Source organism: Pongo pygmaeus, chromosome 1, assembly GCF_028885625.2.
Source record: "Pongo pygmaeus isolate AG05252 chromosome 1, NHGRI_mPonPyg2-v2.0_pri, whole genome shotgun sequence".
Classification (NCBI taxonomy): domain Eukaryota; kingdom Metazoa; phylum Chordata; class Mammalia; order Primates; family Hominidae; genus Pongo; species Pongo pygmaeus.
The window spans coordinates 4,318,733-4,440,628 of NC_072373.2; the positions used below are offsets into that span (position 1 = coordinate 4,318,733).

At 43.4% G+C, this 121,896-nt stretch overlaps 3 protein-coding genes across 4 annotated transcripts; 2 read left to right on the forward strand and 1 right to left on the reverse strand.

Annotated features, from left to right (window-relative positions):
* The first annotated feature begins 34,096 nt into the window (after positions 1 to 34,096).
* C1H1orf202 (chromosome 1 C1orf202 homolog) lies at positions 34,097 to 36,388 on the forward strand. The gene has a single exon (XM_054457924.1). The coding sequence runs from the start codon at positions 35,120 to 35,122 to the stop codon at positions 35,705 to 35,707; it is 588 nt and encodes a 195-aa protein (XP_054313899.1). The 5' UTR covers positions 34,097 to 35,119; the 3' UTR covers positions 35,708 to 36,388.
* Positions 36,389 to 56,339: 19,951 nt separating this feature from the next.
* On the reverse strand, positions 56,340 to 116,800 carry DESI2 (desumoylating isopeptidase 2). 2 transcript variants are annotated; one of them, XM_054457937.2, is made up of 5 exons: positions 116,397 to 116,800; positions 82,543 to 82,615; positions 79,920 to 80,013; positions 77,227 to 77,368; positions 56,340 to 59,786 (listed from the first exon to the last, which is right to left on the reverse strand). In XM_054457937.2, exons 1-5 carry the CDS (start codon positions 116,436 to 116,438, stop codon positions 59,553 to 59,555), a joined length of 585 nt encoding a protein of 194 aa, XP_054313912.1. In that variant the 5' UTR covers positions 116,439 to 116,800; the 3' UTR covers positions 56,340 to 59,552. The 2 variants fall into 2 exon arrangements, with proteins under 2 accessions (XP_054313912.1, XP_054313929.1); XM_054457954.2 differs by lacking the exon at positions 79,920 to 80,013 and having other exon boundaries at positions 77,227 to 77,363; positions 116,397 to 116,692.
* On the forward strand, positions 68,515 to 72,962 carry LOC129008813 (large ribosomal subunit protein eL37-like). The gene is made up of 2 exons (XM_054441209.2): positions 68,515 to 68,612; positions 72,611 to 72,962. Exons 1-2 carry the CDS (start codon positions 68,515 to 68,517, stop codon positions 72,912 to 72,914), a joined length of 402 nt encoding a protein of 133 aa, XP_054297184.1. The 3' UTR covers positions 72,915 to 72,962.
* Positions 116,801 to 121,896: the final 5,096 nt, after the last annotated feature.

Genomic DNA, 121,896 nt, shown 5'->3' on the forward strand with positions numbered 1-121,896 from the left:
TTCCAGATCTTATATCCAGTACCACCAAGGCCGTACCTCTAAGAGTCTGTGGTTACTGGGCTTGGGGGACCCCTACGGCAGATATGGCCGTAGTGACCAAAAGCTTAGATCACAACACTCAAGCCCCATCTAATATGCACAAAGCCTTCCTAAGAAGGACAGGTACAAACAAGCCCAGACTGTGAAGATTATAATAAATACTAACTCTTCAATGCCCAGATACCAATGAACATCCACAGGCATCATGGCCCTGCAGGAAAACATGCCCTCACCAAATGAGCTAAATAAGGAATCAGAGACCCATCCTGAAGAAGCAGAGATATTTAACTTTTTGGACACAGAATTCAAAACAGCTGTTTTGGGGAAACTCAAAGAAATTCAGAAGAACACAGAGAAGGGATTCAGAATTCTATCAGATAAATTTAACAAAGAATTGAAATAATTAAAAAGAATCAAGCAGAGATTCTGGACCGGAAAAATGCAATTGTCATACTAAAGAATGCATTAGAGTCCTTTAATAGCAGAATTAATCAAGCAGAAGAAAGGATTAGTGAGCTCGAACACAGGCTATTTGAAAATATACAGACAGAGGAAACAAAAGAAAAAAAAGACTGAAAAACAATGAAGCACACTTAAAAGGACCTAGAAAATAGCTTTGAAAGGGCAAGTCTAAGACTTACTGGCCTTAAAGAGGAGGCAGAGAGAGAGATGGGGTAGAAAGTTCATTCAAAGGGATAAAAACAGAGAACTTCCTAATCCTAGAGAAATATATCAATATCCAAGTACAAGGAGGTTATAGAACACCAAAGAAGACGACCTCAAGGCATTGAATCATCAAACTCCCAAAGGTCAAGGAAAAAGAAAGGATCCTAAAAGCAGCAAGAGAAAAGAAACAAATAACATTCAATGGAGCTCCAATACATTCTGGCAGCAGACTTTTTAGTGGAAACTGTAATTACAGGCCAGGAGAGAGTGGCATGACATATTTAAAGTGCTGAATAGGCTGGATGCAGTGGCTCACGCCTGTAATTCCAGCACTTGGGAGGCTGGCGGGGGCGGATCATCTGAGGTCAGGAGCTAGAGACCAGCCTGACCAACATGGAGAAACCCCATCTGTACTAAAAATACAAAATTATCCAGGCATGGTGGCATACGCCTGTAATCCCAGCTACTTGGAAGGCTGAGGCAGGAGAATCGCTTGAACCTGGGAGACGGAGGTTGCAATGAGTTGAGATCAAGCCATTGCACTCCAGCCTGGGCAACAAGAGTGAAACTCCGTCTCAGAAAATAAAAATAAAAATAAAGTGCTGAAGGATAAAAGAGTTTTATCCTAGAATAGTATATCTGATGAAAATATCCTTCAAACGTGAAGGAGAAATAAATATAATCCCAGCACTTTGGGAGGCCGAGGCGGGCAGATCACGAGGTCAAGAGATGGAGACCATCCTGGACAACGTGGTGAAACCCTGTCTCTACCAAAAAATACAAAAATTAGCCGGGCATCGTGGCACACGTAGTCCCAGCTACTCGGGAGGCTGAGACAGGAAAATCACTTGAACCAGGGGTGCAGAAGTTGCAGTGAGCTGAGATCGCGCCACTGCACTCCAGCCTGATGACAGAGTGAGACTCCGTCACAAAAAAAAAAAAAAAAAAGAAAGAATTGAAAGAATATCAAGTATTTTGTCTGACCACAATGAAGTAAAACTAGAAGTCAACGACAGGAGGAATTGTAGACACTATACAAACATATAGAAATTAAACAGTATGGTCCTGAATGACCGGTGGGCCAATGAAGAAATTAAGAAGGGAATCGAAAAACTTATTGAAACAAATGATAGTCAAAACACAACATACCAAAACCCATGGATACAGCAAAAACAGTACTAACACGGAAGTTTATAGCTATAAGTGCCTATATAAAAAAGAGGAAAAGTTTGGAATGAACAACCTAACGATGCATCTTAAAAAATCAAAAAAGCAAAAGCAAACCAAACTCAAAATTAGTAGAAGAAAAAATATTATAAAGATCACAGTAGGCAAGGTACAGGGGCTCATGCCTATAATCCCGGCACTTTGGGAGGCAGAGGCAGAAGGATGGCTTGAGCCCAGGAACTCGAGACCAGCCAGGGCAACATACTGAGACCCTGTTTATACAAAAAAAAAATTTAAAAACTAAGCCGAGCATGGTGGCACATGTCTGTAGTACCAGATAATTGAGGGGCTGAGATGGGAGGATGACTTGAGTCTGGGAGGTTGAGGCTGCAGTGAGCTGTGAGTGTGCCAATACACTCCATCCTGGGCAACAAAGTGAGACTATCTCAAAACAAAACAACAGAAATAAATAAAATTGAAATGAAGAAAACAATACAAAAGATCCGTGAAATGAAAAGTTTGTCTTTTTGACAAGATGAACAAAAATAACAAACCTTTAGCCAGACTAAGAAAAAAGAGAGAAGATACAAATAAATGAAATCAGAGATTAAAAAGGAGACATTACAACTGATACCACAGAAATTCAAAGGATCATTAGAAGCTACTATGAGCAACTATGTGTCAGTAAATTGGAAAATCTAGAAGAAGTGGATACATACCAGACACACCAAGATTGAACCATGAAGAAACTCAAAACCTGAACAGAACAAAAACCGGTAATGAGACTAAAGCCGCAATAAAAAGTCTCCAGCAAAGAAAAGCCTGGGACCTGATGGCTTCACTGCTGAATTCTACCAAACATTTAAGGAAAAATATTACCAGTCCTACTCAAACTATTCTGAAAATTAGAGAATACTTCCAAACTCATTCTATGAGGCTAGTATTTTCCTGCTGCCAAAAACAAACAAAAAAAAAAAGAAAAGAAAAGAAAAGAAAACCACAGGCCAGTATCCCTGATGAAGACTGATGCAAAAATCCTCATCAAAGTACCTAGCAAGACCGGGTGCAGTGACTCACGCCTGTAATCCCAGCACTTTGCAAGGCTGAGGAGGGCAGATCACCTGAGGTCAGGAGTTCAAGACTAGCCTGCTCAACATGGTGAAACGCTGTCTCTACTAAAAATACAAAAATTAGCCGGGTATGGTGGTGCACGACTGTAATCCCAGCTACTCGGGAGGCTGAGACAGGAGAATCGCTTGAACCCGGGAGGCAGAGGCTGCAGTGAGCCGAGATCTGAGATTGCACCACTGCACTCCAGCCTTGGTGACAGAGCAAGACTCTGCACCACCCCCCTAAAAAAAAATACTAGCAAACTGAATTCAATAACAAATTTTTAAAAATTAGCCAGGTGTGTTGGCATGCACCTGTAGTCCCAGCTACTTAGGAGGCTGAGGCAGGAGGATCACTTGGGCCCAGGAGGTAGAGATTGCAGTGAGCCAAGATTGAGCCACTGCACTCCAGCCTGGGTGACAGAGCGATACTCTGTTTCTAAAAGAAAAAGAAACAAAATGGATTAAATATTTATATTTTAGACCTCAAAACTATGAAACCACTACAAGAAAACAATGGGGAAACTCTCTAGGACATTGAACTGGGCAAAGAAAACAATCAACAAAGTGAAGAGACAATCCACCAAATGGGAGAAAATGTTTGCAGATTATCCATCTAACAAGGGATTAATAACAGCAAAAATTAGCTTGGAGTGGTAGTGGGCGCCTGTAGTCCCAACTACTCGGGAAGCTGAGGCAGGAGAATCGCTTGAACCTAGGAGGTGGAGGTTGCAGTGAGCGGAGATCGCGCCACTGCACTCCAGCCTGGGCAACAGAGCAAGACTCCATCTCAAATAATAATAATAATAATAATAATAATAATAACCAGAATATATAAAGAGCTCAAACAACCCTGTAGGAAAGGCTGGGTGTGATGGCTCATACTTGTAATCTCAGCACTTTGGGAGGCTGAGGCGGGTGGATGGCTTGAGTCCAGGAGGTTGAGACCAGTCTGGGCAGCATGACAAAATCCCATCTCTACAAAAAATACAAAAATTAGCAAGGCATGGTCATGTACCTGTAGTCCCAGCTACTCAGGAGGCTGAGGTGGGAGGATTGCTTGAGCCTGGGAGGCGGAGATTGCAGTGAGCAGAGATTGTACCACTGCACTCCAGTCTGGATGACAGATAGAGACCTTGCCTCGAAACCAAACAAAATAAAACAACCCCCCCCAAAACAAACAAACAAACAGAAAACCTCATAGGAAAATATCTAGTGATCCAATTTTGAAAATGGGTAAAAGATCTGAATAGACATTTCTCAAAAGAAGACATACAAATGGCAAACAGGCATATGAAAATGTGCTCAACATCATTGTTCTTCAGAGAAATCTAAATTAGAACTACAATAAGATATCTCATCCCAGTTAAAGTGGCATTTATCCAAAAGATAGGCAATAACACATGCTGGCAAGGATGTGGAGAAAAGGGAACCCTCAAACACTATTGGTGGGAACGTAAATTAGTACAACCACTATGGAGAACAGTTTGGAAGTTCCTCAAAAAGCCAAAATAGAGCTGCCATACAATCCAGCAAACCCAGTGCTAGGTATATACACAAAAGAAAGGAATTCAGTATATCGAAGAAATATCCACTCCCATGTTTATTGCAGCACTATTCACAATTGCCAAGATTTAGAAGCAACCAAAGTGTCCATCAACAGATGAATGGATAAAGAAAATGTGGTACATATACTCAGTGGAGTATTATTCAGTCATGAAAAGAATGAGATCCTGTCATTTGCAACAACATGGATGGAGCTGGAGGTAATTATGCCCAGTGAAATAAAACAGGGACAGAAAGGCAAACTTCACATATTCTCAGTCATTTGTGAGAGATAAAAATTAAAACAACTGAATTCATGGAGATGGAGAGTAGAAGGATGGTTACCAGAGGCTGGGAAAGGTACTGGGGGGCTGGTGGAAAGGTGGGGATGGTTAATGGATAGAAAAAAATAGAAAGAATGAATAAGATCTAGTATTTGATAGCACAACAGGGAGACTATAGTCAACAATAATTTAATTGTACATTTAAAAATAACTAAAAGGGTATCTAATCCCAGCACTTTGGGAGGCTGAGGCAGGTGGATCACTTGAGGCCAAGAGTTTGAGACCAGCCTGGCCAACATGGTGAAACCCCATCTCTACTAAAAATATAAAAATTAGCCAGTTATGGTGGCATGCACCTGTAATCCCAGCTATTTGGGAGGCTGAGGCATGAGAATTACTTGAACCGAGGAGGTGGAGGTTGCAGTGAACTGAGATCACGCCACTGCACTCCAGCCTGGGTGACAGAGTGAGACTGTCTCAAGAGAGAAAGAAAGAGAGAGAGAGAGAGGAAGGAAGGAAGGAAGGGAGGGTATAATTAGATTGTTTTTAACACAAAGGGATACCCCATTTACCCCGATGTAATTATTATGCATTGCATGCCTGTCCCAAAATATCTCATGCATTCCACAAATACATACACATACTATGTGCCCACAAAAAATTTTTTTAATTGAAAATAAAAATAAAAAATTAGCCAGGCATGGTGTTGGACACCTGCAGTGTTACCTACTCAAGAGTCTGAGGCAGGAGGATTCTTTGAGCCCAAGAATTTGAGGTTACGGTACTCTAGGCTTGTGCCGCTATCTTCCAGCCTGGGTGACAGAGCAAGACCCTGTCTCAAAAAATAAAAACAAAATAATAAAATATTTGATATGATTTGTGTCCTTTATAATTCTATACATTTTACTTTTAATGTATCTAGAAACATCATTCTTAGAGGTTCATAAACTTCACCAGACTGGCAAAGGGGTTCGTGGCACAGAAAAGGTTAAGAAACCCACTAAGGTCTCATCAGTGTGGCTCTAAGCTGTGTTCCTCGGCATGGAGTCGCTGCCGTTCACCGTAAATATGACTGATGCATCGAAGACCTGCCAACACATGGGACTCAATGCAACACGGTTGCCTGGAAACTAAAGCCCGATCCGATTGTTACTTTTTTTTTTTTAAGGAAAGAAAGCATCCGATGCCTGTAGAAGGCTGACCATGGTCTCCTTGCTCCTGCATTCCTCAAAAGACCACCCCCAGGAACTTCCAGCTCCCAGCAGGGAGCACCCTCTTTCCTCCCCTCCACATCGTGGTCTGCCGCTGCGGGGTGGCGGGACGAGGGATCAGCACACTTAGAAATCATCATAACACAGCCGGGCGCGGTGGCTCACCCCTGTAATCCTGGCACTCTGGGAGGCCGAGGCGGGTGGATCACCTGAGGTTAGGAGTTCGAGACCAGCCTGGCCAACGTGGTGAAACCCCATCTCTACTAAAAAAAAAAAATACAAAAATTAGCTGGACATGGTGGTGCGCACCTGTAGTCCCAGCTACTCGAGAGGCTGAGGCAGGAGAATCGCTTGAACCTGGGGGGTGGAGGTTGCAGTGAGCTGAGATCACACCACTGCACTCCAGCCTGAGCAATAAGAGCAAAACTCCGTCTCAAAAAAAGAAAAAAAAGAGAAATAATCATAATAATTCTCCCTTTTCTCCAGTATTTATTAAGCCCTTCCTTTATGTAGGGCTATGTGCTGGGTGCTAGTATATTACGATAAGCCTCAGTTTCCTCAGGAACTCATAATAATATCTCACTTCTCATTGCACTTCACAAAGTACTTTCATACCTCCCATTTAATTCTCACCCCTTGAAGTTGATATCATAACCATCTTTGTTTTACAAATGAAGATACTAAGAATCAGTAAGGGAAGAAACATCCCCCTAGCAAGTGTCAGAGCCTGAGCATGAAAACAAGCCCTCTGTTGCTGCTTCTGTGGGTGTGGGGACGCCCCCTCTGAGCCACTGCTGGAACCAGTTTCTCTGCCGGATGCCCGCTGTGACCCGTGGCATGCCCTGACATGGAGGCTGGTTGGGTGGGTGTGGCTTGTGGCCTCACCAGGGCCCTGGCTTCCCTAGTTAGTCCCATGAGACCAGCCCCAGGGTCAGACGTGACGGTAACAATTGACATCTGGCAAATTGGAACAGCTTGTGGAGTTTGTCCTCACCTATGCTCCGGAGACTGGCCCTCTTCATAAGCTATGTGGAAAGAAATCCTCAAGACGCAATGTGAAGCCACTCTCTGAGAGCAGCACACATGGGCACCTGAGGGTCTGGGAGGCAGCCCGAGGCTCTGGAGGGTGCACCATGGTGGACGGTGGACGGTGGACGGGGCACATTTCTTAGGCCCTACACCAGTCAGGGGCAAATGTCCTACAGGACCCCCCAGTTCCTTTTGCTTCTCGGGTTACCTTTTTTTTGAGACTGAGTTTCGCTCTTGTTGTCCAGGCTGGAGTGCAGTGGCATGATCTCGGCTCACCACAGCCTCTGCCTCACAGGTTCAAGCGATTCTCCTGCCTCAGCCTCCCAAGTAGCTGGGATTACAGGTGCCACTATGCCCGGCTAATTTTGTATTTTTAGTAGAGATGAGGTTTCACCTTGTTGGCCAGGCTGGTCTCAAACTCCTGGCCTGAAGTGATTGCCTCCCAAAGTGCTGGGATTTCAGGTGTGAGCCACCGTGCCCGGCCTGCATCTCAGGAGTTTCTCACTCTTGTTGTCCAGGCTGGAGTGCGGTGGCGTGATCTTGGCTCACTGCAACCTCCGCCTCCCGGGTTCAAGCGATTCTCCTGCCTCAGCCTCCTGAGTAGCTGGGTTACAGGCCCCTACCCCTAGTACCGGTTAATTTTTTGTATTTTTAGTAGGGACGGGGTTTCACCATGTTGGCCAGGCTGGTCTTGAACTCCTGACCTCAGTGATCCACCCGCCTTGGCCTCCCAAAGTGCTGGGATTACAGGTGTGAGCCACCATTCCTGGCCCTCAGGGAACCTTCTAATTGCAGTTTATTTCCCTGAATCCTGACCTCTCAGTGGTTGACTTCTGTGGATGGATTATCTGTGTCAATGTTGCTGGAGTGGAAGATAACAAATTCAGCCTGGGCCGTGTTGCGTTTCCTTAAACTCCCAGGTGAAGTGTCTGGCTGTGAGATGGATGCCGACACGTCGCATGGAAATACGAACGCTATGCATTCCTTACAGAAATTCCAGACACCAACCCCATACTTTGTTGTGGAAACAATTCTTACGGTAGTTTTAAAATCTGGATGTCAAGGAAAACGAAATCCTATTTTTTCAGCTTCTCAGCAGCTTCATGCCTGAAAAGATGCAGTGCTAATGATTTAATTTGCAGACCTTAAGGAACGTTCTAATTACAAAGGGTGTTAAGTATTCTATGAAGAGGTAAAAATTTAAAAATCTATTTGCGTTACTTTCCAGAATTTTTTTTAAAAGTGCAACCTGAGAACTTGTACTGTTTCTGTCTCTGAGATACCAGGTGAGCAATTCACACTTAATAGATTTTGTCACAGAGATTTTCTCTGTTCTTGCAAATGCTTTTGTAGGCTGGGAAAGCTAAAAATAGAGCTGAAGATAATATTCATCACCTAAAATATACATAATTCTAAAGGTCTGCTGCGTACAGTGATTTCAGGGGCTAGCAATTCTCTGCTGAGCGCTGGCTGTTTTGATAAGCCCCTAGATCGTTCAGGTTACAATACTGCTTAGCATTTAGCACCGTTGGACATTTAAATTCACATTATCTGGTGATTGAAGTGATGTATTTGTGGCACTCCAAGGGGGGAAGCGGTTCTCATTCATAGGGTATAAGCAACTTTGGATTGGAGAAATCCAAGTTCCAATTGGATTTTCTGGTGAGTTCCTAAATGACCTTGAGAAACTGGTTCACATGTGAGCTGAAAAATCTTAGTCTCAGCAGGGCATAGTGGCTCACACCTGTAACCCCAAGCACTCTGCAGGGCTGAGGTGGGAGGACCACTTGAGCCCAGGAGTTCCAGACCAGCCTGGGCAACATAGTGAGACCTCGTCTCTACAAAAAAAAAATTTTTTTTTTTTTAATTAGCAGGGCATAGTAGTATGCACCTGTAGTCCCAGCTACTTGGGCAGCTGAGGTGGGAGGATTGCATGAGCCCAGGAGTTTGAGATTTCAGTGAGCTATGATTATGCCACTGCACTCCAGCCTAGGAGACACAATGAGATCTTGTCTCAAAAAAAAAAAACCAAAAAAAAAAATCATAGTCTGTTCTATTCAATAAAATGAATATTTCATATTTCTTGCTTGAAAGAGTTTGAGTGTATTGGAGGGATAGACACTCTGCATTTTACATATAATATAATGCTCCACATCTCTAAAGCTTGGGTACAGTGGCGTGTACAACGGTGGGTATGATGGTGTCTTCACCCATGAATCAACACCACTTTCCAGCTCCTGCACCCACACCTACCTAGCCAGAATCTCTGTCCCAATTACAAGCTCCTGGGTGACAGAATTTTTTCTTTTTTTAAAATCTTTAAAAAAAAAAAAATAGAGACAGGGTCTCACTATGTTGCCCAGGCTGGTCTCAAACTCCTGGCCTCAAGCAATCCTCCTATCTCGGCCTCCCAAAGTACTGGATTACAGGCAGAAGCTACCAAGCCTGGCCCTGGGGACAGAATTTCTCTGACCCAGTTTGGGTTCTATCCTCTGGCCTGAAAGGAGGGGGGTCATTTAATAGGGAGGCTGAAGGCCTGGGGCAGTTCTGAGGGGATGAACAGGCGCTGAGCTCCAAAAGAAAGCCATGACCAGGCTGCATCTTCCAAAATCCACCATGTAGCCCCATCTCCATTGGTGGGAAAGTTCTGAAAACCTGGTTCTAACATTTTAGCAGCTGTTACCGAAACCACAGAGATTGAAGCTTTTCTTTCCTTTCAGATACATTACTTACTCATATTTTTTTCTGAGGCTGTGTTGACTGTTGAGTGTTCAGTAAGGAATGTGTTGACTGAAATAAATGTGTTGGGCTTTCTTAAATAAAACATTTGCCAAGATAAATGCAGCCTTTGGCCCAAGTCCCTTTTGAACAAAGCAGAGACTGGAGTATACCACTTATCGTAGCCATTGAGGGCTCAGCCCCAGTTTATTTGAATCACCTGGATTTTCTGCCCAACAACCTCAGGGTGGGAGGACCTTTTCAGTGCACACCTCAAGAACTTGGAGATTGCTGACAGACCCACGTTGCATTGCCTGAATTCTGCACCTGACTTTGACAGAAAAGGCTCTGGCCTAGCTGTCCACAAGAGGCACCAAGGGCCTTGGGGTTGCGTGAGCTGCATCACCGCCTGGTGGGCTGCGCCGTAGTCACAGCTATACCAAGAGCCTCACAGCTGTCCTTGGACTAGACTGGCCTAGCCTCCAGCCTACATCTTTCTCCCAGGCTGGATGCTTCCTGCCCTTGAACATCAGGCTCCAAGTTCTTCAGTTTTGTGACTCGGACTGGCTTCCTTGCTCCTCAGCCTGCAGATGGCCTATTGTGGGACCTTGTGATCATGTGAGTTAATACTTAATAAGCTCCCCTTTATTTATATATATGTATATATATTTTTATATGGTGTATATATATTTTTATATATGGTATATATATTTTTTTATATATGGTGTATATATGTTTTTATATATGGTGTATATATTTATATATGGTGTATATATATTTATATATGGTGTGTGTGTGTGTGTGTATATATATATATCCTATTAGTTCTGTCCCTCTAGAGAACCCTAATACAGTGGCATCTAATACCAAGTCCGTATTCGGACTTCCCATTTCACAGCCAATTTATCTAAATCAGGAAACTTACAGAGCCCACTTGTTGTATTGGTTGTTATGACCTCAAAGTTCTAGGAGGAGAACTCAGGGCAAAGGGCAGAGGCAGTGAAGGGTGGCTGTGTCTTCCCAGCCTCCTCCCCTCTGAATTTTCTCTTTCAGAAACTCTCTCTAGATTTGCTCTCCCATTACCTTATCTGGATACAAACTGTACAGTTTGCCTTTAAAACTTTGTCCCTATAAGGAACTTTGGGGACTTGGGGAAGGGGGAGGTGAGGAGGGGGATGAGGGATAAGAGAATACACATTGGGTTCAGGGTACACTGCTTAGGTGCAGATGCACCAACATCTCAGAATTCACACTGTAGAACTCATCCATGTACCCCCAAAACCACCCGTACCCCCAAAACTATTGAAATTTTCAAAATAATAATAATGTTAAAAAGATGGCCGGGCACAGTGGCTCACGCCTGTAATCCCAGCATTTTGGGAGGCCAAAGCGGGCAGATCACCATGGGTCAGGAGTTTAAGGCCCAGCCTCATCAATATGCTGAAACCCCATCTCTACTAAAGATACAAAATTAGCCAGGCGTGGTGGTAGACACTTGTAATCCCAGCTACTCAGGAGGCTGAGGCAGGAGAATTGCTTGAAACTGGGAGGTAGAGGTTGCAGTGAGCCGAGATCGTGCCACTGCACTCCAGCCTAGGCGACAGAGCAAGACTCTGTCTCAAAAAAAAAAAAAAAAGAAAAAACTGTCCCAGTGACTATAAAAAAATCCCTTTGTATATCTTCCTAATCACAAAGGAAGTAGGCTGCTGTCATCTAAGAGAATTATAAAGGCAGAAAAAAATTGAATAAGCCACAGAAAGAACTCAGTGTATACAACACTATGTTTACAAACTGGAGGTTTATGATCTACAATAGCTAATGTGATTAACAAGCAAACAGAGCCGGTTCCTTTGCATCCCTGGTTTAAGGGAACTATTTTCTATTCCCAGGAACCTGGTGCAGCTTCGTCTGGGTCCTTCCCTTCCAGCGCCCTGTCTCCACATGTCCAGGGCCTTCCTATGTCCCAACACAAGACAGCATCTAATTGTGCATCTAATCCTTCCGTAAGAACAGTAGCAAAGCCTTCTCTCATAAAAATCCCATATCTGGCCAGGCGTGGTGGCTCACGCCTGTAATCCCAACACTTTGGGAGGCCGAGGCGGGCGAATCACGAGGTCAGGAGTTTGAGACCAGCCTGGCGAACATGGCGAAAGCCCGTCTCTACTAAAAATACAAACAATTAGCCGGGCGTGGTGGTGGGCGCCTATAGTCCCAGCGATTCAGGAGGCTGAGGCAGGAGAATCGCTTGAACACAGGAGGCGGAGGTTGCAGTGAGCTGAGATGTTGCCACTGCACGCCAGCCTGGGTGACAGAGTGAGACGCCGTTTCAAAAATAAATAAATAAAAAATAAATAAATAAAATAAAATAAATACACAAAAAGACAAACAAACAAAAAAACCCATATCTGTGCCTGATTGAAATCTTCCAGACCTCCCTCTACCCCTGCCTGGTAGTTTCTAGTTGTCCCTCTGGGAGGGCAAGTCAAATTCCCAGCTGATCCACAAGGCAGGGTTCTATTCACAAGCCTTTCCTAGCTAGCCTGTCATCTCTGCTCAGCTGTAGAGCATTCAGTGGCAATTTGTTGTTTAGTGTCCTCACTTGTGAAATGGGAGTCTCTTTCTACCTATCTCATAGGCCTGTTGTGAGGCTGAAATGAGATCCTGTATGCAATGCCCTTACATTACTTAAAACAGCAAGAGTTGGCCAGGCGTGATGGCTCACGCCTGTAATCCTAGCACTTTGGGAGGCAAAGGTGGGTGGATCATGAGGTCAGGAGATTAAGACCATCCTGGCCAACATGGTGAAACCCCATCTCTGCTAAAATACAAAAAATTAGCAAGGCCTGGTGGCGTGCGACTGTAGTCCCCGCTACTCCGGAGACTGAGGCAGGGGAATCGCTTGGACCTGGGAGGCGGAGGTTGCAGTGAGCCGAGATCGCGCCACTGCACTGCAGCCTGGGTCACAGAGTGAGACTCCATCTCAAAACAAAGCAAAACAAAACAAACAAACCAAAAAACACCAGCAAGAGTTAATGAATGGAAGTGATGATGGTGGTTGTGGTGGTAATTCAAACGATGCTGACTCAAGAATATTTCTCCCCCTTCCTCATTCATCCACCCACCACCTGTGATCTTACAGGGAGGTAATCCTGCAAAGGTCTACATTATAACAATAGAAACATACTTAATGTAAGGAGGTGCAAAAGAATCCTTCTTAGGTAGAAGAAATATGTATCTCTAGGAAAATATCAAGCATGCTTCAGGGAGGTAAAATCCTGAAGTCAGCCTACAAGTGTCAAAAAAAAAAAAAAAAAAATCAGTAGAAAGGAGAAACTCCTTTGCCATGAACAAGGGAAAAGGACTAATTTTATTTTTCTTCCTGAAAAGAGGAGAAAAGAGAAGTAGCAGGATTAAAAGAAGCTGGTGGCCAGTTGCAGTGGCTCACGCCTTCAATCCCAATGCTTTGGGAGGCTGAGGCAGGAGGATCACTTAAGCCGAGGAGTTTGAGACTAGCCTGGGCAACATAGTCAGCCCTGTTTCTACAAAAAATAAAAATTAAACCAGCCTGGGCAACATAGTGAGACCCCTTCTCTATAAAAAATAAAAAATAAAAACATTGGCTGGGCACGGTAGCTCATGCCTGTAATCCCAGCACTTTGGGAGGCCGAGGTGGGCAGATCACGAGGTCAGGAATTTGAGACTAGCCTGGCCAACATGGTGAAACCCCATCTCTACTAAAAATACAAAAATTAGTCGGGCGTGGTGGTGTGTGCCTGTAGTCCCGACTACTCGGGAGGCTAAGGCAGGAGAATCGCTTGAACCTGGGAGGCAGAAGTTGTAGTGAGCCAAGATTGCGCCGTTGTACTCCAGCCTGGGTGACAGAGTGAGACCCTGTCTCAAAAAAAAAAAAAAAAAAATTAGCCAGGTGTGGTGGTATGCACCTGTAGTCTTAGCTACTTGGGAGGCTGAGGCAGGAGGATCACTTGAGCCCAGGAGTTAGAGGCTGCAGTGAGCTATGATTGCACCACTGCACTCCAGCATGGGTGACAGAGCATGACCTCATCTCTTCAAAAAAATGGAGATAGGAGGCCGGGTGCAGTGGCTCACGCCTGTAATCCCAGCACTTTGGGAGGCTGAGGTGCGTGGATCATGAGGTCAGCAGTTCGAGACCAGCGTGGCCAACATGGTGAAACCCCATCTCTATTAAAAACACAAAAATTAGCCAGGCATGGTGGCAGGCCCCCGTAATCCCTGCTACTCATGAGGCTGAGGCAGGAGACTCACTTGAACTCGGGAGGTGGAGGTTGCAGTGAGCTGAGACCACGCCATTGCACTCCAGCCTGGGCAACAGAGGGAGACTTGGTCTCAAAAAAAAAAAAAAAAAAAAAAAAAATGGAGATAGGAAGAGTGAGAGAGGCTAGAGTTTGGCCTCCACGGCTCCGCAGAGGTAGAGAATACCTTGGGAACTATGATGTTTGTTGTTCTTTGGGAAATTGTTTACATTTTTATGGTGTGAGCCCCTTATCCATTCCCACTTCCAAAATCCTTTTTTTTTAAATAGAGACAGGGTCTTGCTTTGTTGCCCAGGCTGGCCTCAAACTCCTAGGCTCAAGTGATCCTCTTGCCTTGGCCTCTCAAAATGTTGGGATTACAGGCATGAGCCAGCCACTGCCCCACTACTCCCTCCAAAATCTTGATGACAGCCTATGAATTTCAAAATGTTTCGTGCTTGCTGTGGGAGAGGGTTCTGTGAAAGTCAGAGAGGGGGTGGAGAGATTACATAGAAAGGAGAATTAGGGCCAGGCACGGTGGCTCATGCCTGTAAACCCAGTACTTTGGGAGGCTGAGGCAGGGGGATCATTTGAGGGCAGGTGTTCGAGGCCAGCCTAGCCAACATGGTGAAACCTCATCTCTAGTAACTACACAAAAAAATTAGCCAGTTGTGGTGGCATGCCTGTAATCTCAGCTACTCAGGAGGCTGAAGCAGGAGGATCGCTTGAACTTGGGAGGTGGAGATTGCAGTGAGCCAAGATTGCCCACTGCACTCCAGCCTGGGTGACAGAGTGAGACTCCATCTCAAAACCAAAAAAAAAAAAAAAAAAAGAAAAAAGAGGCCAGGCGTGGTGGCTCATGCCTGTAATCCCAGCACTTTGGGAGGCAGAGGCAGGCGGATCACCTGAGGTCCGGAGTTGGAGACCAGCCTGACCAACATGGTGAAACCCCATCTCTACTAAAAATACAAACTCAGCCGGGCATGGTGGTGCATGCCTGCAATCCCAGCTACCTGGGAGGCTGAGGCAGGAGAATTGTTTGAACCTGAGAGGCGGAGGTTGTGGTGAGCCAAGATTGAGCCATTGCACTCCAGCCCGGGCAACAAGAGTGAAACTCCGCCTAAAAAAAAAAAAAAAAAAAACAGAAAAAGAAAAAAGAAAGGGGAATTAGGAGACAAAAGATTCGCCGCAATCTCGGAGGGAATGCTTTGGCTTTCCACAGGCCCTGGATTTGGGAGGCTTCCAAGCAAAGACCCTGTCCCCTGTCTGACATCAAGATTACACTAACATTTCAGTAGCCTTGACATACTGATCTACCCAAACACATAAAGGAGAGGAATCTGGTTCCCTCATAATCATCGTTATTGTAGCAAACGAACATTCAAGGCTGTAGTTACCCAGTGTCCTTGGATATAGAATTTACTTTCCTAATATGGGAGCAAGGCCTTTCCTAGGATGCATTTATTTCATCAAAAATTTATATCAAAATATCTGGAGAAAACATTTGGTTCTCATAATAAAGAGCAATTTTGAAATGTTTACCTTGCAAAGTCTATATATTAGAATGGAGTCAATATCTAAATACAATCTGTTGTATTTTGTTCCAATTCCACAGCCCACTTTTGGCCCAGTCACCCGGGTAGTGGCAGATGTCACTGTGGGTGATCTCATTCTCTCACTTCATGTCTCTGCTTACAAATGTGTCCCCATTCACATATAGGGATGTCACTGACCCCGCCTTGCTGGGGCTGAGCACCAGCTTGATCTCATCCCAGGGCGTGGCTGGCACTGCTCCATCCGCACCTGGTCATATGTCAGCAGGTGTCTGAGACAGAGGCAGATGTGAGGAAGGTGACACGGGTCCCCTTGGCACCGGGCTGTCTCCTACAGAGCTCACTGACCTTTTGCCGTCCATTCCATACCACACACAAAAACAGAAGCCATCTGTTCCCTTCTAGGGTACATCTTCGCATCCCGAGTTTTCCTGGGAGAGTTTCCAGGAGTTTGAGCTCGCCCAGCAAGTCATTACCTCTAGGCTTTCAGAAGCAAAGGCACTGATGGGGCTCATATATGAGAACCCACACAGGCTGGGGAGTGTTTGGAGCAGATGTGAGCAGGGCATTCCACGGCCGCAGCAGCCACAATGACTGAGCACTTGCTTCGTGCCAGGCGCGGTCTTCAGCCCTTATGTGCCTTGTCTTTTTCTTTGTTTCTTTGAGACGGAGTCTCGCTCTGTCTCCCAGGCTGGAGTGCAGTGGCGCAATCTCGGCTCACTGGAAGCTCCGCCTCCCGGGTTCACGCCATTCTCCCGCCTCAGCCTCCCGAGTAGCTGGGACCACAGGCGCCCGCCACCATGCCCGGCTAATTTGTTTTTTTTTTTTTTGTATTTTTAGTAGAGATGGGGTTTCACCATGTTAGCCAGGATGGTCTCGATCTCCTGACCTCGTGATCCGCCCACCTCAGCCTCCCAACGTGCAGGGATTACAGGCGTGAGCCACCGCGCCCAGCGTGCCTTGTCTCATTTACTCCTCATAATGACACCATAAGAAAGGTAGGAACAGGAATCCCGTGTTCTGATGGGACAACTGGGGTTTAGAGTGGGCCCATCACTCACACAAGGCCATACTGCTAATTCAGAATCAGGTCTGTATGACCAAAAGCTTAGTTCTTAGTTGTACTAGTCTGCCTTTTTTTTTTTTTTTCCTGGATTTGGGGTACCATGAGCTATGGCCAAATCTGCTGTCACTTCTTTAGAATCCTGGGGAGGAGGAATGGAAGTTCTTACAGCATGTTATTTTATAAGGTGAGTTCTTCTCAATTTTGGAGACTCTGGGTCTCTGGTGCTACGTTGAGTTCTTGAGCTAGGACTGGGTGGCCTGAGAAGAGTCCGCCACTGCTCAGAGTTAGGGAATGTGGCGAGCTCTCCAGCTTCTGGGCAGCTTTTGGTCCAGGAGATCTTCCGAGGGATGTGCAGGAAAACCCCACCGGAAGTGCCTTATTGAGGAGGGGCTCTCCTCACGGCCCCAGTAGGTAACAAATAAAAATACAGGATGCTCAGTTAAATTTGAATTTCAGGTAAACAAATACTTTTTAAGTATGTTGGCCGGGAGCAATGGCTCACGCCTGTAATCCCAGCACTTGGGAGGCCAATGCAGGCAGATCACTTGAGGTCAGGGATTCAAGATCAGCCTGGCCAACATGGTAAAACCCCGTCTCTACCAAAAATACAAAAGGTAGCCAGTTGTGGTGGCGCACGCCTGTAGCCTCAGCTATTCGGAGGCTGAGGCACAAGAATCACTTGAACCCAGGAGGTAGAGGTTGCAGTGAGTCAAGATGGTGCCACTGAACTCTAGCCTGGGCAACAGAGTGAGCCTTTGTCTCAAAGAATAAATGTGTGTGTATACATATATATATATATATGCAACATCATTTAGGACTTACTTATATTAGAACATTATTTCTTGTTTATCTGACACTGAACTTCAGCAGGGTATCCTGTATTTTACCTGCAACCCCAGACCCGGGGTGCTCTGGGACTAGCCTGAGCAGCTATGGATGGCGACAGGTGTCTGAAAATTCACATCCCTAGGCCAGGCCCGAGGATCTGTCTGCGGCTGCCCAAACCTTTGCTAGGGGGCCCTGGGTGGCCTGAGAGCATCTGCAGATGCACAGGCCTGGCAGCAGCCGCACAGAGAATCATAGAAGGGCATCTCTGCATGAAGGAGCCTGGGTGCTGGGCTTCTGAGGAGGTGCCTCTTGGTGCTATGAGGATGGAACGACCTAGGAATAAGAGAGGCAAAATAAAATGCAGTTAAATGCCAGTCTGTCAGTGTGTTAATTTGCAGAAGCCTCCATAACAAAGTACCACGAATAGGTGCCTTAAACAACTGACATTTCTTTTCTCATAATTCTGGAGGCTGGAAGTCCAGTGTCAGGATGTCAGCAGGGTTCTTTTTTTCTGAAGCTTCTCTCCTTGGCTTGTAGATGGCTGCCTTCTTGCTACGTCCTTACCTGGTCGTCCCTCTGTGAGTGCTCCCTCTGTCACCCAGGCTGGAGTGCAGTGGTGTGATCTCTGTCACCCAGGCTGGAGTGCAGTGGTGTGATCTCTTGTTGCCCAGGCTGGAGTGCAGTGGTGTGATCTCGGCTCACTGCAACCTCTGCCTCCCAGGTTCAAGCAATTCTCCTGCCTCAGCCTCCAGAGTAGCTGGGACTACAGGCATACATGCCTGGCTAATTTTGTATTTTCATTACAGATGGGGTTTCACCATGTTGGCCGGGCTGGTCTCCAATTCCGGACCTCAAGTGATCCACCAGCCTCAGCCTCCCAAAGTGCTGGATTACAGGTGTGGGCCCCTGTGCCTGGCCCTAATCCCCTCTTCTTATAAGGACAGCAGTAGTATTGGATTAGGGAACACCCTTATGACCTCATTTTAACTTAATTATCTCTTTAAAGGCCCTATCTCAAAATATAGTCCCATTCTGAGGCTTTAGGGGTTACTATTTCAATGTATGAATTGGGGAAGGAGGTGCACAGTTCAGTCCATTACAGCCAGAGAAAAGTTCAGGAAACGTGTGGAGTGGTTTGTGCAGGGGAATAGCGCCCTGGGGACCTGGTTCGTACCCACAGAGGCCACAGAGGCCGGGCTTGAATGGCAGTGGAAGGTGAGTCTGGATTTAATTGGATCAGCCGATACTCTGGGAGCATGGGGTCATTGGAGGCTTGTGAGAAGCTGCAAGACCGTTTTCAACCCGACTCCTACCTTCCTGAGAGGATGGCACAAGATCATTTCCCATCACTTCTCAGGTTTGAGAAAGAAAAAGAAAACTTTTAATCTGAGGAATGTGAGCACCTTTAAAAGATCAGGCTCAGAGAAACATTTAAAATGTGACAGAAGTTGCCTCTCACTCCCCCTTGAGCTAAATAATTTCCTCTTGTAGCCACTTGCTATGTGGGCTCTAGACTCACTGATGCCAAGTAGCCATAAAATGCCCTACACTGGCACCCTCCCTCAAATGCTATAGCTCAGCAACGTAGAGCCAATCAGCATCCAGTGTTATCCCCGTCCTCCAGTGAGGAGTCCTGGCAGACAAGCTTGTATCAGCCCACTCCTCGTTCCTTTTGCCTTTAAAAACCTACTTGTGAGGCTAGATGCGGTGGCTCACACTGTAATCCCAGCACTTTGGGAGGCTGAGGCGGGTGGATCACGAGGTTAGGAGATCGAGACCATCCTGCCTAACACGGTGAAACCCCATCTCTACTAAAAATACAAAAAATTAGCCGGGCATGGTGGCGCCTGTAGTCCCAGCTACCTGGGAGGCTGAGGCAGGAGAATGGTGTGAACCCGGGAGGTGGAGCTTGCAGTTGAGCTGAGATGGTGCCACTGCACTCCAGCCTGGGCGACAGAGCGAGACTCCATCTCAAAAAAACAAAACAAAACAAAACCTACTTGTGGAAAAAAAACACTAAAATAAAGAAATAAAACTAAAAGAGAAAAACAAAGAAGAATGAAAAATAAGAAAAAGAAAAAACAAAAATAAAAAAATTAAAAAGATAAAAACCACCACCAAAAAATTTAGGCTGCACATGGATGCTCACCCCTGTAATCCCAGCGCTTTGGGAGGCCATGGCGGGCAGATCTCTTGAGGTCAGGAGTTCCAGACCAACCTGGTCAACATGGTGAAACTCCATCTCTACTAAAAATACAAAAATTAGCTGGGCGTGGTGGCGCGCGCCTGTAATCCCAGCTACTTGGGAGGCTGAGGCACGATAATCACTTGAACCGAACCCGGGAGATGGAGGTTGCAGTGAGCAGACATCGTGCTGCTGCACTCCAGCCAGGGCAACAGAGTGAGACTCTGTCTCAAAACAACAACAACAACAACATGAAAGCCTGCTTGTAACAAAGGCCTAATGGTGCACTCCCCAAGGCAGCCTGGAAGTGTGTCCCGGGCAGCTCTCCTCACTTCGGATCATGTAACCTCTTTACGGTCTATCTTATGCCTCGGCCCTTTCCTTTTAGTTCAACAGGTTCTGGTGATGTATGGGCCTTCCTCCTTTGCCCTCCCTCATGAAGGGCACAGTTGCAGGTGGTAAACTGGTGGCCGCATGCCAGTAGCTCTTCAGCAACAGCATGTCCCACCATTGGCACTGCAGTCACCTGACCCCTTTTGCTTCAGCATTGCCTGGTGTGCGGGCCATGGGGAGCTAGCATCTTTGCCTACTTTTCCTTTCACCATCTATGTAAGTAATAACCTGAGTTAGGGCTTGCTGTTTCTACCCTCTGAATCTGTCTGTAGGCCTGGCCTTGTGCCTTATACCACAGGAGGCTGGAAGCGTTGACAGCCTACATACAAGGAGGAAGCACCCAGTGCAGAAGAGAGAAGGAGCAAATAAAACATACAGCAATTCTTTTTTTCTTTTTTTTTTTAGGCAGAGTCTCGCTCTTGTTGCCCAGGCTGGAGTGCAACGGTGCGATCTCGGCTCACCGCAACCTCCACCTCCCAGGTTCAAGCGATTCTCCTGCTTCAGCCTCCCTAATTAGCTGGGATTACAGGCATGTGCCACCACGCCCGGCTAATTTTGTATTTTTAGTAGAGACAGGGTTTCTCCATGTTGGTCAGGCTGGTCTCGAACTCCTGACCTCAGGTGATCTGCCCTCCTCGGCTTCCCAAAATGCTGGGATTACAGGCATGAGCCACCGCGCCCAGCCCACATACAGCAATTTTTAAAGGGCAATCAATGGGGTGGGAGAAGGGCCAGCTCCTATGCAGTCACGCCAAGGTGAGGGGACAAGCGAAAGACAGTTCGGGTGTGCACAGAGGTGATGGAAACTGAACACACTCCTGCCCGGATGATTGTGTAGACCAGAATATGCCACCCCAAAATATGCCTCTTTGGCATGGTGACCTGAAAGGAAGAGGCTGAGGCAAAATTAATATAAGTAGAGAGATTGTCTGGGCCAAGCTTGGGGGTGGCAGCTGGGCAGCATAGATTCAAGTTGCCCTGAATATACAGTCTGATAAGCAGCAGTTACAAGTGGAGTTTTAAAGACAAAGAAGAGGCAGTTTCTGAGTTGTTTCTCAAGAATTTACATTAAAACAACATAAACTATTGATTGATTATACGTTGTTCTTTGTATCACAAATTCCAGGAACATGAAGATAAAGGGTAAAGCAGCTAGTTAGGAACAAAATGGCTTTAAACAACTACCCCTGGGCGTGGATGTGTGGGCAGCAGGACTGGTCCGTACTCACGTCTTTGTGGGCCTGCATACCTGACATAGCCCAGACTGCACCGAGCTACTTTTCTTTTCTCATTTCCCCACTGTTGATCAAAAATCTTCCCATGAAAGCAATGGTGACCGATCTCTGCTCAGGTGAGAGTGATAGACATCCTTCATAACTCGGCCCTGGGAAGGCTTATTCCGGAATAGTTCTCAGTGAAGCCTCTAATTTATACAACTGATGTTGCTTGTTGAATCATCTCTAGTCTTCAGAATTTCATGCTTTTGGTTTTCTCAGAAGAAGTAAAACAACGACAAATACATAGTAAAAAAACCTATTCAATTGGAGATTCAGTCCAAATTGTAGGAAAATAATAAAAACTCAAAACAATGGGCAGGGTTAGAATCGAGTAACAGGTGTACTATGGTTTTCTTCTGAAACATAACTTTTCCCTCCCTGCAGTCCCCATTTTTACCAAAATAAATCTTACTAGGACTAATTTACTTGCAAATAAGTTTTAGTATTATATTTGGGCTGATTATTTGCATAAAGTACAAGAATAGTGATCAGCCATATAGACTCCTTTAGGTCGGCTTTGCTGAACCTTTCATAAGGAATTTCAAACTAGACTCTTAAAAGCCTCAAGGCTAAGAAGCCAAGCCAAGGATTCACTGTTAGACTGTACCTGTAATACCTGTGCAAAATGGGTGAGCTCCTCTCTTCTCAAGGTCTCCAAAACATCTGGATGTTTTTGGGCCCATCAGAAAGTGACTTTTTTTTTTTTTTTTTTTTTTTTTGAGACAAGAGTCTCGGTCTGTTACCCAGGCTGGAGTGCAGTGGTGTAATCTTAGCTCACTGCAACCTCCACCTCCTAGGTTCAAGCAATTCTCGTACCTCAGCCTTCTGAGTAGCTGGGATTACAGGCCCGCGCTACCACGCCTGGCTAAGTTTTGTATTTTTAGTAGAGACAGGGTTTTGCCATGTTGGCCAGGCTGGTCTGGAACTCCTGACTTCAAGTGATCTGCCCGCCTCAGCCTCCCAAAGTGCTGGGATTACAGGCATGAGTCACTGCACCAGGCCAGAAAGCAACATTCTTTACTTACTGCAAGATCAGAAACCTTCAAATGGAACTGTGTACACAAGGTACCAGGCCAGTTTTTCGAAGGGGATTTTAATTGGCTTTGTAAAGTCAAAATCTCAGTTCCTCAAAGCAGTCTCATCATATCTGAAAATCTGCTATGAGAGTGAAGCCCTTGGTAAAATAGCTAGTGTCTCGACTGGGTCCTGTTACATAAAACAGATTCTTACTGAATTTCTACAAATAACTAGATTGCCATAAAATACAATACTCATAGTTTCCAAAGTTTAGAGAAATGAGGTAGAAAGACAATTGTTTCAATTTTGTTCCCAAAGTTATATTTTACCTAATTGCTATAAGTTCTAACTAGCTCAAAAGAAAAAAGTTTTATTGACTCTAGGAAACAAATATAAAAAGATTCAGCAATGTTTCTAACAAAAAGTCATAAAAATCATTCCAGTCCTCTATCATGTCAGTCCCATGCAATGAATTCTTGTTCTGCTTGATGTTGGGTTAGTAATCTTCATGAATGCATCAGTTTATCAGAGTTCTAAAAGTTTTTACTTAGTCCAATGATATGATCTCCAAAGTTATCAGAAACCCGTATCTGGCCGGGCGCAGTGGCTCACGCCTGTAATGCCAGCACTTTGGGAGGCCGAGACGGGCAGATCACAAGGTCAAGAGAGACCAAGACCATCCTAGCCAACATGGAGAAACCCTGTCTCCACTAAAAATACAAAAATTAGCCGGGCGTGGTAGTACGTGCCTGTAGTCCTAGCTACTCAGGAGGCTGAGGCAGGAGAATCGCTTGAACCCGGGAGGCGGAGGCTGCAGTGAGCCAAGATCGTGTCACTGCACTCCAGCCTGGTGACAGAGCGAGACTCCGTGTGAAAAAAAAAACAAAAACATATCCAAGAGTACTTGTCAGGGCCCTTTTAATGAATTTAAACTGTTGTTTTTTTTTTTTTTTTGCAATTTACTCGAAAGATGAACAAAAATCTTTTATTACCCACCCCACCTTTTGTTTTTGAGACAGAGTCTCACTCTGTCACCCAGGCTGGAGTTCAGTGGCATGATCTCGGCCCACTGCAACCTCCACCTCCCAGGTTCAAGAGATTCTCCTGCCTCAGCCTCCCGAGTAGCCGGTATTACAGGCACATGCCACCACTCCTGGCTACTTTTTATATTTTTAGTAGAGACGGGGTTTTGCCATGTTGGCCAGGCAGGTTTCGAACTCCTGACCTCAGGTGATCCACCTGCCTCGGCCTCCCAAAGTGCTGGGATTACAGGTGTGAGCCCCATGCCTGGCCTATTATCTCTCTCTCTCTCTTTTTTTTTTTCAAGATGGAGTCTCTCTCTGTCACCCACGCTGGAGTGCAGTGGCAGGATCTTGGCTCGCTCCAACCCCACCTCCCAAGTTCAAGTGATTCTCCTGCCTCAGCCTCCCAAGTAGCTGGAATTACAGGTGCCCACCACCATGCCTGGCTAATTTTTGTATTTTTAATAGAGACAGGGTCTCACCAAGTTGACCAGGCTGGTCTCGAACTCCTGACCTCAAGTGATCTGCATGCCTCAGCCTCCCAAAATGCTGGGATTACAGGCATGTGCAACCGCACCGGCCTGTCTCTTATTAATACGATATGAAAATCATTTTCAAAGAGAAAACCAAATTCTATCTTTGTGTCAGTATATTATTCATGCTAAAGCTAATTATTTTTTTGAGAAAGGGTCTCACTCTGTTGCCCAGGCTGGAGTGCAGTGGCGTGAATTTGGCTCACTGAAGCCATGACCTCCTAGGCTCAGGTGATCCTCCAATGTCATCAGCCTTTGGCACAGCTGGGACCATAGTTGTGTATCACCATGCTTGGCTAATTTTTTTTATTTTTTTATTTTTAGTAGAGACAAGGGCTCACTATGTTGCCCAGGCTGGTCTCGAACTCCTGGGCTCAAGGGAGCCTCCCATCTTGGCCTCTCAAAGTGCTGGAATTACAGGTGTGAGCTACTGAGTTCAGCCCTAAAGCTAATGTTAATAAAACCTAATAAACAAATTAATTAATCTAATCTCAGTCAGCATTGACCACACAGGACAAGATTTCCATAAACTTTTTTTTTTTTTTTTTTTTTTTAAGACAGAGTCTTGCTCTCTGTCACCCAGGCTGGAGTGCAATAGTGCGATCTTGGCTCACTGCAACTTCTGCCTCCCGGGTTCAAGCAATTCTCCTGCCTCAGCCTTCCAAGTAGCTGGGACTACAGGCGTGGGCCACCACACCCGGCTAATTTTTGTATTTTTAGTAGAGACTGGATTTCACCATGTTGGCCAGGCTGGTCTGGAACTCCTGACCTCAGGTGATCCACCTGCCTTGGCCTCCCAAAGTGCTGGGATTACAGGCCTGAGCCACTGCGCCCGGCCATACAAAATTCTTTTCATGAGATTAATCTTTCATAAACCTTCAACAACTTGGAAACCTTCAGCTTTGTCCTACACTTCCTTTCTTATATTGGCATTCTACCTTAAGATAAGAATTTACGACTGGGGACAGTGGCTCACTCCTGTAATCCCAACACTTTGGGATGCTGAGGCGGGTGGATCACCTGAGGCCAGGAGTTCGAGACCAGCCTGGCCAACATGGTGAAACCCCCATCTCTACTAAAAATACAAAAAAAAAAAAGAAAGAAAGAAAGAAAGAAAAACATTAGCCGGGTGTGGTGGTGGGCACCTGTAATCCCAGCTGCTCTACTCGGGAGGCTGAAGTAGGAGAACTGCTTGAACCCGGGAGGCGGAAGTTGCAGTGAGCCAGGATTGTGCCATTGCACTCCAGCCTGGGCAACAAGAGTGAAACTCCATCTCAATAATAATAATAATAATAATAATAATAAAGGGGAAAGGAAAGTACTTGTTGTTGTTGCTGTTGTTTTTTTGTTTTTGAGACAGTTTTGCTCTTGTTGCCCAGGCTGGAGTGCAATGGTGCGATCTCAGCTCATCGCAACCTCTGCCTCCCGGGTTCAAGCGATTCTCCTGCCTCATCCCCCGAGTAGCTGGGATTATAGGCGTGTACCACCACGCCCAGCTACTTTTGTATTTTTAGTAGAGACAGGGTTTCTCTATGTTGGTCAGGCTAGTCTTGAACTCCCGACCTCAAGTGATCCACCTGCCTTGGCCTCCCATAGTGCTGGGATTACAGGTGTGAGCCACGGCGCTCGGCCTGGAGTTTTATTATTACTCAAATCAGTCTCCCCAAGAATTTGGGGATCAGAGTTTTTAAGGATAATTTGGTGGGCGGGGGCGGGCAGTGAGTCGGGAGTGCTGCCTGGTTGGGCCGGAGATGAAATCATACGGAGTTGAATCTTGCACTGAGTCAGTTTCTGGTTGGGGGACACAAGCTCAGATGAGCCAGTTTATTAATCTGGATGGTACCAGGTGATTCATTAAATGCAGGGTCTGCAAAATACCTCCAGCACTGATCTTAGGTTTTATAACAGTGATGTTATCTCCAGGAACAATTTGGGGAGGTTCAAAATCTTGCGGCCTCTAGCTGCATGACTCCTAAACTATAATTTCTAATCTTTTGGCTAATTTGTTAATCCTACAAAGGCAGTCTAGTCCCTAGGCAAGAAAGGAGTTTGTTCTGGGAAAGGGTTGTTATCATCTTTGTTTCAAAGTTAAAATACAAACTAAGTTCCTCCAAAGTTAGTTCTGTCTACACCCAGGAATGAACAAGGACAGTTTGGAGGTCAGAAGCGAGATGGAGTTGGCAAAGCTAGATTTCTTTCACTGTCTCAGTTATAATTTTGCAGTGCTGGTTTCAAGTGGAAGGAAATAGAAGAACAAGTGTTAAAAGAGGCAATTTGGGGAGATTCTAAGCTTTCTAAAAGGCCAACAAATTTTACACTTTTTCCAGCAAAAATTATGCCAACAAGGTAGGAAGCAAACAGAGGAATCAAACACATTTAAAAAGGAGTTTCAGTCAACTACGAAAATTCCCAGAAAGAAGATCCAAAAGAGGAAAAAAGCAGGAGGGACTTTTTGTCTTTGTCTAAAAAATGATAGCCCAAATGTCAGCTTTTAATTATGCTGAGTTCCGATCCTAAAGCTCTAAAAGCCATGTGTGGTGGCTCATGCCTACAATCCCAGGACTTTGGGAGGCTGAGGTGGGAGGATCATTTGAGGCCAGGAGTTCAAGACCAGCCTCGGCAACACAGTGAGACCCAGTCTCTACAAAAAATCAAAAAATTAGCTGAGTGTGGTGGTGCACACCTGTAGTCCCAGTTACTCAGGAGGCTCAGGTGGGAGGATTGCTTGAGCTCAAGAGTTCAGGCTGTAGTGAGCTGAGAATGGCCCACTGTATTCCAGCCTGGGCAACAGAGCAAGACCCTGTCTCAAAGAAAGAAAGAAAAATACCCAAAAAATGATATTTTCAAATCTCTTATTATCAGATTTCAGCAAGGACAAACATAAAGGACATCTCCTATTTGGTTGGTTTGGGTCTAAAACCAGTGTTTTTTTTTTTTTTTTTTTTTCCCAACTGTGTGTGCAGATGAATTATTTTAGACATTTCAGAGAATCTCTCTTTTGGCTACTGCTGCTGGTGGCTCTCCTGGGTTAGATGGTTTGACTTACCTAGATATTTACAAGAGAATTTCCATCAGTGCTATGCATAAATCCAGCCAGTGTCTCTAAGAAGAGCACTTAGATTTTGAAGCTTAATTTCCCATAATTGATGAACTATTCTTTTTTTTTTTTTTCCAAGACAGAGTCTTGCTCTGTTGCCTAGGCTGGAGCGCAGTTGTGCGATCTCAGCTCACTGCAAGCTCCATCTCCTGGGTTCACGCCATTCTCCTGCCTCAGCCTCCCCAGTAGCTGGGACTACCGGCTCCTGCCACCACGCCTGGCTAATTTTTTGTATTTTTAGTAGAGACGGGGTTTCACCGTGTTAGCCAGGATGGTCTCGATCTCCTGACCTTGTGATCCGCCTGCCTTCACCTCACAAAGTGCTGGGATTACAGGCATGAGCCACCGCACCCGGCCTAGAATTGGTTGTTGTTCTAAGCAATTAGGTTTTGAGGTGGTTTGTTATACTACAATAGACAACAGAAGTCATGAAACTTTTTCCACATTGCTAGAGTATTCTTTTTCTTTTTTGAGATGGTGTCTCGCTCTGTCGCCCAGGCTGGAGTGCAGCGGTGCGATCTTGGCTCACTGCAAGCTCCGCCTCCCAGGTTCACGCCATTCTCCTGCCTCAGCCTCCCGAGTAGCTGGGACTACAGGCGCCTGCCACCACGCCTGGCTAATTTTTTTGTTTTTTCAGTAGAAACGGGGTTTCACCGTGTTAGCCAGGATGGTCTCGATCTCCTGACCTCATGATCTGCCCACCTCGGCCTCCCAAAGTGCTGGGATTACAGATGTGAGCCACCATGCTTGCCAATGAACTTTTCAAAAGTGACCAAATTCAGGGATGTGGTTAGGGTCAAAATGTGACTACACCTGCCAGGTAGCAGCAGAATGCTTAAGTTATGGGGGATTGGATCCTCATACCTGTTTCGGAGAGTAAAAAGTAGGTATACTTTCAGTTAGGAATAACTGGTCAGAAATGAAAGGCTAAGTCAGAATTTTTTTTTTTTTTTTTGAGACGGAGTCTCGCTCTGTTGCCCAGGCTGGAGTGCAATGGCGCAATCTTGGCTCATTGTTGCAGGCTCTGCCTCCCGGTTCATGCCATTCTCCTGCTTCAGCCTCCCGAGTAGCTGGGACTACAGGCGCCTGCCACCACACCTGGCTAATTTTTTGTATTTTTAGTAGAGACGTGGTTTCACCATGTTAGCCAGGATGGTCTCGATCTCCTGACCTCGTGATCCACCCGCCTTGGCCTCCCGAAGTGCTGGGATTACAGGCGTGAGCCACCATGCCCAGCCCTAAATCAGAATTTTCAAGTGATAGAAAACAGCTGTAATCTTAAAATCATGCTATGTAGGCTGGACGTGGTGGCTCATGCCTGTAATCCCAGCACTTTGGGAGGCCAAGGCAGGCAGATCACTTGAGGTCAGGAGCTTAAGACCAGCCTAACCAACATGGCAAAACACTGTCTGTACTAAAAATACAAAAATTAGTTGGACATTGTAGTAGACACCTGTAATTCCACCTACTTGGGAGGCTGAGGCATGATAATCGCTTGAACCCAGGAGGTGGACGTTGCAGTGAGCCAAGATCGCACCACTGCACTCCAGCCTGGATGACAGAGTGAGACTCTGTCTCAAAAAGAAAGAAAGAAAGAAAGAAAAAAGCATATTGTGTAAAACAAAATCGCTGGTGCCTAACTGCCAATCCTTTGACTTGAACTCTGCTGTGAGGCAGAGGTAGAATAAAGACAGTTCTCTGCATAGTTCTTTACACAAGTTTCCGTGCAAAGACAGAGACTGAGGCCCTCACGCTCAAAGACAAGAAAGCATTTGCAAAACAGCTCAGATAGTCTAGACCTTCAACCAAAGAGTGAGAGGTTTGAATTTAGGAGAACTCACCAGAAACACCCAATAGTGAAACTGCCATTGCAAAATTGTAACTGAGATGGTGAAAGAGATCTTACCTAACCAACTCCAACTCCATCTTGCTTCTAACCTCCAAGCTGTCCTGTTCATTCCTGGGTGAAGGCTGAATTAACTTTGAGTGGAACTTTTTTTTTTTTTTTTTTGAGACACTGTGTCGCTTTTGTCACCCAGGCTGGAGTGCAATGGCACGATCTCAGCTCACTACAACGTCTGCCTCCTGGGTTCAAGCGATTCTTCTGCCTCAGCCTCCCAAGTAGCTGGGATTACAGGTGTCAGCCACGATGCCCGGCTAATTTTTGTATTTTTAGTAGAGACAGGGTTTCACCATGTTGGTCAGGCTGGTCTCAAACTCCCGACCTTAGGTAATCTGCCTGCCTTGGCCTCCCAAAGTGCTCAGATTACAGGTGTGAGCCACCGTGCCCGGCCGAGTGGAACTTATAGTTTATAGTTTGAACCAAAGATGATAGCCCTTTCTGGAAACAAACCCCCTTCTTCCCTGGGGACTAGAGGACCAACAAATTAATCAAAAGATTGGAAATATGGTCTAGGAGTCATGCAGCTGAAGGCTACAAGATTCTGACCCCCTCCAGATTGCTCCTGGAGGTAACATCACTGTTGTAAAATCTAAGAACGGTGCTTGAGAGATTTTGCAGACACCACCCAGCTGGCGCCACCCAGATCAATAAGCTGGCTCATCTGATCTTGTGGCCCCAGCCCCACCCAGGAACTGACTCGGCACAAGAGGACAGCTTCGACTCCTGACAGTTTCATCTCTGACCCAATCAGCACTCCTGACTCACTGGCTCCCCTCAACCCACCAAATTATCCTTAAAAACTCTGATCCCCAAACACTCAGGGAGACTGATTTGAGTGATAATAAAACTCCAGTCTCCGGCACAGCTGGCTTTGCTTGAATAACTCTTTCTCTATCGTAATTCCCCTGATTTGATAAATCGCTTCTGTCTAGGCAGCAGGCAAGGTGAACCCATTGGGCATTTACAATAGGACTCCTGAAGACAGAGAGTTCATGCTAGTATCAAGCGCCACTTTCAGAAACAGTGGTGGTGTTAGTCTCGCCAATGCACCACAATGTAGCAGTCTCTTGTTGTGAGGTATCACTTGGAGTTCTTTATCTCAGGACCAAGAAATTAAGGAGTGTACATACAAAGGAAAGGGTGAGGTTGGAGCAAATGTTTAATAAGTGGAAGAAGAAAGCTCTCCGCTGCAGAGATGGGAGCCAGAGGAGGGTTGCTGTTTTTACAGTTGAATGCAAAGGCTTTTACAGGAAACCGATAAGGGCTGGGCGTCTCATTTGCATACGGTACCAATTTCTGGTAGCTTCGCCCCGTCCTCCTAATGTGAATGTGGGCCCTTAGCTTGAGTTCCTCCCTATTGCTTTGTTCCCCTTACTGCACATGTGTCAGGGGATGGAAATTTCCATTGCGGGCATGTCTGGGCAAGTCACCTGTGTAGCCTTTGGTATCTGTGCAGCTGTGGGCATGTCTTAGACAAGCCCCCCTGTGCGAGTTCCCTTATCCGTGCCTTCAGGCTGTTCTTTGAAAGGATTCAACTGAGGACCCACCCTAACTGCCTGCCTGACCGGATTTTTTCCTTTCTCCTTTCTCAGTGGGGATGAGGTGGGGGGACAGTCATTCTGAATCCTGCCAACTACACTGGACATGTCAACTTAAAAGGAAAAAGCAGAGGCAAAACTAATATAAGTAGAGAGTCGATTTGGGCCCAAGCTTGAGAACAGCAATCTGGGAGCATAGAATCAAGTTGCCCTGAAGATACACTCCAATTAGCAGCAGTTGCAAGTGGGTTTTTAAATGGAAGGAAGGCCAGATGCAGTGGCTCACACCTATAATCTTAACACTTTCGGAGGCCGAGGTGGGTGGATCATTTGAGGTCAGGAGTTTGAGACCAGTTTGGCCACCATGGTGAAAACCGCCTCTACTAAAAATACAAAAATTAGCCAAGTGTGGTGGCAGGTGCCTGTATTCCCACCTACTTGGGAGGCTGAGGCAGGAGAATGGCTTGAGCCCAGGAGGCAGAGGTTGCAGTGAGCCAAGGTCGCGCCACTGCACTCCAGCCTGGGCGACAGAGCAAGACTGTCTCAACAGAAAGAATAAAAAATAAAGGGAAAGAAGAGGCAGTTCCTAAATTGTTACCAAGAATTTGCACTACAATTGGCTGGGTACAAATGGTGGCTCATGCCTGTAATCCTAGCACTTTGGGAGGCCAAGGCAGGCGGATCACCTGAGGTCGGGAGTTCAAGACCAGCCTTGCCAACATGGTGAAACCCTGTCTCTACTAAAAATACACACACACAAAAATTAGCCTGGCACAGTGGGGGGCGCCTTTGTCCCAGCTACTCAGGAGGCTGAGGCAGGAGAATTGCATGAACCCGGGAGGTGGAGATTGCAGTGAGCTGAGATCGCACCACTCCAGCCTGGGCAACAAGAACAAAACTCCTCCGTCTCAAGGAAAAAAAAATAAATAAATACAATAACATTAAGCTATTGGTTGGCCATACATTGTTCTTTGTATCACAAATTCCAAGAATATGAAGATAAAGGGTGAGGCTTGTCAGGAACAAAGTTAAATAATTGCCCCCAGGCATGTGTAGGAGCCTGGGATGCAAAGGGTCCACAACTGAAGTCCTGTAGCCTTGGGGATCTGGGCCTGCATACCTCACATAGCTCAGACATCTCTGAGCTATTTTTCTTTTCTTAGGTATAAGGATTATTTTGAGCTGGTTGTTTTGAGAAACAGCAGAGACAAGAGAAGCTGTGAAAACAAGAGTGGTTACCCTTTTGTAAGAGAAATTTACATTTGTAAAAAAAAATATACAGTTGGGCCTGGTGCCTCACGCCTGTCATCTCAGCACTTTGGGAGGCTGAGGCAGGTGGATCACCTGAGGTCAGGAGTTCCAGACCAGCCTAGCCAATACGGTGAAATCCCGTCTCTACTAAAAATACAAAAATTAGCTGGACGTGGTGGTGCGCGCCTGTAATTCCAGTTACTCGGGAGGCTGAGGCAGGAGAATGGCTTGCACCTAGGAGGCAGATGTTGCAGTGAGCTGAGATGGCGACCATGTCTCATAAATAAATAAATAAATAATCTCCATTTGTAAGAGTGTCTTCCTCCTGGTACTAGAAAGATGACTCCGCATCACTGGAGACTCTGATTATTGGAGAAGGCACTGATTTCATCTGCATAACAAATCTTACCCTCTTTTACCCTTGTTATCGCAGTCACTCTCTTCCCTGGCTTCAGCTCTACCCTTCTATCTTTGTTTCAGTTGAAGATGGTAAGGCTGGATGCGGTGGCTCACGCCTGTAATTGCAGCACTTTGGGAGGCCGAGGCGGGTGGATCACTAGAGATCAGGAGTTTGAGACCATCCTGGCCAACATGGTGAAATCCCATCTCTACTAAAAAAACAAAAATTAGCTGGGCGTGGTGGCGTGTGCCTGTAATCTCAGCTACTCAGGAGGCTGAGGCAGGAGAATCACCTGAACCCAGAGGTGGAGGTTGCAGTGAACTGAGATCAGTGCGCTCCAGCCTGGGTGATAGAGGGGGGGGGGGGGCGGGAAAAGTACTGGAGCAGGAACTAAAGGAAGTAAAGCACAGTTGAAGAGGGCCAAATGGGCGACTTGAGTGATCCAAATGCACTGTTCAGCCTTTGACTTGGGGTTTTATACGTTGGCATGCTTCTGGGGGGTTGTGTTCCTTCTCCCAGTTCCTCCCTTGGGGTGGGCTGTCTGCGCATGGGGTGGGCTGTCTGCGCATGGGGTGGGCTGTCTGCGCATGGGGTGGGCTGTCTGCGCATGGGGTGGGCTGTCTGCGCATGGGGTGGGCTGTCTGCGCATGGGGTGGGCTGTCTGCGCATGGGGTGGGCTGTCTGCGCATGGGGTGGGCTGTCTGCGCATGGGGTGGGCTGCATATCGCACTCGAGAGCAGGGGCCGCATGCGCAGTGTGTTTACTGAAGTTGTGCGCATACTCACTCGAGTCAGCTGAGCGTTCCTAGGTCATATACCAGCTAAACTCTGCCACTTTACCTCTTAGTGCACATACTTGAGCCTACTCGCCCAGCTCCTGAGAACTTACTGGTAGGCTGCTAATCACCAGCGTCAGGTGTTTCTACCTATTGGGAGACCGCCTTTTCCTGATGCCTGCTGTGACCAATTATTATTTTAGAAAGAAAGTATAACAACCACCTGCCCATCACCTGATGGCTGTCTGACATTCCTGGCAGGGGCGGTCTCCTGCCCTGCTCATGTCTGCCTAGCTTCCTATTCTAACAAGCAGAGGTTGATCCCTACTACTGAGAGTGGAGTCTGTCAGGAGAAAGACGGGAGACACATGACCGTGGAGGACCCAAGATTTCCAGAACCCATTTCAGGTCTTGGGCATCCTCAATAGAGTTCACTTGTGGGGAGTCCCAGAGCAGACCCCCTTGGAGCAAGGTGGAAGGGCCAGGCCCAGATGGTCTTGGGAGGGTACTGAGTACACAGGGAAGAGCTGATGAAAACAGGCACCTTTAAGGCCGGGTTAGGTCATCCAGACCCTCCCTCTGGGCCTCTGCCTCTCTATTTGCCCTCCTCAGGGGCCCTGCCTATCCGGAACAGGGCCAGCAGCAGAGCCCCTCAGCACCACTGCTCTGTGCATGAGTTGTTAAGGAGAAAATAAGACAGGTAGGGGCAAACTTAGGAGTGTGAAGTCATTTTCATTCTTGTGAAGAAGGAACCATGGGCACAGGCTTGTCCCCAAATCTTCTACCTTGCTCAGGGCACAGCGTGTTGGTCTGGACTAGATGATGTAGTCACTTAAGGACCATGAAAGGGAACACAGAAGGGACACAGCTGAGTAGATGTGTTCCTCCCAGGGCTGGCCCAGGGTCTGCTGCAGGGCCTCTCCCGAAGGACAGGGACAGGGCTCACAGTTGGGCCTCTCTGGTTGGCCTCATGAACAGTCCTGCATACGTCCTACAAGCTTGTCAGCATCTGGAGATACTCTGTCAGCTCTTCTTTTCCAGGCAATCCCCATTCTTGTAGGAAATGCTGGATTTCCTGGTCTTTGCAAGGAATGGCTCAATTTCATGCTTTTCTGCCAGAATACTGAGATGGACAAACTTGAAGTCCAGTTTCTTCATAAGTGTCTATCCAGTGACAAAATTAATTTCCCATTTGGTAGGAGGGCAACAATTTCATTTAAAAAATTTATTTGCATCAATATTTGCATTGTATTTTAGTGCACAGCATGAACCCTTCATCCCACTCACTCTCCATGGGGAGGGGGCCCCACGGAGTCAGCTGCCAGAACAGCTTTGGATACTGCCCTGCCCCTCCCTCCAGGGTTGTGCCCAGAGTAGCATTTTTTTTTTTTCTATGCCATGAAATTTTTTTGTATTTTTTGTAGAGACAGGGTTTCTCCATGTTGCCCAGGGTGGTCTCGAACTCCTGGCCTCAAGTGATCCGCCCACCTTGGCCTCCCAAATTTCGGAGATTACAGGCATGAGCCACCACGACCAGCCCCCATAGCAGCTAAACTTTGCTTTGAATTGGAGAAAATTAATAAGCACGAAAATATATATATAAAAGCAGAAAAAAAAGGAGTATTTCTTTTTTGTATTAGTTTTACAACATTTCTTCAAAAATTTTATGTTTGCAATCAGAAAAAAAAATTATTAAAAAAAACCAATCATAATCCTACAAGAAAGAGGCCTTTGAGTGAGGCGAGATGAAGAAAATTAGGTTTTGAGATCTCTCCTGAAACTCTGGTTCCCTGTTAACAGAAAAGTGCTGAGACCACCTGAAACTAGTTCACAAAATACAAATCTCCAGCGCAACACACGCCTGAGGCTGAAACCCACGCCTTGACCCAGGGAAGGCTGCGCAGCCCCTGCTCGTGGACGCTGTGTGTCTTCGTGAACCAGGAGTTGGGCCCCAGGAACTTCCAAGATTCCTTCTTGTCCAGGTGAGGCCATATGTGAAAATCAGTTCGCAGCGAAATTTGGCCGACTTACTTGAGGGATTCCTTGGGTCGCTGGATTCTGGTGACCCCGTCAGCGGCAGAGGGCGAGGGCTCTGCTGGGCATTGTGGGGTCACCGTTGGGGTTTCCTGGGCAACCCAAGCGCGTAGAGGGGGCCTGTGGGTACATTCCCGGGAGAGGACGCGAGGGGCCCTCTGGAGTCCTGGAGGCGGCAGCGTTGTTGTCCAGCCCGACGGTTCCCGAGATGTGGGCCCCGCGCTCCGAGAAGAGGCCTGCGCGGGCCATGGCAGCCCCCCGGTTTGGTGGCCCCCGGCGCGGCGGCGCGCAGCATGAGCTGCTGGAGACGGCGGCGCGCCTGAAGCGGGGCCCCCCTCCGCGCGGGGATCCGGAGGCGGTCGGGCGGCGCGCGGTGGCCGGCGACGGCGGCTCCTGCTCTGGCTGCTGGTGCTGGCGGCGGCTGTTCCGCGGCCCGCGCAGGCAGAAGCTCAGGCAAGCTCACGCGCGCGCAGGCAAGGAGGCCCCGGAGCGCGGCCCGTGGGGCCCCTCGAGCCTGCAGAGGCTGCTTCAGAGGCTGGCGACGTGGAGGCGGCGCTACCTGCGGCGCAAGGAGCGGCCGGACCGGCTGGAGGAGATCCCGCTGCTGGTGCTGGACCGCGCGCAGGGCGGCCACGAGGCCGCGGCCGGACCCCAGAGCAGCGTCCCCGGGCGGCCCGCGCAGGCCGCTCCCGCGCGCCAGCCCCGCCGCCGGTCGGCCACGAGGAGCCGGCCCCGCTTTGCGCCCCCTGTGCACGCTCAGGATTGTATTTTTTTTTTGGGTCAACAAAAGCAATAAATGAAAGTAAACCCAGCACCGTAGGAATGAAAGCACATGCAATGTTGGGGGGATGTGCATGGAAACCAAGAGTTATCTTGAGGTTCGCAGCGAGCTAAACGAGCCGCGTCCTCCTCGAAGCCTCTCTTTGGTCCGAGGGCCTCGGTGCAGTAACTAACGCCTGCGGGTGCCGCGGAGCCCTGGGTTCCCCCCGCTGCGCAATTGCTGCGGGCTGGGAAGAGCTGAATCGGGGGCGGATTGTCTCTTCCTAAACACTGCAGGGGAGAAGGTGAGAAACAGTTTTCAATCTCTGCAATGCCTTTAATTTTTTTTGAGACAGAAAGAAAAAAACCAAAAAAACTATGTTGCCCAGGCTGGACTCAAACTCCTGAGGTCAAGCGATCCTAAGCCTCCCAAGCGCTGGGATTGCAGGCATGAGCTACCACGCCCTGTCAAAAAAAAAAAAAAAATCGTTTAAAGCAGGATGCTGAGCTTCACATCCCACTTTGAAGTGAGCGAACTCTCCTTTTATGCTTTTGTTGACAGGCATTTAGAAACGGTGGCTTGGGGTGGAGGGGTGGGACAGGGGAGTTTGGAAACCAGTGCTAGACTTAAAAGAACAAAGGGAAAGGACTCCTGGAGGCTCCCAGATGGGTCTTGAACGTCTTCCTTTTCCTCATCAATAAAAACCTGCTAATGATACTCTGGCTCTACAGACTTGTGAGGATGAAAGTCAAATAGTAGAAGTGAAAGTGCTGTGGGGACTCTGAAAGCGCGGCACACCTTACAGGTAGTTACTAAACTGTGATAATGGTCTCTCCGCAGGCTGTTCCCAGACTAGCATCCACACCTCCCTGTCCCCTCACTGCCTCATGCGCCAAAGCTGGCAAGCTTTTCACTAGCTCACCCTTTTCTTCTTTTTCTTTCCTTTCCTTCTTTCTTGAGACAGAGTTTTGCTCTGTCGCCAAGGTTGGAGTGCAATGGCTCGATCTCGGCTCACCGCAACCTCCGCCTCCCGGGTTCAAGCGATTCTCCTGCCTCAGCCTCCCAAGTAGCTGGAATTACAGGCATGTGCCACCATGCCCAGCTAATTTTGTAGTTTTAGTAGAGACGGGGTTTCTCCAGGTTGGTCAGGCTGGTCTCGAACTCCCGACCTCAGGTGATCCACTTGCCTCGGCCTCCCAAAGTGCTGGGATTACAGGCGTGAGCCACCGCGCCCGGCCCAGTTTACCCTTTTCACTAGCAAGCTAAAAACGCCAAACTGCGAGCCTGGAAGCTCTCCACTTGATGGTGCTGCTGTTGAAGCCGCCTTGGAGTCCCTGGTGCCTTCCAGGCAGGGATTTCCCCTCCCCCTTTACCTAGAGAGTCAACGCTGGGGAAGGGGCCAGCGTTTAGGGAGGTAAAGGTGGGAAGATTGTTGGAGGCCAGGCGTTCAAGACCAGCCTGACAACATGGGGAGGCCTCCTCTCTACAGAGAAATTTAAAAATTGAGCTGGGTGTGGTGGTGCGCGCCTGTAGTCCCAGCTAGTTGGGAAGCTGAGGTGGGAGGATCGCTTAGGCCGCAGTGTTCAGCTGTGGTGAGCTGTAATTGTACCACTGCACTCCAGCCTGGGCAACAGAGCCAGACCCTGTCTTAAAAAAAAAAAAAAATCACTGGGGGAGGGGTGGGAGGTGGAGGATCATGATGCCTGATACTTGAACAGTGAACCTAGGAAGATGAAAAACAGAAAAAACAAGGCATACGCTAGAAAGCCGAGGCCAGGAGCCGGCGCCCCATAGGGAAGAATTCTCTAATTCCGTGACTTGGGGTTGGTTAGGTGCATGTTGTATTTTTCCTAGCTTCTTTATTCTTGCCATTGCCCAGATAGATGAAATTGTTTTGTAGGTCTGTGATAGAGGAAGGCATTTTTACCAGAAAAGCCACTAAACCTCATAGCCCCATCCTTAGGAGGAAAGCCATCCTGTTATCCTGCCTATAGCTGACTGGGCGGGGGGTCCCGTGATGCCTGAATTAAAAGCTGTTCTATAGGTAGCAGCCCAGTTGAACCCTCTCTGCTTCGAGGGGTTGAAGCTAAGAGGCTGGTAAAGAAAAGACCACTAGAAGAATACCCAATTGCTGAATTCTCAAATCCTGGAATAGAGGTGCTGTTGAATAACGTGTAAGAAATTCCACCTATTTAATGTTTTCTGGGTTTGCTTGTTTCCAAAAGGAAAGAGACAAACTACAGTTAATTCTCTGACCCTTAATTTGAATGTAGCCATGCCTTTTTGTTTCGACTGTCTCGTGGCCCTCCACAGTACATCCTCTTCACTAGGCTGAGGAAATTGGCCTAGATTGTGTCTCGGTCTGTGGGGACCCCTCTCTACTCACACACACACACCCAGGCTTGGTGTATAAGCACGTAGCGTAATGTAAATGCTCAACTTATTTAGAGAATTTATGAGGGTGGTTTCACGTGTGTCCTCTGTCTTCCTGGTTTCACTCCTAGGTATCCACACAAAGCCTTACCTTTTTGGCACTGTGCTGTCAGCCTTCAATTGGCTCCTCCTGGCTATTGATTAGAATGGGTCTCTCCCAGGGCAAGAGCAGATTGGTAGCTTCTACCAGATTTGCTGGGTTGATACACCAACAGATGTCTCCCACTAAGGCCCCAGTTCAGCAGAAACATGGTCCTTGGATGCAGAGAGCGCACCCAGGCTGCATTACATTGTTGGGGTTGAGTGCCTGCAGGTGGTCCCTTCTGCCACTGCCCCCTCCCTGCCCCGCCTCCACCCCCAAGCTTAGGAATTTGCAGTGTTTCATGGTGACAACTTGGATCTCTGATCTTGCAGAGCCGCATTAGGACCAGCATGGGACTTTTTCTTCCTCCCATATCCATCTTCTTTCTAGCTGAAAACCAGTTTAAAAAACCAACAAAAATGTAGAGCCTCATTATTCAGCCGTCTGTGGTTGAGTGTTATCTGGTGTAGATATTCCAGAAACATGTCTCTTGGCCACAGGAGGTAAGTCAGGTTGAGTTTTTGTGCTAGTGAAGCTCTTTTAGTTTCGTCTTTTAGAGACTTTTCTATCTAGCCTCAGATTCCTTTAAGGTAAAGTTACCTTAAAGGGAGGCCAAGCATGGTGGCTCACACCTGTAATCCCAGCACTTTGGGAGGCCGAGGCAGGTGGATCACAAGGTCAGGAGTTTGAGACCGGCCTGGCCAACATAGTGAAACCCCATCTCTAGTAAAAATACAAAAATTAGCCAAGTGTGGTGGCCTGTAGTCCCAGCTGCTTGGGAGGCTAAGGCAGGAGAATCGCTTGAACCCAGGAGGCGGAGGTTGCAGTGAGCCCAGACCACACACACTCCAGCCTGGGTGACAGCGTGAGACTCCATCTCAAAAAAAGAAAGAAAAAAAAAAGGGGAAATGTGTTTATTATAAGGAAACACTGTGCTGAAAACGGGGCTAGATCACAGCCCTGAGGTGCGCTGGAGCTGGGTCTTCCCTGTGGGCCGAGTCTCCCTCCCTGCTCCCCGTGTAGGCCTGCCCTCTTTCTCTCTTCCCATTGATAATCAATCACTCTGTATCCTCCCAGACAGATCTGTCTGAGGGATGTGGTCTGATTGACTTTGGTAATTACCACCATTGCTATTGGTGAAGCCAGGCTACTTTCATGGGTGTCTTCCTGGGGTCTAGCTGCCTTCGGATCAGGGGCCCTACCCTTGGTCCAAACCCCTAGTTAAGAGAAGCCTAGTACTGCTTTCCTGAAAAGGCAGTGGGGGTGTGCTGGGTGCTGCAGAGTTTTCATTAGAATAGACTGTTGGGTAAGACAGGCCCCATGATTGACATGTTCAGTTTGAGTTAGTAAAACTCATGGCTCTCATTGTGTTTAAGCCGTGAGAGGTGCCCAGCCAGAAAGAAGGAGGATGTCTTCAGCAGTTCTGCACCCTGAACTCTGTGAGATGGGGTTTCTAGAACTGCTTCTGCTCTAACAGGTGGCTTGGCCCTTCCATCTTGCTTCCCCTCTTTCTAATTAACAATAAATTTTGGCCAGGTGTGGTGGCTCATACCTGCAATCTCAGCATTTTGGGAGGCCAATGTGGGAGGATTGCTTGAGGCCAGGAGTTTAAGACCAGCCTGGGCAACATGGCAAGACCCCATCTCATTTTAAAACAATCAACCAATCTTTTTCTTTGTAACAATGACAGCATGACTCCCATGTTCATCGGCAGTTCTTAGGTGATCTGCATATAGTTTTGTGAGTTTGACAGGACAAGGAGTCTTACTATGTATGTATATATTTTTGAGACAGAGTCTCACTCTGTCATCCAGGCTGGAGTGCAATGGCGCCATCTTGGCTCACTGCAACCTCCGCCTCCAGCGTTCAAGTGATTCTCCTGCCTCAGCCTCCCGGGTAGCTGGGACTACAGGTGTGCACCATTATGCCCGGCTGATTTTTGTATTTTTAGTAGAGACGGGGTTTCACCATGTTGGCCAGGCTGATCTTGAACTCCTGACCTCAGGTGATCTGCCCTTCTCAGCCTCCCAAAGTGCTGGGCTTACAGGTATGAGCTACCGCGCCGGCTCTTACTATATTTTAAAATAAGAATACAAGGCTCAGAGAGGTTGTACTAACTTCTAATGACAAAACAGCGATTTGGAAATATTTCTTATTTCAAGTCCAGTGCAATTTGTGGATCAGAAAATCTGTGATGCCAGAAGGCCTTTGTAAATAGGAAATCATGTTTATAAGTTTCTGGTACATGGTTGGTGTGCTTATTGAGTGAATGAGCCAATGAAAATACCTCAGGGAAATTGGGAAACCTTCCTTCCTTTGAAAACTCTTTTTTCCCTAAAGAGAGAATGTCATCAACTTCAGAGCTTGAAGGCAGTTCTTTTTCTATTCCACATAGAACAGGAAAGACACCAAAGGCTATGTCACATAATTTTGAGAACCCATTAACTCCACAAAGTGAGACAACTTGGTACATGAGAATTTCTTTCTTTTCTCAATATGGTTTATTTAGACTTCTGATCTTGAAGGAAAAGAAAAAGTACTATCTGTGCTGAATTAAATGGATCTAGCCAGCTTGTGGCTGGGGATGAATGAAGGGCCTCGGACTAGCAGGACTGGGGCTCCCCACTGACTATGGGACCCAGGGCCTGGTGTGCCTGAGCAGTCTTGTGTGGTGGTTTTGGGGACCTGAAGGAAGGGGCTTGTGGGGGATGGGGATCCCCATCTCACCTCACCCCCCAATGTCTTCGTGAAGAGGGATGTCAGCCTCTAGCAGGCCAGTATCCTAAGTATCTGGGTAGTAGTGGCCGGCAGAGGGGGTCACTCGTGGGAGTGATAGGGGCCAATCTATGATGCTGGGGTTCCTTGGAGAAAAGAATTCAGAAGACACTTTGAACTGTAGTCTCTGAAGGAAAAGGGGAGGGAGGTGGTACGCGGGGTTATCACTGATGAGCCCAAGAGGAGAAGCCTCATCTCTGCCAGTAACTGGTCAGAGTGCTTGCTCTGCCACGGTTCTCCAAGGTAGATACATACATAGGGCTAGGTCCTGGTGGTGAGGCAGGCTTCTGCTCCTGGGGAGAGAGGTAAGATTTAAGGCAGCCCAACATTTTTATTTATACAGGTACAGGTAGACCTTAGTTTACACAGCACTAGGTTCCTAAGAATTACTATGTGACTTGAATTCTTCTTTTTTCTTTTCTCTTTTTTTTTTTTCTTTTTTGAGACACTTTCTTTTTTTGTCACTCAGGCTGGAGTGCAGTGGTGTGATCTCAGCTCACTGCAACCTCCGCCTCCTGGGCTCAAGCGATTCTCCTGCCTCAGCCTCCCTAGTAGCTGGGATTACAGGTGCACACCACCATGCCTGGCTAATTTTTATATTTTTAGTAGAGACAGGGTTTCACCATGTTGGGAAGGCTGGTCTCAAACTCCTGGCCTTAGGTGATCCACCTGCCTTGGCCTCCCAAAGTGCTGGGATTACAGGCATGAGCCACCGTGCCCGGCTGGTCCATTCCTTCTTCAATGGACATTTGGGTGATTGCTTCTACCTTTTGGCTGTTGTGGATAATGCTGCTATGAACATGGGTAGACACATATCTCTTCGAGGCCCTGCTTTGAGGAACTGCTGGATCATATGGTGATGCTAGGTTTAATTTTTTGAGAAATCGTCCTACTGTTTTCCACAGCAGCTGGACCATTTTACATTCCCACCAACAGTGAACAAAGGTTCCGTTATCTTCGCATCCTTGCCAGCACTTTTTGTTTTTAGCACTTTTTTTTTTTTCCTGTATTTTTGGTACAGATGAGGTTTCACTATGTTGGCCAGGCTAGTCTTGAACTCCTGGCCTCAAGCAATCCACCTGCCTCGGCCTCCCAAAGTGCTGGGATTACAGGCATGAGCCACTGTGCCCGGCCCCAGTCTTCTCTGGAAACCTCTCTGAGAGTCCCTCCAGTGGACTCCACTCATGTCTCAGTGGCCAGAACACACTCACCTCTAAACCAGACACAGCAGGGGGAATGGGATCAGCATTAATGGCCTAGTAACACCGACCTCTTCTCCTGGCCTGGAGAGGAGGTCAACTTCCCAGTCGGAGGAACAGTGGAGTAAGATTGGGGTTTGAAAGAATTCCAATTCTTGCAGCTTGTGAGCGGTTTGACTGTGGAGGAGTGATTCAGCCACCCTGAGTCTCAATTCTGCAGCTCTAAAATATGGATAATATCTATATAGACTAGTATGAGGACTACATGAAGAAAATGTACATGAGAGGGCCTGGCTCATAGAAGGTGCTCACTTTTCCATTTCTTACAAGGTACCCAAGATGTGAAAAAGACCACAGGCTTCAAAGTAAGACTTGAGTTCATCTCCAGGCTCTTTGCCTTACCCAAGGCCAGTTATTTTCACTTCTGAGTGAGGTTTATATGAGATGACGTAAAGGTGGGAAAGGTTCTCAACAAATCCTGTGTTCCCTCCTTTGAGGCTCATACGGCTTTGCCAGAGAATCTGAGATGAAAGGACCAAACAGGGAGATGTAGATGGGTCTGGGAAGAAGCTTCCCATGTCTGCTAACACAACTCCCCTCCCTCTCCAGCCTTCCTTATGTTCCTTTAAGCATGAGTGGCAGGTATCTGAGTCAGAAGCACCCAGGGAGTTGCTTAGCCTGGCCTGGTGGCTCAAGCATGTAATCCCAGTACTTTGGGAGGCCGAGACAGGAGGATTACCTTGAGGCCAAGAGTTTGAGATCAGCCTGAGCAACAGTGAGACCCTGTCTCAAATAATAATAATTAGCTGGGCACGGTAGTGCACACTTGTAGTCTCAGCTACTCAGGAGGCTGAGTTAGGAAGATGGCTTGAGTCAAGCAGGTTGAGGTTATAGTGAGCTATGATCACGCCATTGCACTCCGGCAGCCTGGGAGATGCAGCAAGCCCCCGTTTCCAAGAAAAGCATATTCCTGGGCTCCCTCCAGGCCTATTGACTCAGACTATTGGGGAGATAATGCCTATTGGAACCTGTGTTTTAAGAAGCTTCCCAGATGATTCTTCAGGATACAGTTTGGGGAACATTTTGGAAGGGGTAGGGATTGTAGGGGAATAGCCTCAGGGGACCACTGGCTGATTCTCTTCCGTCTCCCAGGCCCACCTCCTGGGCCAAGCAGGCCTTTCCCCAGGCTATACCAAGAGTCTGCAGCTGCCTGGGCGCCTCTAGGCAGAACCAGCAGAAAGCGACTGTGGGGACCAGCAACATAGCGGGAAACTCAGATTCACAGAGGGGAAGTGTACTTGTTCACCTGTCAGGACTGGGACTATATCAGAAATTTCCTGTCTTCTATAACACCAGTAAATGGGGTTCTCCATGAAGCTAATGAAGTGTGAGCTCCATGGCCCTCACTGGCCAGGGCCCTAGAGTTCCAGGTGGGGAGGAGAAGCCTGGTGGCCATCAGGAAGCCTTTCCATGTGCACATTTCTGGTAAACTGCTTAAAGAGATCCTAAAAACAAAGGGCTGGGCATGTTGGCTCGTGCTTATAGTCCCAGCACCTTGGGAGGCTAAGGTGGGTGGATTGCTTGAGCCCAGGAGTTCAAGACCAGCCTGGGCAACATGGTAAAACTTCACCTCTACAAAAAAATGCAAAAGTTAGCTGGGTGCGGTGGCGCACACCTGTAGTCCCAGCTACTTGGGAGGCTGAGGTGGGAGAATCACCTCTGAGTCTGGGAAGTCGAGGCTGCCATGAGCTGTGATTGTACCACTGCACTCTAGTGTGGGTGAGGGAGTGAGACCCTGTCTCAAAACAAAAGAACCTGAATGTCTGAGACTCCAGAAATTTGTTTTAATTTTTTTTCTCATTCTTAGACATATATTGACTTTCATATTGTGTGAACTGCAGACCATTCCTCCTGCACACCAGTGATCTAAGATGATTATAAACTTAAGGCTGTTCCTTGCTCCCAAAATGCCCTTTTCTGAAGCAGCAAAGTGGGGAAGGGAAAGGCAACTCTTGACACAGCTTCTAAGCACACTACCAAGCAAACCATCCCCAAAACAATTACCAATTATTGTGTGGTTTATAAAAAGTAGAAGCAAAATATATGACAATGATTACACTATGAATGGGAGAAAGGAAACTGAAGTATACCATTTTAAGGCTCTAAAAATACACATGAAATATTAATAGTAAAATGTTTGATTGTAGATAGTGGTAAACTAAACATGCATACTGTAAACTGTAAGCAACCACTAAAAAAACCCAACAAAGATACATAACCAATAAAGTAGATATAATAGAATACTAGAACATACTAAATCTAAAAGAAGGCAAGAAAAGAGGAACAAAAAACATAGAGGAAAAATTGTTAAAAAATAGTGAGTTGGTAGATTTAGACCCAATTGTATTGATAATCGCAGTCAACGTAAATGTCTAAGAATTCTAACTAAGAGGCAGAGATTGGGCCAGGCGTGGTGGCTCATGCCTGTAATCCCAGCACTTTGGGAGGCCGAGGTGGGTGGATCACTTGAGGTCAAGAGTTTGAGACCAGCCTGGCCAACATGGTGAAACCACTCTCTACTAAAAATACAAAAAATTAGCCAGGCCTAGTGGACCATGTCTGTAGTCCCAGCTTCTTGGGAGGCCGAGGCGTGAGAATTGCTTGAACTCGGGAGGCGGAGGTTGCAGCGAGCCGAGATTACACCACTGCATGTCAGGCTGGGTGACAGAGTAAAACTGTATCTCAAAAAAAAAAAAAAAAAAAAGGCAGAGGTTGTCAGATTGAAATAAAAATGTAAGATCAAAATATGCTGTATTTAAAAAATGCACTTTATATATAATGATGTACACAGATTAAAAATAAAAGAATGGAAAAAAACTGAAAAAACACTAATCATAAGAAAGTTGGTGTCAGTATAGAAATATCAAAGTTGAGTTCAGAACAAGAAATATAGGCCAGGAGCGGTGGCTCACGCTTCTAATCCCAGCACTTTGGGAGGCCAGGACGGGCAGAATATTTGAGGTCAGTAGTTTGAGTCCAGGCTAGACAACATGGTGAAACCTCGTCTTTACTAAAATACAAAAATTAGCCAGGCATGGTGGTGCATGCCTGTAATCCCAGCTACTTAGGAGGCTGAGGCAGAAGAATCGCTTGAACCCGGGCCTCAGAGGTTGCAGTGAGCCAAGATCACACCGCTGTACTCTAGCCTGGGTGACAGAGCAAGACTCCCTCTCAAAAAAAAAAAAAAAACAAATGAACAAAAAAACAAGAAATATAACCAAGGATGAAGTAGATTTTCATAATAAGTAAATGGTGAATTTATCAAGAAGACATAATTCTAAATGTGTAGGCACCCAATAACAGAGATTCAAAACACATGAGGCAAAATTTGACAAAAACTTGAAATGCTGAAAATACTCCTTTTAAGATCAAGGTAGGCCGGGTGCGGTGGCTCATGCCTGTAATCCCAGCACTTTGGGAGGCCAAGGCGGGCGGATCACCTGAGATCAGGAGTTTGAGAATAGCCTAGCCAACATGGTGAAACTCTGTCTCTACTAAAAATACAAAAATTAGCCAGGCTTGATGGTGGTGGTATGTGACTGTAATCCCAGTTAGTCAGTTACTCAAGCAGGAGAATCGCTTGAACCTGGGAGGTGGAGGTTGCAGTGAAACAAGATTGCGCCCCTGTACTCCATCCTGGGCGACAGAGGGAGACTCCGTCCCAACCCCACCACACCCCCCGACCCCCCACCAACCAAAAAATAAAAAAAAAATCTGGGCAACATTGTTTGGGAGGTCTTGGTCAAAGGCGTACACAAAATTTTTTTTAAAGTTATATGGATTTGGGAGGAAGAAACAGAATTGTCATTTGCAGATGATACAACTAAGTAGAAAACTCCAAAGAATCTCAGATATGCTACTAGAACTAACAAGACAGCTTAGCAAGATTGTTAGATAAAACTCTGTCTATAAAAGTCAATTGCAACCACAGACTGGGAGAAAATATTTGCAAAACACATATCTGATAAAGTACTTGTGCCAAAATATACAAAGAACTCTTGAAACTCAAGAAAACAAACAGCCCAATTAAAAAGTAGGCAAAAGATCTGAATAGACACCTTGTTAAAGAAGATAAACAGATGGCAAATAAGCATATAAAAAGATGCTCAGTATCATATGTCCTTAGGGAATTGCAAAATAAACCCACTACTCACTTATTAGAATGAATAAAGTCCAAAACATTGAGAACACCAAATGCTGGCAAGGCTGTGGAGCAACAGGAACTGTCATTCATTGATTTTGCATTTTGGGAATGCAAAATGGTATAGCTACTTTTGAAGACATTCTGGCAGTTTCTTATAAAACATGTTTAGTTTAATATGGTAAATTTATGTTTAAATTTTACTATACGATCCATCAATCATGCTCCTTGGTATTTACCCAAATGAGATGAAAATTTAAGTTCACACAACAATCTGCACATGAATTTTTTTTTTTTTTTTTGAGATGGAGTCTTGCTCTGTCACACAGGCTGGAGTGACTTGGCACAATCTCAGCCTCTTGGGTTCAAGCAATTCTCTTGCCTCAGCCTACTGAGTAGCTGGGATTTTAGGTGCCCCGCAACCACGCGTGGCTAATGTTTTTGTATTTTTCGTGGAAATGGGGTTTCACCATGTGGGCCAGGCTGGTCTTGAACTTCTGACTTCGAGTGATCTGCCCGCCTCAGCCTCCCAAAATGTTGGGATTACAGGTGTGACCCCCCCTGCCCAGTCCTGCACATAAATATTTACAGCAGTTTTATTCATAGCTGCAAAAACTTAGAAGCAACCAAGATGTTCTTCTTCAGCAGGTGAATGGATAAACAAACTGTGGTCCACATCCATATAATGGAATATCATCCAGTGACAAGAGAAATGAGCTGTCAAGCCACAAGACAAAGAGGAGCCATAAATGCATATTGTTGAGTGAAAGAAGCTAGTTCGAAAAGGCTACATACTCTTTGATTCCAACAATATGACATTCTGGAAACGGCAAACCTATAACAGTGAAAAGATCAGTGGTTGCCGGGGTTGAAAATTGGGAAGGGATGAATGGGTGGAGCACAGGTGGTTTTTAGGGCAGTTAAACTACTCTACCATTTGTCATGTAGATATATGAACTATGCATTTGGCAAAATCCACAGAACTGTACAGCGCAAACAGTGAACCCTAATGTAAACAATGGACTTTAGTGAATAATAATGTGTGTGTGTGTGTGTGTATATATATATATATATATATTTTTTTTTTTTTTTTTTTTGAGATGGAGTCTGGCTCTGTCGCCGGGCTGGAGTGCAATGGCATGATCTTGGCTCACTGCAACCTCTGCTTCCCGGGTTCAAGTGATTCTCCTGCCTCAGCCTCCCGAGTAGCTGGGACTACAGGTGCGCACCACCACGCCCAGCTAATTTTTGTATTTTTAGTAGAGATGGGGTTTCACCATGTTGGCCAGGATGGTCTTGATCTCTTGACCTTTTGATCCGCCCTCCTCGGCCTCCCAAACTGCTGGGATTACATGCGTGAGCCACCGTGCCTGGCCAGAGTGATATATATCATGATCTTGGTAAAGATTCAATATCAGGCTGGGTATCGTGGCTTATGCTTGTAATCCTAGCACTTTGGGAGGCTGAGGTGGGAGGATAGTTTGAGCCTGGGAATTCCTTCAAGACCAGCCTGGGCAAAAGAGTGAGACTCTGCCTCTACCATAATTAAAAATTAAAAAATATCATAAGGATGTTGATTCACTACAAGTCGATACATATATTCTTGGCCAGGCATGGTGGCTCATGTCTGTAATCCCAGCACTTTGTGAGCCTGAGGCAGGCAGATGACTTGAGGTCGGGAGTTTGAGACCAGCCTGGCCAACATGGTGAAGTCCCATCTCTACTAAAAATACAAAAATTAGCCTGGCGTGGTGGTGTGTGCCTGTAATCCCAGCTACTTGGGAGGCTGAGGCGGGAGAATCACTTGAACCCAGGATGTGGAGGTTGCAGTAAGCTGTGATCGCGCCACTGCACTCCAGCTTGGGTGACAGAGCGAAACTTCATCTCAAACAAGCAAACAAACAAAAAAATCAAAGTTGATATATATATGTATATATGTATATGTATATATACATATATACACACACACACACATACACACACACCAGAATTCCAATATGTGTACACATGTGGGTGTTTTACTTCAAAAGCTGACTCTAAATTTATATGGAAGAGTAAAAGGCCAAGAAGTAGCACATAATAACTCCTGAATAAGTTAGGAGAACTTGCTCTACCACATATTAAAACTTATAAACCTTCAGTAATTAAGATAGTGTGTCATTGGTCTGGAGAGAGTATTTAAATAGACTGATGGAACTACAGAGTCCAGAAACAGAGTCAAATATATATGGAAACTTGACTAATGGAAAAGTAGGAATTGTAGAACAGTGGCTAAAGGACAGACTATCCAGTGTATTGTGTTAGGACAAATAGTTATTCATGCAGAAAAAATTACGTTGGCTCCCTACTTCACACACACACAGAATCAATTGTGGTTGATTTAAAGACCAATGCAAAAGAGAAAATACTTAGAAAAAAATATAGGCGGGTCAGGCACCATCGCTCATGCCTGTAATCCTAGCACTTTGGGAGGCCAAGGCAGGAGGATTGCTTTGAGGCCAAGAGTTCAAGACCAACCTGGCTAACAGAGCAAGACCCTGTCTCTTAAAAAAAAAAAAAAGAATATCTTTATGATTTAGAGGGAGAAATATCTCTTAAGATACAAAAATTATTTACTATAGAGAAAACTATTGATATATATATATATTTTAAATTTTACTTTAGGTTCTGGGATACATGTGCAGAATGTGCAGGTTTGTTACATAGGTATACATGTGCCACGGTGGTTTGCTGCACCTGTCAACCCATCATCTAGGTTTTAAGCCCTGCATGCATTAGGTATTTGTCCTAATGCTCTCCCTCCCCTTGCCCCCAACAGGCTCTGGTGTGTGATGTTCCCCTCCCTGTGTCCATGTGTTCTCATTGTTCAATTCCCACTCATGAGTGAGGACATGCGGTGTTGGGTTTTCTGTGTTAGTTTGCTGAGAATGATGGCTTCCAGCTTCATCCATGTCCCTGCAAAGGACATGAACTCATTCTTTTTTATGGCTGCAAAACTATTGATATTTTTGACTGCATTAAAATGGGCTTCTGTTTCTCAAAACACCTTAAAGACAGTGAACAGACAAGTTTCAAACTGGGAGAAAATATTTGCAGCTACAGAACTGTCAAAGATTAGTAGTCAAGATATGTGAAGAGACCCTACAAATAAGAAGTAATAAATAATCCAATAGAAAAAGGGGCAAAATCCTGGGTGAGGAGGCTTACGCCTGTAATCCCAGCACTTTGGGAAGCTGAGGCCGGTGGATCACTTGAGGTCAGGAGTTGGAGACCAGCCTGGCCAACATGGCGAAACCCCGTCTCTACTAAAAATACAAAAATTAGCCAGGCGTGGTGGTGGGCGCATGTAGTCCCAGCTACTCAGGAGGCTGAAGCAGGAGAATTGCTTGAACCTGGGAGGCAGAGATTGCAGTGAGCTGAGATCACACCACTGCACTCCAGTCTTGGTGACAGAGCGAGACTCTGTCTCAAAAATAAATGAATAAATAAACAAATAAATGGCAAAAGATAAGACAAACGTTTCACAGAAAAAGAAAACTTAAATGGCCCAGAAACATATAAAGAGTCTAAACCTTATTAATAATCAGGAAAATGTAAATCAGAAGCACAGCTAGATGCCAATTTAATACCTACCAGAATGGCAAATATTAAAGACTTGGTCAGCATCAAGTGGCAAGGATATGGAGTAACGGAGACTAAAAGTTTCTGCTGGTAGGAGTGTCAAGTGTTACAGCCACTTTGGAAAATAGTTTTGATTGATGCTATGAAGCAGGAACTGTCAGATGATCTTTTAAATGATATATCCAGCAGGGTGTCAAGGGCTTTGATTTTTTTCATCGTGCATGTAGAAGAAAAGTGCAGTCTTTTTTTGATCTTATCTTTTCTTTCCTTCCTTTCTTCCTCCCTCCCTCCCTTTCTTTCTTTTTTCTTTTTTCTGGAGATGGAGTCTCACTCTATTGCCCAGGCTGGAGTGCAGAGGTACGATCTTGGCTCACTGCAACCACCGCCTTGTGGGTTCGAGCGATTCTCCAGCCTCAGCCTCCTGAGTAGCTGGGACTACAGGCGTGCGCCACCATGCCCGGCTAACTGTTTTTTGTATTTTTTGGTAGAGACGGGGTTTCACTGTGTTGGCCAGGCTGGTCTCAAACTCCTGACCTTGTGATCCATCCTCCTCAGCCTCCCAAAATGCTGGGATTACAGGCGTGAGCCACCGCGCCTGGCCTGATCTGTCTTTCAAGTATGTATAACTTTTAGGAATATGAAGATGTCATTTACAACATTATAACCAAGAGAGCAAATTATCAAGACAGGCAGATAGAGGTTCTTTTTGGAGGTGATTTTCGCATGGTGGTATTTGCACAGATATTTTTATTTATCAATTTATTTCCTAGAGTTGTAGGCGTCTAACAAGACCCTGTTGCTCAGAGTTGCAAATAGTGATGAATATTCACATAGATATCCACTCTTCATAGAACAAGACAGTTTTTATTTGAAAGTTCTTAACCAAATCAATCAGATTCTTTAAACTACTTTTGTGATGCCGAGTGTTATCTTTCCCAGTGGCTGCGTGGGAGTTGGGCACCAGTTTTCATCTCTTTGACTCTTTTAGTTAATTATAAAAAATATTTTTAAGGCCAGGCTCTAGAATTTCATTATACGACATTAGAAAAGAATAACTAGCTTGTGGAGCTGTTTGATTAGAAGATGGAGAGAGGGCTGAGTAAGACTTCATTTAATAAAAGTATAATGTTTTTTTTCTACTTTAATAACATTAAACATGCACTTTCCTTACCATCTACCAATCCCATGTCTAGAGAAATCATTGCATCTGCAGCAGGAGATATGCGTGATAATGTTCATAGGAGCGTTGGTCATAACAGCAGTAAAAACTGGCAGTCGTCCAAATATCTGTTAGAGGTAGAATGTATGCATAAAATTGTGGTGTATTGATCCAACAGAATACTATACAGGCTGGGCGCAGTGGCTCATGCCTGTAATCCCAGCACTTTGGGAGGCCGAGGCAGGTGGATCACCTGAGTTCAGGAGTTCAGGACCAGCTTGACCAAAATGGTGAAATCCTGTCTCTACTAAAACTACAGAAATTAGCCAGGCGTGGTAGCGTGCGCCTATAATCCCAGCTACTCGGGAGGCTGAGACGGGAGAATCGCTTGAACCTGGGGAGGCGGAGGTTGCAGTGAGCTGAGGTCACGCCACTGCACTCCAGCCTGGGCAACGAGAGCGAAACTCTGCCTCCAAAAAACAAACAAACAAACAAAAAAAAAACACTATACAGCAGTGAAAATGAATGAACTACAACTATACATATAATATGCATGAATTATAAAAATAATGTAAAAATTTAAAAAATAACTGAAATTTATGATTCCATTTCTATAAAGTTCAAAATAGGCAAAACCAAATCATATAGTATTGTCCAGGGATGCATATGTAGGCAGCAAAGGAATGATTACACAAAAGTAGGATTGTGGTTACCCTGCCAGTGGGGGGAAGAGGAAGTGGCTGGGGAAGCCTACATGTGCTGCTGATGTTCTATTTTTTACACTGAATGGTTGTTCAGGGAGGTGTTCATTTTATCACTTTTTAAATTGTACATATACTGGCCGGGCACAGTGGCTCATTCCTGTAATCCCAGCACTTTGGGAGGCTGAGGCGGGCGGATCACCTGAGGTCAGGAGTTCGAGACCAGTTTGGCCAATATGGTGAAACCATATTGTCTCTACTAAAAAAAACAAAATTAGCTGGGTGTGGTAGCATGCGCCTGTAATCCCAGCTACCTGGGAGGCTGAGGCAGGAGAGTTGCTTGAACTCAGGGGGCGGAGGTTGCAGTGAGCCAAGATTGCGCCATTGCACTCCAGACTGGGCGACAGAGTGAGACTCTGTCTTAAATAAATAAACCAACCAACCAACATATACATTCTCTTGCATACATATTTCACAAGACGTTATTTATTTCAGGTGAGCTTGTAGACTGGGAGATTGCCTAAATTGTCTCTGTATTTTCACTAAAGCGTAAAGCGAGGTTCTCAGCTGAAATGTGTGGGGAACGTGTGGGAGAGGTGAAGACGGAAGCTATGAGTGTCATCCAGGAGAGCAGGCTGACAAGGGACTGTAGTAAACCGTGGCGTGGTGTCATGTGCCCATGTGAGGTTTGTGGACAGGATCAGTAAACTGTAATCAGTCAGCCTAGTTGTGTGGTTTTTCTTCAGCAACATTCAGCTCATCAGGCTCAGATGCAGAGAGGTCTCAGAACAGTACAGGGTTTGCCAGGCTATTAAAATGGAGAAAGGGGCGTAGACCTGGAGGGTACCGAGAAGGAAATGATTGAATTATTGGCCATGGAATTTAGGCTGAGTGAAAAGAGAAACGAAGATGGGAGGGAGGTGATGTTAGGATTGATGGATTTGGGATCTTGATAAGTCGATGACTTTTGGAATGTAGGGTACTAGCGTGACCTGGGAAGTTCATGGTTAGTGATGCTTAAAATTAAGATTTTTAGAAGTGGTTTAGAATGTTACTAGTGATGGGCCGGGCGCGGTGGCTCACGCCTGTAATCCCAGCATTTTGGGAGGCTGAGGCGGGTGGATCACCTGAGGTCAGGAGTTCAAGACCAGCCTGACTAACATGGTGAAACCCTGTCTCTACTAAAAATACAAAAATTAGCCGGGCATAGTGGCGAGTGCCTGTAATCCCAGCTACTCGGGAGGCTGAGGCAGGGGAATTGCTTCAACCTTGGAGGCGGAGGTTACAGTGAGCCGAGATCATGCCACTGCACTACAGCCTGGGCAATAGAGCAAGATTCTGTATCAAAAAAAGAAAAAAAAAAAAAGAATGTTACTAGTGATGAAAAGTTGAAGGCTTCAAAGAATGGCTGACATGAGATCAAGACATTGAATGGTTCTCAACTGAGGTCAGGCCTGCCAATCCCCTGCGGGATGAAATGTGGGGGAGTGCACAAGGACGCGGGATGGGTAAAAGGCTGGTAACGTGTAGGGAGGGTGCAGAGATGCCATAAGGCTCATATTGCAGAGGATTGCCTAGCACAAAGAATTGTCCTGCCCCAAATGACAGAGCCCCAGTTAAGAAACACTGGGCTAGGGTATTGGACAGATCACCTACGTGAACGTGAAGTGGAGAGTGACGACAGGGAAATGCCGGAGAGAAAGACAGTATGAGCAGGAAGAGGGACAATGAAGGGCAGTAGCTGGTAGAACTGGCTAGCACAGGTTTCACTGGAGCTGGAGGTTTTGAAGGGAAGAGGAGAAATTATTTTGAAGCAGCAGTTGGGAGATGGAGGGTACACTTAGGGAGAGAGACTCAAGGGACAGCCAGATTTCGGGTGAAGCAGAAAGGTCAAGAAACATTTGAAAAAATGGAGTCTATTGGGTCATTTGCCTGTCACAGATTGAGAGTTCCAGAGGGCACATCGGAAAGGGGGGACAGTAAGGATGAATAGGGGTGCCGGCCAGATAAGGGCATGTAGAGAGTTGTTGGGGATAGGTCTGGGGATGAATGGCCTGGGGGGCTTGAGCTTTCAGTGATGACTCAAGTGAACAGGAGGGCCGCCTGAAGCGCCTGGCCCTGGTGGTCTTTCACAGGAGGTTGGATCTCATTTGGACAATAGTCCAGAATCCTTAGTGCCTGGACCAGGGGCTTCTAGGTAACTACTCCCTGTAGCAACACCAGAGGGTTCAAGTTCGTGATTCATGTTTATTGGGGTGGGTAGTCCTTGAATAATTTATATAGCTTGAGTCAAACCCAGTAACAATTTAGAAAGTCTTACTGCACTTCTACTGAATTTTGGAGGGGAGTCACCTAGCAGGTCCTTCAGATATTCACATGTCCAGGCTGCCTGACATTAACTCATCCAGTAACCACGCAGAACTGAGTCTTATGAAATTCAGCAGTGCTTCTTAAACATGAATGTACTCATGAATCACCTGGGGATTTTGCTAAAATGCCAATTCTCATTTAGTAGGCCCGGGGTGGGCAGATTTGCCATTTCAGAGAAGTATATGCTTGCATGGAAAGAAGAGATGCTTTAGAATTGGCTGAGTTCAAATACGGGCCTTCCCTATGCCATCTGTGTGGTCTTGGGCTAAAATCTCTCAACTGTCTTTGTGTAAAGCAGGAATGATGTCATAGGCTGTTGTGAGAATTAAATGAAATGTGTGTAGTACTCAGCACGGGCCCAAGCACAAAGCAGAGGTAAAGATTTTCTTTTTTCTTTGTCTTGTCCCCAAAACCCACACAGTGACCTGTGGATTATCAACTGCTTGCCAGGGGGTAATGCCAGGGTATTTCCGAGACACCCACTCACTGATCCCGGCAGAGGGAGAGGAAGGCATGAAAGTTTTCCTCAGTCTTTGTTTATAACTGAGTCTCGTGGCCTGGCTCCCATACATCTTATTCTGGTTTTTTGATCTGAAAATCCCAGCCCCACTGAAGTGGATATTCACTGGCCACGTAGACTGAGAGTGCTAGGTAGACCAAATTGCTTTTCTTAGTCTGATTTATTCTTTACTCCCCTATCAAATGCATATTCTTCTTCCGGTGGAGTAAAGCAGGTCTCATTCACTCCACTCCACTTTGAGAAGCCTCATGGGTGGGGCTTCAGACGTACCTGAAGGCTGCCCAGGTATAAATCCCACAGATGACCCAAAAGTTTGGGGTGTGAAGGAAACAGTCTGGTAGTCAGTGGCTTTGGTAGAACCAGGCAACTGTTCCTAAGGGAGGGGGTCAGGTGTCAGGGAAGCGCTCAAAGATGGGGGTTCTACTCCAGCCCTCACCAGCATGGGACTGGTTCATTCTCTATTGGGACCATGACACCTTCCTAGATCAGGGCAGGGCCCCAGAATACAGATGGGCTCATCTACTCTCAGGAGAATGAATGCCTCCCTGAGCATGGTGAGAGGAGGCTCTTCTTTCCTTCCCGTTGGCTTTGACAGGAAGGAACGACCAAGGGGCAGGGATGAGAGGCCTCAGCAATGCTCTGGGCTTTGAATCCATAAGGAAGTAAGTAGCTGTCTGCCACTGATTTACTTCCCGGAAAGTATAGCAAGAAGCTGTTAACCTTTATTAGCACTGACTTCTGTACTGTTATTATAGAACAAGGTCAATATCTGGGTGATCAGAACTTCAGGAGCAGGTAATGAAAAACACACAACAAAAGACCACTGTCCTCGAGATACTTGGCCTTCTTTCTCCAAGCAAGATCCCGAAGTTGCTTTACCAAATTTGAATTTGTAACCTCCTTGTTACAGTCTATTAGGAACCTGTGTTAGCCTAGGGGAAGAGCTCCCTTTGCTTCTTGTTCTGGAGGCCAGAACAAGTAAGTTGTACATAGATCATTCTTGCTTAGAGTTGACAGGCATTGACAGGTCACAAAAGGCTGATATTCATTTATTTAACAATAGTTAATTCAAGAGAAATTTTTGAATTAGTAGAGGAAAATATTGCTCCACAGTGTGCAAAAAGGCCAGTGGAGGAGAAAGGGGAAGGGGCAGGTTGGAGGTGCCAAGCATTGGAGAACAGGTCCGTAGGAAATGAGCTCATTCTCTCAGGCTCCTCCTCGCTTTGCTGCTTCAAGACAAGGGACAGTGTGTGCATATGTCAGGGCTATTCCTCTGCAGGTCTGTTCCCTGCACTCTGGGGGAGGAGTCCGTTCTAGATTGCCCCTCTGCCTCCATTCCCCAGAAGCCAGGGCTGGCACCCCTCCCTGTGAGCAGGTGTGGCTATGCTCTCTGACAGCTAAGGCACTGGCCCACAGATCTGCGCACAAGATGAATGCAGGTGAATAAAGTTACATGTGCATGTGAGAGGAAGACAGGATGCAGGGGCTGGCCGTCATGTTCCTGCCGAGCACACAGGATCCTTGGGTTTTAAAAATACACCTCCCCACCCCGCCCAACACAAATACACAACAGTTACAATCTGAAAGTCAGAAAGCACTACAAAACATTTCTTATAAAAGTATTTTTTAATAAATCAATGTATTTCAATGTTGTGACATGATAGCCCAATGCTATATCAAGGTAGCAAAAGTGAAGATTCCTGGTATTTTGATATAAACACTGTGAATGACACTGTGAATGACAGTACACTTGCATTCAACTTCACGAGAAATTATCTTCAGGTCCACGAAGATTCTTTGACAGCTGTAACACTTTTCAAACAGTAAAGATGTACATGTATTGAAAGAGAAGACAATGAAAGCCTACTAACTGAGCTGTGTTCTAAACCATACTGAAGAGAGATACAATGGTTGTATGGCTAACCTGCTGACAAAAAATCTAAATCTTTTAAAGAAAATACAGCATATATCAAAGTTACAGAGTATCTTACAGAAATGGAGTCATAAGGAGACACACAGATTAGAACCCTGAAGCAGTGAATGTGTTTCTACCCGTTTTGTGATGGAAAGAAGCCATGGATATCGAGTCCTGCAGCTGTCTGTGGTGTTGAATCTCCTCATACACACAATGCTACCAATGGACTAAAACCAGAATTCCCTGCTCTGTACAAATGCTGGTGATGGGTAACTTGCTCTATTGCTGTGGGTCAGAGCAACAGCTGGCTGGATTCAGGCATCAGGACGAGGCTAAGATCATACGCCACTGCCTTCTACACTCCTACAGAGCCGCACTTTCCAAAGCTGATGCTCCCCTTGTAAGGGTTTAAAAAAAACCCCAAGGGTATTTAAAGCAAACAGCAGAAACCAGAAGCTTCTGACCCTCTAACATGTATTACTATCCAACCCACCATGAGAAGTATGTTCACCTGGTTACAACAAAGAGACTCCGTATCATATGTATATTAATGACCAGATTGTTCATATAGGATTTTTCTTAACAGATTATCAGGTTGAGAATGATTCTTTTTCTCCAAGGGCAAGAAAAAGCTGGCTAAATGCTAGTTAATTAAATCCATTCTCAATTTTGAACCGTAGAGAAGAACCTGACTCGAATGAGATTTTCTAAAGGAAGACATTTCTTTCTCAACCTCAGGTATAATTAGAGTATAAGGAATCTCATGTCCAGAATTTTATCTGCTGATTGTTAGTATGGTAATTGGCCTTAGGACACTATTTTTACTAGAACCCTTTACATTATTTTTAAACTCCAAATGCTGCAGATGAAAGTAAATACAACAAAATAACAATAAAATCACTTGTGTGCTGACTTGCTGGATTCTGGTTAAGCACAGATGGGATGTTCCTGATATTCACCAAAAAGTGTCTAACTAATGGCTACTGTGTGTGTCAGTAGCCCAGGTTTAAATCATATATACTTGAATGAATTAGAAAAAACTGTACTCCTCACATTATTAAAAATATTACAAGCAAACTGTATCCAAGGCTTTGTACTAACCGTTTGGGGACAGGACTCTCTTTAGTGAACAAGTCACTGCTAGAGCCTTAGTGTTTTGCCCTCATTTTTAGACCTGAACCAAGTCGACATCTCATTAAGTTCATATATTCCTTTCTTCTGTCAAACCTCTTGAAACAAGCGTTCTGCCCCTAAAGAACTGAGAGTAATTTATAAAAGCTTTCCTCTCTGGAAACAGAACAGTCGAAAGCATAAATTAGGTTAAGTGGCTTCATTGTCCTCAGGCCAATGCTTATAACCCAAGGTTTATTTTCCCTATGAACAGGGTGTGCTTATGTTGATAAAATGAACCAAAATCAGCTTATGGAAAAGTTAAAAATATAGTTTACTGAAAGATTATGTATCCTCACACAGAGCAATAACAAACAATCCAATCTAAAACTTTAAATAAATGTCAATAACTTTAAAACTAACTATATTTTATATATATATAAAGCTGAAGTCACTGCCTTGGATAATTTTACACTGCATCCAATATTTTACGTAGGACATTCATTCTTAAGGCAGAAAAATTGAATTTGACATGTAATGACTTGGTTCTTACATCCAAGGGTCAAACTAGGAGTAGACTGGAGCAGACAGATTCCTTGCTAACAAGGATTTACCTGTGGTGACAATTTCATTCTTAGAGTATGTTACGTAAGAGACATACATTTGAGAGAACATATAAATATGAATCTTTAAGACAGACAAATATGATTTTTTAACAATTGGTCAATGAGACTAGGCATTCTATTATGATGTGAAATGACTCCCATGACAAATGCCAACATACTCTTTCTGACATGGTACATAAAGAGTATAAAATATCAAAGAACTACTTTTTTGGGGGTAGACGTTAGATTCTAGTTTTCAAGGTTTAGTATAAAAGGTAGCCTGAATAGTTAAAAGCAGTTGAATGTCAACTCACTGCTACTTAGAAGGCTACCACTTAGGATATTCCCACACCATCAAATCCTGTGCAAGGAGGAAATACATGTGTATTAAAATAAAAATGAAGCGCCTCCCCCAATGCATGTGCAACACACTTGTCAGTTACTACCAAGAATATCTTGAACGAAAAACAGCTAAACTATAGAATGAGTGGCATCAAAGTCAGAGACGTAAGAACATACCACCCCGCCTAGGCGGACGGATATTTGGGATGAAAGCAGGTGTTCCATGGGCACCTGGGGAGATGTGCTACTCAGAGTGGACGGGGGTGTGAAGAGGAACTGGACCCAGGGTTCCAAGCCCTCAGGGCTGTGTGCTCCTTCACCTCAGGCCAGTCTGATTCTCTGCATCCTGGTGCCAACAACTTTAACAAAACAAACACAAATCTAAAAGACCATTCTTAAACAGATGATGGTGACTGTAACTGTTTGCCTTTTTGTGCGCCTATTTGTGCCATAGATCTGGCAGTTGTCGGAAGTATACAAAGATTACCTGCCTAATTTTTGAAGACATGAAGATTTTCTTCTTCCATGGCGGCAGGAGTCCGTGCAAGATTGTAAACAGCGATACAAAATACTGTAAACTTAACAGAGCTTGTGTAAAACAGAAGAACTAAATCCAGATTTACGAGTGGATAAAAAAACAGAGGGCAGCTTCTTACAAAGTTCTCCCTCCTGCGCCAAGTGATTTTTTTTTTTTTTTTGATTACAAATATAATCCTGAGCTGAAAAACTGGGATTTGGGGGAGAGCCATCTTTGCATACAAAATATCTAAAGGATGCTTCTCTGTTTACTTTTCTCTAGTGATATTCGACTGCCAGAGACAGTTCTGAATGTGTGACTTTGGAGACATTTATAGTTTAGTGTGGCGCCCAGGTCTGGAGCCTGCTGCCGTGCTTGCCGCGGAAGCGGATGCGGCAGCATCCTCTGCTTCCTCCAGTTCATCCTGGAGCTCTTGGCTGACACTAGACTGCAGAGCTGCAGGCGTGAGCCACTCCTTCGGGAGGCAACTCTGTAGAAAGGGTATACAGGAGCTGAAGTAGGCAAGTCGATTGATCCAGCGAGGAATCTCTTTCCCACAAAGAATCTGCAGAAGAGAAAGAGTTCTGTATTAGGTAAGAGAGGTTAAGATTACCTGGTCCACTGCCAGGGAGCGGAGGGTGGGAGGAGGGGGGCGGCGTACAGAGAAGCCACGGCAGACTAGCCTTCAGTGGTGTTACTCCAGGCTTTTGATAACAAGCAGCTCTTTACTCAGGACCTGGGGTCCCTACTGTTGGCTCCATTCCTTCCTTTCTAAAGAACCTTGTCAAGTTGCTTACTTTTCATATCTGAAATCAAGCTAATTTCACTCGGCTCCTTTCTTTGATCTCTGCAACTGCCGTGAGACACACTGAAAAGTACTTTGAACACACAGAAGACGCTTGTTAATACAATATATTATTAGAGTAATAGAAACCCCAGGCAATTGGAAGAGTCATCTTGGATATTTTCCTATTTGTGAATTCTTTTTCACAGATTCTTTTTGACTTTCCCCTTTCCTCCAGTGTCTATCACTCCATTTTTCCTGGTGTACATTTTACCCCTTTGCTTCTCTCCCTGACCCACTTGTTTCAAGGAGCTCATCCTGCTCCAGAAAAAACCGCCTGGGTGATGAGAGTATCCCAAAGAAAAAAAGTGCGGGCCAGGAGCGGTGGCTCACACCTGTAATCCCAGCACTTCGGGAGGCTGAGGCCGGTGGATGACGAAGTCAGGAGTCCAAGACCAGCCTGGCCAGTATGGTGAAATCCTGTCTCTACTTAAAATACAAAAAATTAGCCGGGCGTGGTGGTGCACACCCGTATTCCCAGATACTCGGGAGGCTGGGGCAGGAGAATCGCCTGAACCCGGGAGGCAGAGGTTGCAGTAAGCTCACATAACGCCACTGCACTCCAGCCTAGGCAACAGAGTGAGACTCCGTCACACACACACACACACACACAGAGTGAGACTCCGTCACACACACACACACAGAGTGAGACTCTGTCTCACACACACAGAGTGAGACTGTCACACACACACAACAGAGTGACTCCGTCACACACACACACAACAGAGTGAGACTCCGTCACACACACACACACAACAGAGTGAGACTCTGTCACACACACACACAACAGAGTGAGACTCTGTCTCACACACAACAGAGTGAGACTCCGTCACACACACACACACACAAAGAGTGAGACTCCGTCACACACACACACACAACAGAGTGAGACTCTGTCACACACACACACACACCAGAGACTCCGTCACACACACAACAGAGTGAGACTCCGTCTCACACACACACAACAGAGTGAGACTCCGTCTCACACACACACACAGTGAGACTCCGTCTCTCACACACACACACCAGAGTGAGACTCCGTCACACACACAGTGAGACTGTCTCACACACACACACAAGAGAGTGAGACTCCGTCACACACACACACACGAGAGTGAGACTCCGTCACACACACAGTGAGACTCACACACACACACAACAGAGTGAGACTCCGTCACACACACACACACAGAGTGAGACTGTCTCACACACACACACAGAGACTCCGTCACACACACACACAACAGTGAGACTCTGTCTCTCACACACACACACACAAGAGTGAGACTCCATCTCACACACACACACACACCAGAGTGAGACTCCGTCACACACACACAGAGACTCCGTCACACACACACACAGAGTGAGACTCCGTCACACACACACACAGAGACTCCGTCACACACACACACAACAGAGTGAGACTCTGTCTCACACACACACACAACAGAGTGAGACTGTCACACACACACACACACCAGAGACTCCGTCACACACACATACAACAGAGTGAGACTCCGTCACACACACACACACAACAGAGTGAGACTCTGTCTCACACACACACACAACAGTGAGACTCTGTCTCTCACACACAGAGTGAGACTCCGTCACACACACACACAGAGACTCCGTCACACACACACACAACAGAGACTCCGTCACACACACACACACAACAGAGTGAGACTCCGTCACACACACACACACAGAGACTCCGTCACACACAACAGAGTGAGACTCTGTCTCACACACACACACAAAACAGAGTGAGACTCCATCACACACACACACAACAGAGTGAGACTCCGTCACACACACACAACAGAGTGAGACTCCGTCACACACACAACAGAGTGAGACTCCGTCACACACACACACAACAGAGTGAGACTCCGTCTCACACACACACACAAAACAGAGTGAGACTCCGTCTCACACACACACACACGAGACTCCGTCACACACACACACAACAGAGTGAGACTCTGTCTCACACACACACACAGAGTGAGACTCCGTCACACACACACAACAGAGTGAGACTGTCTCACACACACACACACACACCAGAGTGAGACTGTCTCACACACACACACACAGAGTGAGACTCCGTCTCTCACACACACACACACACAACAGAGTGAGACTCCGTCACACACACACACACAAGAGACTCCGTCACACACACACACACACAGAGTGAGACTCCGTCACACACACACACACGAGTGAGACTCCGTCACACACACACACACAGTGAGACTCTGTCTCACACACACACACACACAACAGTGAGACTCCGTCACACACAACAGAGACTCCGTCACACACACACACACAACAGTGAGACTGTCTCACACACACACACACACACAACAGAGACTCCGTCACACACACAGTGAGACTCTGTCACACACGAGACTCCGTCACACACACACACACAGTGAGACTCTGTCACACACACACAACAGAGTGAGACTGTCACACACACACACAAAACAGTGAGACTCCGTCACACACACACACACACACAGTGAGACTGTCTCACACACACACACAACAGAGTGAGACTCCGTCACACACACACAACAGTGAGACTCTGTCTCACACACACACACAGAGTGAGACTCCGTCTCTCACACACACACACACACAACAGAGTGAGACTCCGTCACACACACACACACACAGTGTTTTCCCAAATGAAGACCTGGCTCTGTGACTCCTCTGCAGAAGCAGGCCTAGAGTCAGACAAGGCATGGAAGCCTGGCCACGCTTCAGTCTGAAGACACTAGCGGGGTAGAAACAGGTGCCAGGAGGAATCCCTGCCCACTGATGCTTCTGTAGTTGCCCACTTCCTGTCCTACTGTCCTTAGGACTCTTGAACCCTTCCCCAGCTCCTATTTCAAATAGTAAGAACTGGGTCTATTCTGTGCCTCTAACTTTATTCTTTATTATCCTCTTTCTCTTGTGCAGACACAATGGACTGGGCTACCGTTCATGCCCCACTGCCACTTTGTTGTTTTTGCCTCCAGTTATAGCAAAGATTATGATCATGTGATCTCAGAGTACCATCTTAGGTATTTGCATATCTTAGGTAATAACTTTGGAAAGAGGTTTCAAAGTACCTTATGTCTAAAAATTAGCTAAAATTTAATAAGCTGGCACCTGTAATTATACAACGTGTACCTTTTCTCCCTAAAAGTTTAGCCCTACCTCTTAATACTTATAGTATGTCTCTATCTTAACTATAGGGAAAGTGAGATGGTCTCACTTGAGGGAAGGTAGCATGTGCTAACCACTTTTGATTACCAAGCACCTATCACACTGCCTGTGAGTACAGAGAGGTAGACACTTAAAAATACTTTGGCCCAGCGCAGTGGCTCACACCTGTAATCCCAGCACTTTGGGAGGCCAAGGTGGGCAGATCATGAGGTCAGGAGATCGAGACCATCCTGGCTAACACGGTGAAACCCTGTCTCTACTAAAAATACAAAAAATTAGCTAGGCGTGGTGGTGGGCACCTGTAGTCCCAGCTACTCGGGAGGCTGAGGCAGGAGAATGGCGTGAACCTGGGAGGCGGAGCTTGCAGTGAGCCGAGATTGCACCACTGCACTCCAGCCTGGGCGACAGAGTGAGACTCCGTCTCAAAAAATAAATTAAAAAAGAAAGAAGAATGTGTACATGAGGCCAGGCATGGTGGCTCATGCCTGTAATCTCTGTACTTTGGAAGTCCAAGGCAGGAGGATTACTTGAGGTCAGGAGTTCAAGACCACCCTGGGCACCTTGTTTACACACTCACAAATTCGCCGGGTATGGCGGTGTGTGCCTGTAGCCTCAGCTACTTGGGAGGCTAGGGCAGGGGGATTGCTCGGGCCCAGGAGGTTGAAGCTGCGGAGAGCCAAGACTGTGCCGCTGCACTACAGCCTGGATGACACAGTAAGATTCCATCTCAAAAAACGAATAAAAAAGAATGTGTATCAACTACATCTGCTCTTAAAAACGCTGCCAAACAGGCCGGGCAGGTGAGGTGGTATCTTATGCCTGTAATCCCAGCACTTTGGGAGGCAGAGGTAGGTGGATCACTTGAGGTCAGCAGTTCGAGACCAGCCTGGCCAACACAGTGAAACCTCATCTCTACTAAAAATACAAAAATTAGCCAGGTGTGGTGGCACACACCTGTAATCACAGCTACTCAGGAGGCTGAGGCGGGAGAATCGCTTGAACCCAGGAGGCAGAGGTTGCAGTGAGCCGAGATCATGTCACTGAACTCCAGCCTGGGTGACAGAGCAAGACTTCGTCTCACCAAAAAAAAAAAAAAAAAAAAGCACCGGCAAACAAATATTATATTGTACTTTACAACAAATAGTATATTGTACTTTACACCTGAGACGTATTTAGGGCTATCTGCCTATTTAGAGGTTAATCATGTAAGTCATGACTAAGACTATTTAGTTAACGTGATAGCGACTGTTGCCTATTCAACAGCCATTTCCCTCATTCTCCTTCCCAAGTCCTAATTTCATTCAGTAATCTACCCTCCTCCATATATCCATGTGCTACAGGTGAAGCTGACTTCATTCCAACCCCTGAGGGTGTGGCTTGATTAGCCTACAACAGAGTCCTATCTATAGCCACTTGGTTTTGTAGATAGTTTTACTGAAACACAGCCGTGTCTATTGGTTTACGTATCGCCTATGCCTCTTAGGCTACAATGGCAGAGGCAAAGTTGGGACTGTGAATAGTCCACAAACCTAAAATATTTATTATCTGGCTCTTTCAAATAAAAGTGTACCAATCCTTGGTCAAGCCAATTATTTATTTATTTATTTTTTGAGATGGAGTCTTGGTCTGTTACTGAGGCTGGAGTGCAGTGGCGCGGTCTGGGCTTGCTGCAACCCCCACCTCCCAGGTTCAAGTGATTCTCCTGCCTCAGCCTCCCGAGTAGCTGGGATCATAGGCATGCACCACCACACCTGGCTAATTTTTGTATCTTTAGTAGAGACGGGGTTTCACCATGTTGGCCAGGCTGGTCTCAAACTCCTGACCTCAGGTGATCCGCCTGCCTCAGCCTCCCAAAGTGTCGGGATTACAGGCGTGAGCCACCTTGCCCGGCCAAGCCAATGTTTTTAAAACTTTGAGTCATGACCCATTAGTAGGTCATTTAGCATTGCTACCTGAATTTTTAAAACAAAACAGATTGTAGGTAACGAGGTAACCATGACACATCTTAGTTATGTGTCTGTGTGTGTGTAAACTGGGTCACAATGCAAAATGTACTTCTTAGGTGGCTAGTGATCAAATAGTATTTGGTTTATATAGCAACATGAAACTTTGCATTTAAGCTCCAATCCAGCAATCCCTCTTCTAGAAAATCAAGCATACAGATACAGTGGTAAAAATAAAAAGATGTATGTACAGGGTTATTCATTACAACACTTTTTGTAACAGCAAAAGACTAAAATTAACCAAGTGCCATTAACAGGTTGAATAAATTATGGTACATCCACACAAGGAAGACTATTCAGCTAAAAAAAGAAGTGAGGAATATTTCTATATACTGTTACAGAATGTACTCCAGGATATACTATTAGTGAAAACAAAATGGAGAAAAGCATATATAGGATGTTCCCAAAATAGAATAGTAGAACAGGCAGAGAATAAAATTTATAGACATTCCCATCCCAAAAGGGAGAAAATGGAAGGAAGAAAGGAGTTACTAGTCCCAAACAATTCTGGAATCCAACAAGGCAATGTCTATTAGGTTTCAAGGCCTGGGAATAATCTTCTATGGCTCTTGGCTCTGCCATCTGGAGATTCTATCCTCTGAGTCATCCTTTTTCTCCAGCCAATTACCTGCCTATAGAATTTTGACAGTCAAAGCATCTTCTTTAATTTTGTCCCCTCTCTGTCTCTTTCAGTCCAAACTGGCAGTGTTTCTGCTAATATACCATTCTCAAAACGTTGTGGATCTCTCGCGTATGTCATGGGATTGACTCCATCAGAAAAGATGTTCCTCCACAGATCTTTCCTGAATAATCCCATCTCCATTCTTGGTTTCTGTTGAGATGGTTGAGATGATCCACAAGTCACATATTTAATTTCTTCAGCAGTTAAAGGAAAAAAGGTGGTCCAGTCATGCCCTTGGCTTTCTCTGTAGGAAGCTCCTAATTTCAGCATCTTTTGCAATCTAGATAGGCTGAAAAATTTCCTAAATCATTAAATGTTGGTTCCTTCTTGTGCTTTAATAGTTCTTCCCTCTATTGTTCTTCTCACATTTTACTATAAGCAACAAGGCAGGCTGCACCTTCTATATACTTTGCTTGGAAATCTCTTCAGCTAAATATCATAACCCCACAGAAATAAATTCCAATTAACTGTAAAACACATGAATTTTACTGTATTAAGTCACAATCTAAAGATGAAAGAATGACAAAAAACCTTAACTTTCTAGTACTCATATTGGTGGTGGTTATGGTAACACTATTATTCTACAGCTGTTTTAGGTACAGAGGAGTAAAACAAATGAGCAATTATGTTTCTTGTTGCTGAGAATTTAGATTTTTGACATGGGATAGATAAAATGTAGCTATATCATTGATGAGGTTAAGTAAAAATGCTGTAGCCCAAATTTGTAGTAGAAACGTCACTATGAACCTGTAAAAAAGTCCCAGTTTCATCTACTGGTGGGGGTGAGGAGCTAGAGACAATGATCAGTACAGTAGTAGTGAGCAACCTTAAAGCCCAGATTAAAGTTTCTAAATATTTGCTATTAGAAGGGAACAGTTCTGAGGTAGAAAATATCTAGATGAGCCTGGAATATCTTGTCATACCAGATAACAAAAGGCTATAGAAGATTATTAGGGACAAATCAAAAGACTTATGAGCCAACTTGAAGAGGCTCCCATGCATCAAAGATGGGACAAAAACAGTCATTACACTGATCCGAAACATAAAATACTTTTAAATCTGGGGAGGAGATATTCACGATGCTAAATTTTCAAAACAAAAAATATTTTGCGGGGAGAAAAAAACCACTTAGAGAGTACTAGGGAACTGTGTCAGGTATGCCCAAGACCCAGTTTTTCCACCTCCAGATTTGATGATTTTAGAGGACTCATACGACATAGCATATAGTTGTATTCACAGGTATGACTTATCACAGTGAAAGGATGTGAAACAAAATTGGCAAGCGAAAAGGTGCATGGGGTAAAGTTTAGAGGAAAACAGGTTTCCACTCCAGCCTGAAAACTTAGAGTTTTTGTTTCAGAGGGACTACCTGAAGACAGTCAGTTCCATGTTGGTCCATGACATCAGGTTATCAGCCTCATGACTGTGGATGACATCTGGAGGTGTTCTGTGTGGGAAGTGCAGGAGCTGAGGTCACTCCCTGCTCTTATAGGTTTGAGCACAGGCTCAGCAGGCTGTGTGAATTCAAAGTGCTTGCAGCATCTTAACAAGGTAGCATGGAAGTTTTTAGGAAGAGGGGAAAGGCAGTATTGAAAAACAAAGATGATCAGTCTTTGCCTCCTTTGAGATTCCCTAGGTGCCAGGGTTTGTTTTTTGTTGTTGTTACAAAATCAGTATGTCTCATTTAGCAGTCATAGCTTCACATTTAAAACATTGTCCTATACTCTCATCCAGACCTTTTGTCTGGAAGGGATATATTAAAGAGGGACAAAAGTCTTCACAGAATTTTTTTTTTTTTTTTTGAGACAGTCTCGCTCTGTTGTTAGGCTGGAGTGCAGTGGCACAATCTCGGCTCCCTGAAACCTCCCCCTCCTGTGTTCAAGGAATTCTCCTGCCTCAGCCTCCCGAGTAGCTGGGACTACAGGCCCGCGCCACCACGCCCAGCTAATTTTTGTATTTTTAGTAGAGATGGGGTTTCACCATGTTGGCCAGGATGGTCTCGATCTCTTGACCTCGTGATCCGCCTGCCTGAGCCTCCTAAAGCGTTGGGATTACAGGCACGAGCCACTGCACCTGGCCGTAAAATATTTTTATATAATGTAACCAGAAACACATGCCATTTTCAGAACTGGTCAGAATTAAATCCTGAATTTTCAAAATATTTCAAAATGGTTTGAGAGCCACTCACTGAACATTCATTTAGTAAGTGGCCTATAGCATCATTCCATTTCTGGAGACAGCTGCATTTGGTAATCAAACTGCCTTACTAAGGTGTGTGCACCAGTAGAAAGGTAGCAGAGTAGCGACAAACTGGTAAGTCCACTGTTGCAAACGGCAGCTAGTCCAGAAGTCCCAGTAAACACAGAGAAACTTTCCCGAGAGAGGTGGGAGTAAGATGGGTAGACACAGGGGCCACAGTCCTAGTGATATGCTTTCCCCTCAACATGTAGCTTTTGTCAATAATCACAAGTTAGGAATGTAATCAGTCCCTGTATCAGAAATACAGAACAGATCAGCAGTTCGACTTCGTATGGTCCCACCAGAGAAGCCGGTTCCCGTGGACACCTGTGATAATCCACGTAGTTCCGTCAACATCCATGTTTTTATAGTGAAGAGCCCCACAGAGGGGTATCCTAAATCTGCCTTGATCCCCAAGTAGAAGTCTTCTTCCCTGAGCCTGTATATCTTTCAGTTTAACACAGCTTGTGCTAAGACTGAAATAGTGTGTAGGAGACAATGTCAAGTTTTAGCTCAAGTGTCAAGTCCAAGCAATTAGGATCGATGAATTCAGGATTCCAAAATATGCCAGAGACTTTTCTTTGGCAGCAGTAAAGCTGAGATGCTGAAGGGCCAGTCATGTTTCCAAGGCCAAGCAAAAAGCAAAGCTTTCCTAAGTGCTTTCTAAGACCCACTCAAAATTATGCACATCAGGCTAGAAAATCACCAGCCTCTAGGGTCAGACATCTGATTTTATATGAGCTCACTTGCAATTAAAACTGCTTTAAAAATGTTTAAAAGTGTATGTCTTCCTTTTTCCAGAGGCTCCAATAGGCAAAAATCATAGGAGATATCATCGGCTGTGAGACATATTTTGCTTTCAACAAAAGATTTAAATTTCCATCTATCCTACAGCAGCAAAAGCAAGGAAGTTGTGTCCCACTAACTTTTTATTTGCATCACTGCCTTATTGGGCTAATCCCCCTAGCATCTGCGACATTACCAGCATAAAACATTCTACATCAACTTCTTTCGTATATCCATAGATGTAATAACTGCAAAATACAAGGCCATTAACGGCCCCCCGCTGCCCCACTCCGGCCCGGCACCTTCCTCACTGCAGATGTATTCAACCCCTTGCAGTAAATTTAGCAAAAGGTTTAATATTACAGTTGCAGAGGAGACCCTATCTGGAATGGGGTTGAGGGCGTGCAGGCAGGCTAACAACTGAAGGATGTCCCCTGCCCTTTTTTACTTAGCTCTAGCCCTGAGAACTGATTCAACCTTTTTTCCTTCTACTTGTGAGGAAACAGTGCCATAAATGTTTAACATTTTTGGCCCAACCAAAGCTCAGCTTTGGGAATTTTTGGGCCTTTTTTCTTTCTTCTGGGAGGAGAGAACAAAAACTGAAGGTATTACCTGGGCTACACTTCTTTTTTCTCCTCACTGTAACCAGCATGGCCAAAAGTAGCCAGGTTGATCTAGTGAGTCAGTTCTCCTGGAGTTGGATCTATCATTTGAAATTCGACAGGTAACTTTTACCTTTCATAACAGGCAACAGCTCAGCCGCTATTTCACATCATGGATAACTCCATAGCCATCCAGACATCAAAGGTTTTCCATACCTCCACCCATTTCATCCTTTCTTTTCTCAGTCCTTTTTTTTGAGACAGAGGCTCCCTCTGTCACCCAGGCTGGAGTGCAGTGGCACGATCTCAGCTCATTGCAACCTCCGCCTCCTGAGTAGCTGGGATTACAGGTGTGTGCCACACACCAGGCTAATTTTTTATATTTTTAGTAGAGACGGAGTTTCACCAAGTTGGCCAGGCTGGTCTCAAACTCCTGACCTCAAGTGATCCGCCTGCCTCAACCTCCCAAAATGCTGGGATTACAGGCATGAGCCACCGTGCCTTGCCAGTCCTTTTGTTATATTTCTGTGAGTCAAAGGTCTCCACAACCGTCGTTTTGGTGATTTGCTAGGACTCAGGAATCAGCATAGCATACTCATGACTATGACTTATTACAACAAAAAGATACAAAACAAAATCAGCAAAAGGAAAATTATACATGGGGCAAAGTCCAGAGGAAAGCAGGCACAAGCTTTAAGGATCCTCTCCTAATAGGTAGGATGTGCATGCTTAATCCCCCCAGCAATGGTCTGTGACAACATATGTGAAACGTCTACCAGGGAAGATCATTACAGACTCAGAACCCAAGACTTCTATTGGGGGCTGGTCATGCAGGCATCCTCTGCCAAAATCCCAGAGTCCCAGAGGGAAAGCAGGTTTTTAGCATAAACCAAATCAGTTGTACAAACAGGTTAGGCAAAGGGAGCCACTCTTCTCAGTTCTAGGAATGATGAGAACCTTACAGAAGTCCAAGCTCGCAGATGTCAGCTCAAGGCCAATCCTGCAGGCAGGCCTTTCTAAGGACAGCAGTTTTAGGCCTATGATGTTATTTAACTCTTCCGTACAGGAACCAACTTGTTTTTTGAAAACAAGTAAAGGGGGGAAAAAAAGCATCTATCTCGCCCTATCACCCAGGCTGGAGTGCAGTGGTACCATCTTGGTTCACTGCAACCTCTGCCTCCTGGGCTTAAGCCATCCTCCCACCCCATCCTCCCACCTCAGCCTCCCAAGCAGCTGGGACTACAGGCACACACCACCATGCCTGGCTAATTTTTGTATTTTTTGTAGATGGGGTTTTGCCATGTTGCCCAAGCTGGTCTTGAACTTGTGTGCTCAAGCAACCTACCTGCCTCAGCCTCCCAAAGTGCTGGGATTACAGGCGTGAGCCACTGTGCCCAGCTATCTTGCCTTTTCTATGGGGAATGTATCTCAGGGTGACCAGATGTATGAACTTTTGTTTAGATTTGGATTCAAACTAACCATTAAAAAATTATGACAGTTGGGGAAATCTGAACGTTGTTCATTTGGATAATATTAAGAAATAATGTTAATTTGTGGAGTGATAACATAATTTTAGGAGTTAATTTTAGGAGTGATGACATAATGTGGTTATGTTAAAAAGAATCTTTATCTTTTAGAGATACAGAGTGAAATATTTATAATTGAAATTAGGCCAGGTGTGGTGGCTCATGCAGGTAATCTCAGGATTTTGGGAGGCTGAGGTGGGAGGATTGCTTGAGTCCAGGAGTTCCAGACCAGCCTGGGCAATATAATGCAACTCCATCTTCACAAAAAATACGAAAGTTGTACATAGTGGCATGTGCCTGTAGCTCTAGCTACTTGGGAGGCTGAGACAGGAGGATCACTTGAGCCTGAGTTCCAAGCTGCAATGAACTATGATCACACCACTGCACCCCAGCCTGGGCAACAGCAAGACCCTGTCTCTAAATCTGGGATTTGTTTCAAAACAATTTGGAGCTGGAGTGGTATCTAAGTGAGTTATATAGGGGCTCATTATATTATTCTACTTTTATATGTTTTGAATTTTCTACTGAAAATATTAATTTTACTTATTTTTTTGAGATGGAGTTTTGCTCTTGTTGCCCAGGATGGAGTGCAACAGCACCATCTCTGCTCACTGCAACCTCTGCCTCCTGGGTTCAGGCGATTCTCCTGCCTCAGCCTCCTGAGTAGCTGGGATTACAGGTGCCCGCCACCATGCCCAGCTAATTTTTGTATTTTTAGTTAGAGATGAGGTTTCAACATGTTGGCCAGGATGGTCTTGATCTCTTGACCTTGTGATCCCCCCACCTTGGCCTCCCAAAGTGCTGGGATTACAGGTGTGAGCCACCATGCCTGACCGAAAATATTAATTTTAAAAAGACATTTAGATTAGACGAGTGGCATTTAGTAATGGTAATGGCAGTCCTTTTGCTAGTGACTGGTTCACAATTAGGCATCTGACACAATTCTGGCTGTAAAACATGGCTGCTTTTGGAAGGGTAGGGAAAAGGGAGTTCCAGAAAGAGTTTCACTGTTTCCAAAGGGAGAGAGACATAGTCTTCCTCTGGTTGTTGTGCTAAAATTGTTACCTCTATCTGAAAACCATAAAGGGAGCTGGCCTGCCGGTAGGGCCAACATCCCAAGGATGGCAGCTTAGAGAAATGAATAAAGACTTTACATCCCTATGACACTCACAGCTGAGACATTGACCACAATGGAGTGGAGCCTGCCTTATTCTGGACTTGTTTTGTAAGATAACGTTTCCTCAATGTTTACGCCAATTAGCACCCAATTCGAAGGGACCTATCTTGCAGAGTAGAGGCTGGCAAACTTTTTCTGTTAAAGGTCAAACAATAAATATTTTGGGCTTTATAGGCCATAAATCTTTGCTGCAGCTACTCAACTCTGCCACTGCAGCCGGAAAGCAGTCAAGGAAACAGGTAAACAAATAAGCATGGCTGTGTTCTAATAAAACTTAACGAATCTCTCTGGTCTTAGCCACAGAAGCAAGGTGACGAAGGGAACATCATCGTTTGGAAAGCGTCGCAATAAGACGCACACGTGCCACTGCTGTGGCTCTAAGGCCTACCGCCTTTGGAAGTTGACCTGTGGCAAATGTGGCTACTCCGCCAAGCGCAAGAGAAAGTATAACTGCAGTGCCAAGGCTAAAAGACAAAATACCACCGGGACTGGTCGAATGAGGCACCTAAAAATTGTAGACCGTGGATTCAGGCAGAGATTCCGTGAAGGAACAACACCTAAACCCAAGAGGGCAGCTGCTGCAGCATCCAGTTCATCTTAAGAATTTCAACGATTAGTAATGCAATAAATGTTCTGGTTTAAAAAAAAACCTTTATGAATACTAAAGTTTGAACTTTACATAATTTATACATGTCACCATATAGTATTCTTTTGGCTTTTTTCAATCCTTAAAAAGAATGTAAAAACCATTTTAGCCTGCAGGCTGTATAAGGACAGATGACATGCTGGTGTTGGTTCAAAGGCCAGGCTATAGTAGTTTGCTAATCCCTGCTGTAGAGGAAGCATCGGAACTGATAACATTATCGTGTTAAATGATAATTCTTAGAATTTTTAAGAACAATATTAACAGAAAAGTACATATATCGACAATCAATTATTAATATAGTGATGATTTTGCTTATTTGCAACTGGTTATGACATACGTCCCCACACTATGTTGTCAAAGATATAAAAGCATACCAGTTTTACTAAACTTCATTAGAGTGCCTAATATTAATTTGCTTGTCTTTGTTATATGGGAGTTGCATCTATCATTTCAAATTCCAAAGGTAGCTTTTACATTTCACAATAGGCAAGAGCCGATATTTCCATTTAATGGAATATATACCATATTTCATTAAAATAGCTCCTTATCCCTCACTATCCAGAATTCTAGTTCCAGCACTGCCACTAACAGGCTAGGTAACCTTGGATCAACTTAACTTCTGGGTCTCTCAGCTTAACAATTCAGCACTAGGCCAGGCGCCGTGGCTCATGCCTGTAATCCCAGCACTTTGGGAGGCCGAGGCAGGCAGATCACTTGAGGTCGGGAGTTCGAGACCAGCCTAACCAACATGGAGAAACCCTGCCTCTACTAAAAATACAAAATTAGCCAGGCGTGGTGGGGGGTGCCTATAGTCCCAGCTACTCAGGAGGCTGAGGCAGGAGAATCGCTTGAACCTGGGAGGCAGAGGTTGTGGTGAGCCGAGATGGTGCCACTGTACTCCAGCCTGGGCAACAAAGAGCCAAACTCCATCTCAAAAAAAAAAAAAAAAAAAAAAAAGAACAAACAATTCAGCACTTACATGGAGAAAAGCATAAAAACTGTGGCCTAAAAAGATGGCTTCAGGGACATCTAGAATTGCTCTTTGGGCCCCAAATGCAAAATGGTTTTGGGGTTAGACCAGGGCTGATGTGGTGGTATAGATGCTCAATAACGTTCTTAATGTTTTTGAAGGACAGAATAAATTAGAACCAGAGGAAGTAATGATAAAATATAATAAGCACTGGAGTAAGAAGTCCGGTCTAATCTGAATTCTTCATGACAATCTTTGATAAGTCATTTTCCCAATTGGGGTCTGTTTCCTTGTCTGAAAAATAAGAGTGGATTAGGATGCTGTCTATTTCTCCACCAATTTTAGCACTCAATAGATCTTTGAATGCATTCCACACAAATGTAATGTCTGGGGTCAAGAAAGCTCAGAACTACCTTCCCCCTTGCCTGAAAATTGACTAGGTCACTTCTATGGTACTGATGCATCCGCTAGACCACAGGTGTTTCTTGAACTTTTACGTTCATATGAGTCATCTGGGGATCTTGTTAAAATGAAGATTTGCATTCAGTATATCTCTGGTGGGGCAGAGATAATACATATCTCACAAATTTCCAGGAGATGCTGATGCTGCTGGTCCATGAAACACACTCTGAGTGGCATGATGACAGTCTGTGAGAGGTGTTTGAAAGCTGTATTGTAGAACTGCTGGTCCATGAGACACACTCGGAGTGGCATGGTGACAGTCTGTGAGAGGTGTTTGAAAGCTGTATTGTAGAACTGCTGGTCCATGAGACACACTCGGAGTGGCATGGTGACAGTCTGTGAGAGGTGTTTGAAATCTGTATTGTAGAACTGCTGGTCCATGAGACACACTCGGAGTGGCATGGTGACAGTCTGTGAGAGGTGTTTGAAAGCTGTATTGTAGAACTGCTGGTCCATGAGACACACTCGGAGTGGCATGGTGACAGTCTGTGAGAGGTGTTTGTTTGAAAGCTGTATTGTAGAACTGCTGGTCCATGAGACACACTCGGAGTGGCATGGTGACAGTCTGTGAGAGGTGTTTGAAAGCTGTATTGTAGAACTGCTGGTCCATGAGACACACTCGGAGTGGCATGGTGACAGTCTGTGAGAGGTGTTTGAAAGCTGTATTGTAGAACTGCTGGTCCATGAGACACACTCGGAGTGGCATGGTGACAGTCTGTGAGAGGTGTTTGAAAGCTGTATTGTAGAACTGCTGGTCCATGAGGCACACTCGGAGTGACATGGTGACAGTCTGTGAGAGGTGTTTGAAAGCTGTATTGTAGAACTGCTGGTCCATGAGACACACTCGGAGTGGCATGGTGACAGTCTGTGAGAGGTGTTTGAAAGCTGTATTGTAGAACTGCTGGTCCATGAGGCACACCGGAGTGGCATGGTGACAGTCTGTGAGAGGTGTTTGAAAGCTGTATTGTAGAACTGCTGGTCCATGAGACACACTCGGAGTGGCATGGTGACAGTCTGTGAGAGGTGTTTGAAAGCTGTATTGTAGAAATGCTGGTCCATGAGACACACTCGGAGTGGCATGGTGACAGTCTGTGAGAGGTGTTTGTTTGAAAGCTGTATTGTAGAACTGCTGGTCCATGAGACACACTCGGAGTGGCATGGTGACAGTCTGTGAGAGGTGTTTGAAAGCTGTATTGTAGAACTGCTGGTCCATGAGGCACACTCGGAGTGGCATGGTGACAGTCTGTGAGAGGTGTTTGAAAGCTGTATTGTAGAACTGCTGGTCCATGAGACACACTCGGAGTGGCATGGTGACAGTCTGTGAGAGGTGTTTGAAAGCTGTATTGTAGAACTGCTGGTCCATGAGACACACTCGGAGTGGCATGGTGACAGTCTGTGAGAGGTGTTTGAAAGCTGTATTGTAGAAATGCTGGTCCATGAGACACACTCGGAGTGGCATGGTGACAGTCTGTGAGAGGTGTTTGTTTGAAAGCTGTATTGTAGAACTGCTGGTCCATGAGACACACTCGGAGTGGCATGGTGACAGTCTGTGAGAGGTGTTTGAAAGCTGTATTGTAGAACTGCTGGTCCATGAGACACACTCGGAGTGGCATGGTGACAGTCTGTGAGAGGTGTTTGAAAGCTGTATTGTAGAACTGCTGGTCCATGAGACACACTCGGAGTGGCATGGTGACAGTCTGTGAGAGGTGTTTGAAAGCTGTATTGTAGAACTGCTGGTCCATGAGACACACTCGGAGTGGCATGGTGACAGTCTGTGAGAGGTGTTTGTTTGAAAGCTGTATTGTAGAACTGCTGGTCCATGAGACACACTCGGAGTGGCATGGTGACAGTCTGTGAGAGGTGTTTGAAAGCTGTATTGTAGAACTGCTGGTCCATGAGGCACACTCGGAGTGGCATGGTGACAGTCTGTGAGAGGTGTTTGTTTGAAAGCTGTATTGTAGAACTGCTGGTCCATGAGACACACTCGGAGTGGCATGGTGACAGTCTGTGAGAGGTGTTTGTTTGAAAGCTGTATTGTAGAACTGCTGGTCCATGAGACACACTCGGAGTGGCATGGTGACAGTCTGTGAGAGGTGTTTGAAAGCTGTATTGTAGAAGCCATGAGAGAAGGAAAAACGGCCAAGGAACTAAGCATTTCTGTAGAGGAGGTCACTGAAATAGCAGCTCGTTTTCTCCTTTACACCCTTCACAATTTCTGTGGTACCTAGATGCTGCCATTGCAAGCATCTGCTAAGCATCAGAAAGCTGGGAAGCTGTTTCAAGCAACAATTCTCTAGACCTTATTTTATAATCTTTTTAATTTCTTTCCTCCATTTTCTTTTTATGGTTCTTTAATTTTGACCTAGTTTTGATCTTCTGCTTGGGATTCAAGAATTGAGAAGGCAAGTAAGTGCCTATGTGTTATGTTAGCAGAAGAAAATTTCAAGATGGAAGACACAAATTACTTATTAATAAGAGCCAGAAAAAAAAATTCAGCAAAAGAGAAACCTTAGTGGCTAAGAAGCAGAAGTTTCTAGGCATTTACTTTTTTAAAGTGAAAGTTTCAGGTTATAATAAAACAGAGTAAGAAGGGACCATTATTTGTACTTACTCTCTACCCACTGCAAAGTAATGAATAGAATTACCGTTTAAAACTGTGCGGACTCTCAAGTTACCAACTCTGGAAAGGTCATTCATACAAGATTGAAACACAATACCATATTTCATACAACACAAAAAATCAGAAATGAATCAAGATCAAATATAGTGGGATATCAAGTATAGTGGGATAGCAAATATTTATTTGAAGAACTTTTAGGATAAAATTTAGTTTACCTCTGATAAAGCTGAAGAAAAATGATTGCAGTTTTTATGCATTAAATGATAAGCATTGCCTTTGTATTCTTTTCCCAGTTCTTCCACAATTTTTTCTATATCATCTTCTAGGAAGTCCGTGCTCCCTAAAACAACAGCTTCTCTTAAAGAACAAAAAGGAAAAAAAAAAGAGAAAGAAAAATAAGGACATAGTTGTGTCAAATATTTATAAAAAGCATGTTTAAATACTTGCTTATTTCCAGGAATATTATGATTGACATAACAAATCAGGGTTAATATAACAAGACTAAAAGTGAAACAAGATACTTTAAAAGTCCTATTTTAGTTTCTACTTTTCTGCAATAAACTCAAGTATATTACCTATGAATACTACAAAAGCACAAGTCATTTTCTTTATGAAATGTATGTCCTTATGTAACATGTAATATTACAGTTATTTTCACAACTATTGTATTAGCAGTTATATTATTAGAGAACCAGATCCATGCTGCAAATATTCCTGCATAATTTCACTTGCCATTAAAGGGCTGGCCATAATGTCACCTAGAAACAAACTTTTAAGTTATCTGTCACTGTGCTGCAATGAGACAAACTGTCAAACCTGACTAAACGTTTTGTAAAAAGAAGGACCCTGGCCGGGTATGGCGGCTCACGCCTGTAATTCCAGCACTTTGGGAGGCCGAGGTGGGCAGATCACCTGAGGTCAGGAGTTCGAGACCAGCCTGGCCAACATGGTGAAACCCCCGTCTCTACAAAAATACAAAAATTAGTCAGGCATGATGGCAGGTGCCTGTAATCCCAGCTACTCGGGAGGCTGAGGCGGGAGAATCGCTTGAACGCAGGAGGCGGAGGTTGCAGTGGGCCGAGATCGCACCACTGCACTCCAGCCAGGGTGACAGAGCAAGACTCCATCTCTAAACAAACAAAAATAAAAAGGACTCCAAACTACTACCTTGGAAAGGCGACAGACATTATCCAAGAGAAAGTGGAATTTTAGTCAGATAAAAGGCATCCAAGAAACCTGAAAATACTTAGAAAATCCTTTTATCAAGTAGTCTTGCCAAAAGAGAGCCCAAAGGAGTGGATTCAGGATGGTATCATAGCACTTCTGTGCGAAAATCTTTCAATTCAGTGATAGGCTAAGAGAACTATGAACTTAGTAGAGGGCTTAATGTGTAGCTCTCTACTGAAGTTTAATGTTGGAACCCCATTTCACTGTCTATTTTTCACTTGGCAAGCCATCTATTATAGGCCCAGAAGTTTAAAGCTCCTTGAAACTCACATTCTAAATATCACTGTTTTTTTTTTTTTTTTTTTTTGGTGAGTGGAGATTTACTCTTGTTGCCCAGGCTGGAGTGCAATGGCGTGACCTCAGCTCACCGCATCCTCTGCCTCCCAGGTTCAAGCGATTCTCCTGCCTCAGCCTCCCGAGTAGCTGGGATTACAGGCATGTGCCACCATGCCTGGCTAATTCTGTATTTTTAGTAGAGATGGGGTTTCACCGTGTTGCCCAGGCTGATCTCGAACTCCTGACCTCAGGTGATCCGCCCACCTTGGCCTCCCAAAGTGCTGGGATTATAGGCGTGAGCCACTGCACCCGGCCCTAAATATCACTTTAAATACAAACCTCAATTAAGGAATGAAAATTTGATTATTAACATTTATATTCTCATTCTCAGCAAACTATCACAAGGACAGAAAACCAAACACCGTATGTTCTCACTCATAGGTGGGAACTGAACAATGAGAACACTTGGACACAGGGCGGGGAACATCACACACTGGGGCCTGTCGTGGGGTGGGGGCCTGGGGGAGGGATAGCATTAGGAGAAATACCTAATGTAAATGATGAGATGATGGGTGCTGCAAACCAACATGACACATGGATACCTATTAACAAACCTGCACGTTGTGCACATGTACCCTAGAACTTAAAGTATAAATAAAAAAAAAATTATATTCTCACTGCTGCTTTTTATTACTCATAAGACTCCAGTGAACACTTACATCCATCTATTTTAGGTTTATCATTACATGTAATACATGTACCTTAACAACGGATTCTACGCTAATCAACTGTTTATTTCAAACGTATAAAGTGTCCCTTTCATTGGGACAATAAAGACATTTTTAATTTGCTAGGTAGGTAGGTCACAATAAAACTTTTTCTCCTTTCAAACAGGAGATTGAGGGGAAGAAATCATTAGAAAGGAATTTCCTGGGCTGGGCGCGGTGGCTCACGCCTGTAATCCCAGCACTTTGGGAGGCCGAGGCAGGTGGATCACCTGCGGTCAGGAGTTCAAGACTAGCCTGGCCAACATGGCGAAACTCCGTCTCTACTAAAAATACAAAAATTAGCCGGGCATCACGGTGCACGCCTGTAATCCCAGCTACTTGGGAGCCTGAGGCAGGAGAATCGCTTGAACCTAGAAGGTGGACGCTGCAGTGAGCTGAGATCACGCCACTTCTCTCCAGCCTGGGAGACAGAGTGAGACTCCATCTCAAAAACAAAAAAAAAGGAAAAGAAATGAGTTTCCTGAGGCAAACCTGAGTTATATAAAATGTCAGCAATTAAAACAAAGAGACATTTTTAACTTCTTGGGTTTGTTTTGATTTACAGAATGAATTCTGTATACCTGAAAACAAGCTATGGCACCTAAGACAGTGTAATAAAAATTATCCTCCCTACTTACTTAAATTTAAATGTTTCTCCTAGTTCAGAAGCATTTCCTGGGGAAATTTCAAATATTCCAGAAAAGGGGTAAGGATGGCCACCATAAGCAAATTCTGAAAAGAGAAAACTCATGATTTTTAGTATGTATCACATAAAATTTAACCAGAATGCTGAATTAGCTTTAATAATTGAGGACAACAGTGACACCATCTAAATATTTTTCAGTTTATAAAATGCTTTCACAAATATCTCACTTAGCTATTACTCGTATAAACAGTTGTCACAAAAGACCCAAAACTCAAATAACAGAAGACACTCAAAGATATTCTTGACTGCCATATTTCCCTTTCTTATAATGGCAAAAAGAGAGTGACTAACACACACAGGTAAATACAGTTCTCTCTGCGTGTCTATATCATGCCAATCTAGGTAGGTGGTAATTTCAGTGTTTTGCCACTTTCTAAATTAAAGTGATCTAATTTCAAACACAATCTTACTGGAGAAACTGTCAAGTAACAGTGAGTTTCATGGTTTCTGGGATAAAGACTATTGGTTTACCTTTGAGTAGGGTGGAACATTACCAAACCTAAAACACTACTCAATTCTCTTCATTTAAGAAAAAAATAAACTGCCAAATTAACACACATACCCATCCACCCTCCCATCCAATCTCCACGGCAAGTCTTTTATCTAGGATAAGCTATTTTTTGACTGTACATCCAATACAAAATGTACATCAGATACAAACTATGGAGAACAAAATAGAGAATTTTAGATAAAAAATTCCTGTAATTTTCTGTTATTTCACTTAGATATTTTAGTGGCTAAGTCTTAGTAGACAAATTTAAAGAATTCCAAACCATGCTTAAATCAACTTCATCACTTTAAAAATATATCTTAAAAGATCTTAGAACAAAGCACAGGAAAGAACAGGCAGATACTGAATTTACTTCTAATTCAGACCTGTCCAAAAAAAGCAAAGATATAGTTTGAGAAATAAAGTGGCTATTTTGAAATATAATTTTTAAAGTTTTTTAGTGACAAAATTTTACAAAATATTGTAGATTATCAGGTTGGAAAGGATAAGATTATATTTGGATTCTTAACTTTCTCAATTATAGTAAGGAAAGTCACAGACCCATTCTTTTATTTAAAAAGCAATCACTAATTTTCAGGAATATATTAATATTTGATTCTAGCTTTACTAAATTTACATGAACATGTTTTGAAACATGTTTCTAATTATTACTAAATCATTTTATGAAGGGGAGCAATGATTAGGCAGATAATAGAGCCATGGACTAGCATACAAGAACATTTGGGTTCAAATTTTAGTTAATTATTAGCATTATGACTTCCAGCAGGTTTGGGCCTCAGTTTCTTCAGCTGAAAAATGGAGAAGATGCCACCTGCCCTTACCTAACCCACCATGATCATGTGGTTCAAAACTTGATGGCATTTTAAAAACGGTAACACATCATACAAATTCAAGAAATACACATGCAAATTTGGCAAAAGCCAAACCAACCAAGAGTAACCCCACAGACTATGATCCCACCCACAGCAATACTCCCAAGCATGAAACTTTCAGCAAGAACCCCTCAGTATTTCCTGGGATTATTTGGTAGATGCAGACTTTCAAGTAAAATAGAGCTTAAATGGCGGATTTTTATAGCCAATATTTAATATGCTAAACTGTACCTGGAAGCAGGTAAAATGGAATATAAAAAAGAGTATAACCACCATACTGACACATTTAAGTAAATGAGTCTTTTCTTTATATTGGTTAAAACTGGTGTATAGTGTTCAGGGGTAACCCTGAGTAAACTGCAATAATATATTCTTAAGAGGTCACAAAGACTGCCTAGCTGAAGCGAACAAAGGCATTTCTGCTATAGGGTTAGTTTGTAATTCAAAATGATACATTGAATGAAATCAGCAATGTGATCTGTCTTACGCAGACCATTACTATTAGTTACAACTTGATCAGGGGTAGATTATCTTGCATCAAGAGTAGGAATTAGAACAGTGGAAAAAAACTGTTGAAAACACAGCTGCTTGGTTTGAGTGACTCCTGACATGTTTATCCTAATAAAGGGTAATAAGGAGAATGAAAAGGGCTGAGTTAATGACAAAGGGCATGATTAGATGTAATCATGGCAGGATTTGCAAGACGTATAGGTCTACAAAACAAATTTATTACTGAAATTCCCTCAGGAAATTGGTATTTCAAGTCTGACAGTTTCTAGCACCAACCTTTCCAACCAAAATTATTGTTTTTATCATGCTATTTTCGAAGTGCAAGGTTTCTTAGGAGCTCCAATATATATGAGAACAAAACAAACTGTGTTTATGACAATCACAAAAGGAAAATATTTTTTAAAACATAGTATTTAGAATAAAAGATAAAGTGAATGAAGCGAAGTATACTCTTGTATTTTGAGTACTTTCTCCCCAAACACATTCTACTTTGGGCATTTTTCCAAAACGCAGTATAAATGAATATGGGGAGATTTTCTTCTATTTTCTGTAATAACATATGGAAGTGGTTAAAAAAAGAGAAAGACCTATAGTTATGATTTTGCAACTCTTTTAAAGTACAAAATCTTCAGAGAGTATATTTAGAATGTGTGTACACGTACCTCTGCCATAGACTTCAATTCCTGAATGAAAAACTCCAATTCCAATGGATGAGGTATATTCGTTCATCCAATACTAAGAAAAAAAGAAAGAAAAGATTCAGAATACCTGTTCATTTACAACTCAACTCCACACTACAGAAGTGACTACTCCCCAAATCTTTCACTCTGAAACTCCCATGATAATGATCCAGTGGTCCTATCTCTGTGCCTCTGTGCCTTTGCCTGTACCACATCTGGAATGCCTTCCGGGGTCAAAATGATTGTCGCAATTTGAGTATAAGCACATTATCTAAGGCTTCTAGGGCAAGCAATACAATTAAAAGCTTGATCGGTTTGTGGGGCGGGGGGGAGAGATTATATAAGAGCTCTGCTGTGACTTACACACACACATACTAACACACACACACACACACACACAGAGTGTGCTTTCCTATCTATTTTTCTCTTATCCTAAGCTTTTCTTCTTATTCTTTGGTGAGCTCCCTGAAAGCAGAAATATTTTATTCTTTTTCAACAAACATTTACGGCATGTATCATGTGTCCTGATTCAGCTCAAAGTTTGCTAATGCTAATAATATAGGAATAAATAATGCACAAAGGTTAGAACAACATTCTTACTTCTCACCATTAGCATGAACAAAACCTCCCAGAAAAGGTAATGTCTGAACCGAGTCTTTAGGAACAAATCAGATTTCCCAGTAAGAAAACTGGGCCATGGGGCCCATGGGGATGGACAGAAATGCCAGGAAGAGGGAAGAGGACGTACATTGCTTATATGATAAGAAATTACAGGAAATGACTGTGAAAGGGGTTAAAAAGGTGAAGTGGAGGGGGGTTAAACCGAGAAAAAGGTAAATGAGTTAAGAGCTCACTAAACAAACACTTCGGTAACACTCAAAAGTATTACAAACCTATTGGATTTCTCCCAGGTTAGGGGACAGATAATTTATCTTTAATCGTTCTAGGTTGATTCAAGTCTTAACCTTGGCTCCAGACCCCCAGCCAGTCTTTCCCAGACCTACACACATTCTCATGCATTGCTAGAAGAAGCATAAATGAACAAGTCAGTTGTGTTTTTTTCTAAAATGTACCTGGGGCAGAGGGTAGATAAAAATAAAATGTACCTGGAAGAAGAATTAAGCAATCATAAATAAATATATGAAAAAGAACAAGGAATTTTCCCATCTAGAAATTGAAATATTCATTAAAACAACATGGCACTGTTGCAGGAACAGATCCTGGTACAGACCCTTGTATATATAAGAATTTGATATTATGATAAAGGAGATATTAACATTAATAACAAAGTATGAATTACTAAAAACATGTTGACAAAATTGATTATGCACAAATTTCATGTATCTAAAAATTCTAGTGTGTCTAAAAATAACTATATATGGATAGAAGGAAATAGAGTTTAAAAAATTTTAGGTGGGAAAAGACAACCTAAGTAAAGCAAAATCCTAGAATTTATAGAGGAAAATATCAACAGATATTCTACATAAAAATGTACAACTTTTTATTTTATAGAACTACATAAAAACAAAATAAAAAGATAAACAACACACAAGAAGAGAGAATCTGTGTGGATATAACAAAGATTCATATGAGAATATAAGTATCCCTCTCGATCTGAATTTTTTCAGTTCCTGATTTTGGAGAGCCAGAATTTGGATGGCAAGTTAGGAAATGAAGGATACATTTTTTTATGTGAATCAATTTGATTTTGGAAGGAGAGTAGTAAGATTACATACAGTAAGGATTCTTCAAAACATTTACCCAAATCTATTTAATCCCGGAGTTTGGGCAGCTAAAGTTCAGATATGAGTATACTTGTAAATAAAAGCTCCATTAAAAAAAAATGAAATTAGTGGCCAAAAAACCTGAACTAACAATCTCAGTAGCAAACAGAAAAATACTAATTAAAACAATGACGTACCATCCTTCTTTTATCCATCAGATTGGCAAATATGAAAAATACTGCTAATACTGGGTGTTGGGAAGGGTGTGAAGAAGACACTGCACAACTGAAAATCAATGAAAGTGACTTAACCATTTCACCTTCTGGAATCTATTCTATAGAAATACTAGTACATATGCAAAGGCGTGTCCCAGGATATTAACTGTAGTTGTCTACAATACTGAAAAACTGAAGTCTAAATATCAATAGAGAAATGGCTAATTATGGTACATTCATATTATAAACTATCAATCAGAAAAAGAATAAGGTTGACTTGGGAAAATTAGCTGAGTTTTTTTTTAAAAAAGAAAAAAGAATGAGGTAACTCGATAGATATTTAAAAACCACATAAAATAAAAAGATCAAGTCATAATATATTATGTGTAGCATGATCACATTTTTGAAAAATAAGTTAGCCTGAGGATATACTTACATGTTAAGTATGGGATGACAAAATCAAACGACCACCAACTGCAACAAAAGAAAGGTCTGAAGCACCTGGGTTCAACTGTTAACAATTTGGGGGAGAGGAGTACATGTGGCTAAGGTGGGAGTGGAGGACTATAATGCAATACTTTCAGTTTTAGCTCCATACATTCAGGATTGTTTGTTTTTCTAAATTTGATAAAGAGTATTACTTTTATAGTTAAAAATGTTATTTTAAAGTAAAATGCTATTATCTTAGTTTAACAGGTTTTTATTTGAATCTTTATAATATAGTAAGAGAATAGGTTGCACATATAAAAAATCATAAGCATAAGACTATTAACTGCAGTATTATTTATGTTAGTAAAATGTTGACAACAGCCTAAGTGTTCATTTATAGGGTCCTAGTTACATAAACTATGATATATCTATATAATGGAATATTCTTTAACCAAAAAAAGAGGGGAAGGGCTCAGTGTGGTGGCTCACATCTGTAACCCCAGTACTTTGGGAGGTTGAGGCGGGAGGACAGCTTGAGGCCAGGAGTTCAAGACCCCCCTGGGCAACACAAGGAGACCCAATCTCTTAAAAAAAAAAAAAAAATTAGCCAGGTACCTGTGGTCCTAGCTACTTGGGAGGCTGAGGTGGGAGAACTGAGCCCATGAGTTCGAGGTTGCAGTGAGCTATGATCACACCACTGCACTCCAGCCAGGGGAGCAAAGTGAGACCCTGTCTCTAAAAAAAAAATTCAAAAAGTGTTGGGGGAGGGGTGATGCTCTTGAGGAACTAAGAGGAAGAGGAAGTAATTTCCAGGATATATTTGTTAGGGAAACAAAAGCAAGTTGCAAAATAATATATGGCAAAAGCCTGGGTGCGGTGGCTCACGCCTGTAATCCCAGCACTTTGGGAGGCTGAGGCGGGTGGATCACAAGGTCAGGAGATCAAGATGATCCTGGCTAACATAGTGAAACCCTGTCTCTACTAAAAATACAAAAAATTAGCCGGGCGTGATGGCGGGCGCCTGTAGTCCCAGCTACTCAGGAGGCTGAGACAGGAGAATGGCGTGAACCTGGGAGGCGGAGCTTGCAGTGAGCCGAGATCACGCCACTGCACTCCAGCCTGGGCGACAGAGCGAGACTCTGTCTCAAAGAAAAAATAATAATATATGGCAAAGACTTAGACTCCTGAACCTTCTCCAAGGCCCGTGTGTACATGTACTTGTAAAATCAGGTTTTAGCAAAGAATCTTGCTAATTCAGTTCAGCAAGAACCCCCAACCCTTGCTATCTGATCACCTCCATATCTGGTCAGGTTCCTCATCCTCCACCATCCCCCTGGTGATGTCGGATTACCCTGGCATATCTTCACTAGGAAATGTGTTAGGTTGGTTTAGCCAGAAACCCCCTGATCCCTAATGTTTCCTTTTAGAAATTTTCCATCCATTGACCCTCCACTCTGCTCCCTGGCTGCAAATTCCCACTTGCCCATGCTGTGTTTGGAGTTGAACACAGTCTCTCCACTCCACTGCAAAATCCCATTGCCATGGCCCCTCTACCTATCACAATGGTCTTGAAAAGAGTTTGCCTTACTATGCTTTAACGAATATCACTGTTTTTTTTTTTTTGACAGTACACTATATACAACATGCTTTTGTATGAGAATGTATCTACATCTTACAGCCAGCAAACAACTCCTGCAGACCAAATCTGGCCCCCCACCTGTCTTTGCAAATAACGTTTTATTGGAACACAGCCACGCTCATCTGTTTGCAAATTGTCTATGTGGCTTTTATGCCACAATGGCAGAGCTGAGTGTGATAGATAACCAAAATATTCACTACCTGGTTATTTACAGAAAAAGTTTGTGTAAGATCCCTGTCATATGCAGTATCTATTATTTGCAAAAAAGAAAAAGAAGAAAAAACCAGAAAATCATGAAAATAGTTACCTACCAGAGGTGGATGAAACGGAAAGAGATAGGAGACTTCCTCGGATATCTTTTCATATATAGTTTTGAGATTTGAATGACGTAAATGTTTTTCACAAAGTTAAACTTTAAAACAGAAAAAGAAGTGAGAAGTGAAGCCAGCCAGACTTCCTGGGTCAGGTGGGGACTTGGAGAACTTTTCTGTCTAGCTAGAGAATTGTAAATGCACCAATCAGCACACTGTAAAAACGCACGAATCAGTGCTCTGTAAAAAACAGACCAATCAGCACTCTGTAAAATGGACCAATCAGTGGGATGTGAGTGTGGCCAAATAAGGGAATAAAACCTGGCCACCCAAGCCAGCAGCCGCAACCTGCTCAGGTCCCCTTCCACGCTGTGGAAACTTTGTTCTTTCGCTCTTCCAGTAAACCTTGCTGCTGCTCACTCTTTGGGTCCGCACTACCTTTATGAGCTGTAACACTCACCACAAGGGTCTGCGGCTTCATTTCAGAAGTCAGCGAGACCACGAACCCACTGGAAGGAAGAAACTTTGGACACATCTGAACATCTGAAGGAACAAACTCCAGACACACCATCTTTAAGAACTTAACACTCACCGCGAGGGTCCGTGGCTTCATTCTTGAAGTCAGTGAGACCAAGAACCCACTGGAAGGAACCAATTCTGGAAACAGAAGTACACCCCAAAACTGAAGTCAAACAAAAACAAATGAACCTAGTTGTGTATCAAATTGATAATCACACAGAAAATAAAAAAGAAATTAACTTCTGAATATAGTATTCTGTCTATATACCCTTACTGAGATATATACTAAGGACAAAATGAAGTGCAAAGAAATCTCAAACAGAGACGTGTTGTTCATAGCGGTACTGGTGTAATTCCAAAACTATTTGTATGTACTACAGGATGTGTATGTAGCAAGAGGTGGGCAGCTGTGGATGCAAGAGATCTAGGTTGTGTGTTCCTTATGAGAATCTAACAAATGCCTGATGATCTGAGGTGGAACAGTTTCATCTTGAAACCATCCTCCCTCCTCCGCCCCAGGTCCATGGCAAAATTGTCTTCCACGAAACTAGTCCCTGATGCCAAAAAGGTTGGGGACTGCTATGCTCTAGTACAGAACAAGTGAGTACATATACTGATGGTGGGAACCAGAGTTGTCAAGGTAGTAGAGGCGGATAAAAACACGGAAGAGGAAATGGAATGGAAGAAGCCCGTGGTACTGGATTGTAACAAGAGGCATCTGTATAAACTCATAAAGAATATATATTATTACCCAGCTTGCCCACTGAAGGAGAAGCAATGAACATACTGTCCAGATCTTGGTTTCTCTTCCTAAAAGGAATCAGGACTCTGGAGAAATGGTTGATTCCAAGTTAGGGCAAAAACGTGTAAGGTCAGAATTGCTCAAAGAATGATGGCCACATGTCAAGATTATAGAGAAGCTGGCCTAAAGCAGTTTTCATTAGTCAACTCTGGTAAAAGATGAACATCAAAAAGAATAATGATAATGGACTATAGCATATTGAATAAAAAGACTATCTCAGAGTCCATGGTAATACTTAAAAAAAAAAAAAAAAGTAAAAGGAGGAAAGCTCTTTTTTTAATAGAAGAAAGCCAGCTAGTACAAGTAGACAAAAGGGCAATATTCGGCAATCACCATTTTGTTGCCACCAGTTGAGTCAGACAAAGATCATGGATGATAAAACCATTAGAAGAAAGGCTGTTTAAGAATGATATACACATTGTCTTAAAGTATCACCTCCTTCTCCCCTGCCATTTCTCCCCATTTTTTGCACCAATGTCACTTGCCTACCCCCACTATTTTTCCTAAATAACAAAGAAAAAAGATACCTTTGGAATGGAAAAATATGGTGTATATCACCTTATCAATACTAAGTGATTGAACTGAGCATCGTTAATAGTTGGACCAATTGATATTATGTGCCTTTGGACGTGATGAAATACAAAAGCTACATTTGCTTTGTTAGTTTTCCTGTCAAATGTGTTAAACCAGAAGACAACCATAAGGAAAAATCAGGTAAGTCTAGACTATGAGACACTCTACAAGAAAACTGGCCTAGTCTTTTTTTTTTTTTTTTTTTTTTTTGAGACAGGGTTTGGCTCTGTTGCCCAGGCTGTAGTGCAGTGGCCTGATCTCGGTTCACGGCAGGCAGGGCTCAAGCCATTCTCCTACCTCAGTTTCCTGAGTAGCTGGGACTCCAGGCGCATGCCACCATGCCCAGCTATTTTTATACAGACAGGGTTTCATCACGTTGTCCAGGCTGGTCTCGAACTCCTAGGCTCAAGCAATCCACCTGCCTTGGCCTCCCAAAGTGCTGGGGTTACAGACATGAGCCACTGTGCCTGGCCATGGATGGCTTGGTTTTTAAAAAAATATCAGTGATAGCAAAGTCAAAAGAAGGCAGAGGAAGGGTGGGCTACTCTTATGGCAATTAAATGAAGTGAATGAACCTTGACTGGATCCTAGATTTTTTGTTAAAAAAAAAAAAAAAGGCTAAAAAGAACCATTATTGGAACAATTGGGGAAAACATGACTATAGACTACATATTCAATAATACTACATCAATTAAAAACTTCTTGGGTGTGGTGATAACAGTACTATGGTTAGGTAGAAAATGTCTTTTTTTTTTTTTTTTTTGAGATAGAGTCTCTCACTCTGTCACCCAGGCTGGAGTGCAGTGGCGCGATCTGGGCTCACTGCAACCTCCACCTCCCAGGTTCGAGCGATTCTTGTGCCTCAGCCATGCAAGGGGGATTACAGGCTTGTGCTGACATACCTGGATAATTTTTGTATTTTTAGTAGAGATGGGGTTTTGGCATGTTGACCAGATTGGTCTCAAACTCCTGGCCTCAGGTGATCCACCACGCCAAGCCAGAAAATGTCTTCTTGGGAAATACATACTAAAGTATTTAGGGATGAATTGCTATGTTTGTGACTTACTTTCTATGTGATCTGTGTGTGACAGAGTGTAGGACGGGTGTGAGAGAAAGTAAATGTAGCAAAAGGTTAAAAACTGGTACATCTGAATGAAGGGTATATACAGATTGTACTCTTCCTTAAACTTTTTGGGAAGGTTTAAAAAATTTCACAATAAAAAATGTGGGGGAACTAAAGAGAATAATCTAGTCCTTGCCTCCTTACAAGAGATGCATTTCTAAGTTTCTTGCTATCCTCCTACTTTCTCCCCCTTTTCACAGAAAAAGACCAGCCTGGGCAACATGGTGAAACCCCATTTCTACAAAATACAAAAAATTAGCTGGGAGTGGTGGTGCATGCCTGTAGTCCCAGCTACCCAGGAGGCTGACATGGAAGGATTGATTACCTGAGCCCAGGAGGTCGAGGCTTCAGTGAGCTGTGACTGTGCCACTGCACTCCAGCCTGAGCGACTGAGTGAGACCCTGTCTCAAAAAAAAAAAGAAAAAAAAAAGAAAAAAAGAGAAAAAGAGTGGAAAATACTGCAAGGTATCATGCTAGTTCACATAAAAATTTTGTTAGGCTTTCTCCAAGTAGTGGTTTCCTTGGCAGCCAACTTCTAGGACTTAAATTGCCTTTTCCAGTTGAGAAATCCCATTGTTTATACAGTTTGCAACCAATAATTTGGTCTGTATACTGCTGATTTCCTTAATGACAGCACCAAAAGGTTTTTGTTCCAGATGCAGGCGGCTCTATTTTAAAGTGGGCTATTCTCTTTTTGCAGCATAGCTTCTTTTTAAAAATATAGAATATTTTCCAAAAAGAGATGTATACATAATGGTTTGGCTACAATAATCAAAAGGTTTTAAATGCTTAGTAAATGGAACATTTCCATTTTATGTTCAATATCACTTAATTTTAACAATCTCTTCAGCTGAGCAGTAAATAGCCTTCTGAAACTGATTTATTGTAAATTTCCATAACAGGAACCCAAATGTTTTATTAAAAAATGGGAAAGATATTCATGAAAAAGAATTATACCCAAATGTTGACTTTTGGTAAAGAATTAGGATGAGAATGAACTTATCAGAGTGGGCATCCTAAACTCAGAAATCTTTTATTCTCTGCCTTTTCACAAATGAAAATAATTTCTTCTATGCTTGGGGATTCCATGCTTAGAACTCCTATATGTTGCCTGAGTACTATACTTCTTCAGTCTGAAATTTCCTTGTATTCAAGATTTTACATTCTAAAAAATAAAGGTATATTTTGACACATTTTGTAAAGGGGAAAACTGTAAAAGGAAACTTAAAAGCAAGAGAAATATTCCACCCAAAAATTTGGTCAGTAGTTTGGAATTCACTATAATGAGATGTGGCCTAAATAAAGTTTCTAAAGGAATGCTGAGATAGTACAATGAAAATGAGTATCTGCTTGCTTTGCAAGTGGTAGTGTTACCTCCACTCTCAGATAGAAAGTTGAACAATCAGGTCAAGTGTTCCTGCTCAAGATTATACAAAGCCCACAGGTTGCTAGGAAAATGATTTCTAAACCTAGAGATATATTCCTTTGGACAGTATTAAACAGTCTAAGTCCACCCCTCACTCCTAACATCATCATCATTATTACTGTTATTTTTTAGAGACAGGGTCTCACTCTGTCGCCTAGGCCGGAGTGCAGTGGTATGATCATAGCTCACTGCCTCCTCAAACCCCTGGGCTGAAGCAATCCTCCTAACTCAGCCTCCTGAGAAACTGAGACTAGAGGCATGCACCACCATGCCAGGCTAATTTTTTAACTTTTATTTTTGTGGATGCAGGGTCTCGCTATGTTGCCTCAAGCAATCTTCCCACCTTGGCCTCCACAAGTGCTGGGATTACAGGTGTGAGCCGTGCCCAGTACTGTGCCCAGACTCATTATTGTTATTTTTTTGAAGGCTCTGTTTCAATACTCTGTGCAAGGCAAAAATTAATGTTGATGTTGCTTATTCATTGTTAGCAATAATAATGATGAACTCAGTAGTTCTTTGTTTTTCACATTTCCTTGTATTTTCTATCCTTAGAAAGGCCCCCCAGAAGTTGAAGAGTTAATTTCTTTGTAAAGTTAAAGTGGCGATCTATTTACTGGTTAGAAATCTGTGAAGAGACATCTCTACTGACCTAATGGAAATGAAAAGGATTACAAGGAAGACTAAGAACAACTGTATGCCAACAAATTATATAACTGAGATGAAATGGACAAATTCACAAGCTACCAAAACTGACTCAAGAAGATACAGAAAATCTAAATAACCTCTAATGAGAAAAGAATGAACTAGTAATTTAAACACTACCCACGAAGAAAAGCCCAGGACCAGGGGACTTCACTGGCAAATTCTACTAAATTAAACAAGAATCAATACCAATTCTTCAGAAGCTCTTCCAAAATACAGAAGAAAGGGGAACACTTCCCAACTCATTCTATGAGGCCAGATAAACCTGATACCAAAACAAAGACATCACAAGAAACAGAGACTAATATCTACTATGAAAACAGACTCAAGGATTATATAACATGATCCAGTGGGATTTATCCCTGGAATGGAAGGTGGGCTTAATCTTAAAAAAAAAAAAAAAAAAAATTAATGTAATATACCATATAAAGGACAAAATCCCCATGATAATCCCAATAGACAAAGCATGACAAAATCCAATACCCTTTCATGATATATATATAAAATATATAATATATATTTTATACAATATATAAAATATATATAATATATATTTTATACAATATATAAAATATATATAATATATATTTTATACAATATATAAAATATATATAATATATATTTTATACAATATATAAAATATATATAATATATATTTTATACAATATATAAAATATACATTATATAATATATATTTTATACAATATATAAAATATACATTGTATATTATATATTTTAAAAATCTATTCAATAAACTAGGAATAGACGGAAATTTCCCTAAGCTGATAAAGAACATCTATGAAAAATCTCACAGCTAATATCATACTTAATGGTGAAAGACTGAATGCTTTCCCTTTAAAATAAAAAATAAGAGTGTCTGCTGTTGCCACTTCTATTAAACACTGTGCTGGAGATTCCAGCCAGGGCAATTACTGAAGAAGGAAAAATTAAAGGCATTCAAACTGGAAAAAAAGTAAAATTATCTCATTTTGCAGATGATATGATATTGTATACAGGAAAATCATAAGGAATTCACTAAAAATTACTAAAACTAATAGATAAGTTAAAAACATTGCAGGGTACAAGATCAATATATAAAAATCAATAGTAGGCCGGGCGCGGTGGCTCACACCTGTAATCCCAGCACTTTGGGAGGCTGAGGTGGGTGGATCATGAGGTCAGGAGATTGAGACCACCCTGGCTAGCACGGTGAAACCCTGTCTCTACTGAAAATACAAAAAATTAGCCGGGTGTGGTGGCAGGCACCTGTAGTCTCAGCTGCTCGGGAGGCTGAGGCAGGAGAATGGCCTGAACCTGGGAGATGGAGCTTGCAGTGAGCTGAGATCGCGCCACTGCACTCCAGCCTGGGAGACAGAGCAAGACTCTGTCTCAAAAAAAATCGATTGTATTTCTATACACTAGCAATAAGCAATCAAAAAATGAAATTAAAAAAACAATTCCATTTACAGTTACATAAAAAATAAACTTTTGGATACACTGAAGAAGTTCATAACTTGTATCTGAAAACTACAAAACATTATTGAAAGAAATTAAAGAAGACCTAAATAAATGGAAAGACATTCCACGCTCGTGAACTGGAAGATTTAATATTGTTATTATTGGAGAGGATGGTAATACTCTCCAAGTTGACCTGAAGATTCACTGCCATTCTTGTCAAAATCTCAGCTGCCATTTTTTGTAGAAATTGACAAATTTAAAAATTCATATGGAAATTCAAGAGACCTAGAATAGCTAAAACAATCTTGAAAAAGTTATAGGACTCAGACTTCCTGATTTCAACATTTAGCACAGAGCTACAGTAATCAAGACAGTGTATTACTGGCATAAAGAGAGACATACAGATCAATGAAACAGAATTCAGAGTTCAGAAATAAGCCCCTATATTTAGGGCCAACTGATCTTTAACAAAGGTGCCAAGACAATTCAGTGGGAAAAGAAGAGTCTTCAACAAATAGAACTGAGACAACTGGATATCCACATGCAAATGAATGAAGCTGGTGTTCTACCTCATGCCATATATAAAAATTAATTAAATGGATCAAAGACCTAAATGCAAGAGCTTAAATTATAAACTCTTGGAAGAGAAGATAAGCATATCTTCATGATCTTGGATTACGCAATGGCTTCATAGATATGACACCAAAAGCAAAAGCAACAAAAGAAAAAAATTGATGAAAGCAGAATTTAAAACTTTAGTGCTTTGAAGAACACTATCAAGAAAGTGAAAAGGCAAACCATAGCCTGGGAGAAAATTCTGGCAAGTCATATACCTGACAAGGGATTTATATGTAGAATACACATAAGAACTCTTAGAACTCAACGAGACACATAACCGACTAAAAAATGGGCAAAGGATCTAAAAAAAAGTATTTCTTCTAAGAAGATATGCAAATTAAAACCACCACTATCTATCACGTCACACCTACTCAGATGACTATAATCAAAAAGACAGATAATAACAAGTGTTAGGATGTGGAGAAATTACAACTCTAATACATTACTGGTGGGAATGTATCATGGTACAGCTGCCTTGGAAAACAGTTTGGCAGTTCCTCCAAAAGTTAAACCTAAAGTTACTATATGACCTAGCAAGTTTCTTCCTAGGCATATGCCCAAGAGAAATGAAAATATATAGCCACATAAAAACTTGTAATTAATGTTCATGGCAGCATTACTTATAATAGCCAAAAAAGAAGAAACAACTACATGTTTATCAACTGATTACTGGATAAATAAAATGTGGTATTATCCATAAAATGCAATATTATTTCTCAGTAAAAAGGAATGAGGTATTTGATGCATGATACCACAGGAATGAAGCTTGAAAACATTATGCCAGGTGAAAGAAGCCAATCACAAAAGACCACATATTACATGATTCCATTTATATGAAATGCCCAGAATAGGCTACACAGATGGAAAGTAGATTCGTGGTTCTATGACTGGGAGTTTGGGAAGATATGGGGAAGTGATTGCTAATGGGTATGGGCTTCTCTCTAGGGTGATGAAAATATCCTAAAATTGATTGTGGTAATGATGGCTTCACAACTGTGAATATACTAAAATTCATTGAATTGTACATTTTAAATAGGTGTACATTTTATATAGTTCATCTAGTATACGAACAGTATCTCAATAAGGCTGTTAAAAAAAAAAAAAAAAGACCATTATGAATAGAAATAAAGTAAATCGGCTGGGCGCAGTAGCTCACGCCTGTAGCCACTTTGGGAGCAGAGGCGGGTGGATCACCTGAGGTGAGGAGTTCGAGACCAGCCTGACCAATATGGTGAAACCCCGTTTCTACAAAAATTACAAAACAAAATTAGCTGGGCGTGGTGGTGGGCACCTGTAGTTACAGCTACTTGGGAGGCTAAGGCAGGAGAATTGCTTGAACCTGGGAGGTGGAGGTTGTAGTGAGCCGAGATCGCACCACTGTACTCCAGTCTGGGCAACAGAGCAAGACTCCGTCTCAAAAAAAAAAAAAAAAAAAAAAAGAGAGAGAGAGAGAGAAGTAAAGTAAATCTATTAACTTGTAGCAAATGGCAGAGTACACCATTTTCTAGTTGGCAAACCTAAACAAAAACTCTTCTATACATACCTTGAGCCCCCAAGGATAAATATTCCTTTAGATACAGAACATACTTTGCTCCTTAAAAAATAATAATTTGGCATTATAACAAAGTTTTTCCTCTGTTAGCAAAATGTGAACCAAGAAATTCACAAAAAGTTTCCATTTCCCTGTTTTTATTATTAGACATGGTCCAATAAAGTTTACTATGAGTGAAATATATAAATTATGGGAATGGAACTCTCAATGGAAAAAAAGTGAAAAAAAATACTAGCTACCATAAAACATTTTCTAATAACACAAAACAGTCCAATTAGTTTCTTGAACTCTCTATGCCCAATCAAAAACCTTTAAATAGGTTACTTCTTAAATTACAGGCTGCATTCCTAATTCTAGCCAGCTGCCTTCTAAAAACATCTGCTTTTAGTCACAAGGAAAGCAGGATATAAAAAAGGAATATATCAAGAGCAGAAGAAAACAATTCTAAATATGTATTTTGGTCAGCCACTTCATATATGCACAGTAGCACATTTCTGAATAAATGTTTAGAATATACATTATAAAATGAATAAATTAGATGTTTTTCTTTGGTGTGACTTTTTTTCGTAATAGATTCAGAGGAAAACAGGGTAAGCCCTTCCAGGGAGAGTTGGTTAGAGAAAGAGATGCCCTCCAAATGCTTCTGCTCCTGTTAGGGCTTCCTAGACCTATTATTAGAGAACATGCCTGGAAGGCTCAATCTTTACAAACTGGGCAGGCTGCCTGTGGAAGATGCAAATTTAATTCAAGGTCAGCATGCCTTATCAAGTCCTTCTGCCTCAAAGTCCTGCCAAAGCTATGCAGACAATATGGATGATGTCTATTTTAAGTGAATATTTAGTGAGATAACTGTAAAAAAACCAAACCAAAACAAAAAAGCATATGAGAACTGAGCCTTTTACTGAATGATTTCAGTTGTGAAACTATCCTACTCCCCTACAATAATGATTTACTGCTGGCAGTTATTCATGCTGAAGTAACTGCTATTATTATTTTTTTATTATTATTATTATTATTATTATTATTTGAGACAGAGTCTTGCTCTGTCACCCAGGCTGGAGTGCAATGGGGCGATCTTGGCTCACTGCAACCTCTGCTTCCCGAGTTCAAGCGATTCTCCTGCCTCAGCCTCCAGAGTAGCTGGGATTACAGGCATATGCCACCATGCCTGGCTAATTTTTGTATTTTTAGTAGAGATGGGGTTTCACCATGTCGTCCAGGCTGGTCTCGGACTCCTGACCTCGTGATCCGCTCGCCTTGGCCTCCCAAAGTGCTAGGGTTATAGGCATGAGCGGTGGCTCATTACCACGCCTGGCCAACTGCTATTAATTTTTGAAATAAATAGTAGTGTTTCTCAACGCTTCTCTAACTTGGTGTGTTAGTCCGTTTTTGTGTTGCTATAAAGTAATACCTGAGACTGGGTAATTTATAAAGGAGGTTTAACTGGCTCACAGCTCTGCAGGCTGTACAAGCATGGCTCCAGCATCTGTTTTTGGTGAGGGTCTCAGGAAGCTTCCAATTATGGTGGAAAACAAAGGGACAGCAGGCATGTCACATGGCGAGAGCAGCAGCAAGAGAGGGAGAAATGGGGAGGTCCCAGCTCTTTTAAACAACCAGATCTCCCATGAACTCAGTGAGAACTCACTCATCACCAAAGGGATGGCCCTAAGTCATTCATGAGCCATCTGCCCCCATGATTCCAATACCTCCCACTAGGATCCACCCCAACATTTCTTTTTTTTTTTTAATAGAGATGGAGTCTTGCTATGTTGCCTAGGCTGATCTCAAACTCCTGGCCTCAAGAGATCCTCCTACCTCAGACTCCCAAAGTGTTGGGTATTACAGGCATAAGCCACTGCACCTGGCCTGGAGGTCACATTTCCATATGAGATTTGGAGGGGACAAACATCCAAATCATGTAACTTGGTTTTATCTTTTGTCATTACATTTAAAAATTATTTTACTACTGTCAAAACTTATGTCACATAGCATCTCTTCAGTAAAAATCTCCCTACACAGGTCAAGAGAACTTCTCAAAATTGCTATGAGGAAATTCATGCTTTTGTAGATTACCATATAATATTGATATGTTTAACCTCATTTTACAAACTAGAAGCTATTTTTCTAACAGAAAATATTATAAATATGCAAAACAAAATCATAGCCAATAACATGTATCCATAAAAAACAAACAAAACAAGTTGGTGAACTAGATATAACTGGATGTTAGCAAGATTTCTGCTGGATAAGCCTTCATTGATTTTGTTGTCTCAATAGTAGCAGACGCCAAAAGTTTAAAAACACATACTTGGGAAAAATGGATAATCCAGGACATTTTTATCCAAATAAAGCCCTAGAAGTTTGCTTTTTATTTGAGCTGGGGAAAAACCACTTTTATTTCTAGAGCTTGGTTCAAGTATAAGAGTATAGTTAGTATTAACATTCAGCAGACTAGCTGAAGAACTATTGCTCTCAGGCAGCTGCCGAAGGTGGGATGAAGAGTTATATATAATGACACTGGGGGCCGGCCTTGCAGAGAAAGGTTAGCACACAAAAGTGGTGCTGTACAAGGGAGGAATGGCACAGAACATCAGAAGCACATCTACTTAAGGTGGCTATATATTCAAGCTTACCCAGTGCCCAGTGCTGACAACTAGATCATCTCTCAGAGATTACATGAACAATCAGATGTTTTCATTTGAAAGTTAGTTTACAGTTTAATTCTTCTCAAACCCTTCCTAACATACCAAAGGAAAACAGTAAAGCAGCCAGATGCTACCACAAAATAGTGTCTCTTAACCCGTGAAACAACAGAAGAGTTACCACAACATCCCAATGTCAACCACCTATGTAAACCATTTGTACCGAAGATATCATTTGGTCAGTTTAATCCAAGGATCTCTTTCCCTTAGGGTCAAACTAGAAAGCCCACAATGTCCCCCTAGTTCCAGTTTAGATCCCAAGGGCATTTCTTCTATTATATTTTCATACATCTCAGAGATTACTGCTTGAATTTAAAAAAGATTATCCAAGTATTATAAGTAACACAAACTGAAGCATTTGGACTGTAGTGAAGGCGGCAATTAGACTGAGTTGGGAGACCTATGTGCTTTGCTTTGGTTTGTTCATATGTATTTGATAACTTTTTAAGGTACTCAATCTGTCTCAAAAAGTGTTTGATTCTAATTCAGAATCCTGGAGCCAGAATGTCTTGGTTGAAGACCACTATTTGCTAGTTGTATGGCTTTGGGAAAGATAGTTACCTCTCTGTCCCTTGACGTCCTTACTTACAAAATGGGGATAACAAATACAGTCTACCTCAGAGGACTGTTATGAGGAATAAATAAACTAGTATGTATAAAGTACTTAGAAGAATGCTTGTCCCATAAAGATTATTATGAGTGTTAGTTGTAGCCAAAACATGTATTTATTGGCAATATGATCCTTCCCTCAAATTTTTGTTCTACATATTGGGGAAGATTGTATGCATGTGTAAATAGGCAGATGAGTTCTGGTTATCTGTACAGTCTCAAAATTTTCAAGAATTTTTGGGAGTTGATGTCAAATTACCAAGAGTAGTGATTCACCAAAATGAATAGCAAACAATGGTAGAGTTAATTTGATTCTATTTAAAGACTCCTACAAGAATTATTTATATTCTGCCAGGTATGGTGGCACATGCCTGTAATCGCAGCACTGTGGGAGGCTGAGGCAGGTGGATCACTTGCGGTCAGGAGTTCAAGACCAGCCTGACCAATATGATGAAACCCCATCTCTACTAAAAATACAAAAATTAGCTGGGTGTGGTGGCATGTGCCTGTAATCCCAGCTATTCAGGAGGCTGGGACAGGAGAATCACTTGAACCCAGGAGGCAGAGGTTGCAGTGAGCCAAGATTGTGCCATCGCATTCCAGTCTAGGCAACAAGAGCGAAACTCCCTATCAAAAAAAAAAAAAAAAAAAAAAAGAATTATTTATATTCTTGAGAAGTATAGGTCTCAGTAAAAGGCTTCTTCAAGTAAGACAGTAGTTTTACAGGATGCCTATATATTAGTGAAGTACATGAGCAGAGGGCTGGAGAACCACATCTTACTTTGGTGCTAGGACCTTACAGCCCTGTACTTGCTTAAGTCCATGGAGATAGTAACTACACAGAAGGTGGCCGAGGAATGACCACTAATACACACTTACCTCCTCTGACACCATCCACTGTCACTGAAGTCTAGTTTCTTTTTTTTTTCTTTTTTTTTTTTTTTGAGATGGAGTTTCACTCTTGTTGCCCAGACTGGAGTGTAATGGTGCGATCTTGGCTCACCGCAACCTCTGCCTCCCGGGTTCAGGCAATTCTCCTGCCTCAGCCTCCCAAGTAGCTAGGATTACAGGCATACACCACCACGCCCAGCTAATTTTGTATTTTTAGTAGTGATGGGGTTTCTCCATATTGGTCAGGCTAGTCTCGAACTCCTGACCTCAGGTGATCCGCCCACCTCGGCCTCCCAAAGTGCTGGGATTACAGGTGTGAGTCAGTGCAACCGGCCAGTCTAGTTTCTTTTTTTAAGCAAGAATAAAAAGGTTTTCTTATTAAGATTCTGAAAAGAAGAAAGTAAAATGTACAAGTTTAATAAAAACGGGTTTTCTGGCCAGGCACGGTGGCTCATGCCTGTAATCCCAGCACTTTGGGAGGCCAAGGTGGGAGAATCACTTAAGCCCACGAGTTCAAGACCAGCCTGGGCTACATAGTGAGACCCTATCTCTACAAAAAAAATTAAACAATTAGCCGGGTGTGGTGGTGCATAGTCCCAGTTACTCAGGGGGCTGACGTGGGAGGTTTGTTGGAGGTTGGGAGGTCAAAGCCTGCAGTGAGCCATGACTATGCCACTGCACTCTAGACTGGTTGTCAAAGTAAGACCCTGTCTCACAAAAAAGGGCCTTTCCTTTTAAAATATTTTTAAGAGGCATTCTAAAGTATTAATATGATAAAAGGGAAGAGAAAAAAATTGTAGAAAAATTGTCCTCTTAAAATATGGGGGAAGGCAATAACTACACAAATAAGTACAATTACTTTTGGGCTCAATCTTGCCTCAATGGAAAAAATTGGCCTAAATATTTCCATTCATTATTTTTAAGTATTGTTTACAGAAACGAATTGATTGTGCTATATTACTGTCATGTTATTCTTCAGATAGAGAACGTTCATTAAACTTCATTTTTGTCAATGATTTGCCTCATCAGTTTAATAAAATTTTATGCTTCCTGCTTGAAAGCAACATTGACAAATGCCTTCTCTTTTTTCTGTAACTTAAAACACTTAATATAACCACTTAGGGCCTGGGCCTGACTTCCATAAAAGATAGTATTAAATAATCTGGATAAGTATAAGAATGACCATTTCTCCTCAAAAACTAGAATCAGTGTTTATGTTAGAGGTTGAGTGAATTGAAGCAAGTGTTTGACTTATTTCTCAAAAAAGGGTGCTCAGCGAAAAGAAGACATTTCAATTTTTGAGTTTTTAAAAAGCCCCATATCAGTTGTGACTAGTGGAGATTGTGGGCTAATTACTGTCTTTGATGTAAGTTTACACTGTTAAACTACCTTATGAGGTCTTGTTGGTACTAATGCATTGAATCCAAGATAAAAATTGAGGAACACTATTCTAGAAAGACCCCCCTAAATTGTATGTCAGTTTAAATCTCATTTTAAAAAGACAGCATACCAGCAGATCTATAAACAAAGCAACTTTGATTGAACAAAACATAGGTATACCTCTTGTGCTGTGTCCAGAACTTTGCTAGACAGTGGGGATACAAAGATGATTAATTCACAGTCCTTGTCCATAAGGAACTCATTAAGTATGTAAATAATCACAATTTGATAAGTGTTAAAACAACAAATGTATGCATATAGCCAATAACTCATTTTGTGGATGTCACTCTAAAATGTACTGTCAGCTTTTTCTTTCATAATGAAATAGTCCATGTAAAATATGTAAAATTATGTCAGGGATGTTCAGCCAAGTAATTTACCCAAGATCACATAATGAGTGACTATGCTTCAGCACCAGCAATGGCTTGTGTCTTTCAGCCCTCTCACTGGCTGTTCACCTCTGGAGGCCTGCTTCTCTCTGCTATCCTAATGGATCTCCCTAGTCTGTCAGGTGACAGGTGAGAGCCCTAAACCATTGCACTAATTCAGAGTAAGAGTCAGGACTGAAGAAAAGTTAGGACTGAGGAGGGGGCAGCAAGAGGCTGTACTTGACCTTTTCCTCCTTGGTCAAGCCTGCTTCTGTTAAAGCAAGAGGCAGTGTAATGCAGTCTGTGGTACAACCTGGAATCAGGATGCATGGATTTGTATCCTATACCCTCTTTTTAGCTGTGTGACCTTGGGAAAGTTAGTTAACTTTTCTGTGCCTGTCTAAAATGGGAACAGTAATAATACCTAGCATACAGTATCATTGTAAGGATCACGTGAGTCATTTTAACCCACCTCTTTCATCAGCGTGACCTGGATGTGAGACCTAGAGTCAAAGGAGATCATTTTGCAGCTGTAAAATTTGACTGCCCCACTGGATTTCGGACTTGCATGGGCCCTTTAACCCCTCTGTTTTGGCCAATTTCTCCCATTTGGAATGGCTGTATTTATCCAATACCTGTATCCCCATTATATCTAGGAAGTAGCTAGCTTGCTTTTGATTTTACAAGCTCATAGGAAGGGACTTGCCTTGTCTCAGATGAGACTTTGGACTGTGGACTTTTGGGTTAATGCTGAAATGAGTTAAGACTTTAGGGGACTGCTAAGAAGGTATGATTGGTTTTGAAATGTGCGGACATGAGATTTGGAGGGACCAGGGGTGGAATGATATGGTTTGGCTGTGTCCCCAGCCAAATCTCAACTTGTATTGTATCTCCCAGAATTCCCATGTATTGTGGGAGGGACCCAGGGGGAGGTAATTGAATCATGGGGGCCAGTCTTTACCATGCTATTCTCGTGATAGTGAATAAGACTCATGAAATCTGATGGGTTTATCAGGCAATTCCACTTCTGCTTCTTCCTCATTTTTCTCTTGCTGCCACCACGTAACAAGTGCCTTTTGCCTCCTGCCATGATTCTGAGGCCTCCCCAGCCACATGGAACTGTAAGTCCAATTAAACCTCTTTTTGCTCCCAGTTTCAGTCACGTCTTTAAAAAGGAACTAATATAGACACTGCGTCTGCCCTCACGGTCACTACAGAGTGGGAAACTTAAAAAATCTTTATTGCTGTATTATTGTTTGATACCCACAGATAAAAGAGCAACAGGTCAGAATGAATGAGACTGATTAAAACAGTTCTTGTTCACTTATTTGTTAGGCTTAAAAGTAATATATTTCTAAAGAAGTTCATTTAAAAAGACAAACCTTCAGCTTGAGAACACGATACAATACGGTTGATGGTTAATAGAGATAAATATTAAAGTATATCACTAATTCTCCTCAGTGTGAATGAATGGGGACTATAAAATATAGCATATTCATTCACTGGAGTGATAGAGTAGAAAGTAAAAAAAAACTGATGAGGCAGAAGAGAGTGGTGACAATTCTGAAAGAGAAGTCCTTGTATAGACAGGAGAGAGGATGGGGTCTAGTACACAGCGGAAGCTTTCATCTCAGATAGAGACATGGACAATTCATTCCATATGATCAGAGAGAAGGCAGACTACATATGGTAAAACAGTGGTGGTGGAAGGATGAGAAAACTGCCTTTTTTTTTCTCTTCAGTGAAATAAGCTGTGAGGTAATCTCTGAAAATAAGCTGAGAGTAGGGAATGGGGAGAAAGTATGACATATTGTAGTTGTCTCGGAGAGTGGGAATGTCAACTGACCAGAGAAATAAGGAAGCACTGCTAGACAGTATTTAGGGCCCTCTTGGAGTTTGTGGTCACAATTGTAAAGTGAGATCTGTCAGTATGGTTGTTTTTCTCTAGCCCTATTCAGCTGCCGAGGTGTAGATGGTGAGCCGATTTTAACTATGGAGACAAGTATGACAGAGGGAGTGACTCTAACAGTAGATTGCAGAATAGCCTAGATGAAGAGGGGAGCAAAGAAGTGATTATTTTAAGGAACTGGCTCACACAACTGTGGGGCTTGGTAGATCCGAAATCTTCAGAGCAGGTCTGTAGGATGCAGATTCAGGGAAGAGGTGATGTTGCAGCTTGTCTGGAGCCAAAATTCGTTCTTCCTTGGGGAACTTAGTTTTTCTTTTAAGGCCTTCAACTGACTGGATGAAGCCCATCCATATTTTGGAGGGTAATTTCTTTACTCAAAATCTATAAAACTGTTACATCTAAAAAGCACCTTAGCAGCAACATCTAGACTGGTGTCTGACTAAAACTGGGTACCATGGTCTACTCAAGTTGACACATAGCATTAACTATCACAGAAATATTCACAGAAAAGATTTAGGAGGCAGGGCAGTTTTTAGATCACGGTATATCCATGAGTGCCACAGAGTGCAGAAGTTAGTTCAGAGAGGGGTGTAAGATGAGGACAAACAAAAAGAGAATCAGCACATTTCTGGGTTATGGAGGGGATGAGATGAGGAAAAAGAAATACAGCATGACGGTTAGGAGCACAGATTTTAGTGTTAAGAGCTCTTGTTCAAGACTGTGCTCTACCACTATGGCATGACTCTGAGCTTGCTTTTCAACTAGGCCTCAGTTTCATCAACTTAAAAAGGGATAATAATATAAGGAAATGGCTTAGTATAGTGGCATACTGAAAACACTAAAAAAAAAAAATCAGGTATTATTATGGGAAGATTCAATATTGTAAGTGTATCAATTCTTCCCCTCAAATTGTTCATAAATGTAATGTCATTACACTTAAAATTTCACTGAGGTTTTTTAACAAATTGCTTCTACATTTTACTTGAAAAATGAATATGTAAAATAAATTCTGAAAGAGAATAAGAGAAATTTGCACCACTGATATCAAAACTTGCTGGAAGAGACTAGTATAATTCAACATCTAATAATGGTGCAGGAAGAGGCAGAAATGAATAGCACAGACAGTCTTCAAATAGACCTAAATATCCATGATAATTTAGTACAACATAAACATAGTATGTGCCACAAATTAACATGGGGAAGCATGGATTATTCAATAAACAGCATTGGGATAACTGGCATTCCACTTGGGAACAAACATGTAGATTATTTCTATTATTTTTTGCAAGGAAAAATCTAGGAAAGGACTGGAAGATGAAAGGTTATAAAAGACCAGCAGTTTTGACCACAAATAACAAAATTTCTGCAAGGTAAAGGACACTTATAAATACACTTACCAAGCTTAATAGGGGATTTTAATTTATTTACTGTCATTTCATAACTTATATGCTTGGTCCTACTTGTATTTATTTTTGAGACAGGGTCTTGCTCTGTCGCCCAGACTAAGTGCAGTGGCACAATCATGGCTTACTGCAGCCTCGACCTTCTGGGCTGAGGCAATCCTCCCATCTCAGTCCCTTGAGTAGCCGGAATCACAGGCATGGGCCTGGCTAATTTATTTATTTTTTGTAGAGATAAGGTCCCACCTACCACCCACCTCAGCCTCCCAAAGTGCTGGGATTATAGGCCTGAGCCACAGTGCCTGGCCTTGTCTTCATTTCATATTGAACTTTTCTCTTTGTTTTTTCTATTATACCATATGGATTACGTCTTCGTTGCTCTTTTCCCTGTAGGTTTTATTTTCTCCCAATGATACATCTTAATGAAAAAAATTTACACATACACTCAAATATAATCTTCCAAAACAAGAATTAAGTATATTTACAACACACCTCCTTCTATATAGGGCTGCTACAAGCTTTTACCTCTTCTCTCTCACCCAAGGTTTATTCAACATAACCTGAAAACTTAATCTTTAAAAATCATCATGCTTGTTCTCTTCAAAGAGTAATTCTGGATACTGGCCCTGTTTTTAACCACAGTTATAGACTGAGATATGTTAAATGAGTATTGATGGCCATGGCCTTTCCTTTTACAGTGTAACCACCCCATTGTTAAGTTCTTGAATAATTTTTTTTTTTTTTTGAGACGGCGTCTCACTCTGCTGCCCAGGCTGGAGTGCAGTGGCGCAACCTTGGCTCAATGCAACCTCCGCCTCCCAGGTTCACGCCATTCTCCTGCCTCAGCTTCCCGAGTAGCTGGGACTACAGGCGCCGCCACCATGCCCAGCTAATTTTTTGTATTTTTAGCAGAGACGGGGTTTCACCGTGTTAGCCAGGATGGTCTCAATCTCCTGACCTCGTGATCCGCCCACCTCGGCCTCCCAAAGTGATGAGATTACAGGCGTGAGCCACCGTGCCCGGCCAAGTTCTTGAATAATTTTTTAACCCTCAGAAAGGTATCTACATATTGTCTATGTCCTTTTGTACATGAATGACAACTGGAGAAGCTGTAGTATTCAGACATAAATCTTTTCCCTTTTAATACTCTGTAGATAATGCTCCACTTTATTATTCAGCCTTTGGTATAAGCAAAGAGAAGTCTGAAATTAGCCTGATTTTTGTTCCTGTGTAACTTTTTTGCCTTTGTGTATTTGTAGGATTTTTTACTTTATTCTTAAAATTTGCGGCCGGGCGTGGTGGCTCCGGCCTGTAATCCCAGCAGTTTGGGAGGCTGAGGCGGGCGGATCACAAGGTCAGGAGATCGAGACCATCCTGGCTAACGTGGTGAAACCCCGTCTCTACTAAAAATACAAAAAATTAGCTGGGCATGGTGGCGGCGCCTGTAGTCCCAGCTACTCAGGAGGCTGAGGCAGGAGAATAGCGTGAACCCGGGAGGCGGAGCTTGCACTGAGCCGAGACGGATGCCAGCTTGGACGACAGAGCGAGACTCCTTGTCAAAAAAAAGAAAAAAAAAAAAACTGCAAGTTAAACCAGGCTTTGGTTGAATGGTCCTAACTTTTAAAAAGTTTTGCCTATCACTTGATCCTTTTGACCCTTCTACTTGAATTTCTGACTTTCTAAATCTTGTTATTTTCTCTTTAGTTCCCAATCTAACTCTCTTTCTAGTTAAAAATTAGGAAATGGTGCTTTTCATTTTTGTGGAATCTATCCTAATCCCAGATTTTTCCCTTTCTGGTGGTACTGCTTGTTCTATTTTCAATGATCCTCCTGAATCTACCTGAGAACTTATATCAGCAATTCCTTAAAAACTTCTCTTGTTTCTTGCTGTACATTTACTTAACAGGTGGCATGTGGCCTGACTTACAGCCTTGATGTTTGCTTACCCTCTGTCTGGAACACTTTCTCCTTTCTACATAGTATACTTCACCTTTCGGGAATGCCTTCTTAGTGAGGCCTTTCTTGACCACTCTCTTTGAAACTGCAGTAACCGGTAACTATACCATCCTGACTTACACTGTCCCTCCCCTTCTTTGCTTTACTTTCCTCTTTAGCACTAATTACCACTTACTATCTCATATATTTTATTTATTAGCTTTATTCGTTTAATAGTTTAGACAGATGAGTTTAGCATTATTTAACTATTTTCTGGATACAAATTTCAAAAAACAAAAAAAAATCCTGTTTTCATCAATGGGGGTTGGGGGGAAGAATATGATAGAAAAGATGTCAGTTCTTCTCAAGTTAATTTATAAGTTTAGTGCAAGCCCAATTAAAAAAATCTACGGACTTCTGGGTATATATCCAAAAAAATCGAAAGCAGGACTTGAATAGACATTTTTATTTTTATAAACCCATGTTCACACACCATTATTCATAATAGCCAAAGGATGGAAGTAACCTGTGTCCAATGACACTGAAAATTAGCTTGATTTAGAAAAAAACAAACAACCCCATCAACAAGTGGGCAAAGGATATGAACAGACACTTCTCAAAAGAAGACATTTATGCAGCCAAAAGACACATGAAAAAATGCTCATCACTGGCCATCAGAGAAATGCAAATCAAAACCACAATGAGATACCATCTCACACCAGTTAGAATGGCGATCATTAAAAAGTCAGGAAACAACAGGTGCTGGAGAGGATGTGGAGAAACAGGAACACTTTTACACTGTTGGTGGGAGTGTAAACTAGTTCAACCATTGTGGAAGTCAGTGTGGCGATTCCTCAGGGATCTAGAACTAGAAATACCATTTGACCCAGCCATCCCATTACTGGGTATGTACCCAAAGGATTATAAATCATGCTGCCATAAAGACACATGCACACGTATGTTTATTGTGGCACTACTCACAATAGCAAAGACTTGGAACCAACCCAAATGTCCATCAATAATAGACTGGATTAAGAAAATGTGGCACATATACACCATGGAATACTATGCAGCCATAAAAAAGGATGAGTTCATGTCCTTTGTAGGGACATGGATGAAGCTGGAAACCATCATTCTCAGCAAACTATCACAAGGACAAAAAACCAAACACTGCATGTTCTCACTCATAGGTGGGAATTGAACAAGGAGAACACTTGGACACAGGAAGGGGAACATCACACACCGGGACCTGTGGTGGGGTGGGGGGAAGGGGGAGGGATAGCATTAGGAGATACACCTAATGTGAATGATGAGTTAATGGGTGCAGCACACCAACACGGCACATGTATACATATGTAACAAACCTGCACGTTGCGCACATGTACCCTAGAACTTAAAGTATAATAATAAAAAAAAAGAAAATTAGCTTGATTTCTGTGGCATATACATACACAATGGAATATTACTCAGCCTTAAAAAGGAAGGAAATTCTGATACATGCTGCAACACAGATAAACCCTGAGGACTATGCTAAGTGAAATAAGCCAGTCACAAAACAAATACTGTATTATTTCACTTAAATGAGGTTATCCAGTCAAATGCACAGAAACAGAAAGCAGAATGATGATTACCAGGGACTGAGGGGAGGGAGAAATGGGGAGTTGTTGTTTAATGGGTACAGAGTCTCAGTTTTGCAAGATAAAAAAGTTCTGAAGACTGGTTGCACAAAAATGTGAATATACCTAACACAGTAGATTGTATAGTTAAAAACATAAATTTTATGTTATGTGTATTTTAACACAATTAAAACAAAACAAAAACCTATGGAATTTTTTCAGCGAGCCTTACAAAGTACTCCCAGAAAAGGAAATGAAGGCCAATAAAGCTTTGGAATAATAATAAAGGGAAACTGGCCTAATCAGATTCCAAATATAACGTGGAAGTATAATAATTAAAATAGTGTGGTAATAAGGCTAGAATCAACAATTCTGTATGGGTAAGAATTTAGTATTATGATTAAGGATGACATCACAATTTAGAGAGGAAAGACTTATTTCAAATAATGTGGGGCCAATTAGTTGATTTTTAATTTATTGTTTTTAAGTTACTGTCACATCTATACCAAAATACATTCCAGATAAACTAAAACAAAATTATTTTCATGCATCCCATTGTCCTTTTATTATTATTTTTGCCTTTCGTACAGTTTAACATTATTTTGGCAGTTCTCACTTTACATTTTATTAACCAATTGGCTGACATTTACACAATAATGTTGCTTTGGAATTCACATAATCTTGTAGAGAATTTGACAGTCAACAAACGGAAAGTGTAAGTACATCCCATCTTAAGAAAAATCTGACCGGGTGTGGTGGCTCACACCTGTAATCCCAGCACTCTGGGCGGCCAAGGCAGGTGGATCATGAGGTCAGGAGACTGAGACCAGTGTGGCCAACATGGTGAAACCCTGCCTCTACTAAAAATACAAAAAAACTAGCTGGGCGTGTTGGCGCACGCCTGTAGTCCTAGCTACTCTGGAGGCTGAGGCAGGAAAATTGCTTGAACCCAGGAGGCGGACGTTGCAGTGAGCAGAGATGGCGCTGCTGCACTCCAACCTGGGCGACAGAGCAAGACTCCGTCTCAAAAAAAAAAAAAAAAAAAAAAAACCAAAAAAAAAAAAATTAACAACAAAAAAAGAAAAATCCATAAAACAAAGAATTCATCTAAATAGTAGGCTCTCTGGTATTTTTAAAGTATCTGATTTACAAGTTTCAAACGTTTCGTTAACTTTATCCATCATTATAAATGTGGCCATGGAACTGATATACACTACGGTATGCCACTGAAAGTCTGAAGGGGTTTTAGTCACCAATACGCTTGGACCCTACTGGCATCTGAGTTGTATTTTCAAATACTTCAAATTTTCCATTTTAAGTTACTAGGTCAATATTTATTCTATGCCAAGTCGAGTGACTGCTATGATGAAACAATTTTTAACCGAACATTTTTAGGTTTATAAAACACCTTTCATAGATGGCACTGTAGCAGAATGACTCCCCAAAATGTTCCCAGAACCTGTGAACATGTTACATAGCAAAGAGACTTTGCAGATGTCATTGAAATTATGGACCTCAATATCAGGAAATTATCCTGGAATATCTGGGTGGGTCTCACTTAATTACCTGGCCTCTTAAAAACAGAAAACTTTCTGTGGCTGGAGGTAGGACAGATGTGGAGGAAAGTGAAGTCAGAGATATTTGAAGCATAAGGATTCCACACACCATTGCCGGTCTGAAGATGGAGGACTGGATGACACTTGAAGCAACTGAGAGAGGATCCCAGCTGACAGCAGCAAGGAATGGGACCTCAGACCTACAAATATAAGCAACTGAATTCTGTTAACAATCTGAATGAACTTGGAAGCAGATTTGCCCCCAGAGCCTAACACCTTGATTTTGGGCTTGTGAAGACTATAGCAGAGGAACTGGGCTAACCCACCTGGTCTTCTGATTTACGTAAGTGTGAGATGATAAATTTGTGTTGTTTTAAACCACTAAGTTTTTGGCAACTTGTTATTGCAGCAATAGAAAACAAATGTACGTATGTATGGTAACTGAATTCTTTTCTCATACATACTAGCTTCCCCCACCCCACTCCCCCCTAAAAAACAAAAGAGGACAATCCCATAAATAATGTAGGAGGGCAGATGTACAATTGTCCTTTTGCTTAGCTAGACTCATGGGTCACTATTTGCCTAAGAAGCATATTGATATAAGTAAATTAAGGTAAATTCCTTACCGTTAAAAAAAAAAAAAAAAAGATGGATGACCAGCTCCTACTATTCCTATTAACTAGTTAATTTATGTTAAAATTCAGGAACTGACAATGTTTTCGGAAAGATTATCTTCCAAAGAGTAATTAAGGTCCAACTTCAAGAAATAAACTTATTAAAAACATTTCCTAAGTCTAGTCCCATAGTATTTTAAGTTTTGTCAAAGAAAACTACTTGATTTTTTTCTGTCCCATTCCTATAATCCTCGCCTCCCCTTCATCTGGACACCCTAGTCCAACAATCAAAGCTAAAACCTAGCAATGCACTCAAGCAAAGGTACAAGAAAAAACACCAGAAATAGGCATTTGGCACAAAGAGGAAGATCACATGATCTTTTCATGCCATTTAAGTACTGGCAACTCTCCTAATAAAAACCAGCTAAAGCCCCACTCATTCAGCGGATATTTCTAGAACACCATCTAGTGACAGGCCCTGTTGTAGACACTGGTAATAGCATGGCGCTATCGGAGAACTTACAGTCTGGTGGGATGCACAGGATAATATATGCAGTAATGGAGACACGCACAAAGTACAACTAGGGCATAGTAGTTCACTCAAGTCTGAGGAATAAAGACTAAGCGACAGCCAGAAGGAGCAAACAGGAGGTTGCAGGTGATCAATGCTGGACAAGGCCACTCCAGACAGGATGGGCATGCATAAAGATATGGGGATGTGATATAGCCTGTTTGGACAGCTAAAAAATTTCACTGTGTGAGAATAAAGAGTGTTATGTAGAAGAGGGAAATGGACCTTTAACTGTCAGCCAGGGGCCACATCATAAAGTGCATTACACTTTATCCTGGTTATGTTTCAGAAAGGTTACTTTGGTAACAGAACGGAGGGAGGATTAAAATGAAGTAATACTAGAGATTGAAACTCGTAAGGAGGCTATTATGTGAATAGAGATGAGGGCCTGAACTTGAGAAGCATTAGTGGAAATGGGGATAAAGTAACCAATTTAAACAATATCCAGAAAGTAAAATATGTGACAGACATCATAGGTTCCCATCAAATTGCCATTTCCAACTTTTTGCCTTCCTCACCCACAACTCACCATAAAGGTTAGAAACACCAGATATCCACTTACTTAGCTTCATCACAGTTGCACACGAGCCAATTCTAGATAATCTCTTGGGGAAAGGAGTGTGGCTCTGGTAAGTTTTTCCTTTCTATTAAAAGAACAGAGGTGCATGTAGAAAATGACCCTATCTTCTTCCATCTTCCTTCACATACTGCTGACTGAGGATACTATTTGGTGCTATGGCAGTTACTTCACAACTATGAGAGGACGAACCAAGGGCAAAAGCCAACGTGCTGAGGACGGTACAGTAAAAGGATGGAAAGTCCTGGTTCTTGATGGCACAGCTGAGCTGGTGAACTAATCCAGGGCCTGTTTATCTCTGGACTTAAGTATTCTTCCAGCTTAAGCCAGTGACTCTCAAGCTCTCTGTTGCTTTCAGACAGAATCAACCAAACTAAAACAAAGAGACAGGGCCTGCTGACTGACTGTGAAGGGTTTATAATAAAGAAGAATTTAAGTTTCCTCCCAGGTTTCCGGTTTGGGAAACTACAACAAAAGTGGTGGCTTTTTGGGCAGTGGCATGAAACAAGAGGAAGAATGTGCGCTGTGGACAGGAGGAAAGGGAAGAAGTTTGTTCCTGGACATGTTGATTTGAGATACGAAGGAACCATTTAGGTGGGATGTGTGATTCTGGAACTTGCTCAAAAAGTCTGAATTAGATCTGCAGATGTATGAGAAATCGGATCTATCACACCTGCCTGACCTGACACTCTGTTGGAGGAGTCTAATGGAGATAGGCGTCATAAGAACGGAGTCCAGACAAAAATGTCCTTATTTGAAGTGTCCTAGAAAGTGGTTCTTTTCTATTCTTTAAAGACTTTGAAGATGTATAGGTACTACTTTATAATAAAATTGGTACAGGCTGGGCACAGTGGCTCACGCCTATAATCCCAGAACTTTGGGAGGCTGAGGCGGGCGGATCACTTGAGGACAGGAATTTGAGAAAAGCCTAGCCAACATGGTGAAACCCACCTCTACAAAAATACAAAAAATTAGCCGGGCATGAGGGCAGGTGCCTGTAATCCCAGCTACTTGGCAGGCTGAGGCGGGAGAATCACTTGAACTGGGGAGGCAGAGGTTGCTGTGAGCCGAGATCACACCACTGCACTCCAGCCTGGGTGACAGAGTGAGAAAACAAATAAATAAAATAAATAATAAATAAAATTGGTAGAAACTTGTTAACACAATGAATTTACAAACATTATCAAATACCTGCATATTTTTATTTTATAAAAATTCGTTAGTCAAGATAACCTGAAAAGCACAAAATCTGGATCTATGAAAAATGAAGACTGTTAAAATGACTACACCAGAGATTTGTCTCAGTATTTGAAACTAATCTGAGTCACCTGCTTTGCTATGTGTGCCAGTCAATTAGCAATACATGAACAAGCTCATTCCCACGACTCAGAAAGTAGCTCTACGACGTTTTTATTGGTGGTAGATTACTCCAAAGTACACAGAGGAACATAATCACTGAGAAGGCAGCAAGCAATAGGAACACTATGCATGATTAAGTAACCTCCTGAGGATCACACTCTTCTTCCATGAGAAGGAAGTTAATACTGGTGACCCCAATAGAATTATTTTCATGCATACGGCAGAGTTACGGAAGAAAAGAAATGATCCGCAGCAGCCCAATCTAGAGAACAGGAAAAATACAATCAAAACTGGAACGGGTGACAATCTAACAAAGAGACACAAGGACACATGGCAAGAGGTCCCTACAACCATGATTATAAGGGCATCCCTAAGGTTGATTTTCATATTTACAGAGTTTGAACCAGACAGCTGATGTACTAGGCCTATACAGACAACAGCAACCCTCATCCAAAGCATCTCTGATGAATAGGAAGAATTACCAAAGATAAAAGGAATTTACCCTTGGCATCAAGCAAAAATGTTTCAAAAACCAAAACTGACTTGAGAAAAATTAGCATAACAGACCAAAATTTGTATCTCAATCTAAACAACTGATCACACTGTTCCCCTCCATGAAAACCTTAAATGGTTCTGCTGGCTCAAGGAGACCCCTCACCCCTTCACCCAAGCCCACAACTCATCTGACTAAAGAAGTTCTAATCAAACTTTCAGTTTTGTCTCCTTTCATTTATGCTATACTCTAGTTATACTGGACCAGCTGATAGTTCCCAAATCCCACCTGCGCTTTCCCTATTCCTGCCATTTTGTTCATGTCAATTGTTCTCTGCCCTTGTGGATGCTACCCATTCTTCAAGTTTCATACCTTTGATTTTTCAGCATTCCCTGATCCTGCAACTACATAGTCTCCTCCTTTGCACCCTTGTCTGCTTTTATTAAAACCATGCTATTCTGTCTTGAATTGTTGCCACTGTTGTGTATCTCCTCTACAATACTCTAAATTCCTTAAAGAAGAAAGGACAGTTAACTCATCCTTGTGGCTTCTACCAGGTCAAAAATAATAAGTAATGGTAGGTTGCTGAATTAGTGACATAAAACACTCAAAGCCCTCAAAAGAACATACAAGATCAAGTTTATTAAAAGTCTAATAATTCAACTATTTATCATTCCGATAAACATTCATATGCTTCATCTCCTTTTCATAGGCAAAAGCAATATAAAGACATAAGTTCAGGAATTAGTAGAGAAGATAGTGAATCAGATTTTGGTCTACAAATTCTAGATTATATTTTTAGTTGTTTAGGCAGATCACTTACTCTCTCCCCTGTCTGCTTCTTCTCTAACTACCTATTTTACAAACTTGATGTGAAGAATAAGATCTTGTTAATTAGTCAATATTTTAACATCGTTCAGAACAGTCCTCCCTTCGAAAATACTGAATACCATCTCTAGCTTTTCCCAATCGACCACAATTTGCAGATTTTCCTGTATCACAGAATGCCTGAAGTGTAAAGAAGCCCACTATATGCCAAAAAATGCATTTTCGTTTTCATGTAAAAGGTAAAACTCTCTTCCTCTATTCTCACAAATTCTTTTAGGCTCTGAAACCATGGCTGCTGGCCACTGTATACTCCTAATTTATAAACGGGTTTGTTTAATAATCTAGGAGAAAAGGCACACTGTGATCTCAAGAGCAGAATATATTCTGAAAGACAGTAATAGCCCTCATGAATAAAAAACAAACCAAATTCAGATTAGGGGGGTGTGCACAGAAAAAGTAAAAGGGCAGTAAGAATCTTGAAAAATAAAGGTGTTCAGCTGAACACAATAAGTTTAAATCCAGAGAATTATTTCTCAACCAGTGACACAGGCCAAAGAACTTACAAAGTGCCATGGTTTTCTAGGATCTTTTGTTTGGCTTATTCTCCTCTTCAACTTTTTCTGTCCTGTTTCACTTTTCTCAGCATGTTAACTCATCTCCTTTCATCTCCAGGCTCACATCAGAATTCAACAGAGGACTCATCTCAAGTGGCAGACAGTTCCTACACCCTTCTGACACAATTCCCAGATACGGCATGAGAAATCCCACTCTACCCAAGATATAATAACACTGTAAATTTAGAAACTTATAAATAATACAAGGGAATACAAAGTTTAGAACTGTATAAGACTCTTGGCCTGTAGTATTTCTGCTCTCCTGCATCTTTAAGCCAACAAAAATAACGACGGGCAATTTTTCATTTGTCAGTCAACTTACAAGGAATTTTAAGCATTGCAGTCAGAGGTACTAATCCATTCTACAGAACAAAAACCCATCAACCCAAAGCAAGCAAACACACCCAAACATGCATCTAACTGCAACGACAATTCTCTACCGGGTGCTTTTTTCTGGGGGCATTTCACTGCAAAAATCAGGCAAACCAGTTCTTGGACTCGATTCTGCGTGCTTGCCATACTCCAAAGTTAGATGATACAATCAACAACTTCTTCCCTTCCCTCTCCTGCGGTCACGTCACCTGTTGCATCACCTGGAAAGTGGTCTTCAGAGTGTAGCAAAGGAGCACCACCAGGATCTCTAAATAATTCAGCTGGGCTATTTTCTTGATAAATGTTAGCCTCATTCATATTTTAACGAGGCTGCCTTTAACACACAAGGAAAGGGTGTGTTGGCTCCTGTTCACCTTTGAAGAGATTCTAGCACAGGCACCCGAAAGCTGTGACTTTCTGGACTTAGAGGGGCTTGGGAGTTTTTGAAGACGTAGCCATGGAGAGAGATGTACAGTTCGGCAGAAGCAGAGGAGCTGGGAGCGCAGGCGGTCGGGACGGGGGTCCCGGGGCAGCCCCGGGGGCCGGCAAGTGGGGTTGGAAACGCAACGGAAGCTTTGCCGAAAGGACACTGCACGGCGGCCAAGGGGTCGGGCCCAGAGCCGGGGTCGGGGCCAAGCTGAGCGGATGGCAGAGGTTCAAGCCCACCCGAGCTTTGGCCAAAACCCTCGGGCTGACTGGGTTCACCGGAGCGTCGACGAGTGCCAGGATTAAAAAATAACAATACTCCCTCCTTTACCCCCGGCTTCCCCCGAGAACTAGGCTGGAGGCGGAGACGCGAGGCAGGAAGCGCCCGGGGCCGGGGTCCGAGCCCGACCGGCGAGAGGAAGCCGGCCTGGGCCAGGGCTCGGGGCCGCCAGGGGCCGCACTCACCATGTCGTACACGTTGAGCACCACTAACTGGTTAGCCCCCATCCTCCTCCCCGCGGCCGCCGCCTCGTCCTCAAGCCGCTCCGTCTCCGCGGGGCCGGAGGCCGCTCTCACCCCCGCGGGCGCTTCAGGGGGCCTGAGCCGGGCACTAAGCGTACAGCCCGGCCCGCGGCAGCCGGGGCGGAAGCATCGGGCAGCCGAGCCGCTCCCGGGCGCCGCCGACAGGAGCCTCTGTGCGGACGGGGCCGGACCGTTGGCGGCCCGCTCCGGATGAGGCACCTCCCCTAGGCGGCAGACACGTGGGGAAAGGCGGGGCTTGAGCAAGGGGCGGGCGCCAGGCGCCCCGGGGGCGGGGCCGGCCCGGCGCCAGGACTGAGCCCGCCTGCGCTCTGGTTCTCGGCCGGCGCACCTCGGGACCTAAAATGGCGGCAGCTTCGGCGCCTCCGCGTCCTGGAGGAACGGGGACCCAAGAAGACTACAGTTCCCAGCATGCAGTGAGGATTTCCCCTTGCTACTATAAGTGCAGAGGCGGAGTCTCAACAGCCCTTCGACTACAACTCCCTGCATGCCGCGGAGGCCCCGGTCCTACCAGACCAGGCCTCCCCGGGAGACTACAACTCCCAGCATGCAGTGCTTTAGAGCTGCGGCAGATCCCTTGCCGTCCGCGGGCGGTGAAATCTTCTACCTTCATTCACCCTCTCATCGCCGGTGCTGCTGCTGTTAGTAGTTGATGTCGCGTTGAGCTCGATGAAGCCAGCGAAATGTGGCAAAAGACCAGAGTGATGACCCTAAGTTTTCCAAATCCCTCCTCACTTTTTATTTGGCAAGGGGAGGGGTGGGGAAATAGAGGAAGACGAGTTACTGGTGTGTGATGAGGTGTAACGTGCATCCAGTTAATCCTAATGTGGAATTTACATTTTGTGAAACTATCTTGCTGAGATGGGAAGGGTACAGTAACCGTAGCTTAGCACAATCCTGGGACGTAGTATGCAGCTCTGCATTAATTCAACAGATGTTTGTTGTGTGCTTCCCATGTGCCAGGCAGTGTTGTAGGCCCTCGGGAATGCCGTGATAAACAGGGACAAACAAAATATCACTGATATGTGCTTTGCAGAAAATTTAAGTAAGGTGAAGTCATTCTTAAATTGGCTGCACGGGGAAGATCGTTGTAATGAGTTTTAAGCTGAAATATGAATGACAAAGCCAGCCCCGCAAATATGAGGGGGAGGAGTATTTCAGTCAAAGGGAACAAATGCAAAGATCTGAGGCATGAAGGAGTTTTCTGTATTCAAGGAAACAAAAGATCACTGTTGCTGGGACACAATAGGCAAGGAGTTAACGGTATTAGATGAGCTGGGCAGGTAGGCAGAGGCCAGATCCCGGAAGGATTTTAAAATTGATAACAGGGGTTGTATTTTAAACGAAGCCATAAGTTTGGACCAGGGAGTGAAATGAGTGTGCGTGTGTTTAAAAATGATTACTTGGGTTGCTGTGTGGAAAATGAATTTCAGAGAGGCAAAGGAGGTGGAAATAGGGAGATGAGTGTGGCAGATTGTAAAAATAGCCACAAATTATTTCCAGTCTCCCAAATTATACTCTTTGGTGGTGTCTCCCCCCACTGACTGCACTGGACTGTGACTTGCTTTGGACATGGGACATTAACATCATGCAAGCAGAGGCTTAAAAAACACTTGTAAGTTGGGGCTTGCCCTCTTGCTGAACTTGGGAGTCCTGTGACCACCATCTTAGGAAAGAGTGTGGGCTAGCCTGATGGATGACGAGGGACACATGGTCAAGTCATGGCCCACATCCAGCTGACAACCAACCAACTGCGAACATGTGAAGCTCTCCCGGACTATCCTTCCGTGGCCACAACCACACTGATCGGATGAACTGCCCAGCCAACCCACAGAATGTGAGAAATAATGTTTTCAGTCACAAAGTTTTGGGGGTGGTTATGTGGCGAAAGTTAATTGAGTCCACCAATTGGATGCTGTTCCAGAAGCGCATGCCAGAAAGTGGCTTCGTTGTTGCTGATAGTGGTGGAGACTGAAATAATTAGAGTTTAAATATTTTGGAGTAAAGTCTGTGGAACTTGCTAATGGGTTAGATGTTGAGTTGGTTAGGGAGAGAGGATTCAAGAATAACTTCTAGATTTTTGACTTGGGCAACTGAGTGGATAGTCCTGGCATTTATAAGATGTGAAACATTTTGGGGAGGAGCAGGCTGGGGGGAGGGAAATCAAGAGTTATGGTTTGGTCATGCTAAGTTGGAGATGCCTTTTAGACATCAATGACTGCCAAGTAGTAGACATTTGAATAAACTGGAGTCATGGCCATTATAGACTTGGGGCTTGGTTGGATGACCTAGGAATATGTGTAGCTAAAAAGAAGTGGGCCAAGAACAGAGCTCTAGGACCCACCCTTCACCATGTAGAGGTCAAGTAAAGGATGAAGAGGAAGCACGGAGGCAGGAGGAAAATCAGAAAGAACATGATAACATTGATGTCAAGACTATTGGATTCAGCAATATAGAGATCACTGGTAGCTTTGACGTGAGCGGTCTCTGGGAGGAGTGAGATTTAAATAACTGCTTTAACAGTTTGAGAAGCAAATGTAAGGTGACAAAAGAGAGACAAACCTGGGGGCAACAGCTGGATAAGGCTGTGTGGTCAATGGAGGGCGTTTTGAAGATGGAAGGCATACTTGCATGTAAAGAAAGAAAAATTGATATAGGAGAGGGAAAGATTTGCAAGGGCAAAGAAGGGAGAGGGATCCAGGACACAAGTTAAGGGTTGCCATTTCGTAGGGGGGATGCTTCATCCATAGTGATGGCATAGAAGGCAGATGCAGGTGCACAGGTATGGCATAGAAGGCAAGGAGACAGGTAGGCAGGTTAGAAATACGGGAGTGTAGGAAATGAGGGTGTTTGTTCCTGATTTACTTTGATTTTCTCAATGAATTACGAGGCAAGAATGTCATCAAAGAGTGAGACGTGAGGAGAGCGGCGTAGGGAGTTTGGAGAGACAGAAGGTGATGTAAAATAGAGGAAATAAGTAAACTTGGAAAATGTGGTTTGTCAGGTAGTGTTGGGGGACAGTAAATGCTGTGCACATCATTGTTTGACTGTCCTCTGGAAGGCTGTTGACAAAGTTTTAAAACCTGTTTTTGGTGTATCAGCTGCCTTGCTTCTCTTTCCTACCATGGTGTTCCTCCCCACCTTAAGCAATTACACAAACTACGTAATCACATCTGCTAAGTCCCTTTTCCTGTGAAAGGTGGGGAAAAGGCACTATGCATTTTCACCTTATTTAGTCCTGGCTGCAGTCCCCTGAGGGCTGAAACCACAGATTCACTTTAACTTACTGTACACACTCCCTTTGCCCTTTGTGATCTCATCCACTCTCAGCTGTAACTGTTGCATGTATCCTGAAGAGCTGCATGTCTCCATCTTCAGTGCTCTTCTCTCTCCAGAGTGCTAGGCCAGTATAACCTACAGCCTCTTGGACTTCTCTACCAGGATGTACTGGTTTCCCTTGGCTGCAAATTGCCACAAACTTAGTGGTTTAAAATAATACAAACTTATATTCTTATAGTTCTAGAGATCAGAAGTCCAAAATGGGTCTCCCTGGGTTAACATCAAGGGCTGTTCCTTCTGGAGACTCTAGGGGACAATCTACTTCCTTGCTTTCCCAGGTTCTAGAGGCTGCCCTCATTCCTCGGCTGATGGCTCATGGCCCCGTCACTCCAGTGCCCACCCCTGCAAGCCATTTCCATCATCGTGTCTTCTCTGACTCCCTTGTTTCTCCTTCTTACTTATGAAGAGCCTTGTGATTACATTGGACCCACCTGATAACTGAGGATTCTCGCTCCATCTCAAGATCCTTAATCACACCTGCTAAGTCCTTTCTTCCCATGAAAGGCAACAGCCACAGATTCTGGAGATTAGGATGTGAACATCTCTGGGGAGCTGAGATTCTGCCGTACCACACAGGATGGCCCATGGTTACTTTGAATTTATCAGGTACAAAATAGAATTCATCATCTAATGACAGAATGAATTATACTGCTCATGTAATTCAGGTATTGATCCATCAATAATGAATCATCCATCCTTCATTCATTGAACAAGTGTTAAATGAGTACCTTTGATGTGTCAGCCTCTGCGTCCCTAATTCACCTGTGATAGAACAGACATGATCCTACCCTCATGAAGCTTACAATCCAGTGAAACACAGAGAATAATATCTATATTCTTATATATATATAAAATAAACATAATATAAAAATATATTCTTTTTTTTTTTTGAGATGGAGGTTCACTCTTGTTGCCCAGGCTGGAGTGTAGTGGTGCAATCTTGGCTCACCACAACCTCCGCCTCTCGGGTTCAAGCGATTCTCCTGCCTCAGCCTCCCAAGTAGCTGGGATTACAGGCGCCTGCCACCACGCCCGGCTAATTTTTTTTGTATTTTTAGTAGAGACCGGGTTTCTCCATGTTGGTCAGGCTAGTCTCGAACTCCCGACCTCAGGTGATCCCCCTGCCTCAGCCTCCAACAGTGCTGGGATTACAGGTGTGAGTCACTGTGCCCGGCCAAAAATATATTATACTTATATAATAATACTCTTATATTACATATTATAATATATAATCTGCATTATATATTATATTTTATTTATATATAATATGTATTATATATCTGTATCACTAATTCACTATGATAGAACAGACATGACCCTACCCTCATGAAGCTTATAATCCAGTGGAAGAAAAGAATATATATACTTACATATATCCTATAATAAAATATATAATATAAATTCTTATATATAGAATATAATTATTCTATTACATAATATACAATAGAATATAAATATTGACTCATAATTTTATAATTTAAATTGAAGGAGACCGTAGTAGAACATAACACGCAGACTTATTTGAGGTGGTTGTCAGGAAACGGATGAACAAAGAGAATTTAGTATACAGAATTGTAAATTGGGTATTAGAGGGCTGAAACAAAAAGGGAACACCGAGCTGTCAGAAAGCTAGAAACAGCTAGGACACTTAGGTCTGGGAGAATAAAGAGGTCAGAATTGAAAGATTTTTGAAGCTTGTAGGAGAGCCTTATTAAGCTGGAATTGCAGACCCTGAAGAGGAGAACTGCTGGTCTCTGGTATTTCTGAAGGGGCACAATGACATCGGCCCTGGAAAGTTTAAAAAGCTTCGAGCTAGGAATTATCCACCGCTGCTGAAATCAAGCGCTACTGCTGCTAGATGAAGAAGCCTGCCTACGTTCCTGCTGACCGGAAGGTAGAAAACAGGAAGTCCCTCCTCCTCCTGCCTTCCAGTTTCCGGCCAATATACCTTCCTAGATAGAGAGGCCCTGGCAACAGAAAGCAAAGCATAGAAGATCACTATTTCTTAGGTAACCTGGGGGGAGATCTAAGCTGCCCAAACCATTATAAAGGAAAATTAATTTTAAAGCTTATTGCTCTCTGTGTT

Bases quoted from the DNA above. Each gene is read 5' to 3' on its own strand.
- LOC129008813 (XM_054441209.2), top strand. From the start codon at position 68,515: ATGGTCCCACCAGAGAAGCCGGTTCCCGTGGACACCTGTGATAATCCA. The intron at 68,613-72,610 runs GTATCCTAAATC...CTCTGGTCTTAG, and splicing joins GTGAAGAGCCCCACAGAGGG to CCACAGAAGCAAGGTGACGA.
- C1H1orf202 (XM_054457924.1), top strand. From the start codon at position 35,120: ATGTGGGCCCCGCGCTCCGAGAAGAGGCCTGCGCGGGCCATGGCAGCC.
- DESI2 (XM_054457937.2), bottom strand. From the start codon at position 116,438: ATGGGGGCTAACCAGTTAGTGGTGCTCAACGTGTACGACATG. The intron at 82,616-116,396 runs GTGAGTGCGGCC...TTTTTTTCTTAG, and splicing joins TGCTCAACGTGTACGACATG to TATTGGATGAACGAATATAC. The intron at 59,787-77,226 runs GTAAACTAAATT...TCTCTTCTGCAG, and splicing joins TTTCTTCAGCTTTATCAGAG to ATTCTTTGTGGGAAAGAGAT.